The 144,179-nt window shown below is 36.0% G+C and overlaps 3 protein-coding genes, 2 long non-coding RNA genes and 1 pseudogene across 10 annotated transcripts in view; 3 read left to right on the top strand and 3 right to left on the bottom strand.

Annotated features, from left to right (window-relative positions):
* Window positions 1-159: 159 nt before the first annotated feature.
* Window positions 160-20,697, bottom strand: LOC141513392 (Fc receptor-like protein 4). 2 transcript variants are annotated; one of them, XM_074223147.1, is made up of 13 exons: window positions 20,567-20,697; window positions 19,956-19,976; window positions 18,444-18,689; window positions 17,687-17,959; window positions 17,160-17,441; window positions 14,656-14,943; window positions 11,157-11,291; window positions 5,865-5,892; window positions 4,485-4,567; window positions 3,753-3,821; window positions 3,399-3,461; window positions 1,420-1,451; window positions 160-1,340 (listed from the first exon to the last, which is right to left on the bottom strand). In XM_074223147.1, the coding sequence occupies exons 1-13, from the start codon at window positions 20,595-20,597 to the stop codon at window positions 1,236-1,238; spliced, it is 1,656 nt and encodes a 551-aa protein (XP_074079248.1). In that variant the 5' UTR covers window positions 20,598-20,697; the 3' UTR covers window positions 160-1,235. The 2 variants fall into 2 exon arrangements, with proteins under 2 accessions (XP_074079248.1, XP_074079249.1); XM_074223148.1 differs by having other exon boundaries at window positions 164-1,340; window positions 11,157-11,267.
* Window positions 20,698-44,897: 24,200 nt separating this feature from the next.
* On the bottom strand, window positions 44,898-69,998 carry LOC141513398 (uncharacterized). 2 transcript variants are annotated; one of them, XR_012475785.1, is made up of 5 exons: window positions 69,851-69,998; window positions 65,380-65,532; window positions 60,223-60,492; window positions 52,426-54,395; window positions 44,898-47,585 (listed from the first exon to the last, which is right to left on the bottom strand). It is a non-coding gene; the product is annotated as an uncharacterized LOC141513398 (long non-coding RNA). The 2 variants fall into 2 exon arrangements; XR_012475786.1 differs by having other exon boundaries at window positions 52,426-52,550; window positions 69,851-69,984.
* Window positions 69,999-75,703: 5,705 nt separating this feature from the next.
* Window positions 75,704-77,738, top strand: LOC141513395 (vesicle transport through interaction with t-SNAREs homolog 1B pseudogene; annotated as a pseudogene).
* Window positions 77,739-86,852: 9,114 nt separating this feature from the next.
* On the bottom strand, window positions 86,853-127,609 carry LOC141513391 (Fc receptor-like protein 2). 4 transcript variants are annotated; one of them, XM_074223144.1, is made up of 14 exons: window positions 127,459-127,609; window positions 127,121-127,293; window positions 124,618-124,638; window positions 115,505-115,741; window positions 114,344-114,598; window positions 113,868-114,152; window positions 112,024-112,311; window positions 110,023-110,301; window positions 109,203-109,304; window positions 104,831-104,858; window positions 104,008-104,090; window positions 103,044-103,112; window positions 91,923-91,954; window positions 86,853-88,088 (listed from the first exon to the last, which is right to left on the bottom strand). In XM_074223144.1, the coding sequence occupies exons 2-14, from the start codon at window positions 127,149-127,151 to the stop codon at window positions 88,074-88,076; spliced, it is 1,725 nt and encodes a 574-aa protein (XP_074079245.1). In that variant the 5' UTR covers window positions 127,152-127,293; window positions 127,459-127,609; the 3' UTR covers window positions 86,853-88,073. The 4 variants fall into 4 exon arrangements, with proteins under 4 accessions (XP_074079245.1, XP_074079247.1, XP_074079243.1 ...); XM_074223143.1 differs by lacking the exon at window positions 86,853-88,088 and adding an exon at window positions 91,411-91,838; XM_074223146.1 differs by lacking the exon at window positions 91,923-91,954.
* On the top strand, window positions 102,479-114,613 carry LOC141513399 (uncharacterized). The gene is made up of 3 exons (XR_012475787.1): window positions 102,479-102,668; window positions 110,085-110,276; window positions 113,914-114,613. It is a non-coding gene; the product is annotated as an uncharacterized LOC141513399 (long non-coding RNA).
* Window positions 127,610-138,836: 11,227 nt separating the features above from the next.
* CD5L (CD5 molecule like) overlaps window positions 138,837-144,179 on the top strand; it is a 12,242-nt gene continuing 6,899 nt past the window's right edge. Inside the window, exons 1-3 of the mRNA XM_074223150.1 lie at window positions 138,837-138,976; window positions 139,806-139,832; window positions 140,971-141,285. Coding sequence (XP_074079251.1) covers window positions 138,949-138,976; window positions 139,806-139,832; window positions 140,971-141,285 — 370 coding nt within the window. The 5' untranslated portion in view covers window positions 138,837-138,948. The remainder of the gene's footprint in view (window positions 138,977-139,805; window positions 139,833-140,970; window positions 141,286-144,179) is intronic.

Raw genomic sequence — 144,179 nt, 5'->3', positions numbered from 1 at the left:
CAACTCCCTCCCCCAGTTCTTCCTGTCTACCTTATTTCTATTCTTTGTACACCACCTCTTTCATGGGTGATGCTTGAAACCATGGGTATCATCACTGACTTCTTTCTTTTCTATTCTCATTTTGAGCAATGGTCAAGAAAAGAATGGTCCCGGTGAGTTGAACATTTCCCAAAGTGAGTGATCTTGAAGGGTAATTGTCAGATATGTTACCAGAAGTGTGTTAGGTATCATCAGAATGAACTCACTCTAAGAAGTAATTGCTATAAGCATCAAAGACAATCATTTTTGCCTGTTGTGCAAATTTATTGAAGAAGGGAAATATTAAAATAAGAATAGACAAAAATTTCCAATAGGATCATTGGACTTTAGAGGGTTCAGATCTTTCTTATTTATAGATGGAGAAATGGAGAGTAAGAGATGTGATATGACTTTTTTACAGGTGCTTGAACCAGCTTGAACTAATTCTAGAAATCTGATTGTTAAATTTTCAGCATGATCATTATTTATACATGGAAAATTGGGAAAAGGCTTGATTTATTATTTAGTTGATTATCTGGACCTAAGAATCTTAAATGTATAACATATGCACATTTTTCCACCCTAGAAAGCCAGTTTCTACAAAAGGATTAGGTAGAAATTCAAAAGTTTGTACCTGAGACTTCTTGAAGGAAAAAAATAATCTAGTGCTCTCTTCCTTGCACTAAGATATCTTTCAGTATAGGAATACTGTCAATAGTTCGACATAATATTTAGATCTAGAATGATTTTAATGAACATTTGGTCCATCTAATTCACTTTAGAGATAAGGAAACTGAGATGTAGCCTGTAAAGATTATTGAAAAAAGTAGAAAGGGATAATCAGAATTTTCTAGGCACTCTGAGACCAGGTGAGGATCCTGGGGGTTTTGTTGTTGCTGTTGTTTTTTAAACAGCAATATTCCTTGACTGGAGAAAAGTTTCACCAAATTATCAAATCTTGATAAATATAGTTTTAAACATATTCAAATTCTAAACTAAACAACCTTTTGTTTTTTTTTTTTAATTTGGTTTCTTGGGTTGCTGTGTTAGGTCAGAAAGGAAATGCTCAGTATAGGGGATACAACTTCCTTTCAAAATGAAAACCCAAATGATTCAATTAAATGGTTTCAAATTTGGTTATGCTCAAGTTGCAGTTTTGAACTTAGGGAAAGAACTGCCTTATGGACCCATCTGAAAGAAAAAGTTGGGTGTAGGGGTCAGAAGAATTTCACATTTTCATAATTTTCAGCAGCATCTTGGCTTCTCTCTGCCGCCTTGGCTTTCTCCTCAATCCTTATCTCAGTATAGATAACTGAGGGGTCCTGGAATGGAAAATATTGCATGAGAATGTGTGGGAAGGACAGAAGGGGAAAGAGAGAATAACCTGAGAGTTCAACTCACCTTGTTCTCTGAAGGGTTCTTTGTGTTGTTTGCTGTGAAAGGAAGGAAAGTTTGAGTTGTGTGTAATGACCTTTCCACTTATAGCCAAGGGTTTGCTCTTGGACTGTACTCTTCCCTTTAGTCACTCTTGTCTCTTTCTCTATATAGCTCTATTCCTTTCTACCATGCTGGTCCTTTTTCCATTGAACTCACCTTTCTGCTTTGTCCATTCATTACCTCTGCCTTTTGAAATATTCTCAAGAGTCCCATTGATCCCTAGTCTTCCCCAATTTCAGATTGACAAAGATGCTTAGAGGCTGCAAGTTCTAGGCTCTATAATCTTAGTCATTTCCTGACAAAGGCCACTTCCAACTGGTCCTTAAAAGCAAGGACTGTCTTTGCTTTTGGAAATGAACACTGAATACTTAGCATAGTGCTTGGCAAATAGTAAATGTTTAATAAATGCTCATTCGTTAGTTTTTATTCTTCCATTCATTTCTCTGAGCCAATTCTCAGTCTTCTGATCCCTATTCTTCCCTTTCCAGTGTCCTTCCTAGAGGGAGATCTGCAATAAGTGAGGGGCCACAAGTAATTCCTTTCACTAAGTACATGAAAATTTGGATTACCAGAAGAGAGAAACAGTCCCCAGTCACATCACAACTTCCCACAGAGACAGAAAAGAAAACGGAATCACTCAGAGATGTTTTCCTATTCTTTTCCCAGGGGGATCTGGGGTGGTTAAAATCTCCTTTCCAACCCTACTCCAGTACTCCAGGTCTCTAGCAATTAGGACCTAGAAATGTTGCCATTTACCCAGAATAAAGTAATAATTAACTCCTAGGCCAAGTGTGGCAAAAACAGGGGAATAAAATACAAAAAACAACAACATGCAAATGTCATACAGAATGCTACCTCTCATAGAGTGGGCAGAGAAAAAGTCTGTAGGGGTTTCCCTGAAAGCCTGTGAATGTCTAGGAAAGACTCCCCAGAAGGAGGATCAGAGAAGCCTGAACCACTCAAAGAAACAGGGACCTCACTCACTCCTTGATTCTTAACCCCATGGGGAAATTTTGGAGCAACTTTGACCTGATGCCCTCTCTCCTAATGGATGAATCCTTCCCTAGGACCACCATTTTGTATAAGGGACCCATGTCTTCCTCTTCTTCTTCTTCTTCTTCTTCTTCTTCTTCTTCTTCTCCTCCTCCTCCTCCTCCTCCTCCTCCTCCTCCTCTTCCTCCTTCTCCTCCTCTTCCTCCTCCTCCTCCTCCTCCTCCTTTTCCTCCTTCTCCTCCTCTTCCTCCTCCTCCTCCTCCTCCTCCTCTTCCTCTCTCTCCCAATCCTTTCTTTTTTTGTCCTAAACCTTTTCCCTTGCTAATCTCATCATTGCTATTACTTTATCATCGTTCAGATTCTTTCTGGTACTATTTGGAATTTTCTTAACAAAGATATTGGAATGATTTGTTATTTCCTTCTCCAACTCATTTTACAAATGAAAAATTAAGACAAGCAGGGTAAGTGTTTCACTCAGTCACTAGTAAGTGTCAAAGGTTAGAATGGAACTCAAGAAGATGGCTTTTCTTGACTGCAGGTCTGGAACTCTATCCACTGTCCCAACTAATTTTTATTAGTTATTATTACACCGAACATTATCTATTTTCTATTGTACATGAAATTAATTTTCCTATATCTCTATTTCCACTTCCCATTGCAAACCCTACATCATGAAGCCTTTCATAGTTTCTCCCTGTCTGTAATCATTATCGTCTCTAAAAAATTTTACTCTTTTATAACACTTCTCCTAGTTTGGCTTGTATTAAAGTTAGTGGTATTCTTGCCTGGTCTCTTTAATTCATTGGAAAATTGGGGTATGTGGGGGGGAGGGGGAAGGGATGGAATCTATAATGAATTCTTTTTTGCATCCTTCCACATTACCAAGCACAGAGTTTAGAAACAGGAGTCATTTGATAAAAGTGTTGAGTCAAACCACTGATTGAGCTTACCTTCTTTGCCTTGTTCATTTAAAAAGACCTCAGCATATACTACATCTCCAACTACAGGAGTTACTGAAAGAGAAAACAAAATTTTCCTAAACATACTAGCCAAGGGCTAAAACCATAGACTCCTAAGAGACTTCAGAGATCATCTTATCCAAAGCATGAATTCTTTATACAAGATGACCATCATTCTACAAGGTGACCATCAAGGTTTTGCTGGAACACTTCTAGATCTGGGAGAATTACTATTTATAATGAAACATATTCCACTTTCAAACATTAATATTTAGTGTTATAAAACAATATTCTAAGATCCAGTGAAACAGAATTTAGAAAGACAATCACTTTCTAATGACTCACCATTAATAACTTTTCCCTCCTGGGTACTCTGTAACTCAGAATAGACTATGTGTTTAATTATAGAATTCCCTGCAAAAAAGAAAAAGAAAAAATTAATCAAAATATCCTGGCTTTAAGTTTGAATCACCAGTTCTTCCTAACCATGTCCTTCATAATGCTCCTTACTTGATGATGTGACAGACAAACCACCCAAACTAAAGCAGTAAAGCATCCTGAGGGAGAGATAGGAGATAACATATACCAAGCAAGTCAGACCACCAACCCTGTCAAAATCATTACCACCCTTCAGATTCAGAGAGATACAAGCTAGGATGCTGAATCCAAGTGCCTTGGGAAAAGCCCTATCCTACAGACCTCTGGCACTTGCTTTGCCAGCGGTGCCATCAGATTTTTTTTTCGTAACTTGCAGCTAATATCATTATATGTCGTCTATCCCCTTTAGAATGTGAGATTTTTGAGAGCAGGGACTACCTTTCTCTTTGATTTGCATCTCTAGACTTAGTTTATATTAAATTTTCTTTGTTAATATTAAATGTTTAATAAATGATATTTCATTCTTTCATTAATTAGTGATCCAAGGTACACCTTTTATTTATTTTGGGTGAGCAGGTTGAACAAAGCCTTGATTATCTTCAAGGATATAGCCCTGCTTACCTCATGTTCCCTTTCCTCTGCTTTACACTACTCACAAGGCCCAGTTTTTCAACCCTTGCCCAAAGATGGGGTTCTTACCATTATCATATATTGGCACCAGTTCTTTTTGGGTAGATGAATTTGAATAGACAAGTTCTTGAACATTTGAAATGGGAGAGGCCCTATGGAAAACAGAGACACAAGCTATGCCTTGGAACTGAAATACAAGTGAATGTAAGTAAATCATTGGCAGATCCCTGGAAGCAAAAATAATGGAGATGATACTGAATTTTAGGGAAGTCAGAAGCCAAAAGAATTCTGGATATTCTATGAGGTGATATTTATTCTTTTTTCTTTTTTTTTATTAATATTTGTTATTTGTTTTCCAATTATATAGTAGTTTCTACCTATCATTTTCTATAAGGTTTTGAATTTTACAATTTTTCCTCTACCCTCCCCCATCCCCAATAGAAGGCAGTCTGATAGTCCTTATATTGTTTTCATGCTATACATTGATCAAAATTGAATGTGTTGGGAGATAAATCAGTGATATTTATTCTTTAGGAGCTTAGGCATCAATTCACAAGCAATATGGGTTATTTTGATGCTGAAACAAAGTGATAAAATTAACTAAGAGAGACTAGTCTAAGTTGAGATGACTTAAGAACAGGGCCAGTCCATGGATATGAATGCCTCACCATTGGAGTGGATACTCTGAATGGCTAAAATATGTCATAATTATGATGTGTGTCCTTTGATCTCAAAGAAGTCTATGACATCAGGGAGGTGATACCATGACAAAAACATGGATTGGATTTGAGTGGGGAATGCTGTGTTAAGTTACCAGTATCATTTTCTCTATCAGAAGCATCTAAGTCCAGTGGCCAAATATGGATCAGCATGACCGGAGATGGCCCTTGATGCAAGGAAATCTGGATAAATGACTTGTCCATAGTCACACAACTAGTAATCATCAAATGTATGAGGCTGTATTTGAACTCCTGTCCTCCTGATTCCAAGGCCAGTGTTTAATCCACTGTGTCAACTAGCTGCCCTTGAAAATGTCTATCCTTTGCATTACCATAATAATTCTCAAAAGAAATATAGAATATAGAATCAGTATATAGTATCAGTAAGAAAAATACAACCCATGCCACTTGTAATCTCATAACCTAAGACTGAAACCTTGACAAAGAAATGGAATATAGGGAAATGAAAAACACTGGCCAAGACTCTGAGTTAAATGACTATATTGATATTAGGCATCAGTGACTGGATAGTAAGGGGATACTTTGGAGATAGTAATGAGGGACACTGTTCTATGAAATCCTCTGCATTTTTCCAAGAAGAGTGACAACAGGTTAATCCCCAAGGACAAAAAGAACTAAAGTTTGAGTATCTTTAGGGATGGATGAAACAGTATGATGGGGGAGGGGAGAGGAGAAAACATAAAGAGTATAGAAAAAACAGAGGTCTCACCTGTAGAGACTGAGGAAAGATCTTCTTTCTAAAAATCACAAGAACAAGGTATCAGAAGAGCAGTGGATTTTCCATTCTCTCCTTCCCTAAGTCCATTCCTCCCTCTTTTTATTCTTCCTTCAATTTTCTTTTTTCCTTCTTTTTTTTCCTTTCTATTCTCCTTCCTTCTTCCATGGCTTCCTTCTTTCCTACTTATCTTCCTTCCTTCCTTCCTTCCTTCCTTCCTTCCTTCCTTCCTTCCTTCCTTCCTTCCTTCCTTCCTTCCTTCCTTCCTCCTTCCTTCCTTCCTTCCTTCCTTCCTTCCTTCCTTCCTTCCTTCCTTCCTTCCTTCCTTCCTTCCTTCCTTCCTTCCTTCTTCACTCCCTCTCTCCCTCCATCCCTTCCTTCCTTTAATGCCTTCCTTTATACCCCTTCCCTTTTTTGACTCCTTTTCTCCCTTATGTCCTTTTCCCTCAGTTTCTCTCAGTCCCTACCTGCCTTCCTCTCTTTCTGGCTCTGTCTTTCTCAGTCTCTCTTTCTTATAAATACCCACAGAACTCCCACTTTTTAGCTATTTTTAATATATTTTGTCTTTCTCCATATATTATGAACTCCTTTTGGGCAAAGATTTTCTTTTGCTTCTCTATGCAACCTTAGCACTGGGTGGTCCTGGGAAGGTTACTTAATTCTCTTTGCCTCAGTTTTTTCATGGGTAAAATGGGGGAATAATAATAATAATGAATGAGATAATGTTTGTAAAGGACTTTGCCAACCTTAAAATTGTATGAAGAATACTATAATTTGGAATCTAACTCACCAGAATTGAATTAAGAAGTTGATGGTTGGAAATTTGAAAAAGGGGGAGCAAAAAATTATGATTCTGGAACAGGTTTGTTCTCCCCTATCAAGAAGTATTGAAAGATAGGATTCTAAAGAATTCTATTTTTCTAAAATCAATGAATTTTAGACTTACCAAAATTCATACCCCATATCAAATTGCCTACCATTTTATGAAGAGAGGAGGGAAGAGAGGGAGAGAGAAAAAATACAACTCAAAATCATATGAAAATGAATGCTAAGGATCTTCTTGACATATAATTGAGAAAAATAAAATATTATTTTAAGCAATCCATATCCCCACTTGTATTTACCCTCTGTCTATTCATGAATCCCTGAACTGAGAACACTAGTACAAGAAGCAAACAACCAAAAATGTCTCCATTGCATAGATCCTAAAACAAAGTAGATTTAGAAAATGAATTCAAAGTTAGTTCTCTTACCACCACAGCCAAATCCCTGTCAGGAAAGTTCTTTGAAAGACAAGAGTCCAGTAGAATGATCATTGGATTTAGAGAAACTCTGTTCAAATCCTTTTCCCCTTATTTGCCACCTATGTTACCACAGGCAAGTTAGTTACTTAACTTTTCTAGATAAGTTTTCCCATCTGTAAAATGGGTGAGTTGGCCTAGATAGTTTCAAATGCCTCTTTGATGAAAATGTTGAAGACAAGGAAGGATGTCAGGGTTTCAGTGAATGTGAATATATTCACTCAGACTCTTGACTCAAAGTAGTAGGTATTAAAGTTTGTTTATGTATTACTGCAGTTGATTAAAATAATAATAAAGTAAGAAGATTAAGCAGGAATATGGAATGCATTTTTTAAGGAAAATTGCTAGAGTTCCTTCAGAAAACCAACAAGGCTAAAAGGAAAACCTTTTTAAAAATGTGGTCTGGTGTCTGATCTGGGAAAGTGGGATAGAGTTAGTGTATTGTGAGGGAGGGATTATGGATTTGGTAACACAGAGGCTGAGGGGTAAACCTAGTGCCCTTAAGTGGTCTCAGTATTAAGTGGTCTCAGTAAAATGGACTATGGGATGGGAGCATGAGTGGACCCCAAATAGTTTAATTACAAGTCATTTCCTTAATTTTGAAAATGGAATTGAGATCACTGTTAATGTAGGGCCATCACAGGGGGGAAAGTTCAACTATTTGATATTTTTTCTCTGCCTATTATTTCCCTAATACATAACTATGCTTCAGAAGTCTCCATCCTGGGTATTAAAATGTAATATAGAGGGTACAGAAAAGAAAAAAAAGTTTAGATCCTTATAAAACAAACTGTGTTAAAAAAAAACAGGTTAGAAAAGAGCAAAGCCTAAAGTCCATTTAATTATAATTTAGTCACTGAACTTGGCCCTGAATAAAAAATAAAGTGTCATTCCCTCATTCCCTCAATTTGATATGAGAAGTAGGAGACAAGGGGAGTGGAATGCCATATATAATATCAGTTTCTGTTAATAGATTGGATAGTTTTGCTGAAAGACTTTCTCTTAATCTTCCTTCTTTCCTCCTCCTTTTTGTTAAGGGGGATCTCACTAATAAAAAATTATCAATAAAAAATTTAAAAACCAATATAAAGAATTGACTCACTCAGCAAAATCAAGTTATAAAACTGAAATTATAACTGGGTAAAACCTGCCTGCAAAGGCATAAAATGTAAATCCTCCAGGCCTGGAATCAGGAAGTCCTAAGTTCGAATTCAGTATCAGATACTTTCTAACAACGTTACACTTGGTAAGCCACTTATCTCTATTTGCCTCAGTTTCCTCATCTGTAAAATGGAGTTAATAACAGCACCTATTTCTAAAGATTATTGTGAGGATCAAATGACATATGAATGGTGAAGTGCTTAGCACATTGTCAGAGCCTTAGACATGTGAACTATCATCTTCCTTTCCCTTCCTCATATTTTACATGCATTTATAAATGGTTTGTATTGATTTATACACATTTTTTTCTTTTATAGGCACATTGAGGGAAAGGGTCTTTCATTTTTGGTTTTGTATTCTCATATCCTGAACAGTGCCTGTGCCGTTCTTAGTAGGTGATCAATAAATGCTTGATTGAGCCTCAGTGTAACTTCAGAGGTGGAGGTCTTTCTTCTCATTGGTGCAAAACTTCCTGGGTAAAATGCCAGGTTAGGAAGCAAAATAAGTGAAATGAATATGTCAAGATATTGTAGTTTTTTGTTACACCATCAATAGTTTCTTTAAGGAGCCATGAACCTTCTCTATAGAGTAAATAGTCTTCCTTGCTAAGCTAAGGAGGACACACCCATGGTTGGATGAATGGACTTACTGGTTGTATCCCCACCCAATACATAAGATCCTGTGTGTGTCTATTAACTTTTTTTCTCTCCCTGGGAATCTCCAGATTTCCTTTTCTTCTCTCTATAGATCTTTAAGTCCAGACAAGGTAGGTGTGGTTTCTGAACTGGTTATGAGTCCCTTAGAGCAATTATAAGATCAGTGGGGACAATAAAACAAGGAATTCACATCTTCTCAAGAAGTTACCTGTTCTAGGGAATTTTTGCACAAACTAGAACTTTTCTTCGTCTGGTGAAGACAATGAGGACTTTATCAGTGACAGTCAATTAGTCAATCAACAAGCAATTCTTTAACACTTACTTTGAACCAGGCACTGTCAAATACTGAGGATCCAACCAAAGGTTTAAAAATTATCTGTGCTCCCCCCAAGGCATTCCCCTGCTAAAGGCAGAGATCTATGCAAAGAACCAGGTCCATTTACAATCTACATAGAGCAAATGGAAGGAGATCTCAGAGGGGAAATAGCTAAGAGCAGTTGGTCATACTTCCTTCAGAAAAGAGAATTTGAATGGAGACTTGAAGGAAGCCAGGGAAAGAAACAGGTAGAATTACAGAGGGAAAACCTTCCAAGCATGGGTAGGACAACCAGGACAAATGCACAGAGATGACAGATGAAATGTGTAGTGCAAGGAAAAAAAGATTTTTGCACATGATGTAATGTTTAACTAAAACAAATACCAGGAAAAACTCACATCGTAGCTTGGTGTAAAAAGCACAGGATTATAAATCAAGAGATTGGGGTTATAGACTTAATTCTACCATTGATAAGCATTATAATCAGGGTTGCTTCAATATTTGGGAGTCTCCCTTTCCTCTTCTGTTAAATGAGGCTCTGGATAAGATAAAGTCTAAGGTCTTTGCTAGCTGAGACATTCTATGATTATTGAGGAATAAGTAGGCATTTGGGTTTCATTGGATTTCATCCTGGACGTAATAGGGAACCACTAATGTTTATTGAATAAAGGTGCAACTTGGGCAAACCTGTGCTTTTAAAACCATCCCATTGGCAGCTGAATGGAGAGAGACTTGAAGCTGAAAGATCAATCAGAAGGCCCCAGCAGTAATACAGCTAGAGTTGATGAGAGCCTGAATTGAGTGGTGATTTAGTGAATGAGAAGAAAGGGTCATATATGAGAGATATTGGGATAGATTACTATGCTTGAGTCTCAGATGTTTCCTAGCTGATTGACCATGGACAGGTCTACTTGGACATATTTTATTTGAAATAGGTATGGAATATTTAGTTCTAAATGTCTAATAGACAATTGAAGATGGAGTTCAGAAGAGAGATTGAGGGCTGGATACATAGGGGCTCTCCCAAGTTTTAGTGGCTATTAGTAGGATATTCTGTATGGTTCTGGGAATCATTGGTATAAAATGATAATTGAACCTTTTATACCTTATATAAGAAAATTTGAATCAGAACAACAGCACCCCCATTGGAATAATTTTGTTTCTATGGATTTTATTCCTTAATTCTGAAAGATATCTAAGTTCCTTTCTGAATGTCCAAGAAAGTAAATGCTAAATTCTGAATGAATTGGAAGAGACTCCACAACATGGTTCCAATTTAGATTTCCAACCTTTTCCTTTTTGTATGCATCATCTGCCAGACAAATTGGATTACTAAACATTTCTAACTCTGATTTTGATCCTTTCATGCCATCCTCTTTATGTGAACCTCCTTATGTGGGGCCTACAACCTCACACTGTCTCTTCAATGTCTAATGCCAATATCACTTGTTCCATGAATTGTTCCCAAAATTGTTCCCAAAATTAAAAGAAAAAAATCATATTTCTTTCCTCAAACTTATACTAAATTTGTGTGGATCACTCTTTTGCCCTTGTTTCACTCTTCCTTCTTTAATAATTGTATGCAAGACTGTCCTTCTGTGATTACAAAAAGATCATATATTGCTTTGGTTTTTGTCTTTTGTATCTCCCTCTCTGCCCCAGTATGGCATATTGTTAGTGTTTAATTTATCTTGATTGAATGGGGTTCAGTTAAACTCTCAATCTGGTATCTCTGATTGCCAACCAAATTGTAATAGAGTCTAAATGGTAATAGTCTAAAAACAAGTAGTATACCTAACCGATTTCATGATTAAATAGGATTAAAAGAGAGTAACCAAGGCAAGCTACAAACCTGACTTTCTCAGAAACTTGAAGTAGACCACAAGACTGACAATAGTGAGGATAAAGATGCTGATCAGGGCAATGGTGATTCCCGTAATGGCCATGTTCTTCGGACTTCTTACTGGAATTGTGGGGGAAAAAAAACCTATGGATGAGACCTGGAAGAGTTATATCTGGTACCCAAAGAATTTCCAGAAAATGCAAAATTAATTGAAAATAGAAATCTGGGGGTTCTTAGGAACAGATGTTGGGTAGGGTTTGATGATATCAACTGCAGTAACCTGAATTAAAGTTTATTAATTACAGACCATTATGGAGTGAAGGGAGAAAAGCAGTTATTGAGCTCTGACTTTACCACTTCCCATGCCTTCATGAATTAAGACACAGTTAGAATCTTGGATGAAGCAGTTTCATAAAGCATTATCCTATAATCCACTATCATTGAAGTTTCTCCATCATTTTGGGAGGTCAGCAGCAATCTCAAAGCATCTTACCTACCTGATGGAATTTTGACTAAATTCATAACCAAAGCGTTGTTGGCCTTACAGAAAAACCTCCCAGAATGCCCAGATGTCATGGGGGAGGTTGAAGGAAGCTGCACCTATAGAAAAGACTATCTTATTCTCAAAGATTACCTTCTAGTGATAAAATTGATACTCCCCTGTCTCTTCTTATACCATTAACATTCTGATATAAGCTTTATCACTTCATTACCAGAAGAGCCTACTAGTTAATCTCTCTGCCACAAGTTTTTCTCGATTCTTGGTCATCCCTCAATCAGCTGACAAAGTGATCCTCCTAAATCTTAGGTATTACTATGTCAATACTCCTGTCCCTCATTAATTTACCTTTTCCAATCCCCATTCAATAACTCCATTACTTCCTTATCACATATAGGATCACATATAAAATCATCTGGCACTCAAAGAATTTAATCACCTTTATCTCCCTGTACTCCTCTCCCCACCTTTTCAATCTTCTTATGACTTAGGTCCCAATATGTATTCTATGGTTCAATCTTGTGTTTTTCTCAAATAAGACTCTCTATATCCTGATTCCAGGAATTTTCAATGGTCATCCCCCATAACTGAAGTTCTCTCCTTTCTCATTTCTACCCCTAGCTTCCTTGACTTCTTCCAAGTCCAATCTCAAATCTCAAAGAATCTTCTTTGACTTACAACCCCTTAATCCTGGTGCTTTTCTTCTGTTAACTACTTTTAAATTTATCTTATAAAGAGTTTATTTGTACATAAATGTTTCCTTATTTTCTTCTCTATTATATTATGAGATCCTTCAGAGCATAGACTGTCTTTTCCCTTTAATAAATACTGTCTGGTACACAGTAGACCCTTAATATTTATTGATTGCTTGACTACATTCACATGCTATAATTTTATTCAAGCAGTGCTCAATAGATAAGAAACTACTATGTTGAGGACTGAGTTTAAAAAAATGTAAACAAAAAGAATATGAAAAAATGCTCAACATTTTTATATTGAAATTAAGGGGAAAAGGAATCCATCAAGGGAAGGCCTAAATAAATTATGGTATAAGGTATAATGAAATAATATTGCATCTTAAAAACAACAACAGAAATGTTATTAGAGAAAATTTGGAAGATTTGCATGAACTGATACAAAGTAAGTAAAATCAGTAGATCAATGCATAAGATATCACTATAAAGAAAAAAATTGAAAAACTTAAGAACTCTTATCAATGCAATAATGAACCATGATTCTATGGGATCAGTGACCCCCTCTGATAGAGAGGGGGTTGATTCAAGAGAAAAAATAAAATAACATTTTCAGGCATCACCAATGTCATTTCTTTTGTTTGAGTAAGCATATTAGTTAACAGAATTTTTTCTTCTTTTCAGTGGGCTCAGGATATATGAAATGAGACTAGACTAGGGTCACCACCAACAACAAAAACATAAAGAAAAAGAAAAGAAATAAAAGACAATCATTGAAACATTTTTTTAGGTTTTTGCAAGGCAAATGGGGTTAAGTGGCTTGCCCAAGGTCACACAACTAGGTAATTATTAAATATCTGAGGTCAAACTTGAACTCAAGTTTTCCTGACTCCTGGAACCTCCCAGAATGCCCAGATGTCATGGGGGAGGTTGAAGGAAGCTGCACCTATAGAAAAGACTATCTTATTCTCAAAGATTACCTTCTAGTGATAAAATTGATACTCCCCTGTCTCTTCTTATACCATTAACATTCTGATATAAGCTTTATCACTTCATTACCAGAAGAGCCTACTAGTTAATCTCTCTGCCACAAGTTTTTCTCGATTCTTAGGTTCACCTAAATGTCCCATTGAAACATTTTTAGTAAGCATACAGAAGAGGAGGACCAGAAAGAATCATAGAAAAGCAGAAAATCTTTCAAAGCTCTATGATGATTTCTTTACTTCAAGAGAAAAGCAATGAGCAGCTAGGTGCTGCAGTGGATAGAGCACTGGTCCTGGAGTCAGGAGGACCTAAGTTCAAATCCAGCCTCAGATACTTAATAATTACTTAGCTGTGTGACCTTGGACAGACCACTTAACCCTATTGCCTTGAGAAAAGAAATAGAAAGGTAAACTGATATAAGAGATATGTTTTTATGGACAATATTCTTTTTCTGTTCTGCTACACATATAGAAATACCACAAATAAAAGGCAAAAAGATAAATGCTTAAGAGGTAATGGTAAGACAAATCCACTAATACTATGCTGTTAGAGCTATGTATTTGTCTATTTTGGAAAACAATCTGGAATCATGTCAAAAAAAAGTCACCAAAATGTTTGTGCTCCTTGACCCCATCCTAAGTACATGCTTTAAGAAAGTCCAAGGTCTCATTTGTACATTAATTATTATAGTAGCAGTTCTTTTTTTTCTTGTAAAGTGGATGCCCCTCAATTAAGGAAATAGTTAAACAAGCATTCCATCCATCAGCAAGCACATATTAAATATCTACTTTGTGCCCAGCACTGATAATCCAAGCAATTATACAGCCATTAGTCACACAGAAATATATATATATATATATATATATATGGAATATGAATAAAATGGAACATTACTGTGTTATAAGATATCACAAAGATGAAGAATTCAGAGAAACTTTGAAAGAAATAAATTATGGAGAGCAAAGGATAGCAAAGAGAAAAATGTACATTATGCTCTCAACTGTAGAAAATGACTTCGGACAATGATCAATTATGACCTCTAAAGAGTCCTGGTTAGACTAGCAGAGAGCTGGTAGACTAGAATTATAGAATCAGACATCTATTTTCAGAGATAGTTGGATTGATCTGTCTTACTTGACCATAAGTTTTTGGTATTAGGCAGGGTTCCATGGATAGGAGCAGTGGTTGTGATGAGAATCAGAGAGAATTGACAGATGCATAAAAACAACAATAAGTACCAATAAAATACTACAGAAAAATCTCTTCTTGACTCTTTGGGGGGCCCCTCTCAGGTAAACCAAGGATAACTGAGATGAATAAGAATAGGACTCACTTTTCACGGTGACATTCACTCTCAGGCTGCTGATTTTGTCGATGCCATTGCTAGCAGTACAATAATACTTCCCTGTATCACTTTCATTCAGAGAAGAGAGGACAAACTTTGCCTGCAGAGAATGTTGAGTTTTCTCTCCCAGAATTGCATCAATACCCTCTTTGTGCCAGGAGAATGTGATGTTCCCTATGCCTTGAGCTATTGAGCAGTTGAGGACCAGTTTCTTTCCTTTAGGTACCTGCCCCCCAGAGGGCTGGATATCCAGGAGGATGCCAGAGATGGGAATTTCTGAGTGAAAACAAGATAAGAAAAGAGGATCCTCCTTGACTTTGGGGGATCTCAAATTTGACATATCTGAACATTGGAAACATAGGGAAACATATTATAGTTAAAAGGAGGAAATGGATTATAGGCATATTATCCTGTAATATCCTGAATAAGCTAGTCATAAGAGGGTAATCATCTTTTTCCAGTTGAAGACAATATTGGTTCTCTACCCATAGGCTTTTGAATCACAATATTGATTATGGGCTATTCCAAGGTCATAAATTCTTTTGATGCTTTACTGGATAGACATTTTTGTCAGATAAGATAAAGAGGCTATAGAGAAGTGATAGCTCTACTCTGAAGTGGTGTCATTCTAGTTATCCCAAACACATTTGCCTTCAAAACCCAGATGAAAATTTCGTTTTATTCCTTTATCAGATAATTGTCTCTCTTCCATCATGTCTTCTAGAGTAAGTTGATAAACACAGTTCATTACTAATCTGTTTTGTTTCCTGAGAATATCTTGGATCTCCTAATGCTATTGTCACTGCAACCAGAAGTCATGCCTAAAGCTTCTTTGTAGTTTATTTTTCTGCCACATTCCTAAGCACTGAGAGTGCTGTTGGGAATAAGGTAAATAATAAATACTTTTGATGGAGGTAGCTGGGTTGGCATGAAGAAAAATGGTAAGATGTTCTAAAAATGTTGTTGACTAATCTTGCAATTCTGGAACACCTTTGTGCATTTTATTCTTGATGATCATAGCTATAACTTGGTTGGTATAATTGGGGGTTTGCTTCAGGTCACAAAAATTTAGATAGCTCTGAGCATAGCAATGTATTTCTTAAGCAACATAGAAGAGACTGTATTAATGAATTCTCTTTCACCCCCATGCTCTAATAAATTTCTCATTTATTTTTGTATTATTGTGGCATTGTAAATTTCAAAAAATATTTTGAGAGGGGTTGAGTCAAATTTATACAAATACAAAGGAAATTCCTTAATTGATAAATGGTCAAAGGATATTGAATAGGTAGTTTTCAGAAGAAATTTTTTTTTTAGGTTTTTGCAAGGCAATGGGGTTAAGTGGCTTGCCCAAGGCCACACAGCTAGGTAATTATTAAGTGTCTGAGACCAGATTTGAACTCAGGTACTCCTGACTGGGCCAGTGCTCCACCTAGCTGCCCCAGAAATAATATTTTTAAAAAACTATCAATATTCACATTAAAATGCTCTAAATCACTAAGAAATAGGGGAATACAAATTAAAACAATTCAAAGGTTACTGCCTAACACCTATCAGATTGGATAAAATGACAGAAAAATAAAATGTCATGCTAGATGTAATATGGAAAAATAGACATTAAAGTGATGTTGCTAGAATTATAAAATGGTCTAACCATTCTAGAGAAGAATTTGAATATATGCCTAAAGGGCTATACAAACTATACCCTTTCATCCCTCAATACAACTATTAGGAGTGCATCAAAAAGATATAAAAGAATATGGGAAAGGATTTATATATACAAAAATGTTATAGAAGCTCTTTTTATGGAGACAAATAATAGGAAATCCAGGGGACTCCTGCCACTTGGTGAATGGGTAGATAAGTCATAGTATAAGGTTATGATAAAATACTATTGTGCTATAAGATTTGACAAGAGTGACAGGTTGAGAAAAACTTGGAAAGATTTATGTGAATTGATATAAATGGCAAAGAACTTACGATGCAAATTGATTGGTTATTCAGAGAGAGAACATATTAACTCTGAGTACAAATTGAAGCATATTTTGCCCACTCTTATTTTTATTGATTTGTTTTCCTGCAACAAGTCTCATGGAATTATGTGTTACATGATTTTAAATTTATGAAAAATCATATTATTTGCCTTCTCAAAAGAGTGATGAGGGGCCTGGAAGGAAGGAGAAAATTTGGAATTCAAATTTAAAAAAAAAGTAATGCTAAAATTAATTTGAGGCTACTTGCTCTGGATGGGATTCCCACTGCTAGCTTAGAACACATTTCTGTTGCTTGCCACCAACAATTTATTTACTTATAACTCTATTGATGTCCTAATTTCAGAAAAGAATAACAGAAAAACTAGGTGGCTGTCTCCAGCACTACTTCTATTCCCAAAGGAAGAAGAAAAGCACATCAGAAAGTACCCCAAGGTCCAAATTGCTGTCAAGGCCCTTCCCACCACCCCTTAATCCCCACTCTGCATCACTGACACTTACTTTTTACGCTTATCATCACTTGGTTGCTCTGTTTCTGAATATTCTTTGTCACTGCTTTTGCCTTGCAGTAGTATGACCCTGAGTCTTTACTCCAGACTGCTGGGATCTGGAGCTGCTGGAACTTCCTGTCTGACAGGATGATCCTGCCATCTCTGAAGAAGGAGAAGTGCAGCTCTGTGTCTGACCTCTGTGGAGGGATCTGGGTCTCACAGCTCAAAGTCATTGGGGACCCCTCAGTGGGCTCAGAGGTTGTAACTTTCAGCTCAGGGGGTGCAAACAATTCTAGAAAGAGGAGGCAGACACAATGCCCAGGACAAAGAGCATCAGAGCCTCTGGGGGGGACACGTCTTGTGTTCTCAGCTGAACAGATATAGAAATACAAAGATGACCCCACTCATTTCCCTTCTATGTTCCAGCCATAGATTCTACCTCCTGTTCTGTGCCTACCCAGTCCTCCTCCTCTGGGACTGGCCCTGTCCAGCCCTCTGCTTCTTTCTTCTCCCCCACCTCAAAAGTGAAGTTCTTACCTTGGATTTGAAGCTCGACTTTTTCTGACTTTTCTCTCCAAAAACTTTCTATATATTTAATGCTTCTTTTACAGTGATATTTTCCACTGTCATTTAAATGAATTTGTGGGATGGAGATGGAAAGATCAGAGTTTTTACTGAAATCAGACAATTCACTTTCATCTTTATAATATGTCATGTACTTAATTATTATCCCCTCATGCTTTCCTCGGCATTTCAGGACCAATGTGTCTCCTTCAAACACAGAATATGGGGTCTGTAGGATCAGGGAATCTGTAAGAGAACCCAGGAGATATTGGAGACTCAGTTCTCATCTTTCTGCTTCATCCTTCTTCCTATCATCTCGAAAGAGACATGGATTAACCTGGAGATTAGCTGGTGTATGATGGCAGATCCAGATCCCCCGCTTTGCTTCTCACCTGACCCACATGTCTCACCAGCTTCTCCCTGGAACAAAGAACTTTCCTAGGTGATATTCTCTTAGATAAATTTCAACAAATCTCCTTTGGGAAGGGAGTGTCATTCTTTATTGCACTACTCTCAGTGATCAGGGTTAGCCTCTAGCTGCCAGGAGTTATCAAAGTATCCAAGTGCTTTCTGAACAATTGAAGGGGACTAGGGGAGGTGGCACCCAAGTTCTGCTTCTGCCCCAGTAAAATCACATGACATTCGAGAGCCCTTAGTGCCTTCCTCTCTCCTTCCCTCCCTCTGGGAGATTACACTTAGAAACCATGTCCTGTCCTTTCTCTTCTCTCACCAGAAGAAACTACCAGGTTCACAGGGTCACTGAGGTCTGAGTTCTGGGTCTGGCATCTGTACCCTCCAGCATGATTAATCTCAATGCTGTCTGTAGACCAATTTGTATGTACTTGTTGGTTGTTATACCACCATATTTTCCCTGGTTTGGAGGAGCTGAATCCTTGGCAAGTCAGAGTCACTTTTTCCCCACTGAAGATAGTGGTCCATGGCGGGTTAAGGTGCACCACAGCTTTCTTTGCAATAGCTGAGTGGGAGAAAAAGAACAGCACAAGATGAATGTACTCGTATGGCATATTCCTGAAATATAAAAGGATCAGGAAAATCCTGGGCCCATACACCCTGGCAGGAACCCTGGAGCTTTAGAGATCCAAGTTTGGGTCAATCTCTTTACCAACTAGAAATTTAATAACAATAAATTTAATAAAACCAAGAGAGTAGAACTTTCACCTCCTAAATGCTGAAACTTCATCTGATTCCATTCCAAACTGATATGACAGTTTGAATAAAGATTGTTTAAGGGAGAGCAAATGAAAAGTGGCAAAATAAATCCAAAGTATTATTTTAATGACAGATCAGACCCAATCAACATGGTTGGTTCTAAAGCCTCCTTGGAAACCGACCTTCTATCCAATTAGACCCTGAAGATGTTGCTGGATGCTCATTTGTGTATTTCCAATGCTATTTTGTGTATTTCTAATGCTATTTTTCATATTATCATCTCATACATATGAGAGAATTAATGTGGTTCTTTATTGTCACCATTTTACAGATAAGACAACTTGACTAGGAGGTGAAATGACTTGTCTAATATCACACTGGTAGGGAATTTCAGAACCTAGACAAACCCAAGTCTCTTGACTACAAGTCTAATACTCTATACTGCACCATTCTTGAAGGACCTATTTGAATCGTAGTTGGAAGTTGTGGGATTCTGGAGACATTATTTCACTTAATTGGGCCTCAGTTCCCTTTTCTGTAAAAGTAGCACAAATTAGATGATCTGTAAGGTCTTTTCCTGATCTAAAAGTAAGAGCATTGGAATGGCCCATGGTCTGCCCCAAGTCCTCAAAATAAAAGATAACCATATCAGTGTTCTTGTCTAATGAACAGAAGAATCTTAAACAAAAACTTTTAGAGGGGCAGCTAGATGGGGCAGTGGATAGAGCACCAGCCCTGGTGTCAGGAGGACCTGAATTCAAAACCAGCCTCAGACAGTTAATAATTACCTAGCTGTGTGACCTTTGGGCAAGTCACTTAACCCCATTACCTTGCAACCCCCCCAAAAACAAAACAAAACAAAAAACAAGCTATCTAGGAACTCAGAGTAGCCTCAACCTGAGCCTTGGGATCATTTAGGGAAGAGAGCTGTAGTACTACAGATTTCAGCCAAGAGGTGCAGAGCAGTCAAGGCCAACTTGGACAGGCCTCTGTGGGCATCCTAGTATCCTGAAGGAGACCACATTACCCAGAGAATTCCAAAGAGCAAAAAAAAAAGGGGGGGGGAACTCACATGTTTGTCTGCTGACCAAACCTGTGGGAGAGAGCAGAGTTGGAGGTTACTTTTCAACTATTCTAATTTCTCAGAAATTCTTTAGATCTCTCTGTGATATTTAAAAAAAAATTCTCTAGAAATATTTGGTCTAAAAGAAAACTCCTAAATCATGAGTTTTTAAAAATTGTACTTTATATTTCCCAATTATATTAAAGACTTTTTAACATTCATGTTTTGATTGAGATTTTATTTTATTTTTCCAATTACACACTCAGATCAATCCACAAAAAGTTCTGATTAAGTCAACTTTCTGGGACTAGTGAAATTAAAAACAGATATATTGGAGACCTATAATTTAATGTCATTAATTTTACTACATTATTGAAGCTGTTCATTTTCCTATTGTTTTTCTAGTTTCTCAGATATGCTTTGTCCTCTCTCTCTCTCTCTCTCCAGTTTTACTCTAGTCCTGCAGCCCTGACCTTAAGGAAGAAATTGAGTTTTTATCTCCTTAAAGAATTAGATTATCTGCCTGTTCTATCTTCCCCAGGACATAGGTTTTTATTTTAGGGAAAATACACTCTCAGAAAACCAGGATTCTATCTGGTCTTTTGAGTCTCTGTACTCACCAAGAACCAACAGCAATTCCCATATCGGCATGAGGGGTAGATCCAGAGATACTGGGACAGGGTATTCTCTAAACTGTTGAAAATGGCAACTCAGAGATCAGAATCAGAGAACTTCCAAGCTGTCCTTCAAAACAGAACTGATCAAATTAGAAAACCAGAAGTCAAAACCACCTCCCTCAACTCTTACCCCATACTTCCTCCCCTTAGTCACAAGAAATAATTCAACATTCACTTTGGTACAAGAACTCAAATACACATTTTATCTTTCCCCAGCCTTAGCCTGTGATGATCTTTATTTTCTTCATCTGCTATACCCCAGCAAGGAAAGGTTTCTTCAGGTTCAATTTCCCAGGAGAAAATATTTCAACTTATTCTCTCTGATTTCAGACAAAATGTCAGACTGTAGTCCTGCTCGATTACCAACTTTCTCTGTTTTGCAGCTTTCAAGGGGCATTTCCATTCATTACATTGAGAATTGGAATTGTCTCATCATTTATATTTATATTTACCCTATTTATATTTATATTTACCCCATGACAAACTGATCACTCAGTTGAGAGCCACAATCTATCGGTTCTTTATTCTGATGTTAAACTAATAGTTTTCATTTTTATCCCTCTCTTCTTTCTTCTCCTCCTGCTCTATAACACCTCAATAAGTCACCAAATTCTGCAGGCTGTTGTGTCTCTGTTGTAAAAAATAATTTAACCATATACTGTTCCTGTCTAAGGGAATCTTATAGCCTAAGACAGACACATTATTAAGTACCACAACCAAGGCTAAAGGAAAAGAAAAGTTAGCTGGCATATAAACAAGAAAAATAAAATTGTTTCAGTGGCATACTTCCAAGTTAGATGTATGTTGGGGTGATGATGTTTGTCCTTCATTCTCAAAAAAGACCACGACATCAAAGAGGTGTTGCCATGACAAGCATATGAATTGAATTTGAGTGTGGGGTGCCGTGCTAAGGTCGCCAGTTTCACTTTCTCTTCCGGAGTCATCTGGGTCAAGTGGTCAGATGTAAATCAAGATGACTTGAGAAGACATGAATGCAAGGCAATTAAGGTTAAGTAACTTGCCCAAGGTCACACAAGTATTATGTATCTGAGACTGAATTTGAACTCCTATCCTCCTGACTCCAAGGCCAGTGTTCTCTCCATTTCACCTTTTAGATGCCCCATTTGGGGTGAGAAGATAGGAAAAAGAAAATAGAACTTTATGACCAGACAAATCAGAAGAATCTATGAGTTTTTTTCTGAACAATTCATGAAGGCTTTTTGAAAGATGTAAGATTTCAGGAGTTCTGAAAGATAGCGGATAAATGGTTTACCAGGCTAAGCAATGTTTTTTTAAGTATATAGTATAGATAGTAAGAATGTTTAGGATAGTAAGGAAAACAAGATTTGAACAGGGAACCATATTTGGTCCTTCTATATGTCTGCAATGGTAAGCCTATGGTGAGATGTGACCCTTAAGGTGGGCTTCTACAAAATTATGCTTCTCGTAAGGAATGTGGATACCTATTTTTTTTCTAGGTTGGCTCATATAGTCTAATTTTCTCTCACCTTGTCCATCATGGATTCCTAGATATAAATTATTGTTGTTGAGTTGGTTTCAACTGTATTTGATTATTAACGATCCCATTTGGGGTTCTCTTGGAAAAGATACAAGAGTGGTTTGCCATTTCCTTCTCCAGTGAATTAACAGATGAAAAATCTGAAGCAAACAGAATTAATTGACTAAAGCTGAATTTGATCTCAAGTCTTCCACACTCCAAGCCCAGGATTCTTTCTATTACCCTGGAGTACCAATCAAAGAATACCATAATAGATTTACCCCAAAATTTTCTCTGTCTTAGTGATGATCCTGATAGATTTCATCTATTCACCATCCTAGTTTTTATGTTCTTGTCAATGCATGTCTATTTTACATATTTGTAATGAGTACATGTAAATGAATAATATTTATACAAGTGGTCACTTAAAACATTGATTGTTTAATAATCAGTTCTCAAGATTTAACTTTTAGTTCCAATTCATTAATATTTAGCGTTTTTTAGAGTTGTTATTATTCACATGACTGTGGTCATTTTGAATACCTTGGTTTTGTTTACTTCAATCCACATTACTTCATTCAGATCTTTCCATATTTCTCTGGATTCTTTACAATGAATATTTACTATGGCACAGCAATATTACATTGCATTCATATTCCAAAATTTGTATAACAATACTGTGTTGAAGGCATGTAATAGGCAACTGCTGTCCATATTATCCACCTATAAGCTAAGCCAGCACCAAATCCAGTGATTATTATTTTTTATGCATTTAAAGTTTCTGGTTGTGTTAGCACCTTAAATCTTGGGCTTCCCTGGTTCATTCATGCAAAAACTGGTAAGTTTGAATGCACTTAAATTCTTTAGGTATGTAAAAGTAAGACCATTTTATCAATATCATTAGATGCCCCAACATTGTAGTTTAAAGAACATTTGACTTTAGAATCAAATTTCTCCTGGAATGACACTGAGAAAGAGACTAGCCTAACTACAAAGCTGCAAAATGAGGTATTTGAGTATATCAAAGATTCAGAACAGATTCAAAATATGTTCACTTGTTCACTGCTGCCCAAAGTCAGACTACATTATGAACTCCTGTCAATTTCAATTTCATAAACCAATTGAGATAAATGCAAATGCAGGTGCCCTTTCTGAATCTCCTCTACCACATGTACCACCACTAGAAGCTCAAGCCAGATTTTCTGATCTTCAGAATTAATGTAATGTACTTTCATTATCAAATTAAAATATAGCTCTAAAACATTTCAAAAATCTTCAATCACTCTCAAAAAGTAACAATTATTGTTAGCTGATGACAATTAAAATAAATAAATATGCATATGTGAATATATGCAAATACACAATATACATCTACATATACATATATATACAAATAAATACAGATAGGCATAAGTGGAGAGAGTGTCAAGTTAGAAATTTATTTGTAGCCACAAAGAGCATCTCAAAGGAGTTGCTTTTGAGTAAGTTTCTGGGAAGCACAAATGAGGAAGTGTAAGAGAAAACATTAATATTATCTCTTGTATCTCACTCACTTGGTTGTTTTGAGGTTCACATAATATGATAGATGGGAAAATATTTTGAAAAAATAAATTTGTGATTAGGCACCTAGGGGGTGCAATAGATAGAGCACTAGCCCTGGATTCAGGAAGAACCCAGTTCAAATATGACCTCAGACACTTAATTACCTAGCTGTGTGACCTTTGGCAAGTCACTTAACCCCATTGCTTTGCAAAAAATTGTGATTGTAGTCAATGTTAATATCTTCATTTCGTTTTCTTCAATTTCTATCATTTCATTCAGATCTTTTCACATTTCTCTAGAATCTTTACATATAATGTTGAATATGGTATAGTTAGTATCTAAGGCCAGATTCAAACTCAGAAAAATGAACCTTCCTGACTCTAGACCCAATACTCTATTCACTGCTTCATCTAGTTGCCTACATAGCAAATGTAAGATATTTAAGAATTGCGCAGTTAAAATGTTAATCACAAACCAGGATTATAGTAAAAAAAATTAAAACATATATTGGTTAATGTAGCATTTTAAAAGTTTGAGAGACATAATTTTATAAAAGAAATAAGTAGCTTTCTTAAATATCAAAGACCCCCTCATGATGGTAGGTTTACAGTTTATATGCCTTTGGCAGAGTAGGTTTATTTCTTTTTAGGTTTTTGCAAGGCAATGGGGTTAAGTGGCTTGCCCAAGGCCACACAGCTAGGTAATTATTAAGTGTCTGAGGCTGGATTTGAACTCAGGTACTCCTGACTCCAGGGCCAGTGCTCTATCCACTGCACACTAGCTGCCCCGAGAATGGATTTTCTTGAGGAGGGGAATCAACACTGATTGGTTAACAATCAGTGACAGAATAGGGCAGCAAGATAGTACAAATGGATAGAGCACAATCCATGGAATTAGAAGACCTTGAGTTCAAACCTGGTCTCAGGCACTTAACTACTGGGAGACCTTGAACATGACACTTAACTTCATTCCACAAAAATAAATGATATAATGAATATTACAATTACAACATCTTGAGATACATGACTTGGATCATCCTAGTCTTAATCAGAGAGACTTATCAATTTCCATTTCACTTGTCTGACAAAAGGGAAATTTCATATTTTCCTAGATTTTCTGAGTGAACACAATGAGCAGCAATCTACCCATTTACCTAAACTTAGAATTTCTTTTTGAATAGATCTAATCCTAAATAAACCTTTGAGAGATTTACCACACTGGTTGATTTCTCAGTGAGGAAAAAGAAAAGAGGGAAAACCTTGGTCTTAATTGAATAATTAGATATAAATATGAGAGAAAAAAATTCTTTATCTCAGTTAAAGTCATCTGTGAGGTGTCAAGTATAGTACAATTCAACATAAGGTCTTACTTATATAAGACCCAATTGATGGTACTTGAATGTACTTACCTCTAATAACGTATTATAGCTTCCTGTCCTAGTGTTTTGTCTCCCTATTTTGTCATTTGGGGAATCTACCCTAACTAAAATAATTTTTTCTTCTAGCAGAAGTGTGAGCTTTAAAATGTTTATTTTTAATGACTTACTGAAATAACCAATAATTAAAGTTCACTATGGGGAAATAATAATAATCATAATGATGATGATGATGATGATAATGTTTTTCATTCTTCTTGAAGAAGACCATGACATTAGAGAGGTGATACCATGACAAACATATGGATTGAATTTGAGTGAGGAGGTGGTGTGCTAAATCACCGACCTCACTTTCTCCTCCAGAGTCATTTGGGACAGTGGTCAGATACAGATCAGGTCGACTGGAGATGATCCTGGATTCAGGACAATCAGGGTTAAGTGACTTGCTGCCCAAAGTCACATAGCTAGGAAAAGTCAAGTATCTGAGACCAGATTGGAAATTCCGTCCTCCTGACTCCAAAACCAGTGTTCTATCCACTGCACCACCTAGCTGCCCCATAAGGAAAGAAATCTTGAGCTTGATGTCTAAGATAAGGCTGGGGGAGTCATTTCTCTTCTAATGAATCTGGGAAGTTTTCTGGGGGAGGTAGAATAGTAAAGACATAAAGTTTCATAGGTCCAAGTGTAGGTTAATTTGGGAGGAATATTTAAAAATATTTATATAAATATATAAATAAATATATAAAAATATTTATACAAATAAATATATAAAAATATTTTTAAAAGAACAGGGAACAAATATGTGAGCCAAGTGAATAAATGAATGGATTAGGAAGACCTCTAATATATTTATACATTGAAAGCACATGAAACCAGGCAGAGATTTTAAGAATTTTGATTGAATAATCATTGACAATAGAATTTCTTATCATAAGAGTATAATTTGGATCCAATATTGAGATGATTGTTTTGATGATGTGGTAGCCTTTTGAAAACTCCCCAGTAGTTACATGGTTTATACAAATCATAGAACTAAAGCACTCAAATAGATCAAATTCTGACCAAAATGCACTGAATATTAACTTTCAGTCCCAGTGTCCCCTTCCAAACTGCTCACTGATTCCCTGGAACTCCAGTGCTTTATTGACAAATTGAAGCAGAACACAGGGAGATGTGACCTTGGACTTGAAGGTCACACACTTTGGGACAGAAAGGTGGTTTGAGGGAGAACTCTGAGCAAGTCCTGCCTCCACTCAAACTTTTTTTCTTTACAACTCCTTTATTATAGCCTCCCACTTTTTCAAACTCAATCTCTGTATCATTTTTAAATCAATCTTCGCTTGTAGTCATATTAGACATACACCACATCACCAAATCTTGTCATTTCTACCTTCACAACATTTCTCATAGGCAGTTCCTTCTCTCTTCTGACACAGCTGCTACATTTATGTAGACCTGCACCACTATCATACCTTTGTGGTTCTTTGTGACTCTTTGTGATCACATTTGAGATTTTCTTAGCAGAGATACTGAAGTAGTTTACCATTTCTTTCTGCAGCTCATTTTACTAAGGAAACCAAGGCAACAGGGGAAGTGATTTGTCCAAGACTGTACTTTAACATCTTTGCCAGGAAAACCTCAAATAGGGTCCTGAAGAATCAGACATTGAAACAGCAACAGCAACAAAATTCCTACCACATCAAGGTGCTTCACTTGGCAACTATTTACTTTGGAGAAGGGAGAGAGAATCTGCCACAATAAAGTCTGAAGTCTGAACCTAGATAACTCAAGAGATAGTATTATTTTGATAAGTCAATGAATGGCATTGGTGTGATAGAAGAATTTGTGCATGAAACTCAAGGAGTAAACACATTCAAAAGAAATGAAATTGAAGCAAATTGAGCTATAATAGCAGATATTGAAGGCTCCCCATGAGGAAGTGTTGTAATGAAAAAATTTTATAAAGAAAAAGAACTAAAGATAAAGAGTTTGTCTGGTTTTAATCACAGGACCATAGATTAGATCTGGAAGGGATCTGGAAGGTTTTTGATGCCAACCCCTTCTTTTTACAAATGAGAGCACTGAGGCCCAAAGAGATTAAATTACTGAGTAGAGGTGTGAAGGCAGTATTTCTGATTCCAAGTACAGTGTTCTGTCCACTAAATTATGAAGTCTCCCTAGACAAAGAGAGGCTTCTCTGATCTGAAATGAGAAAGCAATCTGATATAGGCTCTATATTTATACTTATGCTGAACATATCAACATTTATTTTGTTGTAAGAGAAGAATCAGATCCAAACAGAAGAAAGAAAACATTACAGAGAAAAAAAAATGTCGATATATAAGACAACTTATAAAAATTGAATATGATAAACTTTGGTCTTCATTTAAACTCTACATTTCCTTCTCTAGATATGGATGGTATTTTCCATCACAAGTCTGTTAAAATTATCTTTGATTGTTGCATTGCTGAAATGAACAAGTTTATCATGATTGATTGTCACCCCATGTTGTTCATGTGTATAATATTCTTTTGGTTCTACTTATTTCACTCACCATCAATTCATCTAAGACTTTCCAGGTTTTTTTATGAAATCTTGTCCTTCATGATTTCTTATAAAACAATAGGGTTCCATGATGTGCATATACCACAATTTTTTCAGCTGTTTCCCAATTGATTTGTATTCCCTCAATTTCCAATTTCCAAAAAGAGCTTTTATGAATATTTTTGTAGTATTTTTTTTCTTCTTCATGAGTTATTTAAGATACAGACCCAGTAGTGCTATTACTGGATCAAATGGTATGCATATTTTTATTGCAATTTCCAAATTGGGTAATTTCCAAATTGCTCACCAGAACGATTAGATCAGTTCACAACTCCACCAACAAAGCATTAGTGTCCCAGTTTTCCCACATCTCCTCAACATTAATAATTTTCCTTTCTAATCATATTGGTCAATCTCAGAGGTGTGAGATAGCAGTTCAAAGATGTTTTAATTTTCATTTCTCTAATCAATAGTGATTTAGAACAATTTTTCATATGACTCTAGATAGCTTTGATTTCATCATTTGAAAATTGCCTTTCCATATTCTTTGGTCATTTTTTCATTTGGGGAATAACCTGGTTTTTTATATTTGACTCAGTTCTCTATACATTTAAGAAATGAATCCTTTGACAGAAACACTAATTGTAAAAATTGTTTCCTAACTTCATTTCTTTTTTGTTTGTGCAAAAACTTTTAAATTTAATGTAATCAAAATTATTCAGTTTGCTTCTTATAATGTTCCCTATCTTTTCTTTGGTTATAATCTGTTCCCCTTCCCACAAATCTGACTGGTAGCATATTCCTTGTTCTCCTATTTGGCTTATAATATTCCTTTTTATGTCTAAATCCTACAACCTTTTCAAACTTGTTTTGGTAAACAGTGTGAGATGTTAGTCTATGTCTAGATTCTGCCATCTTATCATTCAGTTTTCTCAGTAGTTTTTATCAAAGGATGAATTTTTATCCCATAATCTGGAATCTTTGGGTTTATCAAATAGTAGATTACCATAGTCATTTACTGCTTTCTCTTTTGAACCTAATCTATTCCACTGATCCACCACTCTATTTCTTGGCCAGTACCAAATTGTTTTGATGACTGATGCTTTTTTAATATAATTTTAGATCTGGTATAACTAGACTTCCTTTGTTTGCATTTTTTCCATTGGTTCCCTTGATATCCTTGAGCTTTCGTTCCTCCATATGCATTTAGTAACTATTTTTTTCTAGCTCAAGCAATTTTTGGAAGTTTGATTGGTGCAGCATGAAATAAATAATTTAATTTAGGTAGAATTATCATTTTTATTACATTAGCTCAACCTGTCCACAAACAATGAACATTTCCTCAGTTATTTTGATCTGATTTCATTTGTGTGAAGAGTATTTTATAGCTATTTTCATAAAGTTTCTGAGTCTGCCTTGGCAGTAAACTCCCAAGTTTTTTATGTTGTTTGAAGTTATTCTAAATGGAATTTCTCCTTTTATTTCTTGCTGCTGTATCTTTTTAGTTATATATTGAAAAGGTGAGGATTTATGAGGATTTATTTTATACCTTGCAACTTTGTAAAAGTTGCTAATTGTTTCTAGTAGTGTTTTAGTTGATTTTCTAAGGTTCTCTAGATATTCCATCATATCATCTGCAAAGAGAGAGAGTTTTGTTTTGTTACCAATTCTGATTCCTTCAACTTCTTTTTCTTCTTCTACTGCTAAAGCTAATATTTCTAAATCAATATTGAATGAGTGATGATAACAGACATCCTTGCTTCACTCCTGATCTTATTGGGAATGCTTCTAGTTTATCCCCATTACATATAATGCTTTTTGATGGTTTTAGATAGATACTGCTTATCATTTTAGGGAACATTTCATTCATTCCCATGCTCTCTGGTGCTTTTAGTAGGAATGGGTGGTATATTGTCAAAAGATTTTCTGGGAGAGGCTAGGTGGTGCAGTGGATAGAGCACCAGCCCTGGAGTCAGGAGTACCTGAGTTCAAATCCTGCCTCAGACACTTAATAATTACCTAGCTGTGTGGCCTTGGGAAAGCCACTTAACCCCATTTGCCTTGCAAAAACCTAAAAAAAATTGGACCTAATTGTTCCTTGAATGTTTGGCAGAAATAACTTGTGAATCCATCTGTCCTTGGCGATCTTTTATCAGGGAATTCAATGATTTTTTTTTCAATTTCTTTTACTGAGATAGGGTAATTTAAGTATGCAATTTCCTCTTCTTTTAACCTAGGAAATTTATATTTTTTTACAAATATTCATATATTTCCCTTAGATTATCAAATTTATTGGCATACAGATTGGCAAGATAGTTCCAAATTATTATTCTAATTTCTTTCTTTTTCATTTTTGATACTAGTAATTTCATTGTCGAGTCCGGAGGAGGGAACCCAGGCCGACATCAATATGATGCATAAGCTGGTTCATTTATTGATCACAGGATACATACTTTTATACTCTACATTTACGTAACCAATTACATAAGCGTTTTAGCAAGCATTTTTTTCACATGCATACCTTGTGTATGTCTTAGGTGATTGTTTTGAGAACCAAACAGTGTTCTGCTAAACAGAGAGAAGACTGTTTTGAGAACCAAACAGTGATTTGATAAACAAAGTGAAGAAGGTAATTATCTCAGAATGCGCTATCTATCTGAGCCTGGGAATATACCTCCTTAGCTCAGACATGCAGCTACTCCCTTATCTAAGCTCTGAAGTACATCTTGCTGGTTAAAGCACATAACTATTTCTGTGTTAACCCTTCATAGCTCTTAGCCTGGAATACATATGACACAACATCTCCCCCTTTTCGTTTAAAGGCCTGGGAGAGCATGTTTGCTAGAGATCTCTGACAACACAAAAGGATGCATGGTCCAAACAACAAGAATATAACAAGTATAAAGCAAATTACAATTATAGGTTTTACAATTGCCAAAAGCCAAGCAGGTAATCCTAAAGATTTTAACCAATCCTTAAAGAAATCTTCATGTACAGTTATTTTATCAAGATTTTCTTGTAACTTTTTGATTTTAGCATAGACTGAAGCACTATTATCTGAAATATTAAAGCAACACATGCCTTCAAATTCCTCACAACCATGATTATGTAATAAAAGCAAGAAATCTATTGCAGCTCTATTTTGTAGTGTAGCCTAGCGAATGCTCTGTACATCCGTAATTATATCCATTAAAGCCATGGACGTAATGTCAGCCTGAGCTTTTGCCCAACATGCAAGTTTTTTCATGGTATTATAATTAATAGATGCCATTACCCCTGGTGTGAAAAAGGATGTGGCTACTGTTTCTGATACTGATAGAAATTTAACATTTTTATTACAGTTGGAAGCCAGGGGAATGCTCCTTGTTTTCCTAGGGCTTCTGGAGAAATTAAGGTATGGTGTGGACACTAGTGCTAATTGGCCTAGGTGACAAGGTCCTCCTATAGGACGCCATGGGATAGAACTGTATGCCTTGTCTTCACATATCAAGAATACTCCAAGGGGTAATGACTTCGCTACCTCAATTTGTACTTCAAGGGGCCCCCGTTCTGTTTTTGATAAATTCCAATAATGAGAATGCCCTGATACATTAGTGAATCGTTCCCACTTAGGGGAATCCCAAGGCATTTTTTTCTTTAAAATATTCTAAACCTCCAAATATAAAAACTCCTGTAGCATTATAAAGTTGTGGGGAGTTCACAAGACTACAATGTGGGAGATGAGTGATATTCTTTTATTCCAGGGGAAACACTCCACAAGAGATTTATTTCCTGTGGTTCCTGTGTAGTTGGTTTATTTAAAGCCTTCAATATAGCTCTTAATCTACAACTATTTTTCAGGGATGGCCAGGTATAATTTAGCTGCTTATCACACATACATGCACAAGAACTATACTGCTGAAAACTCTTACATGTTTCATTTAACTGTCCATAGTACTCTTTCAGTCTTTGTTTAATGTTCTCTGGGTCCAGGGGAATCCCTATGAAACATGTTTTGAAGGGATCACCAACTGACTTCAGGGAGATACACATTTGATGCTGTAGATACTTAAGAATCAGATGAGTCACAAGAGCCATGGTGGGGCAGGATGCAAGCGCCAGCAGAAGAAGTATCATTTTTCAGGTGAGGTTTTACCCACTTTGCCGTAACCTGCTGTGGTTTCGATGAACCTGAAACAACACAAGCATACCCTCGTCCCCAGGTTAGTAACCAATAGGAATTGTCCCATTGGGCAGTCTTAGGATCAAAAACAGAGACAGAAATATCAACACCGGCAAAGTGTGCCACGTTCTTTGAAAAGTGAAAGTAAAGAGGCTTGTTATCTGAAATGGAGTGCTTAGGGTTAAGCCAGTTCAAAACATAAATCACTTTGCTCACTATGTTATGCGGTGATCCCCCAACCTCCCCCTTTTCTTTTAAAAACAAGGCTAAGTAGTTCTTAACATCCTGATGAGCCCTGTCAGTGGCGGTCCTGCCAGGCAGACTGAGGTGAATGAGATGCGGACATGAAGCGGGGTGGGAGGGGGTTAAATCCTCCTCCCTCCTCTGCCAGCCCAGGGATGATTCACAGCGGCTGCCGAGTCAAGTCCTCATTAAGCAGGAGAGTCGTACTGTAGTCAAGGCAGGAGGCAACAATCATTCTAGTCTGTGTCAGGGGCAGGTTGAAGGTTTTCGCCAAAGCTTTGGCTGAGTTGAGCAGGATGCAGCAGGGGGAGAGAGCTGAAGCGCGACAGTGGCCGGACTAAGGGAGCGGAGGGGGGAACAGGATCGGCTTTCCTCCCCTCAGTCAGCCCCCACCCAGGCCACAGAGTGCAGGCAGAGTGCTGGCGGCCTGGGGCCCCTGATCTGAAAAGCCTGGGAGAGACAAAGGCAGCAGCAGGAAGGCTCTGGGGCAGCCCACCCGCCTGCCCTCTTCCTGGCCAGGTGGTGGTGGGGATTAATTACCCCTTTTTCTGCTAGAGGAGGCACATCCGAACTTCCTCCAATAGCGGTTCTTTCAGCATCAGTCACAGCGGGGCAAGCCCACAAACTTTCAAAATCATCATAGACAATTTTGCACAGTGTGCCATACGGTTCTGCCAGTCTCTGGGCTTCCTTGTTCTTAGTTTGGACTGCTTCCCATAAGCTTTTCCCCAGCTTATCCCATTTTTCCAAGGAGAAGAGTTCTTCAGTCTTAGTAATTATGCCCTTATCTCTTCCCCAGTGTAGCACCCAGGAAATTTCTGATCTCTTAACAGGCAGGTCATATTTTTTCCATAAGTCCTCTAAGGTATTGAGCACAGTGAGTTCCGTGGCTGATACAGCCATTCCCATCCCAAATTCCCTGACTCACAGGTCAGCCGTGGCCACGTCCGCTTTTCTTCTAGTGCTGAGTGAGGGGGTGTCAAGCACTTCCCTACCAACTCAAACTGGGATGTCTTCTCCCCATTCGACTCACTTTCCTCACATTGGGGTCACCATATGTCGAGTCCGGAGGAGAGAACCCAGGCCGACATCAATATGATGCATAAGCTGGTTCATTTATTGATCACAGGATACATACTTTTATACTCTACATTTATGTAACCAATTACATAAGCATTTTAGCAAGCATTTTTTTCACATGCATACCTTGTTTATGTCTTAGGTGATTGTTTTGAGAACCAAACAGTGTTCTGCTAAACAGAGAGAAGACTGTTTTGAGAACCAAACAGTGATTTGATAAACAAAGTGAAGAAGGTAATTATCTCAGAATGTGCTATCTATCTGAGCCTGGGAATATACCTCCTTAGCTCAGACATGCAGCTACTCCCTTATCTAAGCTCTGAAGTACATCTTGCTGGTTAAAGCACATAACTATTTCTGTGTTAACCCTTCATAGCTCTTAGCCTGGAATACATATGACACAACATTTCATTTTCTTTTTTTTAATAAAATTAACCAAAGATTTATCTATTTTATTGCTTTTTCATAAAACCAATTCTTGGCTTTATTTATTAGTTCTATAGATTTCTTGCTTTCAATTTTATTAATTTCACCTTTAAATTTCAGAATTTCTAATTTGGTATTTAATTGGGAATTTTTAATTTGTTCTTTCTCTAACTTTTTAGTTGCATGTTCAACTCATTGATCTCCTTTTTTCTCTATTTTATTCATGCAAGCATTTAGAGATGTAATATTTCCTCAAATAATTGGTTTGGCCGCATCTCATTAGTATTGATATGTTGTCCCATTATTGTCATGGTCTTCAATGAAATCATTAATTCTTTCTATGATTTGTTGTTTGATCTACTAATTCTTTTTTTTAAGGTTTTTGCAAGGCAAATGGGGTTAAGTGGCTTGCCCAAGGCCACACAGCTAGGTAATTATTAAGTGTCTGAGACCAGATTTGAACCCAGGTACTCCTGACTCCAGGGCCGGTGCTTTATCCACTGTGCCACCTAGCTGTCCCTGATCTACTCATTCTTTAAAATGAGGTTATTTAGTTTCCAATCAGTTTTAGTTCTATCTCTTCATGACTCTTTATTGCAAATGATTTTTCAGTTTTAAAGGAAGAGTTCATCACATTCACATTCACATTTATGATAACTAACCCTTTATTGCTTTCCATGCTATCTCCCCTCCATTTGTATTTTCCCCTTCGTTCCCCTTATCCCTCCTCCCCAGTGTTTGCTTCTGAATACCAATATCCCTCAATGTGTTACCCTACTTCTATCCACCACTCTCCCTTTTCTTTCCCCTTTCTCTTTTCTCCTTCTTCCTTCCCTCCCTTCTATCAGTCCCTTCTTCCCTCCCCCAACCCTTTCTCCTCAATACTTGAAAGGTTAGATAAATTTCTAAACTCAACTGAGTGTGTGGTGTGTTAATCCCTCTTTGAGCCAAACCTGAAGAGACTAAGATTCAGGGGGATTTTACCTCCTCCCTTCTTTCCCTCTTTTGCAATAGGTGCTCTGCAACACCCCCCCCCATTTTTAATTAAATAATTCTCTTAAAATCATTCTGTCAAAGTCGTGTACTTACCATGAAAGTCCATACCTTCGGTTCTGTTTTTTTCCCCCTGTTTACTTTTTCATATATCTCTTGAGTCTCCTGTTTGAAGATCAGATTTTCTGTTTAGCTCTGGTCTTTTCATCAGGAAAGTTTGAAAGTCATCCATTTTGTTAAATGAAAGAGAAGCTTCAGTTTATCTGAATAGCTGATTCTTCCCTTGCTCTCTGAAACATCAGATTTCAGACCCTTCCATCCCATAATATTTATGTGTAATCCTTAGTTTTAAATTGCTTCTTTCTGTCCATTTGAAGGATTTTCTCCTTGATCTGATAATTCTGGAGTTTGGTCACAATATTCTTTGGTATTTTCTTTTTGGATCCCTTTTGGAGGGGAAAGATGAATTCTTTCAATTCTGATTGCAGGATATCAGAGCAGTTCTCCTTCACTATATCCTAAAGAATGAAGTACAGGTTGATTTTTTTTAATCAAGGTTTTCAAATAGTGCTCTGATTTTTAAATAGTCTCTCCTGAATCTATTTTCTAGGTCAGTTGTTTTACCAATGAAGCATTTTACATTTTCTTCTATTTTTTTTCATTTTTTAAAATTTTGTTTGATAGATTCTTGGTCTCTCATGAAGACAATAGCTTACGTGGATCATAATCTATTTTGCAGAGAGGAATTCTTTCCATTTAGTTTGCATCTCCTTTTTCCATTTGGTCAATTCTATTTTTAAAGAAGTTGTTATCTTTTTTTCCATTTGCCCTATTGTGTTTTTGAGGGAATTGTTTTCTTTTTGCTTTTATCAAATTGTACTGTTAAAGGATTTGCTTTTTCTGTCTTTTTTTTTTTGCTGTAAGATGTTAATATTCTTTTGCATGGTCTAAATTTTCTCTTGCATTTTTTTCCCAGTTGCTCCATTTGATTTTTAAGCTCCTTTTGATCTCTTCTAACAAGTTTCTCTGTCCTGGAGAACAATTCATGTTCCCCTCTGAAGCTTCACATACAGCATTCCTTCTGACTTCCTTTTCTGAGCCAATATCCTTTTCTTCAAGGTAACATTCCATAGACTCTGCTCAGCACTGGCCTTTTTCCATTTGGGTATGTTAGCTTTCCCTAGGGTCTTATGTTATGGGAGGGGCTGGTTCACATACCTTCAGAGCTGAGAACACTAGAGGCCTAGTTCACTGGGATTAGGAGCTCCAGGAGTTACTCAGTGGACCAAACAATAAGGGAATGCCAGAAACTTTCTCTGGATTGTCTTTGTTGGAAGTGTCAGTGACCCACTCCCTAAACCAGGGTTTAGAGCTGAACTATCCTCACACAACCCAGTCACTGGACTAGGCCATCAGGACTGGAAATGCCAGAAGCTCCCTCTGCATCATCAGTGCTGGGGAAGTCCTACTATCCACATCAAGGCCTTGGAGAATGGTGGGAACATGGGGCTGTTTCTGTGTTTGTATTGGGAAAACAAGCCCTTTCACAGAAAAGCTGGGGGCTCCTCTGGGAACACCTGGAACTGATTTGGGATGTGCAGAATGGGTGTCTGGGCAACAGCATTTGAGCTCTCCCTGTCCACCCACCATGCACACCCATGGTACTATAGTCATTTACTACTGTTTCTTTCATATATGATCTATTCCACTGATCAACTTCACTACTTCTTAGCCAGTACCAGACAGTTTTGATAACTACATTTTTAATTGATATTTTACTATTCCAGTTATAGGTTATGAAAGTTTTTCTTTTTTTAAAGTTAAATTTATTTTTATTCTCATTTTGTACAAATTTTTTTACATTAATAAAATATTCTTGTTTACAAGTAAACAAAATACCCCTCACCCCATGAATATAGATAGACTTGCTTGGGCAAAAAAAGTAAAGAGGAGAGAAAAAAATTAAAATTAAAAAAAATAATAGTAATAATTGTAGGTATGCCCAGGTTGCACAATGGGCGAAACACCAGCCCTGGAGCCACAAGCACCAGAGTCCATATCCAGCCTCATAAACCCAATAATCACCCAGCCATGTGACATGCAAGCCACCCGATCCCCACGGCCCTGCAAAAACCAAAAAGAAGGGAAAAAAAGACCCAAAATAAAATAAAATGGTAATAATAGTAGAGGTGGCTGGGTGGCAGACAAAGCATTGGTCCTTGAGCCAGGAGCACCTGGATCCAAATCCAGCCCCAGACACCCAAAGATCACCCTGCTATGTGGCCCCAGGCAGGCCATCCAGCCCCACTTGCCCTGCACCCTCCCCCCAAATAATAATAGCAAAAAATGTGCTTCAGTCTTTGTTCCAACACCAACAACTCTGTCATGGGTGGATCACATTCTTTATGATAAGTCCATCACAAAAGTTACTTCCATATTTTTCCAACGTTGCCATTGCTGATCGCAACTCCCTCCTTTCTTATTTCTCCACTACCATGTACTATATTTTCTCTCTCCTTTCACTCTGACTCAGCTGTAGGGTAGCTGAGTGGTGCAGCAGACAGATCCCTGGTCCTGGGGCCAAGAAGCCCTGAGCCCCTATACTACCCCTTAGGCCGAGAATTCACCTGGCCCTATGGCCCTGGGCAGGCCATCCAATCTCAGCCCCTTGCAAGAAGTAAAAAAGAAAATGTGTTATATCTGACCACTCTCCCCCCCTGGTCCATCCTCTCCTCCTTTATTTACATCCCCACCCCTTCCGCCTGCTCCCCCCTCCTTCTTACTCCAGATGTCTATACCCTATTGAGTATATTTGCTGTTTCCTCTCCTAGCCATCTCTGATGAGAGCAAAGGTTCCCTCATCCCCCCTTGCCTCCCCCCTTCCATATCATTGCAATAACTCATTGTAATAAAAAAAATCTTATTATGTGAAATATCTTGGACTATTCCCCCTCTCCTTTTTCTTTCTCCCATTCCATTTCCCTTTTTTTCTATTGACTCCATTTTTACACTATATTTTATCTTCGAATTCAGCTTTCTCCTGTGCTTCAACTATAAAAGCTCCCTCTACCTGCTCTATTAACTGAGATGCTTCATATGAATATTATCAGTATCATTTTTCTATACATGCAGTTCATCCTCATTAAGTCCCTCATATTTCCACCCTCTCCTCCAATCTCCATGCTTCACCTGAGTCCTGTATCTGAAGATCAAACCTTCTGTTCAGCTCTGGCCATTCCAAAAGGAACCTTTGAAATTCCCCTGGTTCATTGAAAGTCCATCTTTTTCCCTGGAAGAGGACATTCAGCCTTGCTGGGTAGTTCATTCTTGGCTGCATTCTAAGCTCTTTTGCCTTCCGTCCGATATATTGTATTCCAAGCCCTACGAACTTCCAGTGTAGTTGCTGCTAAGTCCTGTGTGATCCTGACTCCAGCTCCACAAAATTTGAACTGTGTCCTTCTGGCTGCTTGTAATATTTTCTCTTTGACTTGGGAGTTCTGGAACTTGGCTATAATATTCCTGGGGATTGGTTTTTTTGGGATCTCTTTCTCTGGGGGATCGGTGGATTCTCTCCATTTCTATTTTCCCCTCTGCTTCTAGAATATCAGGGCAATTTTCCTGTAGTAATTCTTTGAAAATGATGTCAAGGTTCTTTTCCTGATCATGACTTTCAGGTATTCCAATAATTTTTAAATTATCTTTCCTTAGTCTCTTTTCCATATCAATTGTTTTTTCAATGAAATATTTCACATTTTCTTCTATTTTTCTTTTTTTTTTGCTTTTGAAGTATTGATTCCTGATTTCTGTTAAATTCATCAATCTCCCTGAATTCTATTCTTTGTCTGAAGGATTTGTTCTCCTCAGAGTTTTCTTATCTCTTTTTCCATCTGGCCAATTTTGCTTTTTAAAGCATTCTTCTCCTCAATAACTTTTTGAACTGTTTTATCCATTTGACCTAAGGTGTTTTTTAGCATGCTATTTTCTTCAGCATTTTTTTGGATTTCCTTGACTAAACTTCTGACTTCATTTTCATGTTTTTCCTGCATCTCTCTCCTTTCTTTTCCCAGTTTTTCTTCCAACTCCCTCATTTGATTTTCAAAGTCTTTTTTGAGCTCTGTCATAGCCTGAGCCCAATTTCTGTTTTTCTTGGAGTCTTTAGATGCAGGAGCTTGTGTTTCCTCATCTTCAGACTGAGTATTTTGATCCTTCTTGGGCTCATTTGCAAAATATTTTTCAATGGTCTTCCTCTTGTTTCTTTGCTTGCTCATTTTCCCAGCCTAAGCCTGTTTTTGGGGCTGCTTCCTGAGCTTTTGGGACACTCCCACAAGGGTCTCAGTGTGTGAGGCTCTGTCCTCCCTCCTGGTCTGTGAATGACCATAAGTGCCCCCCCTCTGCCACGGGGCAAGGTGGGGGGCCCTGTTGTTCTATTTTGGGGGGGCCTAGACTGGCATCAGGATCTGAATGTGGTCAGAGCCCCAGAGTCCTGTTCCAAAGGCAGAAGACTGAGCTGGGCAGTCTCTCTCTCTTCACTCCCCTCCCTCAGCTCAATGGGCTCATGCCCTGGGGGCTCCTGCTTACAAGTGCCGCCTGCTTCTACTTCTGGGTCTGGACTGCAGAAAGACCAAACTGCTCTCTGTGTGCCCTGAGGGCTGGGCTCCAAGTGCTTGCTCTGGCAGAGGTCCCCCGCTGTTCCCCCACTTTGTGCCTGGTGCTCCCCAGGGTGCAGCTCAGGAGACTCCCCCGCTGCTGTGAGCCTCGGCTCCCAGCACCCTGGGGCTGCCTCTGGGAGGCTGAAGTTCTTTCACTCTGGTGGGCCACCCCTCTGGCGGGCCGCCCCTCCGACCCCGGGGAGCAGAGCCTTTCTGCTTTTTTCCAGGTTACCCTGAGTAGGAGAACTGCCTCACTGGGTCCCTTTGTGGGTTCTGTCTCTCAAAAGTTTAGTTAGAGTCCTTAGTTATGAGTTTTTTATCAGAGAGCTCCTAAGACTCGATCCCTTCATGTCACCATCTTTCTTGCTTCTTTCTATGAAAGTTTTTCAATATTCATTCACATTTTTAGATAACAATAGAATTATATAACATATATACCATATATGTCATATACCCCAGCTTGTTCAGTCAGTTTCCAAATGATTCTCTTCCCCTCAGCAGTGAGCAGTCAGGTAAATGTTGGACTTACAAATTTGTGCCTAACATGCTTACAGATTAATCATTTTCAGTATGAGGAATTAGGATTAAAGGAAAAGAAAGAAAACCATGAGATATGAAAGAAATACATAAGAGAATTTTTAAAAAAGTGAATGCAGTGTTCATTCAGAATCTGTAGGGCTTTTGGTTTTGTTTTACTTTGTTTTTCTGGATGGGGATAGCATTGTCCATATCTCATCCCCTAGGGTTATCCTACTTCTCAGAAATGCTGAGAAGAGTTGCATCCATTAAGGCCAATCAATTTACAATGTTGTTGTTAAGATATACTATATTCTCTTGGTTCTGTTCTCTTCACTCAGCATTAGTTCTTGTAATGCATTCCATGCTTCTCTAGAGTTTGACAATTCATGGTTTCTTATGGAACAATAGGATTCTATAACATATATACTATATATGTCATATACCCCAGCTTGTTCAGTCAATCCCCAAATGATTCCCCTCAATTTCCAGTTCTTTGCCAAAAAAAGAGCTACTATGAATGTTTTGAAACATGTGGGACTTTTCCCATTTTTAATGATTTCTTTAGGACATATATTTTATATTATATTATATTATATTACATTACATTATATATTATATTATAGTATAGTATAGTATATTATAGTATATTACATTACATTATAGTATATTACATTATAGTATAGTAAATTCTATTCTAGTCTATTCTATTAATTCTATTAATCACATCATACTATACAATATCATTTTATTTTATAACATTATATATTATATTCTTTAGGAATTGCTGAGTCAAAGGGTATGATGTTTTATTGCTCTTTGGTCATAGTTCCTTATTTCTCTTCAGAATCATTGATCAATTTACAACTCGACCAAATACATATGTCTTTATCCTCCCACAACATCTCCAACATGGATCATTTTCCTTTTTTGTCATCCTAATCAGTCTGATAGGTGTGAGTTGATACCTAATACTTATTTTAGTTTGCATTTCTCTTTTCAATGATGACTTGGAGAATTTTTTCATATGATTCTATATAGCTTTAATTTCTTCATTTGAAGATTGCCTTTCATATCCTTTGATTATTTATCAATTGAGGAATGACTTGTAATCTTATAAATTTGATGCAATTTTCTATATATTTTAGAAATGAGACCTTTATCAGAAACCCTAACTGCGAAAACTATTTTCCAGCTTTCTCTTTTCCTTCAAATTTTGGCAGCAGGTTTTATTAATGCAAAAACTTAATTTAATATAGCCAAAATCATCCACTTTGCAATTTATAATGTACTCTATGTTTTGCTTGGTCATAAATTTCTCCCCTTTCCATAGATCAGAAAGACAAAGTATTTCTTGGTCTGTTGTTTAATCTATGGTGTTGTACTTCATGTCTCAATCCTGTATCCATTTTGACCTCATTTTGGTATAGAGTATGAGACATGGATCTATGCCTAGTTTTTGTCATACTATTTTCCAGGTTTCCCAACAATTTTTGTCAAATAGTGAGTTCTTATCCTAGAAGCTAATGTCTTTGGGTTTGTCAAACAGTGGAATACTGTTTGCTCTGTTTCTCTTGAACCTTTCCTAATCCACTGATCCATTACTCTATTTCATAACCCGTACCAGACTTTAGTATAGTTTTAGATCCAGTAGAATTAAGCAAACTTCCTGTACATTTTTTTCATCAGTTCCCTTGATATTCTTTGGGGTTTTTTTTTTTTTTAGGTTTTTGCAAGGCAAATGGGGTTAAGTGGCTTGCCCAAGGCCACACATCTAAGTAATTATTAAGTGTCTGAGGCCACATTTGAACTCAGGTACTCCTGACTCCAGGCCCAGTGCTCTATCCACTGCGCCACCTAGCCACCCCTCCCTTTATATTCTTGACCTTTTATTGCTCCAGATGTATTTTGTAGTTCAGTAACATAGTGATTTGGTAGTTTGATTGGTATGGCACTGAATAAGTAATTTAATTTGCGTAGAATTGTCACTTTTATTATATTTGCTCAACCTAACCATGAGTAATTGATAATTTTTCCAAATTTTTAGATCTGATTTTATTTGTGTAAGAAGTGCTTTGTAACTGTGTTCATTCAGTTTCTGAGTTTGCCTTGGGAGGCAGATTCTGAAGTATTTAAAGTTGTCTGCAGTTACTTTAAATGGAATTTCTCTTTCTTGCTCTTGGCCTTTGTTGTTAATATATAGAAAAACTGATTGTTTAGATGGGTTTATTTCATTTCCTGCTACTTGATTGAATTTGATAATTGTTTCAAGTAGGTTTTTAAGATGTTTTCTCTCTAAGTACACCCTTATATCATTTGCAAAGAATGAAAGCTTTGCTTTCTCATTGTCAATTCTGATTCCTTGAACTTATTTTTATTCTCTCATTGATAAAGCCAATATTTTTAATACTATATTGAATGTTAATAATGATAATGGATATCCTTGTTTAACCCCCTGATCTTATACTGCTTATTATTTTAAGGAACTATTTATTCCTATACTTTCAAGCAGCTGTATTTTATCAAAGGTTTTTCAGCATCTATTGAGATAATTATATGATTTCTGATGGTTTTGTTATTGATATGTTCAATTATGTTGTGTCTCCCTAATATTGAACCATCTCTGTATACCTGGTATAAATTCTACCTGATCATGTTGTATTGTCCTAGTAATTACATACTATCATCTCTTTGCTAAAATTTTATTTAAGGGTTTTGCATCAATATTCTTTGGGGATATTGGTCTATAATTGTCTTTGTCTATTTTGGTTCTTTTTGGCTTAGGTATTAGCACCATATTGGTGTCATAAAATGTTCGTCCTGGTTTAAGTATCAACACCATATTGGTGTTATAAAGTGAATTCATCTTCTATTTTTAAAATAAGTAGTTTATGTAGAATAAGAATTAATTATTCCTAAAATGTTTGGTAAAATTCATTTTTTAAATCCATCTGGACCAGTAGATTTTTTTCTTAGGGAGTTTATTGATATTTTCTTTGATTTCTTTTTTAAAATAGGATTATTTAAGTATTCCATTTCATCTTCTGTATATCTGAGCAGTTTGTACTTTTGTAAATATTCATCCATTTCACTCAGCTTAGCAAATTTATTGGCATAAAATATGGCAAAATAGCTCTGAATTATCTTTTTAATTTCCTCCTCATTGGTTGTTAGTTAACACTTTTCATTTTTGCTATTGGTAATTTGATTATCCTCTTATTTTTTTAATCAGATTGATCAAAGGTTTATCTATTTTATTGTTTTTTCATAAAACCAACAGATTTATTTATTAAGTCAATATTTTTTCCTTTTAATTTTATTAATCTCTCCCTTAAATTTTCAGAATTTCTTATTTGGAATTTAATTAGAGAATCTTTAATTTGTTCTTTTTTCCTAGCTTTTTTTTACTGTATATCCAATTCATTGATTCCTCTTTTTCTATTTTATTCATAAGAGCATTTAGAGATTTAAAATTTCCCTTAAAATATCTTGCCTGCATCCCATAAATTTTGGTATGATTTCTCATTGTTTTCATTTTCTTGGATGTAATTGATGATTATTTCTCTGATTGTTGCTTGATTCACTTGTTATTTAAAATTGTTAGCTTCTAATTCCTTTTTGGTTTATCTTTCCATGACCCTTTAGTACATATAATTTTTTAATTCTATCAAGATCTGAAAAGTATGTATTTATCATTTCTTCCTTTCTGCATTTGATGATAAGTTTTTTAATGCCCTAGTACATCGTCAATTTTTGTATTGGTGCCATGTACTGCAGAGAAAAATGTATATTCTTTTTTATCCTCGTTAAGTTTTCTCCAGAGGTCTATCATATCTAAGTATTCTAAGATTTTATTCACTTTCTTAACTTCCTTCTTGTTTGTTTTGTGGGTAAATTTATCTGGTTCTAAGAGAAGGAGGTTGAGGTCCCCCATTATTAAAGTTTTGCTATGTCTCCTTGTAATTCACTCAACTTTTCCTCTAAGAATTTGGATTCTATACCACTAAATGCATATGTGTTTAATAATGATATGCTATTTCCTATGGTACCTTTTAAGATGTAGTTTCCTTCCTTATCTCTTTTAATGAGATCAACTTTTTCTTTTGCTTAATCTGAAATCAGGATCACTACCCCTGATATTTTTTTGTCAGCTGAAGTATAGTACATTTTGCTCTAGTCTTTTACCTTTAACCTGTGTAAATCTCTATGCTTCAGATGTGTTTCTTATAAACAACATAGTGTAGGATTCTGGTTTTTAATCCATTCTGTTATCTACTTCTGTTTTATGGGATGGTTCATCTCATCCCATTCACATTTACAGTTAAGATTACTAATTCTATATTTCTGTCCATGCTATCTTTTCCCAATTATAATTTTCTCTTTCCTTTCCTCTTGTTTCTTCTCACCAAAGTTTTGCTCCCTTTCCACTTCAACTTTTCTTTTAAATTTTAACTTTCATTTTATTTTCCTTATACTTTCATCTTCCCTTTTATCAGTTCTTTCTTCCCTTTTCTTTCCCTTCCCCTCCTCCCACTACCCCACAGTAAGATATGTATGTGTGTGTGTATATATATATATATATATATATATATATATATATATATATATATATATTTAAGGCAATGGGGTTAAGTCACACACAGCTAGGCAATTATTAAGTGTCTGAGGCTGAATTTGAACTCAGGTCCTTCTGACTCCAGGCTCTATCCACTGTACCAGCTAGCTGCCCTTATGATAGATTTTTAAACCAGAGTGGGAATGTATCTTATTCTCTGGATCAACTCTATGGAATAGAATTTACTCCATGTACACATCCACCCTTCTTTCCCTCTACTATAATAGATTTTTGTTGCTCTTTATTGGTGTTATTGATCATAGAAGAACTATCAATCAAGTACCATCAACCAAAATCAAAGGTTGATTAATTGATTGCTTGATTAGCTCAAAGTGCTATCAATCAAAGTGCAATAATAGGTTGATTGATTGACTGATAAGCTGCACTGCCTCATGGCCACTAAGTACCCTTCTCTCTTCTGTTTCATTAGAAATATACTTCTCAGGAGTGGCTAGGTGGCATAGTGGATAAAGCACTGGCCCTGGAGTCAGGAGAACCTGGGTTCAAACCTGGTCTCAGACACTTAACAATTACCTAGCTGTGTGGCCTTGGGCAAACCACTTAACCCTGTTTGCCTTGCAAAAACATTAAAAAAAAAGAAATACACTTCTCAAGAGTCATGAATCACATCAAATTTTAATCATTTTATTCATTATCCCCTTTTCAAATACCCTCCAAGGACACAGAATCCTCATGAGCCAAAGTATCATGTAAATCAAAATCACTCCATGAATCATTTGTATTCCCCACCCCAAGCTTACTCTCATCAAAAATCACCCTCCCCCTTTAGCTCCCCAACCATGGTACTTAAACCCCTGTTAACTGAAGTATGGATGAAGTTCAACCCTTCTAAAGGATGAAGTTCAACCCTTCTAAATAGATTCCCACCCTCTGCTCCTACAGTCACTTCTGATTTAATTAATTATAGTCTCTAAGTGCTCTATGTAGTGGGACATACTGAAGGTCTCTCTTAAGAACTTTACAATTGATGGTAAAGTATGGAAACCACTGACTGCAGACCAGATTGAATTTTCTGTTCAGTTCTGTTTTTTTATCAGGAAATTTTGGAAATCCTCTATTTCATTGAACATCCATCTTTTCCCCGACAAAATATGATGAATTTTAGAGGGTAGTAAATCTTGATTGTAATTCAAGGTCCTTCGCCATCTTACATATAGTATTCGTGGTTCTCCAATCTTTCAGTGTTAAGCTGCTAAGTCTTATATAAGTCTCAATGTGTTTCCCAAAGGTTTGTTCCTTTAAATTACTTCTGTTTTCTATTTGTCATATTTTCTCTTTTATTTGAGAATTCTAGAATTTGGCTATAATAGTCCTTGGAGTTTTTATCCTGGGGTCTCTTTCTGGAGGAGTTCTATGTATTCGTTCAATGGCTATTTTGACATCTTGCTCTAGAAGATTTGGACAGTTTTCCCTGATAATTTTCTGTAAGATGTTTTCCAGGTTCTTTTTTGAGTGAAGATTTCTAGTAGTTCAATAATTCATAAATTATCTCTCTTGCATCTATTTTCCAGGTCATTTGTTTTTCCTAAAAGATACTTTACATTTTCTTCAATTTTTTTCAGTCTTTTTACTTTGTTTGAAAGAAGCTTGTAGTCTAAGATTTGTTGATTTCTATTTCTCCAATTCTAATTTTTAAGGTTTTATTTTCTTTGGTTAGCTTTTGTGTTTCCTTTTCCATTTGGTTAATTTTACTCTTTATTGAGTTGCAATGCTTTTCCAGTTTTATTTCATTTTTTGAAGAGTTGCATTCTTTCTCCATTTGGTTATTTTTACTTTTATAGGAGTTGATTTCTTTGGTCAAGTTTTCATAATTTTCCTGCATGACTCTCAATTCTTTTTTTTCCATTTTTCTTCTTCTTCTCTTCTTTGGTTTTTGATTTGAGTCCAATTTATAGACTTTTTTGAGACTTCCCTTGTAGATAATTTTTCACTGCTTTCTTCTTCTGAAGTGGCATTGTTGTCATCTTTATTTGCATGGTAGCTTTCTATATTGAGTGTTCTTTGAACTTCTTTGCTTATATTGATTGTTTGAGTTCTAATCCTGGAGTATAGGGAGTATAGATCCAAACATTTTATGCTGGGGCTGGGGTCTGAGCCTTTGTTTGTCATTGGCCAAGATGTAGTTTATGCAGTCCAGCCATTGCCTTTGCAGAGGTTTATTTCCTCCTTTGTGTTCAGGTTCTGCCTATGCAGTGGTTTGTTCCCAACCTGTTGAGTCCCTTTCCAGACTCCCTTAACCTTCTCCAGGCAAGCATTGTGGGAGACAAGAGAGACAAGTTCTCCCTTTCTACATCAAGGTCCCTGTTTATTCACCAGAAAAACAAGTGCTTAAATATCCTTCCACTCCTGTGGCACTTACTAAAACAAATCTCTGGGGCTCAAGGACACCAAGTGATGGAAGTTCACAGCACTCCCACCACACACAACAGTCCCTAACACCAACCCAGTCCTGTCTTTTGCTCCAGTGTTCCCAACATTCAGACTGTTTGGAGTTATGACCCTCCCTGCTGGCTCACTATATAGTTGCCAGGACCTCTGTTGTTGTCAGGCTGCTAGGACTTGTGCTGCACCAAAGCTAAAAGCTTCCTGGTGAATTTTCTGATCTTCTACCTACCTGGGCTTTACTTTCACTACAAAAGAAAACATTGATCAAAAGATCCTGGCTGAGAGTTTCTACTAGCTCTTCCTAATTATGTCCTTCATAATTCTCCATACTTGATGATGAGACAGGCAAGCCAGCCAGACTTGAGGCAGTAAAGCATCCTGAGGGACAGATGGCAGATAGTATTTGCCAAGCAAGTACCCCCACTGTCTCAATCATCACCTAGCTTCAGAGAGATTCAAGCTAGGACCCCAAATTCAAGAGCATTTGTAAAAGCCCTATCCCAAAGATCACTGGCACCTGCTTTGCCAACTGTGCTATAAGACCTTTCCATCTGATTTGCAGCTAAAACTGTTATGTATTATATTTGCCCATTAGAATGTGAGGTCCTTCAGAGCAGGGACTGTCTTACTTTTTTGTTTGTATCTCCAGCACTTAGTGCTGTGCTTTGTTTATATTAAATGTTTAATAACTGAATCTGGCTGACTAGGCTTAAACAAAGTTTTGAGAATCTTCAAGCATTTTCCTGTTTGCCTCATGTTTCCTTTCCTCTGCTTCACTCTACTCACAGAACCCAGTTCTTCAACCCTTCTTCAAAGGTGAGGTTCTTAGCATTACCATTTATTGTTACCAATTCCATTTAGGAAAATGAATTTGAGTAGACAGGTTCTTGAAGGTTCAAAATGGGAGAGACCCTATGGGAAACAGAAACACAAGTTATGCCTTGGAATAGAAACAAATGAATGTATGTAAACCATGGGCAGAGTCCTGGAAACTAAATGAATGGAGATGGTATTGAATTTTAGGGAAATCAGAAGCCAAAAGGTCACCGAGAGTTCTAGGTATTCTATGAAGTGACATTTATTCCTGGAGCATAGACTTCAACTATGAAGGTAATTTATGTGGATTCTTTTAAGAGATTATCAATGTGATGGGACAGTCTAAGATGGGATGATTTAGGAACAAGGTTAGTCCATGAATAAGAATGTCTCACTGATGGAGTGTTCACTTTGAATGGTTATAATATCTTTTTCATTATCATAAAAATTCACAAAAGAAATTAATTTGACATCTTTATCTTTATATGGATTAGAATATCTATCCATATCTATGTATAAAATCAGTAAGAAATCACAGCCCATGGGATATCATAATCTCAGAGTGAAGCCTTGACAAAGAAAGGGTTAGCAAAATATTGGGAGAAGAAAAGCAATGGTCAAACCCATGAGTCATGTAAACATATTAATATAAGGTATAAGAAAATCTGCAACTGGATAGTATAGGGGATGCTTTGGGAATATGGATGAAGGACACTGTCCTGTGAAATTTTCTACACATTCCAAAAAATCTGTAACAGATCCATTCCCAAGGACAAAAAGCAGTAACTGGTTCACTTTTGAGTTTCCATATGGGTGGTATTGGGAGGAGAGGGCAGAAAACATGAAGAGAGTAGAAGAAGCAGGGGCCTCACCCATGTGGGCTGGGGTCCAAGCTTCTGTCTACAAAACACAAGAACAATGGATCAGCAGTAGTCCTTCTCTTCCCTCCTGCCCTCCATTTTTTTTCCTCTCTCCCTCTCTGTGTTCCTTCCACCCTCCTTCTTACCCTCCTTCCCTCTATATTTCCCTACCTCCTTTCTTCCATACTCCCTCCCTCCCTCCCTCCCTCTGTTCCTTCCTTCTTTCCACTTTCCAATTTCTTTTTATGTATTGTCTTTCCCCATAACACCATGAATTTCCTTTGGGGAAAGACTGTCTTTTGTCTCTCTTTGGGTCCATAGCAATCAGCACAGGGCTAGGCCCAGAGTGATACTTAACCAAACTTAATGGCAATGATTTCTCAAGGGCAGAAATCACTTGTCATATAGGATAAAATCTGACATTTATGTTTTACTTCAAAGTTTACAAATTTGTTTACATCTGATTTCTACTTCCCAACAGTACTAAGACTTATTGGAATATAGGTTGGACTATATGGTATCTAAAATCTCTCCCAACTTCTCTGCATTTCTGTGATTCTATGTTATTAGCTATCTGTCACCTTACCTAGAACACTGTTTAGAGATAAGAAAAGAACATATTTCCTGGAGAATAGATTCTTTGGGGGCAGAGATAGCTAGAAGGGACCTTGGAGAGATTGTTGGACTTGGAGTCTAAAGAACCAGAGAAACATTCACTAGCTGTATGGCTCTGGACAAATGACTTAACTACTCTCTTCATCATCATCAACAGTTTATTTATCTGCAAATGGGACTGATGTTGATGGATAATAATAGCAATTACTTCGTAAGACTAATGTGAAGACTAAATAAGATAATATTTGTAAAGGATTTTGCAGACATTAAAGCTATCAGGGGAACTGCATAGCTAGTAATCTAATTCAACTGAATTAAATTAAGAAAGTGACAAGTGGAAATTTTAAATAAGAGACCTGGAATAGGTTTTGTTTTTCCTCATCAAAAAGCAATTGAAGATAAAGTTTTAAAAAGTAGTTATCTAACATGAATGAATTATGGAATTATTTGTGAATACACTAATTTCACATAGATTTATCAAAATCTACTCAAACCCTCCATATCAAATTGACACCCATTTTAGGAAGTGAATAGGGAAGGAAGGGAAAGAGGGAAAAATATCTGCAAGTCAAAAACTGGCAAAAATGAATGGTAAGGGGTGGGGCGGAGCCAAGATGGTGGCATGAAGCCAGCTTTTCCTGGGAACTCCTTCCCAAAAAAATTCCAAAAGCCATCAAATTATGACTCTAGCCAAAATTTAGAGGGGTGGAACCCACAGAAAGACTGAGTGATACATTTTCCCAGTCCAAGATACCTTGGAAATTCCACAGGAAAGGTATGTTTCACTAGAACCCAGAGTTGGAAAAAACCCTGGTCACAGGGCAGCCTGGGAACATTTTGAAGGGGCAGTGAGAGAACTCTGCTACACCAGAATGGGTGTGGAGTGAGGAGCACCGGCCACAGAATCTGCAGCGAGAATTGGGAGAAAGCCTGCAAATCCAGAGCACAGCCCACAGATGGTAAGGGGGTCAGGGGAGACTGCAGAAATCTCTCTGCTCTCCCTGGGAGCAGGACTCTGCTGTTTGCCCACACTCAGATCAGGTTGCAGTTTGGGCTTCCATACTAAGGTAGCCATGCTATTTTACAACTCCAGGGCAGAGGAAAGTACTGGAAGGAAGGAAAAGGAGATGAAGAAGCTAAGAAATTTCACATAAGAGTCAAGAAAAAAGCTTTTTCAATGGAGTGGAACAGGGGAAGACAAGGAGGAATGAATGAGCCTTCATTCTCAGCAGAAATGGCTCAAAGAGGAAATAATATACACACTTAAGAGGGTATAGAAATCTATCTGCCCCTAGAGAAAAATGAGAAGAAAGGGATGGGATAAGGGGGAATGGGCAGAGGGAAGATCAAGGGAGAGGGTACTCAGATACAACACGCTTTTGTACAGGGACAGGATGAAAGGAGAGAGAGAATAGAATAAATGAGAGTGGGGAGGAATAGAGTGGAGGGAAATATAGCTAGTAATAGCACTGTGGGAAAATATTGGAGCAATTTCTCTGGTGAACTTATGATAAAGAAAGCAACTCACCCCAGAGACAGAGCCATTGGAATCTGAACAAAGACTGAAGTACATTTTTTTCTCTCATTATTCTTATGGTTTCTCATTTTCTTGGTGGGGGGGGGGATTTATGTTTACTCTTATAAAAAATTATTTTAATAATATAAAATAAGTCTAGATCCTTCAAAAGATGAATAATAAAAATTGTATTGATCTATAATTGGGAAAAATACTATTTAACAAAATTCATACCCCCACCTCCATTTGGCCTCCACTTATCCATGTTTCACTGAACTGAGAACACCAACACAAGGCATAGACCACCAAATATGCCTTCCTTGCATAGATCAAAGGCAAATTTATTTAGAATTCAAATTTGAATTCAGCCCTTTTACCACCACAGTCATGCTTTAATCCTCAGTCAGGAATGGTCTTTGAAAGGCAACACAGTACAGTGGAAGAATCACAGGATATAATAAACTTCTGTTCAAGTCCTTCCTCTCTGGGTAAAATGCTGAGTTAGGAGGCAAAGCAAGTGAAGTGGGTTTGCCAAGCAATTGTCCTAAATATAATCTTGTTTTAGAAATGAAGATTTTTGTTCTGCCATTGCTGCAGTTTCTTTAAGGAAGCATGAGTCTTTCTTGCCAAGTTGAAGAGGACAGTATCTAGGGTTCCTTGAATGAGCTGACTAGTTATACATGATGCAGAGAACCATGGGCAAGGGAAATTTTGAAACCAATTGGAAACAAATATTGTAACTCTTTTGTTTTCATTGTAAAAAAAGTTTTCTTTCTTCCTTTATCCCTCTGTTAAAATACTCCATCTTGACTTTCAGTCTAACTTTGGCCATGTTCTCTTTTGGTAAGGGGCAGCTAGGTTGTTCAGGCACTGAAAACATCATCTGAGACCACCCATACTGGAACCCAAGACCTTTCAGCCCCTCCCCAAAAAGACAAATTCTCCAATGAGGGACTTGGGCAACTCCCAAGTCATCACCTCCTCCCATGGAACCTGAGGGGGAAATTTAAAGAGATTTTGGGAGGGGCTCAGTCTCTCTTTATTTCCAGAATTCTGCTGAGTCTGGCAGTTGGCCTGCCAAGATTAATTAGCAATCTACATGTCTTTTTCTTTAATCTCTTAACTTTTCTATTACTTTCTTTTAATAAGTATTTTCTTTTATACCTGCATTCCTGGTCAAAGAGCAATTCATTATAGGTGGATAATTGAGCTTTTGGCAACATACAGGTTCTCACTTCCACCCAATAAATGAGACATTGTGCATGCCTACTGAGTTTTTCTATCTATTGGAAACCCCAAATTTCCTTTCCTTCTTTCTTCAGATTTCTAGTCCAGGTAGGGACTAGATGAGGTTTCTGAACTGGTTGTGAGTCCCTTGGATCAATTATAAGGTGATTGGGGACACTAAGGCAAGGAATTCACATCTTATCAAGGAGTTGCCTGTTTTAGGGATTTTATGCGCATTGTGAAGGAGACATTGTCAAGCCAGAACTTGTATTCATCTGTTGAAGACAATGAGGACTTGATCAGTGTCAGTCAATTAGTCAATCAACAAGCAATTCTTTAACACTTACTATGAGCCAGGCACCATCCTAAGTACTGAAGATTCAGGCAAAGATTTGAAAACCATCCTTGTTCCCAAGAAGTTCCCATTCTAATTAGGGAGATCCCAGGCAAATAATTAGGCCTGTTTAAAATCTACACAGACCAAATGGAAGGAGATCTCGAGGGAAAGTAACTCAAGGCACTTGGCAAGGTTTCTTACACAAGAGAGCATTGGAGTGGAGATTTGAAAGGAAGCCAGGGAAACTACTAAGTACAGAGCTCTGATTAGGACAGCCAGCACTAATGTATAGAGATGGCAGATGGAAAGTTTGTGCAAGTAAAAGGATTTTTATGTATGATACAGTATTCAATTAGAACATAAATACCATATAGAACTCACGTGATGGCTTGGTGTGAAAAGCACAGGATTGAAAGTCAAGAGGTTGGGACTGTAGTCTTGATTTTACCAGTGACAAGCATTATAATCAGGGTTGCTTCAATATTTGGGAGTCTCTCTTTCCTCTTCTGTAAAATGAGGAACTGTATCAGATAAGGTCTCTGACAAGTGAAATATTTTATGACTACTGAGGTCTAAACAGGCATTTAAGACTCAATTTATATGAGTTTAAATTTTGTCAAGTTATACAAATTTTGTAAATATTAAAAAAAGGAAATTAATCTAATATAGTAAATCAAAGAATGTTTAGAAGGCAGAAAGGTATTATAAAATTGAGAAGGTAATGATAGGTCCAATTTGCAAAGAACTCTAAATGCCAAATCTAGGATTTGCATTTCATTATGGAAGTAATAGAGAGCCACTAGTGTTTGTTGAATAAAGATGTAACTTGTGTAAATTCATGCTTTTACGAAGATCCTGTTGGCATCTGGGTGAAGAGAGACTTTAAGCAAAAAAATCAATGAGAAGACTGCAGCAGTAATCCAGCTAGAGATGATGATGTTGATAATAGCTTTAATTGAGTAGTGAGTTTATGAATGAGAAGAAAGAGGTATATATGGGGGATGCTGGAACAGATTGTTGTATTAGGGTCATGAATAGGTTGAATTTGATATGAGCCTTAGATGTTTACTAGTTATTGGATACTGGGCATGTCTCTTTTGTCATATTTAATTTAAAATAGCTATGGGGCATTCAGTTCTAAATGCCTAATAAGCAGTTGAAGATGTGAGATTGGAGCTCTGAAAAGAGATCAAGAGCTGTATACACAGGGGACCTCACAAATTTTAGGTCACACCATCTCCAATAGTTCTACTAAAAATCAGGCCATGGGATGAAATGATTCTGGTCAGGACAGGTGATAAGGATGCCTTACACAGCAAACCCTGCACTATAATATACACAATTGTGCAATTCACTCCTCTAATCATCTGGTTGGTCATCTTTGAATGAAGGACTAGTAGTAGTATAGTAAAGCTTAAAATTACAACAAATGGGATATTTTAAATGATTCTGGGAATCATTGGCATGAAATGATAATTGAACCTTTTATAACTTAAGATCTTAAGATGTGAATCCAGAACAACAGCCTCCCCAGTGAAATCATTTCTACCTCTATGGATTTTAATTCTTCAATTCTGAAATGATCTCTAAGTTCCCTTCTGACTGTAAAAAATAAATACTAAATTCTGAGTACCTGTTGAATACATTAAGAAGGGACTCCACTTCTTGGCTCCAATTTAGCTTTCCCAATTTACTCCTTTTGCATACAGCATCTGGCAGTCAAAATGATCTAATCTCCATACCCAGATCTGATTTTGTCCCTTTTCGTGTCATCCTCCATATATGCAGCCCAATTACGACTTCATGCTGTCGGTCTTTCTTTGATGTCTAATGGCAATATCACTTGTTCCACAAAGTCAATCTCTGCACTTTTATAAGAAAAAATCATATATCTTTCCTCAATCTTATAATACTTGTGTGGATCACTCATTTGCACTTGTTTCACTCTTCCTTATATGATACTTGTGTGCATGGCTTTCCCATTTTTATTACAAGCTCCTTGCAGTCATGGGTTACTTTGGCTTTGTTCTTGTGTACCTCCCTACAAGTCTGGCATATAATAAGTGCTTAATGGATGTTTGTTGAATTGAGTTCAGTCAAACTTTCTGCCTGGCATCTCTTATCACAAACTATTAGAATTGTAATAGAGCCTATGTGAAAAAAATTTAAAAACAAGTCTAGTATATCAAACTGATTTCATGACTGTATCAACTTAACTGAGGCAAACTACAAACCTGACTTCCTCAGGAGTTTGAAGTAGACCACAAGAGAGACAATGGTGAGGTTTAAGATGTTGAACAGGGAAATAATATTTTCAACGATAGGCATGTTCTTCTGATTTCTTATAGGAGCTAGGAGAAACAACTATGGATTAGACCTGAAGAAGATATAACTAGGCCCCAAAGCATCTCCACATATTGGAACATGGGGAGAAAACGGAGATCTGTAGGTCTCTCTCAGGAACAGATTGTAGGGAGGGTTGGATTATCTCAGCTGTTTTTATTTGCCTAGTAACATGAATTATAGTTTACCAATTACAAATCTGTATGGATTAGAATAGAATAGAAGCATAATGAGCAGGTGTTCATCTCTGACTTTACCTTATTCCTCTCCTTCATGACTCAGGACACAGTTGGAATCTTAGGTGAACCTTTTTCAGAAAGTATTACCCTATAATCCACCATCGAAGTTTCTCTACCATTTTGGGGAAGCATAAACAATCTCAGAATACCTTACCTACCTGAGATGGAAAGAATCAGATTTTCACTGAACTAGTAAATGAAACTGTTGTTGATCTTACAGAAGTACCTCCCAGAATGCCTAGTAGTCAAAAAGAGGTTTAAGAAAGCTGCACCTCAAAGAAGTGATAATCTAGTTTTCAAGGATTACCTTCTCATGATAATGATACTCCCTTGTTATTTCTGAAACTTCCACTACTCCGTTGCAAGTTCTATTACTTCACACCTAGATTATTTCAAGTGCCTATTGGTTAGTCTCCCTGTCACATATGTCCACTCTAGGCCATCCTACAATCAGCTGTCAAAGTGATTTTCCTAAAGCTGGAGTCTAACCATGTCACCACTCCTTTCTGTCATTTATTTATCCTCTTGACTCCCATTCAACAACTATATGTATATATATACATATATATATATACATATATATATGATCACATTTAAAATCCTTTTTTTTTGCCATTCTAAACCTTTCATAGCCTAAATCTCACTGCTCCCCCCTTCCTAGTTTCCTGACTACTTTTGAATATCTTTTCTATGATTCAGTCCCCTTGTTCTTTCTCAAACAAGACACTCCATCTCCTGACTCCAGAAATTTTCACTGGCTGCCCCCACAATTAGAGTTCTATCCTTCCTCATTTGTGCCTCCTGGCTTGCCTGGTTTCTACAAAACCCTAGCTCAAATTTGATCATCTACAGAGAGTCTTCCCTGATTCCCTCCCTTATTTCTAGTTCCTTTCCTTTATCAATCATTTCCAATTTAACTTATAGATAACTTGTTTTCACATAATTGCTTACTTATTTTCTTTCCTATTAGACTGAGATCCTTGAGAACAAGAATAATCCTTTACCTTTAGCACTTAGTTCTTCCTAGCATGCAGTAGGCCCATAATAAATGTTTATTGTTTGCTTGATAAGATTCACATACTATAATTTTTTCAGCCAGTCTTCAGTAGAAAAGAAACTACTTTGTTGAAAGAAGAATTTTAAAAAAGAGAGAAGCAAGCAAACAATAAGAACATGAAAAAATGTTCACCATTTTTATATAGAAATTAAGGGGAAAAGGTATCCATCAAGGGGAATTCTAAACAAATTTTTGTATGTGAAAATAATGGCATACTATTGTTCCATAAAAGTGACAAAAGAAATGTTCTCAAAGAAATCTTGGAAGATTTGCATTAAATGATGCAAAGTGAAATGAGCAGAATCAGTAGAACAATGTATAATAATACTATAAAGAAAACAAATTTAAAAGACTTAAGATCTCTGATCAATGCAATACTCAACCTTGATTCCAGAAGAACAAGATGAAGCATGCTACCCACCTGCACTGTCAGAGCAAGGATGGATTCAAGACAAAGAATAAAACATACATTTTCAGACATCCCCAGTGGGAGAATTTCTTTTACTTGATTAAACACATTAGTTAAGAGAATTTTTATTTTTTTCTTCTCAGAGGATTAAATGCGGATGAGAAATGCCACAAACAATAAAAAGAGAAAAAAAAATAAAAGGAAAAAAGAAGGTCATTGAAGCATTTTTAATAAACATAGAAAAAAGGAGGACCAAAAAGAATCAAAGAAAATCATAACATCTTTCAAAACTCTGCTGGATTTATGTTTTTGTGTACAATACTCTTTTTTCTGTCCTGTCTCACATATAGAAATGCTCCTAAAGACAAAAAAATGGTCAATGCTTAAGAAGTGATGGTAAGACAAGTTCACTAATGCTATGTTACTGCAACTATGAATTTGTCTAACTCTTTCAAAAATAATCTGGTTATGTCAAAAAAGATCACTAAACTATTCATGCTTCTTGACTCATTACTAGATCCATACTCTAAGAAGGTCCAACATCTCACTTGTACATTAAAAATTATAGTAGCAATTCTTTTTATTTCTCCTTTATACAAAGTGGCTGTTGAATATACAATTGAATATTCAAAGGGAATTGTTGAATAACCATTCAATCCCTAAACACATATTAAATACCTATTATGTACCAGATAGCACAAACAATTAAACAGTCACTATTCACACACACACACACACACACACACACACACACACACACATACATATATGCAGAATAAATATAGAAAGACATATGAATAGAACAGAATATTTTTGGATTATAAGAAATTATAAAGATGAGAATTCAGAGAAATTTAGGAAGAAATGAGTTGATGGAGAGCAAAGCAGAGTGAAAATATACAGAATTATCACAATTGTAAAGGAGAACAATAATGAAGGATTTCAAAGCTATGATTAATGCCGTGATGAATTATGACCTCAAAGACTGATGATTATGCAAGAAGAAAGGTCAGAAACAACTGGTGTATTATTTTGCTATACTATAAGTTTTTGATATAAGGCAGAGTTCCATGATTAGGGTGTGGAGGGAATCAATGGGAAATGACAGGCATAAAAATAGCAAGAGTATCACTAAAATACTAAGAAAAAAATATCTTCTTGACTTTGGGGGCCACTCTTAGATGAACTATGGTTGATTGAGCTGAATGAGATTAGGACTCAATTTTTATGATGATATTCACTCTCAGGCTGCTGTTGGTGTTGATGCCATTTCTAGCTGTACAGTAATACTTCCCTATATAATTTTCATTTACAGATGAGAGAATGAACTTCACAACCAGGGAATGTCAAGTCTTCTCTCCTAGACTTGTAGTAATCTCCTCTCTGTGCCAAGAGAATGTTATGTTCCTTCTACCCTGAGCTACTTCTTTCCTTCTCTCTCCTCTCCCCTGGAGGGCTGGGTCTCCATGAGGATTCCAGAGATGAGAATTCCTGGGTGAAAACAAGGTGACATATGATGAGTCTCTCTGCCTTTGGAGGATATAAAAGGTGGCAGGGGTAGCTACATTCAACTTGTTCATGTCTGTTCACTGGTAACAAAGGTAAACATATAATAAAAAAGAAGATATTTGGTAACTGGCATACTAAGACCAGACAAGAGGAATAATCCTGAATGGTAGGGAAGTACGAGTCATCTTTTCCTAGTTTAATACAATGTTGATTTTTTTACTCATAAACCTCTAAACCACAACTTTGACTGTGAGTCATTCCAAGGTCATAGGACTGTTTGATGCCTCACTGGGTAGACACCTTTATCAGATTGGATAGAAAGGTTATTGAGAAGTGGTACCTCTACCCTAAAGTGGCATCATTCTAACCATTTTTGATTTCAAAGTCCAAATGAAAAGCTTCTTTTATTCCTCCAGCCCACAATTATCTCTCTTCTATCATCTCTTCTTCTAAAGTCAGTTGAGGAACACAGTTCATCATTAATCTGATCTCTGCTTTCTAGAAATGTCTTTAATCTGCTAATGCCATTGTTGCATTCAGAAGTCATGTCTGTAATTTCTTTGTAACTTATTATGCTGTCCCACTCACAAGTACTGTGAATGGTATTAGTCATGAAGCAAATAATGAAACCTTTTTGGAGGTAGTTGGATTGATATGAAAACAATGGCATAGGATTTCAAAAATATTATTAACTAATTCTGCAATTCTGGGATCCTTTGTTCATTTTAGTCTTAAAGGCCACAGCTATAATTTGCCTTGTGCCACTGAGGTTTTACTTCAGGTCACCAAAATTTAGACAGCTCAGAACAAAACAATGTTTTTCTTCAGCAGCACAGAAGTCACTGTATCAATGAATCACCTTCTCCCTCATGCTGTAATGAGTTTATATAATTTACTTTTTGCAATATTGTTGCTTTATAAATTTTAAAAATGAATTTTAGGGCAATCATGTTAAATTTATAAAAATATGAGATATTACTTAATATATAAATGATCAAAGAATTTGCATAGGCAGTTTTCAGAGGAAATAATATTTGAAAAGACTTTCAATAGTCATATAAAAATATTCTAAATCCCTAAGAATTAGAGAAATGAAAATTGAAACATTTCAGAGGTATTGCCTAACACCTATCAGATTGACCAACATGATATAAAAGAAAACAATTAAGCTAGACAGAATGTGAAAAAATAGGACCCCGAATGTATTGTTGGTGGAGTTGTCAACTGGTCTGGAGAACAATTTGGACTTCTATCTGAAAGTTACCCAACAATATGAATGCTAGGTCTGTAATTCAAAGATAAAAAAGAAAAGCGGACAGGAATATATACAAAAATACCATAACAGCTCCTTTTGTGGTAACAAATAATTGGAAATTCAGGGGATACCTGTCACTTGGGGAATGGTAAAAAAGTCATGGCTTTGATAGAATACCAAGAAGGATGAGTTCAGAAAATATGGAAAGGCATATGAATGATACAAATGGCAGCCAGCACAAAACAAAACAAAACAGGAAAACAATGTATAAAGTACAGGAATAGTGTGAAAATGGTTACTTGTGAAAGACAATGATGAATAGATCCTCCCAGTTGCAAAGAACATATGATTAAAAAAGCTATTCACCTCCAAAGAGAGAACTGATGAACTCTGAGTGAAGATTGAAGGATATTTTTTTCCACTCTTAATTTTCTTTCTAGTAATTTTCTGGAAGCATGGCCCATATGGAAATATGTGTTTCATAGTTTCAATTTATAAATAATATAATATTTTCTGACATTTTAATGGGTGGGAAAGGGACTGGAAGGAGGGAAAGAATTTATAACTCAAAATTTTAAGATTGATTTGAGGGTGCTTGCTCAGAATGGAATTCACCCCACATGCTTAGAGCAAATTTCTATTGCTTGCCCCAACAAGTTGTTTAACTTATAACTCTATTGATGTCCAAATGAAAGAGAAGATGCAGAAGAAAGTTAGTTGACTTTTTCCAGAAGAACAGGGAAAAGCACATTAGAAAGTATTCCAAGGTCTAAACTGCTGCAAGGGTCCTTTCCTTTTACCCCTCAATCCCAGTCTGTCACAGACCTTACTTTTCATAATGATCTTCATGTGGTTGCTCTCTCTGAATATTCTGAATCACTACTTTTGTCTCACACCAGCATACCCCTGAGTCTTCTCTACAGAAGACTGGGGTCTTGGGGGGCAGCTAGGTGACTCAGTGGATAGAATACTGGCCCTGGAGTCAAGAGGACCTGGATTCAAATCCAGATTCAGACACTTAATAATGACCTCTGTGGAGAGAGCTGGGTCACATATCTCAGGGTCACTGGGGTCCCTCCATGGGTTCTGAGATTGTGGTTTTTCAACTCATGGGATGAAAACAGTCCTAGAGAGAGAAGGCAAACACAGTACCAAGGACAGTGAGAGCTCCAGTTTGGAATTATCTCATGTTCTCAGCTAAGCAGATGCAGGGACACACAATTGATTCCAGATCATTCCCCTTCTATCTCAAGTAATAACCTATTCCTATAGTTATATCCTTACCCAGTCCTCCACCATCAACCTAGCCCTGACCAACCTTTCCCCTTCCTCCCTCTCTACCTCCCGACAAGACTGAAGTTCTTACCTTGGATTTGGAGTCCTACTTTTTTTGAAATTTCTCCCTCAAATGATATTTTATATTTAATGTTTCCTATGCAATGATATTTGCCACTGTAGACAGAGTCAACTGGTGGGATGGAGATGGAAAGATCATTTTCTAAGGAAAATTGGCAATTTACTTTCATCTTTATAATATGTCAAATTTTTGATTATCCCATTTTCATCATATCCTCAGCATTTCAGGACCAATGTGTCTCCCTCAAACACAGAATGGGGAGCTGCAGGATCAGTGGATCTGTAAAAGAGGTCAGGAAACATTGGAGACTTAAATCCTGTCTTTCTACCCCATCATCCTTCCAATTGACTCTAAAGGAACATATATTAACTTGAAGATTAGTTACTGTATGGTGAGGTATCTAGGTTCCCCTTATACTTCCCACTGGACCCAGATGTCTCACCTGCTTCCTCTCCCTGAAATAAGAATCTTTCCTAGATGATGTCCTTGCAAGCAAAACCCAGCAAATCTATTTTTGGGAAGGGAGTTTCATCCTTTACTTCACTATTCTCAGTGGTCAGGATTAGGCCCTAGCTGCCCATGGATCTCAGGGCATTCAAGAGATTTCTGAATGACTAAAGGAGATTAGTGAAAGGTGGCACCCCAAGTTCTGTTGCTGCCTTAGTGATATCATGTAGCATTCCAGAGCCACAATGTCTCTCCTCTTGTCTCTCCCTCAGAGGCATAGCTATTCAGGGCTAGATCTATGTGGAAGACTACTAGAAACTATGTCTTGAGGCTTGGTGAGACTCTTTGTCCTCACAACAAAACCCCATCAGCTTCACAGGATCACTGAGGTCTGAGTCCTTAGGCTGGCATCTAAACTCTCAAGTCTGATTAGTCTCAATGCTTTTTATAAACCAAATTTCTTGGAATTGTTTACATTCAAACAACCATAGTATCCATGGATTAGAGGAGTTGAACCCATGGCAAGTAGGAATCACATTCTCCCCATTGAAGATAGTGTTCCATGGAGGGCTGAGGTGCACCATGGCTTTCTTTGTAATAGCTGGGTGTGAGAAAGAAAAATAACATAAGACAAAGTTGCTTATATACAATTCATGGAGTTTAAGAGAGGTAGGAGAAGAAGGAAGTGCTGGTTCCATAGTACCCTGGGATGGAACACTGGACCTTGGAATTCTAGGTTAAGGTTCCCTATCCTGGTCTCCTAAATGGACATATACAGTTCACTTACCAACTAGAAATTTGATAAAAACCAGAGAGTAGCAACCTTGGGTCTCCTAAAATGCTGAGCTTCCATCTGATTCCAGTCCAAAGTGACAGGAGAAGTTAGATACTGACCGCAGACTGATTGGGGAGAGGGTTATCAAAAGTGTGAAAATGAATCCAAGAGATTAGGACTTATATTTTTTTAATGACAGGTCAGGTTCCCCAGCTAACTGGACTGGTTCTGAAGACTTCTCTGAAACTGACATCCAATCCAATTAGTGATTTAAGAAACTGTATGTTTCCCACTTGAGTGATGTATTTGTTGCTATTTGTATGTGCTATCACATTTCATCCTCACACATGTATCATTGCTATTATCATCATTTTACAAATGAGATAATTTGACTTGGTGACTTGTCAATGGTAACACTGGTAGGTAGTTTCAGGGGCTAGATATTAAGCCAAGTCTTGATTTCCAGTCTAATACTTATTCCAATATACCATTCTCAGAGAACCTAGCTCGAATTCTAGTTGGAAGCTCTGAGACCCTGGAAACATTATTTCACCTAATTGGGGGCTCAGTTCCCTTTTCTGTAAAAGGAAGACATTAAATTAGATCATCTAGATCATTTCCAGATCTAAACTATAAGAACATTGGAATGCCCTAGGGTCAGCCCCCAATCCTTAACATAAATAGATAATTATATCAGTGTTCACATCTGGTGGGCAAAAGAATCCTGAGCAAAAGCCACCAAGGGGCTCAGAGTAGCTTGACCCATGGGATGAGTCAGAGAAAAGGCTCTGCAGAACTCAGCCAAAAGGAGCAGGGAAGACAAGGCCACTTCATAGGCCTCTATGAGCATTCTATGATCTTGAAGGAGACCACATTATCCAGAGACCCCAAATAACAAAGAAAAGGGGAACTCACAAGTTTATCTGCTGATCAACCCTGAGGAAGAGATATGGAATCAAATGGCACAGAGTCATAGAAGGGCTGAGATTAAATATTTTTTCCTATATACAAGGTATAGCTGACTTAAAAGAAATGGAGTAGAGCAGAAGAAATTGTATTCTGAGAGTCAAAAGAACTGTGTTCTAGTCCTGACTTTTGCCAGTAGAGGTGACTTAGTTAAGTGACAACTTCTGTAGTCCTCAGTTTTCTTCTCTTTAAAATGTAAGATTATGTATAAGGCTTCTTATAATTTTTTCTCTCAAGAGATACTTTGTAATTCTTGTCTTGAAAGAAATCATAGAATCACAGATCATAAAATCACAATTTTGAGTTGAAAGAAAATTTGGTGACCGTCTCTAGGTAACTGCAAACTATGTGGTTCAAAGTGAAATAATTAAATTCACTGAGTTATGCAATAACCTTGATGGTATGCTAACATGTTTTTAAATTTTAGAGTGTAATGTGTTCTCTTTTTGCTAGTCGCTTGTTTTATATGATTTAGTACTGAGAAATATATATATATATATATACTTTAGTTCTTCATCATGACACTAGACTACTTTGAATTAAACAATCCTCTGATGAATAGCCCATTTCTATAAGTCTGGATTTTTAATGGGATTTAAATTGGTGAGTTCTTAGGTCTTTGGGGCATTTTGATTTCTCTTTTTTTCAGAAAAATTTCTTAATGGATATGAAGCACATTGAAGTATTACATTTCCAAGAAAAAATAGTAAATAACTATTAAAAACAGAAATATGAAATATTGCTTTTGTATATCATAATGTGATAAAATATCAATCAATACAGAAAACATAAGCAAAAGATCAGGACCTAAATGGAGACTTTTAAATAGCATTCTAAAGGTGAATCAATTAAAAGTGATTAAAGCAATAGTTCTGTAAAAGACAATAAGAATGAGGATATATATTTATACATATATATAATATTTTATACATATACATATTTATGTATAGAAAATATAAATCTTCAGAGGAAAAATTAAAATTCAAAGGATAAATATTTTATAAAAAACAGGAAAAAAGCATTAATGAATTGACTATGTAGGTCAAAAGTTAAAAATCAGCATATCAACAATCCTAAAAAAAGTTTTTACACAACTGCATCCACATAGAAATGCTTCAGTCTACATTATGAATTCATCATCTTTCTATCAATAAGTAATTATCAGAGGCAGTTAGGTGGCACAGTGGATAAAGCTTCCACCCTGGAGTCAGGAGGACCTGAGTTCAAATTGGAACTCAGACATTTCATAATTGCCTAGCTGTGTGACCTTGGGCAAGTCACCTAACCCCATTGCCTTAAATAATTTTTTTTGAAAGAAGTAATCATTATACTTTATTGTATGTTATTTGGAATTGTGGTTGGTCATTGTATTGATTAGAGTCCCTACATCTTTTGAAATTGATTACCTTTACAATGTATTTATTATATAAATTGTTCTCATGGGCCCTGCTCACTTAGCTTCACATGAGTTTGGATAAGATTCCCCCAGAAACTTCGAAACCATCTCTTCAATCAATTCTTAGTAGTATTCCTTCACATTCACATGTTATAACTTATCCTGCCATTCTCCAATTCATGGATAATTCCTTAATTTCTCTTTTTTTTACTACTACAAAAAAGGGCTCTTATAAATAATTTTGTTGATAGAATTCCTTTTTCTCTTTCTTTGATCTTTTTGGTGCATGGAGTTAGTGACAGTATTGTTGAGTCCAAAAATATGTACATTTAAAGACTTGTTAACCAGTTCACAATTCTAACTACTGTGCATTAATGCATCTATTTTTCCACAGTCCCTCCAACATTTGTAATTTCCTTTTTGGGAGGCAAACATTTCCAATCTAACAGGTGTGAGATGGTCCACATTTTTATTTTAATTTCCCTTTGTCATTTAGAGTAATTTTTCATATTTTAATAGCTTTGATTCCTTCCTCTGAAAATTGTCTATTTGTATTCTTTAACAAATTATTAACTGTAAAACAACCTTTTTAAAATAAATTTGAAGTAGTTCCCTAAATATCTTAAAAATGAGATCTTTATCAGAGACATCTGCTGCAAAGATTTTCTTCAATTTTCTTCTCTTCCAATTTTGGCAACATTATTTTACTTGTGCACTAACTTAAAAATTTATGTATTGTTTTGGCTTAGATTTACCTAGGTCTCTATTTTTTGCTTTTGTCCACTTTCCCCTGTAATTTATTTAACTTTTTCCTTAAGAACTTAGATACTATGCTATTTGATGTATGTATTGATTTTGGTATTAATACATTGTTTATGATAGTTTTTAGTAAAATTTTTGTCTCGTTTGAATTAATTCTATACTTACTGTTGTTACCTGGGATCATGTTTGCTACCCTTGTCCTTTTTACATCAGATGAAGTATAATACAATCTAGTATAATGTTTTCTTTTGACTGTACTGTGTATCTTTCTGGTTTTGTAAGGTAATGGAGTTAAGTGACTTACCCAAGATCACACAGCTGGGTAATTATTAAGTGCCTGAGATCATATTTGAACTCAGGATTTCCTGACTCCAGGGCTATTGCTCTATCTACTGCTCCACCTAGCTGCCCCATGTCTTTCTGTTTCAAGTGTATTTCTTATAAATATCATATTGTTCGATTTTTGGCTTCCAATCCATTCTACTATTCTCTTCTGCTTTATTCATTATTTCATACAATTTATATTCACAACTATGAATGTCAAAATTGTAGATTTCCCTCCATCCTATTTTCTTATACTTTTCTTTAACTTTATTTTCCCTCCATTTTTAATAGTTTGTTTTGCTTCTAATTCCTTCCTTAATTTACCCTGCCTCTTGCCTTTCCTATAACCCCTTTCCCTTCTGTTTCCCTATTGGATAAAATGTATTTCTGCATCCAACTATGCATATAGGGAAATTCTTATCTCCCTTGTCCAGAATAGATGACAGTGAAGTACAAATGTTGCCTCCCCCATCCTCCTTGTTGAATAGACTTTTACCTTCAAATTATAGTTAGTGAGATAATTTCAGCTACTTTCCTCTCCAAGGGTATTCTTTCTTCTTTTCCTTATTCTTTTGAGATCTCAAAACACAACAATATCACTTTCAGGTCCATTATCTCATTAAAAGTCTTCTGTGATTATAAGAGGATCCTAAAGGAATATATAAATCATCTTTACATATTTTACATGTAATTAGTTTATGCCTAATTCAGTCAGTCAATTAAAAAAAGGAAAAGAGTTCACAGTCTAATGGAGAAGACAACAAGCAAATAATTGCATACTGACAAGGTACAGATAAGATCTATTAGGAAACAATCATCAGAAGGAAGACATTGGAAGTAAAAAGAAATTAGGATAGGCTTCCTGTAGAAGATAGGATTTTTGGTAGCCAAATCTCCTATATCCACAAGGAAAGAAGCACAAGAGGTGAGGAGGAAGAAAATACCACACGTGGGTGGGGAGGAATACCTAGAGATGGGAAATAGAACATCTTGTCTGAGGACAAACAAGAAAGCCAAAATCACTAGAATGAAGAGCAAATGGGTTAAGGCTTGAGGTGGGAATGACACATTAAAAACTAAGAAGTCTGAATGAGTGTGTGTATGGTGTAACTTTTTTTCTGTAAAGTGTTTTCATTAACATGAATGAAAACAAATTGGAATCAGTCAAAGCATGGCACAATTTTTGCTAGTACAGAAACATTGTGAAGAAAAAACTTTGACAGACATAAGCATTCTGTTCATTGCAATGATCAACTATACCTCCAAAGAAAAAGATAATATTTGCTGCCCATCTCTTTATAGAAAGGACAGACAAAAGGTGCAGAGAGAGGAATATATTTTTGGACTTGCCCATTGTGTGAATTCATTTTGCTTGATTATAGTCATTTCTTATAGGGTTTTTCCTTTATTTATTTCATGTTTTAATTGGGGATTGATTCAGGTAGATAGGATTAAAAATAATGATGACACAAAAAAGGTCTGAAACTTTTTTAAATGCTAAAAAGAGAAAAGGAAATTCTGAAGAAAGTATAGATAAGCAAGACAGTTTTTAAAAGTAATTTATAAAATTTATTATGTGATTTTTTTAAAAAAAGGCAATCAATATTAAAAGGAGATTCATTGGCAAATATAGAATTTTTTTGTCTACTATGTGTATGGAAATGTTCTTTTTTGATGTTTTAGTTTAGAATTTTAATTTTCAAAAAATTAAGTATCTAGCAGTTGATCTGCCAATGCATACTCCAGATCTGTATTTTTATAATAACAAAATATTCTTTAAAGAAATTAGAAATAATTTGAGTTAACTGGAGGCATATTTAGTTCTCCTGGATGGGCAATGTCAATATCATAAAAATTATGATATTATCTAAATGAATATTCAAATTGATTGCTATACCTGTTAAACTACCAAGGGAATACCCAGTACACAAAATGGTAACACAGTTCGATGAACAAAGATCTACTCTATCAAGTATTATCTATTAAGTAAGCATGATTGGGGAATACTGCTACCAAAACTCAAATTATACTATAAAGGAGTAATAATCAGAACTATTTGGTAATAGTCATCTCCATAATTTACCCACTATCCCATTCACCCTGACAATTTTTGTAAACATTTTCATCTTTCCTTAAACCTCTCATAGTTACCCCTCCTCCTTCCCTCTCATATTTAAAAGTTGATCTAATTCACTGAGAATTCCCTCTTCTCTCCTGCTCATGTCAAATCACTCAGATGCCTCTGTCACATCATCATCATCATTCATCCTATCTGACATAAAGAAATGACCCTGTAGAGGCAAACCTCCTATACTCACAAGTGATTTCATTCCTTTTCACCTTCTCTAGCATATTGTCTCCTCTGTTATTCCCACTCTTACAAATCGTTGACCTCTTCCTCCCTCTTGACTGCTTCCCTACTGCTAACATACATACCCATCACTTCCCCCCAAAAAAACATCCCTTCCAACTAGATCTCCTCATATAGCTTTCCTCTTTTTCATGGCTAAACTCTTTGAGAAGGCTCTCTTCAATTGGTTCCTCCATTTCCTTTCCTCTCACTTCCTTCTCAGCTCTTTATAGGGTGACTTCAGATCTTATCTTTCAATGAAACTGCTCTCTCCAAAGTTAGTAATGATCTCTTAATTTACAAATTCTTAGTCTTCATCCTTTGTGACCTCTCTGTAGTCTTTACATTTATCCTCTTTCACTCTAATACTCTCTGCTTTCTAGGTTTTTGTGACACCACTCTCTCCTAGTTATCCATCTACTATCTATCTGATCACTTCATCTACCTATTTGACTACTCCTCAGTCTCCTTTGTTGACTCTTCATCAAGATTGTACCTTCTAAACATGGATGTACCACAGAGCTCTTTTATTGTCCTTCTCCTCTCCCTCTATATTCTTTTGCTTACTGATTTCATCACTTCATCAATTTTCATGTATTCAATTGTCTTATTTTTACAGGTGACTTTAAAATCTCATTGTCCAGCCATAAGCTCTCTCCTGACCATCCTGCTTTCATCTCCAACTGCCTATTATATATCTCCCAACTGTCCCCCAAAATTTATCAAACTCAATATGTCCAAAACAGTACTTACTATCTTTTCACCCAATCTCTTCTCTCTTCCTACCTTCATTGTAGAGGATTCCCTCTACAATTACTATTGAGGATTCCCTCCCAGTCACCTAGGGTTATAACCCAGGTGTCTTAATCAACTCCTCATTCTCTCTTTCACTGCTCATATCTAATCTGTTGCCAAAGCTAATTGGTTCTATCTTCTTAACTTCTCCCATGTGCATCCCTTTCTCTCTCCTGACATGGTCATCACCATGGTGGCACATCCTCATCACCTCATATCTGGACTATTGCAATAATCTTCTGATTGACTTCCCTGTCACAAATTTGTCACCATTCCAATCCATACTTCAACTAATTGCCAAAATGATCTTTCTAAAAATACAGATCTGTCCCTATTTGATAAACTCCTGTATCTCCCTATCACCTCCAGGATTAAAATATGAATTTTTATTCATTCAAAATCCTTCATAAATTGACCCTTAAGATTTTCATACTCCCTATCCATTACATTCTCCTCCTCCCAAACACAATCTGGGATTTTGTGTCACTGACCTTCTTACTGTGCCTTATACAAGAGCCTGCATCTTCCAACTCTGGACACTTCTACTCACTATTCTCTATGTCTTTATACCATCTCCTGGTTTTTCTCAAGTACCAACTATAATCCTTCCTTCAACAGGAAACTTGCTTTGATCCCCTTTAAAGCTAGCACTTTGCCTACCTTGCTTGTACATAGTTGTTTGCATCTTGTCTCATCTATAAGAATGTGAGTTTCTTGAAAGGAAGGCACGACCTTTGTTTCAGCTGTGCTTAACACAGTATCTAGCACATAGTAGACATTACCTGTTTATTGATTGACTGACCACCCTACTTCAGGTCCTAATTATCTCTTGCAATCATTTCCTAACTGGTTTCTCTTATTCCAATCTCTCTAACTTCCAATCCATATCTTCCATAGCACTAGGTTATTTTTCCTCAACTCAAATGAGACATCATCCTCTAAACAAAAAATTCCTATTTTCTTATTCTCTCTAGTATAAATTTTTTAAAATATATTTCTTTTGACATTTAGGTCCCTCACAAATTGACCTCCCACTTACTATTCCTGATTTTATTTCCATTTCAATCAAACTGATGTGGCAGTTTTTACCCCAGGACAGAAATGCAGATTAAAAATACACACTATTTGTTGAAAATATAAACCATTTCTATGTCTCCTGCCTCAATGCCTTGGCACAAATGGCCCTCTCCATTTATAGTAGGTCATCTCTCCTCTTGGATTCTCCAAATTCCTTTAATACAATGCAAGTGTTGTCTCCCATTTCAGGTCTTTCCTTAGTCTAGCTATCAACAGACACATCCTCCTGAAAATTCACTCTATTATGCTGAATATATTTTTAATTTAGTATACTGAGACTTGAAGATAGCCCCCACTTCATTTTTGCTTTTGCATCCCCAGCACCCTCATTCTGTCCCTTACTTTAGGAAAAAGGGGGTTTTATTTTTAATTGAATTGGTTCCTTTGCAAAGAAACTCAGATCAATCTATGAAAAAAATCTGTCTTGTCAGTTTTTTGGAGCTTGGGAAAAATTGGAAAAAATTTAATGCAATCAATTTTCTGCAATATTGAGGTTGCTCAGTTTCCTATTATTTTTCCTAGTATCCCAAATTTGCCTTCTCCTCCCTCTCTCCAGATTTAGTCTGGTCCTTTGGTCTTGACCTTAAGGAAGAAGCTGAGTTTCCCATCTCCTTGATGAGATAGTCTCTCTGTCTATTCCAGCTTCCCCAAGGCAGGGTCTTTTATTTAAGGGAAAATATGCTTTCAAAAAAACAGGATTCTATGCAGTCCCACTACAAGTGCCTATCTGAGTTGATGTACTCACCAAGGATCAACAGAAATACCCATAGCAGCATGAGGGGTTGAATCAAGATACTGGACTGGGAAATTTTCTCAAACATAAAAATCAGAGAGCTTCCAAACAGCCCGTCAAAACATCTGATCAAATAAGAAAAACAGAAGTTAAAGGAACCTCCCTCGACTGTTAACTCACATTTCCTCTCTTGTAGATACCAAGAAATCACATATTCACTTAGGCAAAATGACTCAGGCATAACTTCTTTCCTCCCCCACCCTCACTTGACCTTTGATGATTTTTCATTTCTCCATCTACTATACCCCAACAGACCAGGTTACTTTAGGTCAAACTTCTCAAGAGAAACTGCTTTAACTTCCCCTCTCTAATTTCAGAGAAAACATGAGACCTGGTCAAATCTGAAATATATTTCCCTCTACTACTTTGAGACACAGGTTTCTTTGCCTCATTTATAGCTAACCCTATGAAAATATGATCACTCAATTGAGAGTCTCATGACTTTTCTTTTTCTGATGTTTTCATTTTCACTGTTCTCTTCTTCTCCTCTTCCTCTAATAGCTCAGTTAGTCATTCTGCTTGGTGTTACCCCAGTGTGGTAGAGAATAATTTAATCAGATATAATCCATGTCCATGAGAATCTTACAGCCTAAGAAAGACACGCTAAATAAGTCCATATGTCTAAGATTAAAGGCAAAGAAAACATTGGACTAGAATATAAATAAGCAAGACAAAATATTCAAGTGACATACTTCCAAGGTAGATGTATATTAGAGGTGAGGAGAGAGCAAAAAAGACAATGGAGCTCCATGACTAGTTAAGTCAGGAGAATCTATCATGTTCTTTATAAACATTACAAAAAGATTTCTTGAAGTAATTGGAATTTCAGGAACTTTGAAAGTTAAAGAATAAATAATTTACCAAGTTAAGGAATATGCTTTTTAATGTATATAGTATAGATAGTAAGGATGTTTAGGATAGGAAAGAAAACAAGATATGAACAGGGAACCATTTTTGTCTTTCTGCATATCCCCTCAAAGGTAATAGCATGCCTATGTTGAGTTGTAATTCTTCAGATGGACTATACAATTTTACTCTTCTCTTAGGGTGTGGGACACCTATTCTTTTTCTAGACTGGCTCACTTTTTAAATTTTCCCTCACTTTTCCCGGTCTTATTTCTAGTCTTAGCAGGTATTTAATAAATGTTTACTCTCTTCCAAAGTTGACCAAAGACATTTTGAGTACTTTGTGTCAATCTTGATCTTCCTTGTCTCTTTTGATTATGATACTAGGACTACTCTCAACTTCTGGCTACGAGTGTGTTCTCCATTAAGTTGTTTGGTTTTTTTTGCATCTATCCTTTCACACCCTTCTTCCCAACTTCCTTTTATAAAGAAAAATAGACAGTCACAAAATATGCCATCTAGAAGGATTTTGAAAATGTTAGGGCCATAAGATAGTAGATTTAGATTTATATGGGAAGAACCTTAATATTTCTTGAGTCCCACATTCTCATTTTTAACAAATGAGGAAAATGAATCACAGAAGGATTAAGTATATTGTTTAAGGTCTGACAGCTAGTGTTTAAAGTGGGATTGGAACCCAAATCTTCCTGCCTCCAAGGCTAGCACTCTATTAGAAAGTAACTTACAATTAGCATGGTGTCAAAGCAAAACAAAATACCTCCCAAAAACAAAGCAAAAGGCTCCCGTGATTAAAGAAGAGTTAAATATAATGAAAAACACCATAAATATCAAAGTAAACCAAAAAGGAAATTGGAAAGAATGAGTAAATCCTTACAAGAAATCTTGAAGCAGAGATTGAATAACTACTTGTTGGAGATGTTACAGGGAATTCTCAATTACTTATGCATCAAACAAGATAATCATTGGACTCATGTGATTGTATTAGGAGAGCTGTCAATAAAATCATTGTGCTATCTGGATGCCAATGACTTTCAGTTCTCTTTGTCATACTCTAAACTATCTGTTGACTTCTATTTCTCTGACTGCCTGTTAGACACAATTGGATTTCCCATGGATCTTTCCAAAATCAAACTCATTCTTTTTCTGCCCCTGCCTCTCCTCATCCTAACTTTCTTATTAATATCAAAGACAATACCATTTTCCCAGACTTTCAAGTAACTTAGATGTCAATCTGGTCTCCAGATTTCCTCTTATTTCTCTCCTATCCCCTAGTGTATAATCTGTTACAAAAGCCTGTTGATTCTATATTTGAAACATCACAAGCACATGCCTCATTTTCTTTTATGATAATGTCACCATCAAGAAATAGGCATTCATCTTCTCACATCTAAACTATTGCAATAGCCTCCTGTATGGTTTCCCTGACTCATCTTTCCACACTTCAGTTCAGCTCTGCTAATTACTGGATCAAAGTAATCACTCTAAAGCATATGTCTAATCATGTCACTCCTATTATGTAGACTCCAATATTTTCCTATTACCTTAAAATGAAGTATAAATTTCACTTTTTGACAGTTGAGGGAGGTGCCTTTAACTTCTGTTTTTCTAATGACATGTCCTCATTGCCTTTTCAGGCTTCTTACACTTTCGCCTCTACCCCAAATCTTTCCATATATTCTATGATTCATTGATACTTGCTTTCTTTTCATTATATTTACCTCTTATTTAATCATGGGAATCTTTTTTGCTTTGTTTTTGTTCTGGAGTGTTTTGTCTTGCTTAGGTACCATTGACCCCATGCAAACTGTAAAGACATTTCTAATTATCAGAGTGCTAATCTTGGAGACAGATTTGGTTTATTTTCACTGACTATTCCCTCCCTGTATCTTGAATTTCTCTTCTTAATTATATCTCTTGATTTTCTGACTTCCTTCAAGTCTCAGTTAAGATCCTACCTACTAGAAAAAGTCTTCATCACCTATTTAATGTTAATAAAGTTAATGACCATGTATATTCATTCATACATATACCCCCCATACACATATATACATATATAGTGTTTTAAGGTTTGTAAAGAACATAACCAATATTTCATTTTATCATATAATACTGAAAGTGAAGTGCTATTTTTAACCCAGTTTTGTAGATAAAGATTATTATTGATGATGAGTTGGGGTTTTTTGGCTATTGCTGACTCTTTGACCCCATTTGGGATTTTCTTGGCAAAGATACTGGAGTGGTTTGCCATTTTCTTTCTCCAATTCATTTTACAGATGAGGAAACTGAGGCAAACCTGGATTAAATGACTGAGACTAGATTATTGCTTAGGTTTTCCTGAGTCCAGGCTCAGCAGTTCTACCCATGGTGCCATCCAGTTGCCCAAGAATCCAACTAACAGAATGCCACTAAGAGATTACACTCAAATTCTCTTAGAATCTTGGTTGGTAATTCTGTTACATTCTATCTATTCAGCATTCTAACTGCATGTCTTTTTACACATTTGTCATGCATCCATGTAAATTCATGATATTTACACAAGAAGTCACTCACAAAAATGATACTTTCAGATCTTAAAAATAACAATTTACTTAATATTAAAGCAAGAAATTAAATGTATAAAGGCAGCAGGTGACTCAATGGATAGAACAAAAGGTCTTTTGTCAGGAAGACCTGAATTTAAATGTGATCTCAGACACTAATTGGCTGTGAGACTTTGGGACAATCACTTAACACCTGTTTCCTTAATCCATTAAAGAAGGAAATGGCAAACCACTCCAGTATCTTTCCCAAAAAAAATCCATGGACAGTAGAGGACAGTAGGTCAGGAAGAGTCAGATATGAGTAAATAACTCAACAACAATAACAAAGGTAAGAAAAATAATATCAAAAATGTACTACTAAATAAAATAAAAAAGTCATAAATATATCACATTCACTCAAAAACTTGTAATATATTTTCTCACCAAAGCACTCAATTTCCTTGTGGCCGAGTGAGTAAACATAACAATATGATAGGAAACCAAGTGATGGAGGAAAATCCATGTTCTGCGGCTGTTCACAATTCTGACTGGCGAACCGGTGGAATTTGTGGAACATCTGCATCCAGGGAATTTCTTCTTTGCTTATTGATGACCAATTGGTCCTTGGCATTCTTAAGATGGGAAATTATTTTTTCCTCTGTATTTGTGTATTTATAAACTCTATTTATAATTATCCTTCAAAGAGTCTTTAGAAAATATTACTTTTTATTTTAAATATCAGTTCCCTTTTAACCATAATACCATTAGCTGCCTTTGCACTGTAAAGCACAGTCCAGCTTCCCCAGATACTGTATTATCCATTCAGAGGACAACTCACATCAGATAAACTCAGGTTAATTTTTTATTTTTTTGAGGCAGTTGAATCTGTGACCTGCTGGAAATGTGCGGTACTCACATAGCTAGTAAAAGTCTGGGACTAGATGTGAAGTCACATCTTTCTGACTCCAGGACCAGGACTCTATCCATTGTGCGCCCTAGTTGCACCAGGTTAATCTTTAAGCAAAGCTAATTTTTGCCAGTTCATAAAGTTACAAAATATTTCCAATGTCTATCTTCCCCTTCATTTTTCTTTTGCAATTCAGAAAGGACAGCATAAAGTAGTAGACACTATGAGTAATTTCATCTTTGTCCAACTCTATGTGATACTCAAAGACAGATCCTTTTACTAAAAGTTTTGGGGAATGAAACCAATTTCCCTTCCCACAAAACAGGAATCACTTAACAGAAATCTAACTTCTTCAACTAACTTCTAACTACTATCAATTAACTACTTCTAGCTACCCCAAATTCCAAGTTTTCTACCTACCTCCAATTGTAGCTTCTTCAGACTTCACTAGAGAGTCTTATCATCAACTGCCAATGTCATGTTCCTATTCCAGGAATTCCTGTCATTTAAGTTGCTTAAATGAAAATCTCAGTTTTTAATTGCTTAACTTTCATTTAAAATTCATCAAATTTCCACCATGAAATCAGAGTTCCTTTCAAAAATCATGCCTCAATCTTCAAATAGTGAAAAAATATATTTGTGAGTTTTAGTCATAGGTTCAATCATGCCAAATCCATGGTGACACCATTTGGAATTTTCTTTGAAAAGCTATTGGAAGCTTGCCGCAGTGATTGAGAAGTCAGAAGGTATTGTTTTGCAGTGACTTTGTAGAACTTTGCATGGAATGAAAACACTTTTGAACAATATTGGAGAAAATCATGGAACTATGCTGACTGTATCCACTATGAGTTTAAGCTACATCATGTAATGCACTGTCACTGAGAGGAGGAAACTGAGGCAAGAACTTCCAGTATAGAGACCAGTTAACATGCTCCCAACTTCCCTACACAACTTCATTTTGTTTTTGTTTTTTGGGTTGTTTTAGGTTTTTTTTTCCAAGGCAATGGGGTTAAGTGGCTTGCCCAAGGCCACACAGCTAGGTAATTATTAAGTGCCTGAGGTCACTGGTGCTCTATCCACTGCGCCACCTAGCTGCCCCCCTACACAACTTTAAAAGAAACCTCTATACAGACATAAAAACTACAGATTCCACCAAAAAAAGAGCAAAACAGTTGTCAATTCATGATTCCATGGAGGATTTTCCTTAAAGTTCCATTTAGATGCCATGTGGGTGATTTTTCTTGAGAAGATTCTGGGAATATGTTGAAATAGGTCAGAAAATTCAAGGCTCTCCAAATTTTCCTCAACAAACAAGAAAGAACAATTATCTCAAAGGCAACAAAACTCAGAGTAAAGTAGCGTCTTCCTAATATAACTTGAGAAGCTTTGGGGAAAAACTCATCCTCCAAGAGCAGAAGTTCTGCTCCAGTGAAATGCAAATATTCTAGGCAGATTCTACTGTATCAAGAAGCAATAAGCCCTGGGACCAGCTAGATCTGCTAGCAACCTCAGCCTTAAGAACTTCCACCTTTCAACACTGTGGGGTTTGACTGCTGAGCAGAAGTTTGAAGAACTCTCCACTTTTGTGTGAGGTTAGATGTAGTTGTGATGACCAGATATGGTCCCAGACTCTGGTTTCAGGTGAGAAATGAAAGAGCACACACCTGGATGAATGTAGAAGTAGAGCAACAGGAGTCCTTGCTGGTTGTGGCACTCACAGGAGACCAGGATGTCTGGTTTTGATTCAGGAGAGAATGGAAAGTTGAAGTTTGAATGCTTAGGAGAGATGACAGAGAACAAGAACATTTGCAGAACAGCATAGCTGGGGACCCTAGTTATGACTTGGAGGTAGAGAGGAGGGTGTATGTTTTGACCCTGGATCCATGTCAGAAAATAAGAGTAAGGGGGGCAATGGAGTCGATATACGCGGGTTGATCCTGACACTGGGCTAGAAGCGGGCCCTTGGGCCTGGGACCTTGGCTCTGCCGGTGTGGGGAAAGGCCTCCCTACGCTATGGCAGCCACCATGTCCTTGAAGCCTTTCGAGAAGTTGCATGACATCTTCTGTGGGCTCCAGGATGACCGGCGAGAGGTTCCCGACAGGCTCCTGGGAACCGGGGACACCGAAGAGAAAAAGAAGTTAATCAGAGATTTTGATGAGAGGCAACAGGAAGCAAATGAAACGTTGGCAGAAATGGAAGAGGAACTGCGCTATGCCCCACCGTCTTTACACAACCCCATGATGGCCAAGCTTAGAAGCTACCGCAGAGACCTGGCCAAGTTCCAACAGGAGGTGAGGAGCACTCCACTGACATTACCACCTGGGGGAGGTGGAGACAGCAGATAGGGGTATGTACCATAGAAAATGAACACATGAATCGACTGCAGTCTCAAAGGGTCTTATGCAAGGTACTGATAGCCTGAACCAAATCACTGAGAGCTCGCACTGGATTGCCACGGAGATAGATCACATTGGTTCTGAGATTACTGAAGGGCTGGGGGGATCAAAGAGACCAGCTGAAGCATACTAAGAGCTGACTGGTGAATACAAATGAAAAATTGAGCAGAAGTCTAGAAAAGTGGCAAGCAATAAGCTGCTGTTTCCCTCCTTATCCTTCTGGAGCAGGCCATCTTGGGAGGCCTAGTCTGTTACAAATTCTTTTGAAAAAAATGAAAATCCCTGCCTCCTCCTTACCCTCCTTGTGAATCTCTAAGCTGAAGGACCAATTTTAATGTTATGGGCTAGCAGTTACTCAGACTGTGTAAGAGAGAAGGTAGACATGGGGAGGAGCCAAAATGGTGACAAGAGAGGAAAGTCTCTTAGGTGCTCTCTCATAAAACTTGGAAACTAAGGACTAACTAAATTTTCAAGAGACAGAACCCACAGAGGGTCCCAGGGAGGCAGCTCTCCTACTCAAGAAAAAGAGCAAAAAGGCTCTGCTCCCCAGGTTGGAGGGGCGGCCTGCCAGAGGAGTGGCCCACCAGAGCGAAAGAACTTCAGCCTCCTGGAGGCAGCCCCAGGGTGCTGGGAGCCGTGGCTCACAGCAGCAGGGGAGTTTCCTGAGCTATGCCTTGGGGAGCACTGGGCACAAATTGGGGGAACAGCAGGGGGACCTCGGCCAGAGCAAGCACATGAAGCCTAGCCCTCAGGGCACACAGTGAGCAGCAGCAGCATGGCCAAGGCAGACCAGGAAACAGAAGCAGGCAGAGCTAGTAAGCAGGAACCCCCAGGGCATGAGCCCATTGAAATCAGGGAGGGGAGTGAAGAGAGAATGCAGAGCTCTGCCCCCAGAACAAGAATCTGGGGCTCTGACCACATTTAGATCCTGATTGCAGTCTAGGCACCCCCATACAACAACAGGGCCCCCCCACCTCAGCCCGATGGCAGAGGGGGGCTCATATGGTCATTCACAGACCAGGAGGGAGGACATAGCCTCACACACTGAGACCCTTGTGGGAGTGCCCCAAAAACTCAGGAAGCACCCCCAAAACAGGCTTAGGCTGGGAAAATGAGCAAGCAGAGAAAAAAGAGAAACACCATTGAGAAATACTTTGCCTGTGATCCCAAGAAGGATCAAAACACTCAATCTGAAGATGAGGAAGTCCAAGCTCCTACATCTAAAGACTCCAAGACATTCTAAAATGGCAGAACCCATAAAAATAGGGGATGAAATATTTTCCAAAGATATCTTGAAAGGTTGGCAGGAAAGATCTATTGCACTGGGTTTAGAGAGGAACACAGTGTAGTGTGAGCCATGCAAGTGAGGGCCTACCCCAGAAATCCTGGACCAGGCAGGGGGCAACTGCATCAGTGGCAATGGTGGTACTTTTAAGATCTCTCATCCAGAATCTGACAAGAACAACTTAAAAGATCAGCAAGAAAAGTCTGTCACAACAGTGTGAGAGGGGAACATAGTCCAGCACAGACCTGGCCCCAGAAGAGCAGGAGCAGAGGCAGGCACAGAATCAGCAGCAGCTGCTTCCAGAGGTCTCAGACCACAGACCATAAAGAGGTCAGAAGGAAATGACAGGGATCTCTTTGCTATCACTGAGGCAGGATTCTGTTGCTTTGTTGATATTCAGATATGGGTCAGAGTCCTAGATCACAATCCCAGGAAGAGGAGGAACAGTAGCACAACAAAACTTGTTCTATAAGGGATTGAGAACCCTCCTCACAGTTCCAGGGCAGAAAGGAATGCTTGTGTTCACCTACAGACCAGACCACAGGCCAAAAATGTCTCTTTAGATCACACCACTTTGAAAGAACTGAAAACTTTCAAATCCCTAGGAGTATCTCTGAAAACAGGAACCAAAAAATAAAACCCCCAAAACTTGGGACAGTGTACTCCCCCACTCTGGAAGCAGAATCCTACTTTAACAAAGAGTTAAAATCAAGTCACAGGCTGGGGAAATGAGCAAACAACAGAAAAAAGAGATCTTACCATAGAAAGTTATTATGGTGATAAGATCAAAGCACACACTCAGAAAAAGAATACAAAGACAGAGGTGCTATATCCAAAGCTTCCCTCCCCCACAAAACATAACAAAACTGAATTGGTCTCAGTTCATTCAAGAGCTCAAAAATAAGGAGGATTTTGAAAATCAAATAAGAAAGGTAGATGACAAATTGGGAAAAGAAATATGAGATGGAGGTAAAATCATGAAAAACTAATCAGCAGATTGGTAAAGGTGACCTAAAAATTAGTGAAAACAATAATATCTTCAAAAATAGACTGGGTGAAATGAAAAAAAGAGATACAAAAACCAATACTTTAAAAAAGCAGAATTTGTCAAATAGAAAAGGAGTACAAAAGTTCAATGAAGAAAATAATCCCTTAATATTTAGAATGGAACAATGGGAAGCTCATTTCTTTGTGAGTAGTCAAAAAACAATAAATTAAAACCAAAAGAATGAAAAACTAGAAGAAAATGTGAAATACTTAATTGGAAAGACAACTGACCTGGAAAATAGATCCAGGAGAGATAATTTAAAAATTAATAGACTGGGGTGGCTAGGTGGCACAGTGGATAGAGCACCAGCCTTGGAGTCAGGCATACCTGAGTTCAAATCCAGCCTCAGACACTTAATAATTGCCTAGCTGTGTGGCCTTGGGCAAGCCATTTAACCCCATTGCCTTACAAAAAACGAATTAGTAGACTACCTGAAAGCCATGATTAGAAAAAGAAATTGTTCAAGAAATTATCCAGGAAGCATTAATGACTGCTAGTTGTGTGACCTTGGGCAAGTCACTTAACCCCATTGCCTTAAATGAATAAATTTTTTTTTAAACTGTTAAACTGAAGCATACATTATTTTTTCTAAAGAACAGACAAACAACAGCAACAATAATAACAAAAAAACCCAGTAACATTATGTGATGATCAACCATGTTGAACTGAACTCCTCTCAGCATTTTAGTGATCAAGGACAATTCTAAAAGACTTGAGATGGAAAATGCCATCCACAAAGAGAAAAAAAATATGAAGTCTGAATGCAGACTCCTTTTTTTTTAACTGTTTTATGTTTTTTTCTTTTCCTCATTTTTCTCCCTTTAATTATGATTGTTCTTTCACAGCATGACTAATATGTTAAACATGATTGTACATGATAACCTATATCAGATCACTCACTTTCATGAGGAAGGAGGAGGGAAAAGAGGGAATCAGAAAAATGTGGAACTCAAAAGTTTATATAAAGAAGATTGTTGATATATGTCTTTGTATGTAATAGAAAAATAAAACAAAATAATATATAACTGAAAAATGATTGATATTTAAAACTTTATATACATGTAATTTAAAAAATAAAATAACATTCAAAAGAAATTTTACATTACATATTTATCTTGTCTAAACATTTCTCCCATAACAGGAGATCCATCCTACATTATAATTTGATCACAAATATAGGTTAAATTGTAAGAGGTTCATACTTGCATTCTATTATAGTAATTCAGAGATGTTCTAGTATCAATCCATTATTTAATAGATTTTGTATTGTACTTGTAAAACTTCTGAATTATAGAAATTTGTTTTAAAAGGTATTAACCTAAAGTTGAGAACCTTAAAACAAAGTTAAAATAACATAACAACAATAAAGAAAAATAGATTAGACATGAAGTTTTATTTTTTGGGGAATTACAAACTACCATTAAGCAATGGAGACTTTCTCAGAATGATCTCCTGGAGTTGAACAAGATCAGAAAATTTATATAATAACAAGGGTAGGGGAATACCTTAAACTTTCCTGGAGATCTCAGAGAAACATCCTTTCACATAACTATTTTCCTTGAGAGGTAACTTTTTTTTTTTTTTGAGTTTAAGTGCTGGGAGAGCAGGATGAGTACTTGTTTTGGAAACCTGAAGGTGGACCCAATTCTTTTTTGATGTAAGAAGGGACAAATAGCAGTTTTGTTTTCAAATTATAATGGAATTAAAGAAGGCAGAACAAGTCTTCCTTTCAAAATCTAAAAAGGGCATATTCTATTCCTCACAAAAACTAAGAAAAACATCAACCTTTGGCCAAGAAAATAGTTTATAATATCTTGGTTATAACAATGTCATATATCATAACAAGGAAAAATTCCCTTAGCTCTGTTTGATTTCAGGCATGAGTCATGTCTGATAGCCAGTCATGTAGTTCCAGTGTATCAAAAAGCATGGCTCAGGTGAGAATGTTCCTTTTCAGAAAGGAAATAGCACAATGGGAGAAGAGAATCAGGAGGATCCTAGCCTGTATCCTAGGTCATCCCCAAAATTTTTCCCAGGCACAGACATCCACCTTTAGCAGATCCCAGACTGCAACATGTGCCATTTTTTCAATTGGCTTAATGACAATTCAGTAACTATCCCTACAATTATGACTTAAAATAATAATAAATTATAGTCTGAAAATATTTGACTAAAATAAAAAATTCACTAACCACAACTTACAATCTGAATATGTTTCCTGATGTTTCCCTAAAACTTAACATTTCATTTACCTTTACTTATAAATTTAAACTGCCCATATTCTGGGACTTCAGACATACTGCAAATACCTAATAGTTGACTACTCATTAATATGTTGAAGCCACATCTTTAAATCACCCTATACATTTTCATAATAGGCAAGAATTTTCAAATGAAAATTCACTTTTATTGTAAGCTCATTATTATATATTTTCATAGCAAACTAAACTTATTAGTTAAGTTTTCAAGTATTATCACATCCTTTTAAAAGTCCAATTCATTATCTAGTTGCATCCAGATTAAAAATTTCTTTTGGCTAACATTTCTGTAGCAATTGTTTTTCACAATATAAGAGAACTTAGAAATAAAATAATAACACAAACAATAAACTTCAGATGACATTAATTGCATTTCCAAATTATCACATATAAAAATCATTGATCTTATTACCTTTGACATTTTAATCTACTTTATGGTTATCAGGTATGAAACAATTATATTCAATTAAAGGAATAACTAAAATGTAATGCTTAGTGTATGCCACTTACTGTCTTAACGTGAAGAATATGTGGGTGTGTTTGGATTCCACAAAAATTTGAAGGGAGATTTTTAGTTTACATTACAAAGGTTTGTCTGTATTGTTGCCGATGGACAAGTATCTGAACATTAAGACAAAAGTTAGCCTCAACCTGATCAAAACCTGAGATTAGATCAGGTCTGCTTCACCACTTTCTGAGTTAGCCTAGGATATGTCCATCTCCCTTGTACACACTCAAGGAAATTACTGTTCCCTACCCCATGGGCAGGAAAATGTATGGGGAGGCCAATGTATCAATTAGATTGTGACCCTAACCAATGACTGGTAAAAGGGGGAAGAACAAGTTTTTCAAAGTGCATATAAGACCTAGCATTTCTGGGATTCAGTACCCCTCACCCCTTGAAAGAAATGTTCCTTTTGTTAAGATATCTTAATAAAAGCCATTTTATTCACTCTGGACTAAGGATTTATGATCGATTTATAAAAGTTAAGTACTTCACAATCATTATATTACTTTGGTCTCACAACAACCCTGGAAGGTAGATACCATTATTATTTTTCTCTTTACAGATCAGGAAACCAGGGCAGAAATAAGATAACTTACCTAAAATTACACAACAACAGTTTCTGCAATTGGAACAGAGAGAGATGAGCTCACCAAGGTCAGAGGTTGGCTGCCCCCACCACCACATACTATATGTTAAAGACACTGGGACGTTCCCTGGCAGCAGTGAGACAAGGTCTTCCAGAGAGTGAGCTTGCATTGGAGTAGAGGATACTTAGTGAAGAATTTCCAAGGACTAGGTGACAATGTTAGGATCTTTCTATTGGTGGTAGTTCCTAGTGGCAAGGGAAAGAGGATGCAGGCTGTAGGGTCTGACCCACCCCTGCAGCTGCAGTTTTTTGGAGTATGGGTCCACCTTAGCTGCTGGGGCAGGGTGAACATGATGTACTGCATTTAGGTAATGCCCCCAGGCTTGCCTAGAGAGGTGAGTTGCAGAATTCCTTGGGACACAGGGATTTGGGGACCACTGTCAATGGAAGAGAGAAGGCCACTGCAGCTTCTACTCCACTCTCCACTAGGCAAGAAAGAACATAATTCCAGTTTCTCTATACTTTTCTAACATTTTTCAACACCTTTATTTGAACTATAACACAATTGTTCTCAGGTGTTGAGCAAATAGATTCCATGGTTAGCATTTCTTGGAGAATATAGGTACTATTGGGTCTAGTGGGAATAGTCCCTAGATTATTAGCATCATTGAGACTTGTAATTGTTTCAAGTTCTTAGGGTCATTGAGCCTTATGATCATTCAGGGGTACAGAACTACAGTTCATGTGGCAGGAACAGAAATGAAATCCTGTTTAAATTCACTTAGCAATAATGAGCATGAGATTTCATGAATTGTTAGCAAGTGAGAAGATTTTGATTTATCACTTTCTGCTGTAAAACATCAGTTGCTTCTGGTTTTCAGGTCCCAGGAAAACTATTAATCAATATGAAAATCATAAATCCCTTCTATCTTGTGCTGATCAAAACAATGTATTTTGTCAGAGGATGAGATCTTCCAGAGTGTAAGTACAAAAGATTGTACTAAGGGCATAGTCTTCTTCCTGGGTCTTAGCTCTGGAAAACAGGGAATCTCCAAGAATCTTGTCAGTACTCTATATTGAACCTGAATGCAACTGATAAAAAACTTTGATCTACTCTATTTTTAACCTGGGATAATTCACCTCTCCTTAGCCAACCTGGTGGCTTTCTAATTCTGGAGGCTTCCTCAATTAAAGCCAAACATAATATAGGCACTCAACCATAATGACTCACTATAGCCCAGAATCCCAAATTCATGAAAACTACCAAATCTAACCTAAGTAGCAAGAATAACAGGAATTCATCACCACTGATTCAGTCTATTTTCAAAAACCTCAGGTTTGAATTCTCATCAAGGGTTATGCCTCTTTGTCTAAAATCTATCTAACTTAGATTAGAAAATACTAGATTAAAATTTAATTGACCAATTTTACCCAGTCTTTGTCTTGTTAGAGGTTGCCTTTTTTATTTTTTTATTTTTAAAGATTTTATTTATTTTGAGTTTTACAATTTTACAATTTTCCCCCTAATCTTACTTCCCTCCCCCCACCCCCACACCACAATTGGCAATTTGCCAGTCTTTACATTGTTTCCATGCTATACACTGATTGAATGTGATGAGAGAGAAATCATATCCTTAAGGAAGAAAAATAAAGTATAAGTGATAGCAAGATTATATAATAAAATATCAGGCTTTTTTTTCTAAATTAAAGATAATAGCCCTTGGTCTTTGTTCAAACTTCACAATTCTTTCTCTGGAGATAGATGATACTCTCCATCGCAGATAGCCCCAAATTGTCCCTGATTGTTGTACTGATGGAATGAGCAAGTCCATCAAGGTTGACCATCACCCCCATGTTGCTGTTAGGGTGTACAACATTTTTCTGGTTCTGCTTATCTCCCTCAGCATCAGTTCATGCAAATCCTTCCCTGAATTCCCATCCCTCCTGGTTTCTAATAGAACAATAGTGTTCCATGACATACATATACCACAGTTTGCTAAGTCATTCCCTAACTGAAGGACATTTACTTAATTTCCAATTCTTTGCCACCATAAACAGGGCTGCTATGAATATTTTTGTACAAGTGATGTTTTTACCCTTTTTTATCATCTCTTAAGGGTATAGACTACTGGTAGTGGTATTGCTGGATCAAAGTGTATGCACATTTTTTTTGCCCTTTGGGGATAGTTCCAAACTGCTCTCCAGAAAGGCTGGCTAAGTTCACAGCTGCACAAACAATGTATTAGTTTCCCAGATTTCCCACATCACTTCCAGTATTGATCATTGTCCTTTCTGGTCATATTGGCCAATCTGAGAGGTGTGAGGTTATATCTCAGAGATGCTTTAATTTGCATTTCTCTAATAAGTAATGATTTAGAGCAATTTTTATATGACTATGGATCGCTTTGATTTCCTCATCTGTAAATTGCCTTTGCATATCCTTTGAGCATTTGTCAATTGAGGAGAGGTTGCCCTTCTAACAAACTACCAAAGACTGCCCAGGTCTGAATCCCCTAAAATGGATATTTTAGTCTATCCATGTAAATGAATAGGAAATACAAAAGAAGAAAAATAAAAATATTTGAGTGGAAACACTGCAAGTATTACATTCTATCTTAATTGCCTTTTGTTCCAAATTTCCATAGGGAAAGAAAAGACACAAGTATACCCAGGAAGAAACCAGAGTACTTACAAAATAATTGTATTCATAGAGACAAAAGAATGCAATACACATTACTTTTATATGTTAAGAGGTTGTAGAAGGGCTTTCCTCTACCCCCCATGTATGCTTTTTCTTTAAAAATAGATAATTAGCTGAAAGGGGATAAAAACTGTTTCACAATTTCCTACATGTGACCTCTCCATTTGCATACATATATACACATAGTATGCAGCAGATACTAGACACTCAATAAATTTATGTTGGATGATATGTTCATTTTGAGAAGCAGTAGGTATTTTAATCAGGAAATACTTCCTAAAGGAAGTAGACCTTAAGGAGATAAGAAAGAAATAAGGAAACATCATCTAACTGATATTAGTGGGGAGGGCATTCCATAAGAGGCAAGTAGACTGGGTGACATGGACATGGAAGACAAGTAGCCATATCACGGGATCATAGGACTTATAGTTCAAAGGGACCTTAAGATCATATGGTGCCAAGCACAATCTACTGCTACCTCTCATTATGTAGAAAAGGAAACTGAAAAAAAAAGAAAAGGAAACTGAGATTAAGAGAGATTTGTCAAAACTCATAAATATATTAAATATGAAGTAGAACTTGAATTCTGTTACATTGATGTCAAATCCAGTTGGCTTTCTAATACTCTGTATTGACCATCATTCCACTTTTGCCAATTTAAGCAGAACATTCCTATGACTGGAAGGGGGAAGGCAAAGGAATAAACATTTATATAGTGCCTACCATTTGCCACACAATTTGCTATGTGCTTTACAAAAATCATTTTATTTGATCTTCACAATAACTCTTTAAGATAATATGGGGTGGCTAGGTGGTGCAGTGGATAGAGCACCAGCCCTGGAGTCAGGAGTACCTGACTTCAAATCCAGACTCAGATACTTAATAATTACCTAGCTGTGTGGCCTTGGGCAATCCACTTAACCCCATTTGCCTTGCAAAAAAAAAAACCTAAGATAAATACTAATAATAATATTATCACTTTACAATTGAAGAAACTGAGGCAAACAGAGAAGAAATTACTTGCCTGGGTCACACAACTAGTAAGTGCCTGATGCTTCATTTGAACTCAAGGCTTCATAACTTCAGGCCTAATTCTCTATTCACTACACCACCCATTTGCCTAGATGAAAGGAGTCGTTTAGAATATCAGATTTTTCAGAAACTTCAAATCCAAATCTTAGTCAAACAAGAATCCTATCTATAATATAGTCAATAAATAATAATTCAGGCTTTTGCTTAAAGATCTCTTATAAGGAGAGACTCTTACCTCCCAAGAGAGCTCATTATGATTTGGTATAGCTCTATTTCTTAGGAAATGTTCCTTGTTATTTTCTCTGGATATTTCTTCTTGTAACTTGCATTAGAGACAGGATATAGTACAGTAAAATGAGTGCTGTCTCTGTACTCACAGGCTCAAATTCTACTTTGATACTTAATACCTGTGACTCCAGAGAAAATACTTACAAAGAAATTTGGGTAATACAAGCATTAAATAATTTATTAGTGTTTAAAAACCCCAAAATATTGGTATTACCCTTGATGGACCTGTCAATTGACCCAGACCAATCCAGAAAGCAATATGGAACTATGCCCCATAAGACAAATTGTTAATATCCCTTGATCTACTCATGTTAAGTCTGTACCAAAGAGATCAAAGAAAGAAGAAAATCAAACATATATACAAAAATATTTATAGCAGCTCTTTATTTTAGGGTTAAGGAACTGAAAACCATGGGGCAGCTAGGTGGTGCAGTGGATAAAACACTGGCCCTGGAGTCAGGAGTACCTGGGTTCGAATCCAGTCTCATACACTTAATAATTACCTAGCTGTGTGGCCTTGGACAAGCCACTTTACCCCATCTGCCTTACAAAAAAAAAACCCCTGAAAACTAAAGGACTGACCATCAGTTGGGAAATGACTGAACAAATAACAGTGTCTGAATGTAATGGAGAATTATTGTTCTATAAGACATAACAAAATGAACAATTTCAGAAGCAACTGGAAAAACTTCTATGAACTGAAGCAATGATATAAGCAGAACAAATTTTATAATAGCAACATTGTGAGGAGGAATAACTTTGCAATATTTAAGACCTCTGAACAACAAATTGACCAACCACAATTCCAATGGACCAATGACAAAGAATGTTAACTACTACTTGGCAGAAACATGTTGAACTCAATGTGTAGGATGAGATATACTTTGGAGTGGCTAGGTGGTACAGTGGATAGAGCACTGGCCCTGGAGTCAGGAGTACCTGAGTTCAAATTTGGCCTCAGACACTTAATAATTACTTAGCTGTGTGGCCTTGGGCAAGGCACTTAACCTCATTTGCCTTGCAAAAACCTAAAAAAAAAAGAATGAGATATACTCTGTTGGACTTGACCAATGAGATAATTGGTTATACTTGACAGCATATTTGTCATGAAGGTTTTCTTTTTTCCACAGTTGGGGAGGCAAGGGATAAAGGAGAAGAGAAGAAAAAGAGAAAATTAATTCTAATTAATTTTAATTGAAATTTTATTTTATTTTTTTCAATTACATGTAATAGTAGTTATTCAACATTCATTCATTTGCAAATTTATGAGCTCCACAATTTTCTACCACACTCCCTTCATTCCCCCCTCCCTGTGGTAGCAAACAGGCTGGTAAAAGTTGCACGTGTATATTCCTGTTTAACTTATTTACATATTAGTCACTTTGTGAAAGAGGAATTAAAACTAAAGAGAAAGGGAAAGACCATGAGAAAGAAAAAATGAGAGAGGTTTTTAAATCGTAAACATAGTATACTTTCAGATTCCATGGGGCTTTGTTTCCTCTGAATGTGGATAGCAGTATCCATAACAGGCTTCTCAGGGTTGTCCTTGTTCTCTGAGCTATTGAAGGCAGCTGTATCCATCATAGTTACTCATCTCGCAATGTTCTCTTGATTCTGTTCCCTTCATTTAACAGCAGTTCATGTAATTCTTTCCATACTTCTTTAAATTTGATCATTCATGATTTCTTGTAGGATAATAGTACTCCATAACATTCATATATCATAACTTGTTCAATCAGTCACCATTTGATGGGTATTCCCTCAATTTCTAAATTTTTGCTACTTCAAAAAGAACTGCAATAAAATTTTTAGACATGTGAGACTTTTTCTGATTTTTGTGGCTTCTTTTGGATATAGACCTAGTACCATTATTGCTGAATCAAAGGGTTTGATTAGTTTTATTGCTCTTTGGATATAGTTCCAGATTGCTTTCCAGAGTGACTGGATCACTTTGCAACTCCATCAACAATGTATTAATATCCCAATTTTCCCACATTGATTATTTTCCTTTTTTGTCATCTTAGCCAATCTAATAGGTATAAAGTGGAACCTCATAGTTGTTTTAATTTGCAATTTCTGAAATCAGTTATGATTTGGAGCATTTTATATGTCTATATTTAACTTTAATTTCTTCATCTGAAAATTGCCTTTTTATCCATTGTTCATTTATCAATTGCGGATTGACTTGTAATCTTATAAATTTGATTCAGTTCTCTCTATATTTTAGTAATGAGTCCTTAGGGCAGCTAGGTGGTACAGTGGATAGAGCACTGGCCCTGGAGTCAGGAGGACCTGAGTTCAAATCCAACATGATAAGTACGTAGCTGTGTGACCTTGGGCAAATCACTTAAATCCCCTGCCTTGTAAAAAACAAAAAAAAGGTGTGAAAATTGTTTTACAGCTTTGTTTTTCTTCTAATCTTTGTTGCATTAGTTTTATTAGTGCAAATTTCTTTAATATAGTCAAAATCATCCATAGATCTGACAGATAGAGCATTATTGTTCTCTTAATTGTTCTGTTATCACCTTTTATATCTAAATCCTTTATATCTAAATTTTACCTTATTTTGGTATAGAATGTAAGATGTGGGTCTATGCCTAGCTTTTGCCATACTATTTTACAGTTTTCTCAGCAGTTGTTCTTGAATAGTGAGTTTTTAATCCCAGAAGCTAATGTCTTTCAGTTGTCAAACATTAGATATCAATTGTCACTTATTGCTCTTTCTTTTGGATCTACTCTATTCCACTGGCCCATTGCTCTATTTCTTAACCAGTACTAGGCAGTTTTGATGACTGCTGCTTTATAATATAGTTTTAGATATGGTACAACTAGGTTACCTTTCTTTGCATTTTTTTTTCAACAATTCCCTAGCTATTAAGATTTTGTTACTCCAGTTGGATTTTGTTGCTATTTTTTCTAGCTCTGTAAAATAGGTTTTTGGTAACTCACTTGGTTTGTCACTGAATAATTTATTTAGTTTGTGTAGAGTTGTCATTTTTATTATACTAGCTTAGCCTATCCATGCTCAATTGTCATTTTTCCAAATGTTTAGATCTGACTTTATTTGTGTAAAAAAATATTTTTTATAATTGTACTTATATCATTTCTTATCTTGTCTTGGGAGGTAGATTCCCAAGTATTTTATGTTGCCTACAATTAACTTTCAGTGGAATTTCTTTTTCTATCTCTTGTTTTGGGGAATTTTTGGTCATATATAGGAAAACTTATTAATTAGAAAATATTTTAGTAAAGAAAATAGCTATCATTTCCCCATAGTGCTTCTCATTCATACCTCACAGTGAAGGCTACCTTATAATAAGAAAGTATACTTAAGGAAAAGGCCAGCACATTGGCTACATCTGACAACTTAATAAACCTATGGTTTATTGAGAAGTATGAGTGCATTGATCAGTGATGATAAAGCCCCTTCCAGCTGTTCTTGAAAACTAATGAAATTAATTTAGGGAGATTAATTGTTCTTCAAATATTTGATAGAATTTATATATATTGGAATCCAGATTATTTTTTATTGAAAGTGTATGGATTATTCAATCTCTATTAATGAGATGAGCTTATTTTAATCCTCTATATACTCTTAGTCTATACTTTTGCATTTTATATTCCCCTTAATAGAATGTAAGTTTCCTGAATTCAGGGAATACTTCTAGTATGTGTGTGTATGTCTGTGTCTGTGTGATGGTATGTCTGTGTATTTGTGTCTATGTGTACTCTCATATAGCAGTTGCTCAACAAATGTTTATTGAATTGAATTTTTAGGATATCCATATATTTCAACTAAGCTTTTAGTTTTGTTGGTTTATAATTGGATATGAGTTTTCTTAACAATATCCTTTATTTTATTTTCTTTTTGATTTGAATTTATTTTCATTTTCATATTGGAAACTTGGTTTTTCTCCCCCTTATTGTTTTTGGATAGTTAATGCTTTGCCTATTTTGTTCCTCTTTTTTTTCAAATTCTATAATTATCTCAGTAGGATTTTTATTTTTTGTTTATTTTCCATTTGTTTTTCTTTCATTTTTAATAATTAAAATTTTTGTACTTATTTTAGATAATTTCTTTGTTTATTTTTACCTATTTATTCCATTTGTCACTTAATTCTCCCTTTTATTCTCTTTTAAGTATTTAGAGACAACAAAAATTTCCCTTAAGAATTGCTTTGGTTACATATAAATCAGTATCAATATATTCTCTATTATCATTTAGTTAGATATGAAAATTCATTATTTCTATAATTTGTTTTTTTATCCACTCAGTAACTAGGATTACATTATTTTTATCTTCTTTTAAGTTTGAATTTTTTTCCTCCAATATTCCTCATTAATTATTTCTTTTATTAGGTTATGAATGTGTCTAGTATTTCTATCATTTAAATTTTGCTTGAATCCTCTATGTATGAAAATATAGCTAGTCATTTTAAAAAGATAAAATTATATATGTTCCCCACAGTTTTCCTTTAGTAACACCCAATATCTATCACATCTAATTTTTTAAATCATCTGTTCATATATCAAATATTATTGTTATTTTTGCTTTTGTTGTATTTACCTACATTGGTGATGATCCCATTAATATTACTGGCACTTACTGTTTTTCTTCTTGTCTTCCCTAAAACTCAGTTAATTTTTCCTTTAAATGCTTTCAGGTTTTTTTGGTGCATTTATATTTATCACTAATAAAGTTTTGTTATCTATGGTGTCTTAGAGCATAATGTGGTTTTCCTGTTTATCTCTTCTAACCATGCTATTTTTGCTGCTGCATTGTTGAAGATCATGATTACTATACATTTTTGTGTTCAGCTGAAGTATAATAGATTCTACATCAACCTCTCAACTCCATATAAATTTTATATTTTTAACAGAGGAAATATGTTTCTATGGTGTTTTGTTTTGTTATTTCACTTCATTTTTTTTAACGTTTGCATTATCTTCAGGGCAATGAAGTCGGGAGGGTCTGAGTTAAAAATCTTGCCTTAGACACTTGTTAGTTGTGTGACCCTGAGCAAGTCATTTATCCCTGTTTACCTCCACCCTGAGCTGCAAAATATATTAGTATAATATATATATATATATATATACATATATATATATATATATATATATATTAATATTTTTGCCAAGAAGGCCCCAAATAAGGTCACAAAGAATCTGGTATGATTAATTGACATATGTTAACATAGATTATTTTTGGTGATAATTTAGTTTGATTTGGCATAATTATATCTTATCCAATGCCCTGGTCCCTCTTATCCACTCCATTCACTAAATACAGAATGTGCTAGCTTCACCTCAGAGTAATTGAAGAAAAGCTATCAAAGGAGAAAGCAAATAGGTTGTGTAAACTGAAGGTCCATGATGAATGTGATGAGTCTAGAATCTGGGATCATAAGGTTATCCAAGCAGGACATTTCCACAATTTTCTGAAACATTTTCATTGTTCCTATGGTTCCTATCCACTGCCCTATCTTTTCCTGTTGAGTCACTAGGGTTTTATATCTTCACTTCAGAATATACCACTGAGGAGGCCTAGAAGGGGAAAAAAATAGGTAAGGACATGGAGAAGAAAGAGAAAAGGAGCAGAGAAGAGGAAAAGCAGGGAACTTGACTCACCTTGTCCTCTGAAGGAGTTTTTGAGGTGTTTGCTGAGGAGGGAAAGGGAGAATTGAGAGGTATGTAGTGACCTTCCCACATAGATCCCATACCTCATATTCTAAGTCCTAGTACTAATACACTCATTGCTTTTCATTTTCATCCTATTTTTCTAAGTTCCAAAAGAGGACAGTTTTCTATTTCATTTATCATCTAACTCTTGCCTTCAGCTAAATCTCTGTAAAATTTCATGGATTCATGAAGTCTTCCCCTAAAATTCCATACAGTAGATTTTTCAATTCTTCTAACCCTTCACCAAGGAATGTTTAAAGAATCACTGCTTTAAGCATTTGTTTCTTGTTTCTATCATCATGAGAACCTGACAGAGACCCCTCTAGTTCTTAAGAATGTCTATCACTGTTCTCTTAATATAATCATCTCTAAAAATAATCAACTTTCTTAATGACCAAAGGACAGACTTCTCAGGAATTGTCAGCATTCTAGTGATTGTTTAAAAAGGAGCATTATATCCCCAAAATAGTATCTACTTTTGGAGATCTGTTCAACAGTCATCATTCATAAGGATATTAGGGCAAAAAAAACAACTTTAGAGACAGTCTAGTATAATCTTGTTATTTTATAGATCAAGGAACTGAGACCTTGAGGGTAAAAATTTTATCCAAACTCATAGGTAATATGCAAAAACTTAATTCAAATTCAGTTAGGCTGACTTTCCAGTCCTCTTTCTCCTACACCATGATGTCTCTCCTAAACTTCAGCAATGTCCTCCTCTCTTTGGTATACTCACTACAGAATGTCCTGGATTATAATTATTTGTGTTTGTTTCTCTTCCTTTTTCCTTCTATCTTTCCCATCATAGTAATCTCTATGTGAGCAAGGATTTTGTTTTATCTAAACTTTTTTTTCTCCCAACATATAGTGCATCTTTACATGCTTAATATTTATTGAGATGAATTAATCCAGAATCAGAATCTTGACTCTCTTTCCTTTTTCCCTTGGCAGTTCCATTACTCCTATACCTTTGTCTATCAGCTTTATTCCTCTAGCTCCCAAAGCCCAAATCCACATTTCCAACAATTTGGTTAGATATCTCCACCTGGACGTGCCACCTATACTTTAAAATCAATGTATCTCAAAGTGTCTCTTTCCCACTCCTTTTCACCCCAACCTCCCTCTCCTCCAATTCTATTATATCTATTTATCAAAACAATATTGTCATTGCTTCTGGAAAGTATGTGTCAATTGTAGTAGCCTTGTGACTTCCCAGACTAAAACTCCCTTCTCTAGATCCCATTTCCCTAATGTGCACTGTCTATTCCTATGAGAATTCCTATGGGGCTCTTTGATAGTAAGAATTGCCTCACGTTTTTATTAATATCCCCAATGAGTTACATGGTGCCTAGAACATAGCAAACATTTGATAAATGCTTTTCATTCATTCATTCATTTATTCATTCTACAACAGCTTTCTTATTGGTCTGTACTTGAATCCTCGAACTATTCTTTGACCCTCCTGTCATGTTCATTGCTTTCCCTTCTCTCCTCCCAACTGAGTCAGTCACCTGACAAGTTTTATTCATTTCTACCCCTCAACCACCATTTGTACCTCTTGAATCTTTGTTCCTTTTCTATTCTTGTTCTCTGAGCCACTACACTACTTTAGAACATCATATCACTTCATCTATTCTGTTTCGGTAGCCTCATCACTGGTCTCCTTGACTTGTTTTTTCCATCTCCCTGATTTTTATAGAATTTTTCATGACCCCATACTGTCTATATAGTCCAATACAAACTATTCTGTCTGACATTCAAGACTTTCCAAATTATAATCCCACCTTCTGTTCTCAGACATACCCCCTATTATTCCCCAGTGTAGCCATCAAGCAAGACATTTATTTATACCCATAATGAGCTCAGTAAATTCCTGGTCTTGCAACTTTTTTCAGATTGTGCACTTTTTTCAAAAATTCCCTCCCTCCTCTTCCCTTCATTTTATTCTTGCCTTTGATAGCTGGTGAAATATGAGAGAAATAATTCATTTAGACTACCACTCAATTCCAATCAGCATCAATCAATTTGATATGATTCTATAGGGTACTGATTATAAACTAATTATAAACTGATTATAAACCCTATATATTATTTCCCAGAACCATGATCTATAGATATTTAGATCACTTGTGCAATCATAGGAAGCTAGCTAGAGACCCTCCACATTTGTTTTTCCTTGTCTTGATGACAAAGCCCAGTGTGGCAGAGGTGATTCAAACACATGTAAAGTTCTCCAATTTGTTTTTACACTTCCAGACAATTCTCTTTCATCCAACACAAGCAAGTGACCATCTTATAACCACCTAATTATTACATACCATCTCCTCTTGTCTAACATAAGGAGTTTATCTATCCTATTACCACCAAGTTAGCAAAGATTTTTTTTTTTTGCCTTGCTCAAATTGTGATCCTGGCATGTTGTTTTGTTTATTCTAGCTTATTCTAACCTATGAATCATATGTCAATCAATGAAATTATTCTGTCTTTGAGATAAAAAATGGCTATAAAAGTAGAGCCCTTGAAGGAGAGAATATCTTAGATCATGAGGAAATCTGAGGTTCACTTCATTAGAGGATCTAATGACGAAGGGACCATGGTTTCTTTAATAAAGTGACATTGGTTCAGAGTTCTGCTCCAGTCTCTTTTATTGTAGACAGAAAAATGTTATTTTCCACATTATTTATCACCCTACATGAAACAACTATGCATAGACTTCAACTTCTTTAGCCCAGCCAAGAAACAAGTGCACACCAGGTTGAATTTTCACTGCTCCCCCCACCACCACCATGGACACTGGCCTTGGAAGATTGGACTTCCAAATTCTCTGAACCTAAGGTACAACTCTTAATGATAGATGAATCTGCCTTGATTTACTCAATTTATTTTAAGAAAGGTTGCTATTTGGGTTAAGAAGGGATGGGTAAAATTTGTGGTTAATTTTTCTTAATTTATATACTCCAGAGCACTCAAATCTAATTATTATTAAAAAATTAATATGACCATAAATTTTAACTTTTTAAACATAGGCTATTTTTTTCCTCAAGTTTTTCTAACAAGACCAGAGAGATTCAACAGTGAAAGTGATATTTCCTCATTTTTAGCTAATTTTAAAACTTCCTGTTGGCAGGGTTGAAATTGATTTTTTTTTATATTCTTTTGACAAGGAGAAATTAAGGGGGCAGCCAGGTGGCGTAGTGGATAAAGCACCAGCCTTGGAATCAGGAGTACCTGGGTTCAAATCCGATCTCAGACATTTAATAATTACCTAGCTGTATGGCCTTGGGCAAGCCACTTTAACCCCCTTTGCCTTGCAAAAACCTAAAAAACCCCAAGAAAAACAAAAAAAAAACAGACAAGGAGAAATTAAATCATTTGTGTCATCTGTAAAGAAATCTTTTAAATTGGTTGAGAGGAAAAATCTTTTAACCAGTCCCTGGAAAGGTAGAGTCAGAGAATTCAAGTGCTCTGACACCAACTTGAGAGGGCAATATTTCAAGTTATAACTAACAGTCTTAAGGGTGAGATTCCTTGACTCAATAATAAGTTGTCATGACTGTGACTATTCTGGGGATAATTCCACACTCTCCTGACCTGAGAAGAAGGCTTGTTTTGGTGTACAGTGATGAGGAAAGGAAAAAAGCTATTTTCACTTATATTTGATTAGGAATAAGTCAGTCACTAGCAGAGGTAAATGTTCAGGAAGTTTTTAAGAAAAGAAAAAAATGAATTTTGTTGAATATTCATTTAGGTCCTGGTTGACTATTCTTAGGACCCTAGAGGTTAAACCCAAAACTGGAAGAATGGAAGCATTGAAGAATTTGCCAAAACAGATTCCTGAATATTAGTTTAGCTGAAGGAAAGATACTATAAAGGTGGATTCTCAGGTAGGTAGGAGATTACTCCCCCCCAACCTTGGTTTATAGTCAAAGGAGTTAATTTCCAGTGCTTTTAGTTGAATTTCTTGGAAGAATTAGCCACTAAAGTGGGTTCTTGGGAATCTTGCCCAATTCTCTTAGGGGAAGTTCCTATGAAAGAGTGTCACTTCTGGTTAGGGATATCCACAGGAGATTTTGGGGTCAGGTATAAGAAGAGAAATATATCCTCTAGGATTTCCATTGGTGGCTTGCAAAAGGGTGCATCCCTTATCTAGGGGTAGGGATGACTAGAGATAGAACCATTAGATTGTATAGTTTGATTTGAAAATATAAAGGGTTTAGGGAACTGTTTTGGTCAAGGCATGGAACTTTTGATTACTTAGAAAGTTGTGGAAATTTATTGAATATCCCCAAATCAGTTTAGAACAAAAGAAGCATTGATAGCACTAAATTCTTCATCATTCTTAGTTTTTCTTCCAGTTATTTTACACTGGCCAAAAAAAGTCCAGAAAGATGGAACTTTAACCAGCTCTTCCATCTATTAGGGACTTGTTCTAATACAAAGTGCACTTTCAATGGGTAAGTCAACTGGCAAATTAGACTAAAGCAATTTGCATTTTTACTAAATTACATATCATCTTTATTCAATTCTAAAAGTATTAACATAATTGGGAAACAGAAGGATTATCTTAGGCTGGCAGCATAACCCAGCTACAAGATGGTCATAAATTCTTAATAAATTCTTAATAGTGGAGACAGTTAAGATCTTAACTTCAAACTCTAGAGAAAAACTTAGAAATTCAGGTCTGATTTAATGTTGTGTATTGTTATATTCTCTCTGTGTATGTCAATTTTGTAAATGATGAAACTAAGTTTAGGAATAATGGATTCTTTGGAAAGGTGAGTTCTTTATTGCAGATAGGAAGTGACCTTATACAATTAGGAAAATCTTTCAGAGAATGGGAAATATGTCTGCTGTCTGTGCTATGATATTTGTGTTTTGTGCTACCCAATAACTAACAGGTGTTTTACCTGTACCTTTGCTTTTGTATGACCAACCAAAAGAAACAACTTATTAAAAAATAAATTTTCAAAAAAAGCCTTAAAAGAGGACAAATATCTCTTTTCCCCCCTCTCTTTCCAATACTGAGCATGTTGGAAACTGATGAGATGAAAGACAGAAATAGAAATGAGTTGAAAACTAAGACACAAAAATAAAATACTGAAAACCAAATTTATGAAAAAGGAATCAATATTTCTTTCATTTCCATAGTATAACCAAGATGGTCTTTTTTAAGTATTTTGATGAGTTTTATGGGGTACTAGCAAACTTTTTAGAGTTTAAAGAAAACAACAGCATCAAAATTCACTGATCAGTTATTACTTAAAAGAGATCTTTAAAGTGTCTAGAGATTGATTTAAAACTGAAATTTCCGCTTTAAGAACTGCCTTAATAGTTATTAATATGCTCAGGAGAAATTCAGGGAAATAGGAATTCAATGAAGTAATAAAATAGGAAAAAAGTAAGAAAATAATATAGGTAACTTTAGAGTAAAACTCATGAGCTAAAATAATTTGACAACTCATAATTTTAAAAGTTTGCTAAGCCTGAAAAAGTTGTAGCTAGCCAATATAAATTTGAAGTTGGGGTATCAATCTGTGAAATTGACTTTAATTTCAGTGTAGAATAAAGGCATACTAAAAACTGTATTTAAAATTATGTTAAATTGATTGTAGGAAAGAACTTTTATTATTAAAAAAACAGAAAAAGAAAATCATCATACTATTTTTAGAAAAGAATAGGAAAAAAGATAGAATTGGAGTTCTTCAAATAAATCCTGATTAAGGATCCCAATTTGATGGTGGTCCCCAAAGTGCACCCAGAAAAAGAAAACTTGTTTTGAAATTAGAAAGCAGTCAAAAGTATATGAAGTTTAATCATATGACTTCAGTTAAAACATTTGTGTAAGGAAATTAGAAACACAGTAAAACTTGTGTTGAAATCAATTGATTAGGGAAAATAAATTCAAATTGCAAGTAAGTATTGAAGATAGATTAAAATAAGGATAGGGGTTCAAGCAAAGGACAGACATAGGAATAAATTAAGTGTATGTACACCTGATAGAGGATGTGATTAGATAGACCTCCTTTGAGATCTAGTCTATGACTAGATCTCCAGAAACCTGTCATAAAGGCTGAAGGTCATTAAACCAAATGCCTCTTCAGGACAGGAACCCCTATTTCCCACACTCTAAAAATATTGGAAAGGCATAAGAAGGGAAAAGGAAAAAAGACAATGTTGCTGGAAACTGTGCCTATGACTGGAAGATCAGGACACTGTGTTTCTAGTTGCAGAGAGTGGTAGCTACTGGTGGAGTTCTGTAACATTTAATCATAGGGAAAGGTCTTTAGAATCTTTCCTGTTACTAGGATTAATTATAGCAACAAGATGGTAATTTTGAGCACTTCACAATGACAGTGGCTTTGAAAGTAAGGTTGGTCAATCTGAAAGCCATGAAAAGACATAAATGATCTTAATCATAAATAATCAAGAGTGATCAGATTAGAAAATATCAAATTAAATTTTGTAAATTTGAGACAAAAGCAGAACTTGTGAGGTAGTTAGGTGGTGCAGTGGATAGAACACTGGTTCTAGAGTTCAAATCCCATCTCAAACACAGTAATTACCTAGCTGTATGACCTTGGGCAAGTCACTTAACACCACTGCCTTGTAAAATCTTAAAAAAAAAGAGGCAGAACTTGCAAATTAAAACAAAATATACTTAATTTTAGTGATTTGAAAGAAAATAAGCCATGAGCCCATCAAAAAATACAATCTCTATCATAGTTTTCCAGTAGTCCAATTCCTGTGTCCTTCCTGGACCTTGGTTGAACCCTAGGTCATTTTCAAGTGAATTCCTTCATAAAATAGCTGGATAAATGCTTTTCCAGTATTAAAAATGTTAACTTTGATGAAAGAGATGATTTCTTCTCCAGAACCATCCTGCTTTCTGAAATCTATGGCATCCTAAAATGCCATAGTTTTGGGGTTTATTTGTTTATCACTTACCAAAATCTCTGTGATTGTAATATGAAATTAATATGAAATGTGAAATTGTAACCACTAAAGAATGAAAAAGTGACTTGCTGGAGGAATTAAGAAAGTAAAGGATAAAAAGAGCAGCATTGCATAAGGAAAATTAGAAAGGTTAAGAAGGAGCAGTATTGTTTCAAGGAGAAATTAGAGAAATTGAGAATGAATGGAAAAGTGGTGAAAGTTAAAAATTGTACGTACAGACAGCATAAATTCAAATTCTATGTAAAGGGTTTTGGAGTTTTGAAAAGGCAATTTCAGAAAGAATCTTAGTCCCACTTAAACAGAAATGATTTAGAAATAATTTTTAATCAATGCTCCTTTCATAGTTGTTATATATCTTCCTCCCCAAAAATAATTTAAGTATACAAAATAAGCCTCAAAAAATGCATGTAAATTAATTGAGAGAGAAAGGATTATCTCTGCTTAGGTTTAAAATAATCGTGCTAAAGTACTAGTAATTTAGAGAATTTAAAGAAATTGGTTTGATTCTATGAGTAACAAAGAAAAAAAGCAGCAACAGGATGTTGAGAGTATTAACAGAAATATTTTTTAACATAAATCAACTAAATATAATGGAACTTTGTGCAAAATGAAGTTTAATTATTGCCACTAGTCATAAATGAAAATTGAGTTGAGAATATTATAATGGTAGTAAATCAAAGAATTTAATTAGATCTTGTATGTACAAATCAAATAATAAATATTTACACCTATGTGTAATAAGAGGGTTATTAATAATAATAATTGTGAAGTACTTAACACAGTTCCTGTGTAAAGGACTAACACTATAACTTTCAAACTTTGTGGGAATGCATCTGAACAAAATGATATCCTATTTACAAATATTTTTTCTAATTGCTATGGAATGTTAACAAATTGAGAAATTACAAACTAAACATTTTAAAATATTACTAAAATTAGGCTTAAGCAACTTTCAAGAAAGAGAAAAAGAGTGGTACGTGATAGGCACCACATAAACTACTATAATTAGCATGAAAATGCCAGGGGTAATAAGATAATTAACTTTCTATGAATTGATAAATTTTAAAGGTATTTAACTAAATTATTATTACCTGATTATGATGTTTTAAATAAAAGAAAACTGAGAAGCTTTTAAAAGCAAGTTTCTTCCGCTTAAAATCTGAAAATTATTACATTTTAAATATATCTGTGATATGAAAATTAAAGTTTATTAAAACAATTAGAAAATAATAATGGTGACTTACTGTTGGGGGTTAAACAGGGTAATGTCCTCTTAGAGATTTTTTTTTATGTGAAGTTTTTTTGGAACAAACCCTGTGGACAGGCTGCTGTGAAACTTTGCAGCTTTAGTATTTGAGGAAGTATGACCTATCCCACCCAAAATGGAGAAATGAAACTTTTGAATAGTAGTTGTCATTTTGAATCATTTGGAAACTCATGTAATTGTATCTTTTAACATCAACATTTGAACCAACTATTCACTGTATATGAGTGTGGTGAAGAAATAAAAGCAGTAACACAAGAATAACACAATAACACAAGAATGTCTTGGGACTCATCTCCAGGTATTCTTTTTAATAGTTTTAGGTTCAGTGTGGCACACAAGGGATAAGAGATTTAAGCAAGAGTGGATTACTCCAAACACTACACCACTGACAACTTACATGACAGTTACTTGTGCAATTTCTGTAATTTTTAATCATCTTGTCTTCCAAGTCGTATCTACTGGTGACCAATCAGCTAACTGGCACCCCTCTTTGAATACTTATCCCCAAAAAGATTATTATTGTGTATAAATTATCCTTAAGGAATATATTGCTCCCTATTCCTAAAGCCATAGCTCCCTCTGATAACCAGAGTTTTCACAGGAAATTGTGCCAGGTATGACCCATTTGCTTAGATGGTCTCTGTTGGGGGAACCTCATCTCATCTTATCCCATTGTTTTCTAGAAATGGTCTGATGCTCTCCCTTTGTCTTTATCTTCAGATCAAGGTGGGGATGATAGTTATGAATAGATCAAATTTATTTAAAAAATTCTAGATGCGAGTTTGAGGCTAATCCATGAGGAAAATAAAAATTATCAAGTCCTAAGCTGCAATTAGTGAAATTTTTCTGTTTGAGGAAGAATCTTCTGGGATTTAAATTTGCTACTACACTAAATCTTATATCCAGGTATAAATATCTGCTCTTATTTAAGGCTGCTGGCTCATTACTGAAAGAAAATTCCAGGTGCCCTTGTAATCTGAGGACTGCCATTGGTAAAATGTCTGTCCTTGGGAAAGTCTAGAAAATGATCTTGTGAAGGTGTAAGTAGGATTTTCTTGACCTATTCCCAATTTGGTAATTAGGAAATTTTCCCACCTGGCTAATTCTCAGCTTGGTTATGGCATTATATCATACAATTGATTACCTATGATATATCTAAAATCAAACTAATAATATATTCCCGCCTTTCTCCTCAAATAGCAAATCTCACTGATAAGGGCAAGTATTAAAGAAGGAGGGAAAAAGGTATGCCTCAGTCATTTATTGTAGGTGTGACAGTTTAATATTGGTAACATTGGATAAAAATATAAAAGTTATTATATAGAGAGATCATTTTGAATTGCCATTTGAATCAAAAATAATAGAGACCATGAAGCCTTACAATTGGTGGGCTATTTAGTTTATAAGAGCTCTCCCTATAAAATTCTTTTGTCATGGTAATATAATTAGCAGAGGATGTGACACAGCTTTCAAAACTGGATTAAGAATTTTAAGCCTAAAATAGAAGTATCTCCAGTTTTAGTTTACAAAGAAAAAAGAAAAGAAATGAAGAATGATAGAATGTGTAGTGTAGTGTTACCAAAATGATAAAATTTTATTTTGGTTTATTATTGCTACCTGAATCAAAGTCAAACATTTTTATTATAAGTAATTTATTTAATCTTCTTTGCCTTAAAATTTACTACTCAATGTATCTATGCATCCCATTCAAGAACTATTAAGATTTGAGCTGACTCTCACTTCCTGATCTAGTTATTGTAATAGCAAACTAGAATTGTATTAAGATCAATTTTGTCAGAGATATTTAGCAGTGAAGTCCATCTCTACATGTGACCTGAAATGGAGAAGCAAATCCACTAGAAGCTTTTCTGAATCCTCATGTATCAGTACTCCTAAGAGGGTAAATCTACAGAGGAGGACAAGACTGTACCAGAGGATTTTTAATAGATTGGACATCTATATGAGATACATTGAGTAAGCAAGACATCTTCATCATCAGCATCCCCTCCACAAATGGCTCCTAACCCACCTGTTTCTGAACCTGCAGTGAATAAAATCTTGAATTTTCCTTTTTTTTCAGTCTCATCTGTCCTTTGCTCCACCACAGACAGCAGTGATTGATAATTCCTTTATTAATTTTTCCTTATTCCTTATTTTTTTCTCATTGTGTCTTACTACGCCACAAAGAACAAAGTTTACAGACATTTTTGTTGAGTCATTTCAGTTATGTCTGACTCTTTGTGACTACATTTGGGATTTTCTTGGCAGAGACAGTGGAGTGGTTTGTAATTTCCTTTCCAAATCATTCTACAGATGAGGAAACAGAGGCAAACCAGATGAAGTGATTTGCCCAGAATCCCACATCTAGAAACCGTCTGACACTAGATTTGAACTTAGAAAGAGGAATCTTCTTTGTTTCAAGTCCAGTACTCCCTCTACTGTGCCACCTAGCTGCCCAAGTCGGAACTCAATAAGTAAGTGTTGAATAGAACTTTTCTCTGCATTGTGGACCACACTATGGAATTATCTTCTTCTAATAATAGGTTACACCAGAGAATATAAACTTTCACCAAGAGGTCTTGATCAATGATTCACACCATAGGCTCTTATAATCACGAAAAAGAGCTAAGAGGTCATTTCATCCAACCCCCCTTTTTTATGTATGAATTCCTTCAGCCACCAAAACCCATAAATAGATAACTGATCTCTGCTGAAATATCTCTAGTAATGGGAATTTATTTCCTTACAAAGGAAATCAGTTCATTTTGAGATAGTGTAATCTGATTATACATGCCATAAACCCTAGCAAAGATATGATTCTGAATTGTAACAACTGACCAGTGTCTTACCTGTGCTTATATTTTCTTGCTTTGCATTCCATACTTCAGAATAGACCACATCTTCACTGAATGTAGTCACTGGAAGAGAAGAGGTTTCATAAGGAATTCTGGCCATGGTTTCAAATCACTGAATCTTCTTCCCATCCTTCTCCCAAACAATATTCCCCTTCATAATTCTAGAAGTGGCATAAAATCATAGATCAAAAACGGAAGCAACTCAGAAGCTAGTTTAACAACTTTCTCATCTTACATTTTAGTAAATCCAATTTCAAGGAGATTATGACCTTGGAATGAATAAAAAAATAATAGGGCCAATATTTGAATCTAGATCCCAAACTCCAGATCCTAATATTCTTTCCACTATTAATTTATCATGAATGACTGGACCTAAGCAGAAACTCTCTGTCTGTCTCTCTCTCTTCCCCCCTCCTCCCCTCCCTCCCTCCCCCTCATCTCTCTCTGTCTTTGTCTCTTTGTCTCTTTGTCTCTCTGTCTCTCTCTGTCTCTCTCTCGCGCTCGCTCTCGCTCTTGCTCTTGCTCTCGCTCTTGTTCTCTCTCTCCCCTTCTTTCTGTTTATTTCTATTTCTGTCTCTCTTTCTCCTTCCCTCTCTCCTTAAGTGATAGCTAAATGACTCAGAGCATATGAGACTGGACCTAAAGTTAGAAAGACTCAATTTCAAACCTGGACTTAGACACTTACTTGCTATGTGACCCTAGCCAATTCACTTAACCTCTGCTTTTTTCAATTTCCTCGACTATAAGATGGATATAAAAACCCCCTACCTTACATGCTTGTTGTGAGAATCAAAATTGATAATATTTATAACTTAGAATAGTACTTGTATATAGTTAGTGAGATATATATATGTATATATATACATATATATATATATATGTATATATATGTTTTCTTCCCTCCCCCCAACCTCATATGCCTCCCCTAGAATCCTATTCCAATGGGAAAAGATTTTACCATTGACATATATTGGTTGCAGCTCCACTGGGGTGATTGACTTTGAATGTCCAGATTTTTGGGGATTTGTGATAGATAGGTTCCTGTGAGGCATGGAAATATATTATAACTTGGGATAATAACAACACAGAATGTGAGTGTCTGTCCAAGAGAGAGAAGCCTGAGAATGGGGTGGGAGGAGAGAGTTAAAGGGAAACCAGAATCCAAGAGCTCTGGACAACTTATAAGGTGGTTTACATCGACATGACAGGGGAAACACCAGTCATGAAATAGACCAAAAGGGAATCTAAACTAAAAGATGAACTTTGGAAGCCTGGTGACAGGCCCCAGAAAATGTGTTTCTCTGACCCACTGATATGTTATCAGCTATCCTCATCCTTATAAGTATCATGTGGGATAAGCAGTAATTGAACTCTTTTTATTTTACGTTCTTGTTCTTGGACTGGAATATATGTTGAATGAGATGGGCAAATCCAGTGCAAATTACTTAAGGACTTCTAAATAATCTTAGCACAAGATTCTGATATGAATGGAATTAGATAACAAATAGACAAATGTACATCATCTAATAAGTCTGTAAGTTATATATTTAAATTAGCATGATATTTAATGGTAGATCTAAGTAGAATAGTAATTGTATAACCAAGGTAACAAATTTGGGCTATGGGCAGTGATTGCATACTGTGAATTGTTTTTACCTTTACCAATTTTTCATGTAAAAAAGAACCTGGACACAATCAGCCTAAGACAAATGACTAGACCCAGTTCCATGTTTGTAGTTTGGTGCCAGAAAAGAGAAAAACAGAAGAGACAGAAACATCACCTGAAAGGCTCAGGGACAGGACTTCCTCCTGAAAAACAAAGTAGAGGAACAGCATAATAGCAGAGAAATGGAACAGTAACTTCCTTGATTCCTCCTTCCCTCCTTTCCTCCCTTCCTCACTTCCTCCCTCCCTTCCTTACATCCTTCCTTCCTTCTTCCATCCCTTCTTCCCTCCCTCCCTTCGTCATTCCCTCCCTTCCTTTCCCTTCCACTCCCCTCCCCTTTCCTCCCCTTCCCTTCCCTCTAGTCTTTCTGTCCTATTCACTGCCAAATTGAGATTCTTATAGCTCAAGACTAACCAAATCATATTTCCAGCCATTAGTACCATTGGTTAAGAGACTTTAATACAATTGTTCTTAGATAATCATAAAATGCATGACCTCAAGTCATTCAGTACTATAATACAACTGATCCTAGAGAAATCAAGGGGACTCCCAAGGAGTATTTTTTTTGCTTCTTGAAGGGCAGAGCTTCCCTGGAATGGGTTCACCCTGAGAGAGAGGCCTGAAGCTTGGAAAGCTTTGTGGTTCCAGAAGCATCTAATGAGATTGAGCTCTAAGGAGTGCACTTACAGCAGAACAGTATAGTCCTATGAAAGCCAAGCTGACATTGTCTTAATGTTAAAGCTACAAGTCAAAAGTTGAAGGATTGAGTGGAAAGGTCATCCTGAGAATAGATTCAATAAATGGCTGGTTAAGATTTATTGAATTGTTGCATTCTGTCACCAGATGTCATGCTTGTCTGGCTTTGGTAGTACACTATGGTTCCTCACTGATGGAGAAAGAGAAACCAAGGAAGGTCTGTGAGGAAAGACCAAACTGACAATCAGTCCATCAAAAGACAAGTTAAGATGTATCAGGTTTGTTACATTCTGTTGCCAGATATCACACTCCAGTGTGAGGATGTGCTGTGATGCCTTGGTGACATGGGAGGAAGCAAAACCAATTTAAGACCAAGAGATTCCCATGGCAGTTAGACCAATTCCAATAGTCCTCAGGCCATGAAATGGAACCATTGTAGTGAATATGCTTATACAGCATACCCCTCACTATAATAGGCATAATTGTTCAACTCATGCCATCAATCACTTGGTTGGTCATTGTGGTCCTATTTGATATGAAAGGACTAGTAGTAGCAGTCATAGTAACAAAATATGTATAGTTGAAGAAAAAAGGAGTTAGAATAGATAGAATAATTTTTGATTCTGCATATGTTTCAACATTGGCTGCTGTGTCATGTGTCTTACTCCATAAGGATATAGTTTGCTTACTGTGAATAATGTAACATAATTTAGTTTTTTGTACCTATATTATTCTTATTTGAGCATTAAATGCATGAAATATTAAACTACCTTTTGGTACATCTTTTTGCATACTAAAAACAGTCCTTGGGGCTTCTTATTGTCTCTTGGATCAAATATAGCTTGCTTTTTGTATTTTGTTGTTTTTTTTTTGCTCATTAGAATGTTTGTCAATAGTTGTCATATATAAAAAAATTCACAAAAGCAAGCTATATTGGGTATTTATCTGAGAAAAGTTTGGGGAGTCAGTGGACTTTAAGTTCATTCTGAGGCAACAGTGTTAAAGGGCAGTTAAAACTGAATGTGATCTTGAGGTAAATTAGAGAGGTGCATAATTTTTAGGAAAAGGGAGATGACACTTCCTCTGTCCTCTGCCCTGGATAAGCCATAGCCCATTTTAGGATACCACAGTTTAGGAAAAGCATCAATAATCTAGTGATAGTCTAAAGAAGAGCATCCAAAATGGTGAAGCAACTGAAGCCCAAACCAAAGAAAGATCAATTGATAGGACGAGAGATGTTTATCTTAAGAAGGATATTACAGAATCCTTCAAATACTTAACAGCTGTTACCTAGAAGCAAGATTAACTTTATTTTGTTGGACTCTACAGGGAAGAATCAGTAGCAGAGCATAGGCTCAAGTCATAAAAATCTTCCTCAGAAATTGAATTATTTAAATATATATTATTTAAATATATTTAAATATTTATTTCAAATATTTATTTATAATATATATTATATTATATATTAAATACATATTATATTATATATTATATAAATATATATTATATTAAATATATATTAAATAAATATATTGAATTATTTAAATATACTTTGAATTATTTAAATATACTTTGGGCTGCTTAAGAATGTAGCTGGTTTCCCAGACAAAGACTGGATGTTCATTTGTTGAGTATGCTGTGATAGATTTTTCCCCTTCAAGTATGAGTTGAAGCAGATGGATGCTAAATTCTCTTCAAACTCTTATTTGTGATTTTTTAGTATTAGTGCTACACCTGCAAGCCTTCTGTGATAACCAGAGGACTTCCCTATTGACTAATACTGAGACTGGGATTACTGGCCAAGCTAATGAGTTTGGTCCATTAACTTTCCCCACTATGTCTTTGGTGTCAGAGTAGACCAGAAAATATTTTAGGGGAATGTTTCTAGATTTAATCATTCTGCTGGTAGAGTAAGTTAAGAAATAAATTTTAATTTTAGATTTAGTGTGGCAGACTTTTAAAATGCTTTTATATCCATTATCTCTTTTATTGCTCCCCTCAAAAAGCTATGAGGCAGGAAGAAAGTAGATATTACTTTCTTTTTTTAACAAAAGAAGAAAGAAATCAAGAAATTGAGGCTCAAAGAGATTAAGTAAATTGTTCAATATCATACAAATTATTGACATATTAACTAATTAATAATACATTAAAGTAGCAGCTCAAGTCCTAGGACAATAACCCAGTTCTCTTGATTGTTTAGTTCTCTTTACAACATTACCCTATGGTTCTAAAGGATTTTATTTTTTAAAATATTAATTATTTATTTGGCAAGTACTAATTACTTAATATTATATTTTTAATCACAAAATATCTGATGCTTACAAAGAGACTTAAGATTTGCAAGGTACTTTGCACCATACATTATATTTTGTTCCTTATGCATATTCTTTGAAGTTAAAAATACAGATATTATTATGCTCATTTTACAGGTTTTAGTAAACTGAATCTGTGATTGTGTTTTGCCTACAGTCTCACAAGTAGTGTCTAAGATGGTACTGAAACACCATGAGGAAGCATGGTACAGTGAATAATGAATTTGGACTCAGAAGGACTGAATTTGAATTTTAGTTCTGCTACTTAGTATCTATGGGAATTTGGGCAAGTCACTTAAGTGATCTAGGTGTCCTCATCCTGGGCAATATACTCATTCTTGATCAAACTGAAAAAGAGGGGAAGATATGTCTCTTAATGACAAATTATTGCCTTATATTGGAGAGCCTTATTTCCCACGTGCACCTATTATTCTATAAAATGATCTGGGAGGAAAGTGTAGATATACAGGGGAGGGGAAATCAAAGTTTATCAATGACTGTCAAGATACTGTTTTGGGTACTCAGGTAATGTTTGGAGTTCAACTACCCAGTTCTACTCCTCACTCTGAAGACTTAACATTTTCTCAATAGCAGGTTTTTCATCCAGGAGATGCCTCTGTCTTGCATCCCTCTCTTCTTATTGGTGAGTTTCTCGATCCAATCATCATACTTAAGGTACACCTCATCCTCAGCTTCACTCTTCACTTTCCAGACTTTTCTACCTTCTCACCAGCTGCCTTGTTCCCCACCCCACCCCCGGCCCAGGTACAATTTTTCTCCTTTTTCCAGATGCCTTTAATGTGTTACTTTCTCTCCTTCGAATGTAGGATAGGAATTATTCTCCCTCCCCCCACCTTTTTTTGCTTGCATTTGTTATAAATATTAATAAATGTTCTATCATCTATTCTTTTAATAAAAGAATAAATGATATTCTAATCACAACTGCAGGGGACTAAAAAGCTAGGAGAGATAGCTAATCTGAATGAAAGTGTCAGGATCCAAAAATCATCTATCTATCTGTCTATCTATCCATCCCTCTATCTATCTATCTATCTATCTATCTATCTATCTATCTATCCATCTATCTAACTAACTAACTTACTTACTAGCTAAATATTTTGTCTGTCTTTATACTTTTCTATTCATGGAGAACACACTTGATTCATGAAAAGGAGTCAGGTAATTTATACAGAGAAAGATGGAGCAGAGTGGAAAAAAGATGGAGCAGAGTGGAAAAAATCTTGGAGAGTTAGGATACAAGAGGTAATATTGGACATATATATGTGTGTGTGTGTGTGTGTGTGTGTGTAACAAAGAAGATTGGATTCAACTCATCTATCCACCCTCTAATTAGTAGAGCACATAACTCTTGGGGTTCCCTTTGGATCAAAACTCAGTCTTCCACTGTTCTAGTGGATAGGCCTTGAAATCAACCTATTTTCATGGTCTTAATAGAGAGTAATCATAGGGTCTACAAACCTGAATTCTTCTTGAGCTTGAAGAAAATCAGAAGGGCAACAGCTGTAAAACCCAGGATGCCCAGCAAAGACACAGTGACTATCAAGATGGGTAGGTACCTTTCTGCAGGATTTAGGGAAGAGAGAGAAATCTGAATGTGAGCTCTAGAGTAGGGATGTCCAACTCTAGGTTATCTTGGGGTCTCAATAAAATAATAATAATAATTTGAAGGCCTCATCCACAATAAAAAATATAGTTCACAGTCATCAGACACAGAGCTTCATGAGGTCTCTGGGGCCAAGGTTCTTAGATATAAAAAGTTGCCTCATAACTTCTTAGAAAGTAGGGGAATGTGTGTCATCAATGCAACAGGCAAAGGTACAAAATAAGAAAGCAAACACAAAACAACAAAGCAACAACACAATAGTATAAAGGTAGGTATATATTGTCTAGTATGCTTTGTACAGATGGAACACATCCCACAGATCAATTGAAAATTCTGTATAATATGTTCCATCTATATTACTGCTTAAAAACACCAAAGAAAATTAACATCAACAAGATTATTTATTAGTGATGGAATTAAAAACATATAATATTCATTCTATGCAAATTATCATTTTATTATTTTGTGGGCCAATAAAATAGCACTGCAGGCCCACCAGATTTTGGACAGCCCTGGCCCAGAATAAACTTCTTCCAGATATGATTAAATATCCCAGGTAGCCCTTTTTTCAGAAAGCACTGGTTTGTGGATCAACATAACAGGAAGTATTTTTTCCAGCTTTGTTTTTTATACCCTTTTGGGATTCTGGAATGGATCTCGGGACTTCTAACTTACCTTGGATGGAAAGTTCCAACATCTCACTGAGTTGACTACTGAAACTGTTGTTGGCCTTACAGGAGTAATTCCCAGAATGTTCAATAGTCACAGAGAGGTTAAAGGATACTGCACCTCCAAATGGGGCCAAGATGGTCTCCAAGATTAAACCTTTATGATAAAACTGATAGAAGATTGGAGCAGAACCTCTGAGGACTTCACATCGAAACTCCACCACATCCCCCACAATAGCTTCCATCTCAACTGCACTGAAGGTGAGAAGGGGACGAGACACTGGAACTGACAGAAATAATGAAACATATCAGAGGGTGGTTCTAGTCTTGAAATATGCTTATGAACCCCAAATGCAAAAAATGTCAATCACAAACATTTCTACATAGAAATTTCTGGCTCCTATAATATCTAAATTTCAGATCTTATGCTGGGATTTCAACTAGAGTATTATACTGACGTTTTCAATAATTCCATGCTTTTAATAAAAGAATAAATGATATGCTAATCACAATTGCAGGGGACTAAAAGCTAGGCAAGCTAGCTAATCCAAATGAAAGTGTCAGAATCCAAAAGATTGCACTAACTTTGAATGTTGGGTTGAATGAGTAGAAATTTAATAGGAATGAATTTAAATTTTACACTTGGGTCAAAAAAAGTCAACTTCAAAAATACAGAAGAAGCATGGTGAGGTAATATTTAATTTGAAAAGAATCCAGGGATTTTGGTGGACCATAGTCTCAGTATGAATCAATAGCTCGATGTAACCTGTAAAAGAAATCATTTGATATTAGACTGCAATAAGAAAAGTATAGTGTATCAAGATTAGAGAAATACTGGTCCTACTGTTCTCTACCAAAATGAATGCACATCTGGAGTAATGTGTTCATTTCTGGCCATAACATATAGAACATTCTTTTTTTTTCTTTTTTAGGTTTTTGCAAGGCAAATGGGGTTAAGTGGCTTGCCCAAGGCCACACAACTAGGTAATGATTAAGTGTCTGAGACCGGATTTGAACCCAGGTACTCCTGACTCCAAGGCCGGTGCTTTATCCACTACACCACCTAGCCACCCCTGGCCATAACATATAATATAGGACATGGATAATCTGGAAAGAGTCTAGAAGAAGAATTGTGAAGGGCCTCAAGATAATCTTATCTGAGGAAAATTGAAAGAACTCAAGATCATTAACCTGTAGAAGACAAAGTTTAGTTTGACTTGATAACAGTTCAAGTATTTAAAGGTCTGCAAGAGATAATAGTTGCATTCATTTTGCTTTCTTGCCTCTAAAAGGTAGTCCTTAGAACCATTGGTTCAGGGAAGGGGAAATTGCAACATGGCAAATGTAGGTTTGATATAAAGAAAATTATTCCAATGAGACTCATCCAAAAGGGGAATGGGCAACCTTAAGAGGCACTATGTTCTTCATTGAAGACCTCCAAGCACAGTCTGAATGAATATTTATCAAATAATGTTGCAACCTGTTCTTGTTCAGATGAGTATCCAACATTCTTTCCAACTCTTAGATTCTGTGATTTTGTGATTCTTTAATTTCTAACTATTTTTTCCTCAGATGTCTACACAGACACTAGGGGTAACTAGGTGCCATAGTGGATAGAACACTGGGCTTGTAATGAAGATTCATCTTCATGATTTCAAATCTAGCCTCAGATACTTACTAGTTATGTGATTCTGAGCAATTCAATACCACTATACCTCAGTTTCTTATCTGCAAAATGAACTGGAGAAGGAAATGATAAATCACTCTGGTATCTTTGCCAAGAAACCACCAAATGGGATCATAAAGAACCATACATAACTAAAAGGATTAAACAACAACAACAACAGTAAAACAATATCACCCATGCACTAGTTCTTAAACTTTTTCTCTTTAAAACCTCTCCTTTCCCCTCCAGAGATCTGGTCTTTGTGAGCTCCTTGGAACTTCTTTAAGACCCATGAGGACTCTCCCTCAGAGACAAGTTGAGATGTAGGAGAACAAAACTCACCTGTCACAGTGACAGTCACCACTCTGCTGACAATGGTTTCGTTATTATTGTCAGCTACACAATGATATCTTCCTTCATCACTCTTCTTTATAATAGAAAACACAAACTCTTCCTTCAATGAGTATTGTGTCTTTTTTCTTAGACAATCTTTGGAGTCATCTTTGTACCAGCTAAAGGTAATATTTCCTGTTCCCTCAGCTACTGAGCAGATGAGGACCAGCTTTTCTCCTTCAATCACCTCTGTCCTTGAGGACTGGATCTCCAGGAATATGCCTGAGACAGGGATTCCTGGGTGAACAGAAAGTGATACATAAAGATCCTGGCTGTAGGATCTTTTTTCTATCTATCTATGTATCTATGTATCTATTATTCACTTATTATCTATTCATTTATCATTTTATTTTTTTCCAATTCCATGAAAAGGTAGCTTTCAACATTCATCCCTTTATAAGCTTTTGAGTTTCACATTTTTCCACCACCCTCCCTTCCCACTCCCTCCCCACGATAAAGGTTGTATGTATAAAATCATGTTTAACATATTTCTAGGAGGCAGCTAGGTGGTGCAGTGGATAGAGCACCAGCCCTGGAGTCAGGAGTACTTGAGTTCATATCTGGCCTCAGACACTTAATAAGAACCTAGTTATGTGACCTTGGGCAAGCCACTTAACCCCATTTGCCTTGTAAAACCCTAAAAAATGCCCCATATTTCTGATCAAACTGTAAAAAATGAACTAGAACTAAGGGATAAAAAAACATAAGAAAGAAAAATATAAAAACTTTTTTTTAAAAAAAATGAACATAGGGGCGGCTAGGTGGTGTAGTGGATAAAGCACTGGCCTTGGAGTCAGGAGTACCTGGGTTCAAATCCTGTCTCAGACACTTAATAATTACCTAGCTGTGTGGCCTTGGGCAAGTCACTTAACCCCATTGGCCTTGCAAAAACCTAAAAAAAATGAACATAGTATGTTTTGTTTTACATTCAGAAACCATTGTTTGTTTCTTTTGATGTAGGAGAATTTAGAGAGAAATCTATTTCCTTATTCAAACTCCAACCACTTCACAAAGATTTTAATTACTGCTCCATATTGAATTCTCTCAGTCTCTGCCTCTGCTCCCTCTCCCCCTCTCCCCTACCCCACCTCCAATCCTTTCTTCATCAGAGTCAGGATCATACATTTCAGGATTAAATTGTGAGAGTGTTGTCTGAGTGTGGCTTGTATCTCAGATAATTTTAAGTAGGGGATTGGTCTCAAACTTTTGTATACCTCCTGAACAGAACATACAGCCAGGCCCTTGGTAAACCTTTAACAAATATTCTCTGCTAGAAGCAGCTAGGTGGAACAGTGGATAGAGAGTTGGAATTCAAATCAGGAAGACCTAAGGTCAAATCTGGACTCATATATGTTCTCTAGGAGTCTGGGTAAGCTGCTTAACTCCTGTCTGTTTCAGTTTTCTCAGCTGTAAAATATGGATCATAATTAGCACCTATGAAACAGGATTGTTGTGAGTTTCAGATAAGAGAATACTTATAAAGTGCTTAGCACAGCAGTAGAGACTTAGTAAATGTTTACCTCCTTTCTGTAGGATTGTTGATTTGATGGTTTGAAAAGAAAAATCAGTTTCATAGAAGTAGAAATATTGTCAACACTGAAATTCAATTTGTCCCTTGCTGATGTCCATTAAAGAAAGAGTGGAACCCTAAACATTCTGGTTAACTCTCCCTAACACAACTCCCATTTTCAGAGACAGGGAAAAGTCCTTAGCAAAGGCCCCCAAACCCAAAATAATGACATTGCCCTGCTCGCCACTTCTTGAACCCAGTCCCACCTGGTGGTGACACTCACTCTTCACATTGATCTTCATGTGTTTGCTCTGTTTCTTGATATCCAGAGTAACAGTTTCTGCCTCACACCAGTATGATCCTGAGTCTTCCCTCCAGATGGCTGGGATCTGGAGCTTCTGGGATTTCTTCCAGTCTGAGGTGATGACCCTGCCATCTCTGAAGAAGGAGAAGTTCAACTCGATGTCTGACCTCTGTGGAGGGAGCTGGGTCTCACAGCTCAGGGTCACTGTGGTCCCCTCTGTGGGCTCAGAGGTTGTGGTTTTCAGTTCAGGGGGTGCAAACAATTCTAGACGAAGAAGGCAAACACGGTAACTCAGACAGTAAGTGTTAGAGCTCCTTGAAGACATGTTTTGTGTTCTCAGTTGAATAGATGAAAGAACATACAGATGACTTTATATTATTTCCCTTCTATGCTCCAACTATGAGCTCTTCTAATCTTTTCCCTATCCCTCCCTCCTTCACAACTGAAACTCTTACCTTGGATTTGGAGCTTTACCTCTTTTGAAGTGTTTTGATTAAACTTCCTCCCCTTAGCCTTACAATAATACTGACCACTGTGATCTGAATTTGCTTTAGGGATTGATATCATAGAATTTTCACTGACATCAGAAAATGGCTTTTTATCTTTATAGAATGAAATATCTTTGAGTTTCACATCATGCCTCCCTCGGCATCTCAGGAGCAATATGTCTCCTTCAAATACAATGTATGGCATTTGAAGAATCAGCACATCTGTAAGAAAGAATAGAGGACTCAGTTTAACTTTTATTGACCCTTCTTCTGACTATCCCTAAAATGAAGAAACTCATAGATTACTTGTCATATATTGAGGGGTTCTAGTTTCACCCTCTTTGTTTCCTCACATGTGCATCAATATAACCAGTTTCTCTCACTCTAGGTTTGGGTAAGGAGTTTTATTTCTAGATGACATCCTATTGGATAAAATTTCCTTACTCATTTTGCTTCTAGAAAGAAAATTTCATTGACCTAAGTTCAAATCCATCCTTCACCACTTATTACCTGTGTGATGCTAGGCAAATCTTTTATCTTTGCCTACCTCAGCTTCCTTATCTACAACATAGGGAACTAATAATAACTATCTCTCAAAGTTGTGAAGATCAAATGATTTAATACATTTTTAATTTATTCATTTATTTTTTCAACTACATGTTAAGATAGTTTCCAACAATCTTTTTTAGAATGGTTTTGATTTCCATCTTTTTTTCTCCACCCTCCCTTCCCTCCCCCTCCCTTAGACAGAAAGTAATCTAAGTTATGTAAAACTATACTAAATATATTTTCATATTAATTATTTAATATTTATAAAGCACTTTGTGAATCCTATAAATGCTAGCTATAATTATCATTACTATACTTCTATTTATGGTCAAGCCTAGCCTTTATAAGACTAACTCTGAGAATATTATCTATATAGTCTGAGGAGAGCAGCATAGAATGGCTCCCCATTCTGATGCTTTGCTGACTCTTGATTCCTCTCTCAGTGTCTTGGTGTGTACAATGTTAAAATCCTCAGGGTCCTCTCCAACTTTTTCATTTCTCCTTTCCTGAAGGAAGTTGCAAACCAAGGATCTTTCCCAAGGAAGTAGTTTCTAAGGTTGGACTTCACTGTTTACTCACCAGTAGAAAGTACCAAGTACAAAGGATCACTAAGGGTTAAACCCTCCATATGGCATCTGTACTCTCCAGTCTTTTCAACCACAAGAGTGTTTGATTTTTTCCTCCATTCCTTCTCATAAAACCACCATGCTTTCTCTGAATCTAGCAAATGGAATCCACTGCAGGTCAGAGTTACCTTCTCCCCTTTGAAAACAGGATTCCATGGAGGATTTGGTATCACCACATTCTTTGCAGGAACTGTACATAAAAGATAAAGAAAGACAGTCAAAGAATTTAGTGTCTGAATCCCCCATTCTTGAAATGTGTGTGATAGAGAAGAAATAGAAAACTGTTGGCCCCATCCCATTTTGAGCTGGAGCTCAATAGCTCATGGTTTAATTATGGTCATAAATGCCCTTCTCTCCCTTTGGATGGTTGACTGGTTCTTGTTCTTCATTATTGAAGTGGCATCACTATGTTAGAGATAAATTATGTGTCCAATGGTGATTGATCAAACTAATATGAACTCAGTATATACCACAGGTCAAGCACAAATAGTCCATGTAACCTATGGAGTGGTTATTCTAAACTTACATATCTCTCACATTTTCTCTGAGCTACTTCCATTTTGCCTGGCTCATGGAGTGAAGCACCCTCTCTAATGAGGAGATACCATGCTGGGCATTTCCATGTCAGTATCTCCCATGCAATACAATCAATTCTAAAATTCTTAAGAGAACCCTTCAGAGTCTTGCAGCATCCCTTCTTCTGACCCCCTCATGGGCATTTACCCAAATAGTCTTTTTGGCAAGAGTAAGTTTGGCATTCTAACAATGTGGCCAGCTATGCTCTCTATATAAATGTTTAAATGCTTTGCAGGTTAGCTGGAGAAAAACCTCAGTATCTGGTATCTTCTCCTATTGGTGGTATTCAGAATATTCCTAAGACAATTTAAATGGAAGTGATTCAGTTTCCTAGAGTGGCCTTGGTGGACTATTCATATTCCATAAGCATACAAAAATAAGGTCAGCACAACAGCTCTGTAGATCTTCAGTTTAGAATTCTGTCAAATATGTCTTTTCTCCCACACTCTCTTTCAGAACCTCCCAAATATTGAACTAGCTTTGATAATGCATGTGTCAACCTTAAAGGACACTGCCAAGGTAAGTGAACTTCTCCAAAATATTCAAATCCATTTGCTATAATCAATAGTTCCACATATGGATGGTGTAGACTGATGGAGCATCTGTGTTTTCTTGGCATTGTTAGACCAAAGTTAGCATAAGCAGGAGAAAACTGATCTATATTTTGTTGCATCTCAACTTCAGAGGCTTCAGTGAGTGCACAATCATCTTCAGAAAGAAAATTGTGCACCAACACTCCCTACATTTTAGACTTGGATTTTAGCTTTTTCAATTTGAAGAATTTATCATTAATGCAAGAGCTAACTTTGATGCCATGTTCATCTTCAGTAAAGGTATTTGATAATATGAATGAAAATATTGTGATAAAAAGCATGGAATCAAGGGTACAGCCTTATTTCATTCTATTGGTGACTGGGAAATCACAAGAGCATCGTCAACAATCCATTGTCAATAATTTGTACTGACAAAATTTTCCACAATCCCTCATGACTATTGGTATCAAAGACCATGGTGAGATTTACAAATGTTGTATACAGACCTCTGTTTTGCACCTGACATTTTCCTGGAATTAGGCAGTAAACACTGTATCTATTGCCTTGTCCCCTTGTGAAGCCACACTGGCTCTCAGGGAGATAATCATCTTCCAGATGAAGGATCAGTCCATTGAGAAGAACTCTGGCAAAAATTTTACCAAGAATGACTAAACGAGAAACATTCCAAATAATTACAATAGGGCAATCTATTCCTTTACCTTTATAGAGATGGACAATGGTGGCAACCTCAGCAGGAATAGAATTAACACCAGGTACTTTCCCATATGTAAGGAGCCTGAACATTCAAAACTTCTTCAGTTGAAACTTCAGCTATGAACAAATTGATTTGAACTTGAGGTAAATGATCAATGGCCTCTGCATTGATTGATGATGGTCTGTTAAGCAAACTATGGTATTGTTCAATCCATCTTTCTAGGATCATGTTCTTATCACTAATCAATGTGATTCAATGAGCACTGAGTAGCTGAGATGCATCTTGTCTTTGACCCATAAGTAGCCTTCAATGTATCATTAAAACACTTTGGATTATTAGTGTCCCCATAAAACTGAAATTCATCTGCCTTCTTTGTGAACCAAGAGACCTGAATCTCTCTAAACTTCACTTGTATTTTCCTTTTGCTGGAATTAAATGCTGCCTTTTTAGAAAAAGGTTGAACTATTCTTTTCACAAACCCTGTGGAGTTCTCATTTTTCATTTAGCAGCTTCTGTATTTCCCCATCATTTTCATCAATCCAGTTTTGCTATTTGTGAGTGTTCTCACCCAGAAGAGCAAATGCAGTGCTATATACCAAATCTCTGAAAGCTGCCCCCTTTTTTTTCTGCTCCACTGTTGTCAACTGTCTTAGCTCAACTTTTCTTCCAAGTTAGCAACAAAGTGCTCCTGTTCAGAGAGGCCTCTAATCTCTTCACATTAATTCCTCTGGAAGTTATTTTGCCTTGGGGGACATCACTTTGGTTGAATGTTTGTCTGTGATCAATCCAGAATGCTGAACCACACATTGCCTTCATCATTCTCATATCTTGTCTGTCTCTTCTCTTTAAAACACATAGTCTGTTTAATGCCAATGTTTGCTGTGGATCCATTCAGGAAGTTTTGTTTCATTTAGGTAAACTAAAGGTAGTATTTGTGATGAGATGGTAGTAAGATATACAAGTTTTCAATAATAGGTGACCTTTGTTACTGTTTCCAACTCCATTCCTCCCAAGGACGTTCCTGCCATGTCTGATAATCTGAGCCTAGAATTATAAATTTCTTCTCTTTTTGGTACACTAACTTCAGGATTTCATAAATTTTTTTCTTGACTTTATTAGGGTTCATAATGATGGAAACATAGACACTGATAAAAGTGGCATGGTGTTTTCCTGAAAATTTCAATCTCATTTTCAAGAACCTGTCATTCATTCATTCATTTTGATAGGCTTATAGATGACTTTAGTTTTGATTGCAAAGTTTACACCAGCTTCATGGTATTACCCTTCACTGTGGCCACTTCAGAAAAATGTGTATGCAGCTCTGACTTCATTTGGGCTTCCCTTGCCTGCCTTGCTTCACTTAGTGTAGCTATTTTGATATGATATCTGTTGAGTTCTCTTGCAAAAAGCTGTTTGTCTTTCAGGTCTATTGGAGCTTGTATTGTCTAAGAGTGTGTGCACATTGCATGTACTGCTGGTGAGTGAAATCTTCTTTGAAGAAATTGGAGTCACATGTGAGAATGAGGTGGCTCCAGAGGACATCAAAGGTGGAAGACAGCCCTAAACAGGGCTCAGCAACCCTCATATCAGAGGCACTGGTCTTCCTTGAATACCCCTCCAGTCCTCTCTCTCTTTATTCCCCCTTTCCCCCCTTCCTCTCCCAAACTTGTGTGATTACAGAAGTTAGGCATCATCAAATGCCAGATCAATTAATCAGCAAGCTTTCTCAGGGGGTTATTAGGGGCATCAAATAAGATAATGTATGTACAACATTTTTTTTACAAATTATTAAACACTATATAAACATTATTATTGGTGATGATGATGGCAAAAACACTGACTATATGTCAAGATCCTAGTCCTGACTTGTCAAAACAGAAGTATGGGAAAGAATCAGTTCATGTAAGTCATTGTATAGGAAGAGGGGGTTCAAATTTGTACTACTTGAAGCACTGGAAGTAACAGCAGAATAGAGGAACAGCTCTATGTCTAGGTGTCAGGGACCAGGATAGAAGAACTTAATCTTTTCTAATATCCTACATCTCAGTTGGGCCTGTGTGGGACATTGAAGGGGATGAAATCAATTCCAGATTGAGGACTAATAAAAGAAAAGGAGAAGAACTGGCTGAAACCAGTGCCCTCAGTTGTCCATAATGAAATTGAGAAAAAACAAAGATTGAGCTAAAGGGTAGAACTTAGTGCCACTGGCTTCATGAAGAACAGCAATGACAGTGGCATTCAGGGACAGAACTAAATCAAAGTCTATCCAACCAAATCAAAAGTAAACAGACACACAATCCCAAACCAAAAATTATACTGATAATATGAATAAACAGATGAAAATACTGAAAATGATGATGAAATATAACAGTTAAGAAAAAGTTTGAAAGGTAAACTGGAAGAAAAGAGCTGAGTCCCAAAAGGGGAAGGAAGGGGAAATTACTTATCCAGGACTATAAGAATACCTGGGAGAGACAGCTAAGTGGCAAAGTGAATAGAACACAGGCCTTGGTGTCAGGAGGACCCGAGTTCAGATCTGGTCTCAAACACTTGACATTTAGTAGCTGTGAGACCATGGAAAAGTCATTTAATCTGAATTGTCTCACAAAAAAAAACAAACAAGCAAATAAAAGATTAAATATGAAACAATAAATTAAAGGACTAGAGGAGAAAGACAAAAGGACAATACAGAGCTTAGAAGAAAAGGCAGAATCCTTCAAGTAGCATATTTCCTAAAAGAAAAAACAATGGGAATAAATCAAAATCAATTAATTCCATGGGACAGGAAATATTAGACTATTCAAAATATTGGTTGGGGAGATGGGGAAGGTGAAGTGGGGGGGGGAGCAGGGGTGAGAGAGTAAAGCCGAAAAGAAAAAGCAAAGAAACAAAAACCTTGACCACTATATTTCAATAAATCAAAAAAGTAAACTTATAGATTTTTTTAGAATCAGAGAGAAATGTGGAAATAGAATTCATCAAAAAATAGCAAAGAAAGTAAGAGACAAAATTAAGTGCTTCCAAATGAAAAGAAAAGAGAAAAAACATTGTAGAGGATCTAGAAAGTTTGAATATGAAGGAGTCACATTTAGAATTGCACACAACTTTGAGATACCATCTCACATCTATCAAATGAGCTAAAATGATTAAAAGGGAACTGTCAAATGTTGGAGGGAATATGAAAAAATGGGATGCTAATATAATGTTGGTTGAACTCCAGTCATTTTCTAAAGCAATCTGGAAATATATCCAAAGAGTTATAAAACTGAATATATATATATAATATATTTATATATATTACTTTGACCCTGAAAAAACATTGTTAGGTCTGAGTGATCAGAAAAAAAGAGCAAGAGCCTACATGCTCTAAAATATTTATAGCAACTCTCTTTTTGATAGCAAAAAGCTGGCAAATGAGGTGATATTCATGAATTGGGGATTGGTCAAATAATTTGTGGTGGGTGTGATGGATTACTACTAGGCTATAAGAAATAATGAGTAAGTTGATTTTAGGGGGAAAATGTCATGGAAAGATGAAAAAAAATAATGAGTAAAATGAACAGAATTATTGTATACAATAATAGCAATATTGTATGAAGAATAACTGTTAAAGTTAAGTATTATAAATATTTAAAATAACAAAAGCTCAAAATAGATGTATGTATAGAATGGTTTTACATATATGCATCTCTATCTATCTTTATTAAATGGTTGTCTTCTCTAGCATGGGGGTGAGGAAGGAGGGAGACAGTTTGGAACTTAAAAGGAACTAAAAGTTAAATTTTAAAAGGGAAGATGAAAAGATTATAAACAAGTTGTATTTTCTCTAAAAGAGAAGAAATTTTTGAATATTGCTATACTGAAAGAGAAAAGCTAAAGATTTTCAATAAAGAAAATCTTAACAACATGGAAAAAATGGGTTTACATTAATCATGAAAATGTACTTTTAAATAAAATAGAAGACTTTCAGACATTCCTTGTGTTAAGGGTGAAAATGAAGGAGGCATAAAATACAACTGGAAAGAAATTGAAATTCAAACAAGAATTGATGAGAATATTTGAAATACAAACACAGAAGTAAAAAGAATCTCAGAAAATTAAGCCCATTAGAGCATGAAGTATTTACTGTCTACAAGGGAGAAAAGAAAGAATTAGAATCCAATTGTTTTCAACAGACATCAAAAGAATGAGAAGAGGAACACAGAATTTAGATGTGGTTTCATTCTATTTGCTTAGATTTTTGACAAGAAAAGGAAGAGGAAAAGGAATATACTAGGATGGGGGATCAACTATGGTCATCAGGCAAAATCTGCTCTGCCACTTGTTTGTATATAGTTAGTGAGCTTGGAATGATTTTTCTATTTTTTAAATGCTTCAAAAATATTAAAGGAAGAATAATCATTCATGAAACTTGAAAAATTATGTGAAAGGCAAGTTTCAGGTTCTATAGTCTGTTCTTCTAATAACAAATATCAATTGTCACCGGCACCAACATCCTGGGGGGGGCGGCGGGGAATTCACATACTTTGTGAAAGTCTAAGCATAAATGATATGGCACAAAGTTCCTGGATTTCAGAGGAGTCATCCCTCCTGGCTTATCCTGTAATATAACTCCTAGGAGGTGTGTCTGAAATCCAACTAACTCACCCTGTATTGAGGGCCACTCCCTTGATGGACAAAGTCAGAAAGTACATTTTTATATCCTACCTTCTGGTTGCAAAATGGTATTAAAATGCCTCTCTAAAACTCCGTTTTGGGGATTCCATTTTCTAGCCCAGTTTAAAGTTTAGAGAACTATTAATAAATGTGTATGTTGATCTAATTCTTGTTTAGTCTTTCTTGAGATATTTGTCTCTTTTAGGAAAGGTATGGAGATTAACATATGTTTAATAATTTTTTAGCAATAAAGTTTTATTGAAAAATAGGCATACACATTCATCTAAATGTTGGTTATGACTGGCTACATTGGCAGCTGAGTAGGTACAACTAAGATTGTATCTGAAATTCTTTTTGCTTTCCATTGCTAGTCAGCAGACTAAAGTGGATGAATAATAAAGTCATTATTGTGAGTACCACATGTTTCACAATTACCATAATATTTATTAATTTTTATTACTAAGACATACCATTCATGTCAAAGCAATGAAAATAGAGATTGAAGTTGAAATTTTTCTGGATGAGAAGACCTGGCCACCACCACTAACTATGAAATACTGAATAAATAAGTAGATTTGAATGAGCTTTTGTTGGTGCATCTTGGTGGTACAGTGGACAGAACAGTGACCCTGGAGTCAGGGAGGACCTAAGTTCAAAGATGGCTTCAGACATTTCAGAATTACTTAGCTGTGTGACCTTGGGCAAGTTACTTGACCCCATTGCCTTGCAAAGATAAATTAAATAAATAAATCCCTTTTAAAGACTCAGCTTTTGTTGAATAATGATATTTATTAATGAATTCTACCTAAAATTACAAAGCAAACAATACTCATTTATGAAATTGATACAGCAGCAAAATCAATTCAAGGACAGCTAACTTTGTTTGAATCACAAGTAATGACAAATAGCATTATAAACTTCCTGTATTGTCAAAAGTTGGAAATAAAGAATGAGATCTCTGTTCCCACACAAGTTTGCAATAGGTATATCTTCCAAGCTCAAATTATAATTCCAGCAGTACTTTTTGGATCTTAACAATAATATGAAAGAAATTTCTACTTTTCACAATCCATTTATCTAGCCAATTGAAGAATTTTCACATAACCTTCAATTGGAAGTGCTTAATCTGTAATGGTTAAAGGTAAATATCAAGAAAAAAAGCTAATAGAATTCTGTAAATGTCTTGAAGTGATAAATGTCTCCAATTAAATACATATACTCATGGACTAAAATATATGTCTGGAAATACTTATATTTTTGAAAAGACATTTTCAAAGATGAAATATATAAAATCTCATAATATATTGTCATTATCAGATGAAAATTTACAACTGATTTTGATGAGATCAAATAGTTTTCAAAACAAGGATCACAATCAAGTGTAAAAAAGTTCCAAATCACTAATAATGAGATGAATACAAATCAAAATGACTCAGATTTTACCTCACACCCTGCAAATTGATACAAAAAAAGACTCCCCCCACAAAATGACAACAGTCAGTGTTGGAGGGGTTGTGGGAAGATTAATATTTTGTTAGTGTAACTGGGACAAATGTGGGCATTTTGGAAAGTAATTTAGTATTATGCAAAATGACTAAACTCCCATTGAAACTGAAACTTTATTATACCCTAAAGAAGCTAAAATAAAAAAGTTCCCATGTACTACAAATTATTTATAGCAGCTCTTTTTTGTGATAAAGGAGAATTGGAAGCAAAGTAGATACCCATCAACTGGAGAATGACTAAAAAGATTGTGGAACATGAATGTGATGGAATATTATTTAGCTGTAAGAAATAATGTATGTGATGAATATTAAGAAGTATGGAAATAACCTTAGGAAATTCTGGACAGTGAAGTAAGTAGAGTCAAGAAAACAGCATACACAGTAACTACAGCAGTGTAAATATAAAAAACAATGACATCAAAAAATCAGAAATAAATGTAGCAAAATTATAAAGAACAAGTGAATCTTGAATAAAGAGATATGAGAAGACACCCCCAATTTATTCCTTTGTAGAGATGGGAGGTCCATAGGTGTTATGCATCACACATATTTTCAGACTTTCTAAATTTATCAGTCAGGTGTATTGATGATTTTTCCCCTCTCTAAAAGAAATATTAATTGCCATATAGAAAGGAAGCAGAATATATGGAATACTCTGGTGATGTAAGAAATAGAAAAAAATTAATTATTTTTAAATATAGCAACAACAACTAGCATTTATATGACATTTGAAGTTTGCAAAATAAATTATACCAGTTAAAATTATGTCTTTCCTAGCCATAATACTTCTCCTTAAGGGACCAATACACAAAGATTTTGAAAAGCTCAGGATGGGCCTGTTCAGTTATCATAACATGAACACAGAATAGGTGCTTGTGAGCACATAGTAACCCCAACCTTGGTCCTGGAAATTGATGAAAAATCTGATACACTATCATATTCCTACAATTCTCAACCAGTAAGAACTGGGAGAAACAAGACCAACCCCCCCCCCCAAAAAAAGTCTTAATGAGGATCTTGTAAGGGTCAGAATGTCCATGTTGTCCAGAGACCCAGAAAAACAAAGAAAAGGGAAACTCACATGCTTGTCCATGGGAAAATACTGCAAAAAGGAGAAAAACAAGAAGTCATACAAAGAAAAGATTCTCAATTTTTTTAATGTTTAGCTTTCTAAGAATAACTTTCATCTCACCAAGCTACTTCCTACCCACCCTTCTGATTTAGACAAAATAAAAGCTCATGATATCTAGCAAATGCCAAACCAATGCTTAAACATTACCAACTAAGTCAAAAACATTTCCCTTAAAGATTATGGATATCAAATCACCCCAGCACTGAGTAGTGCAAATTTAGCAAAATACAGTGAAGGAAGCGTTGGTTCCAAGCCCACATTCATTTTCCTCCTGGCCTCAGTTTGGCGAAGGGAATAGCTTCTCTTAGTAGATATCCTGTCCTAAGGACAGTGTTTTGTGGTGGATGGAGATGTGCATTAATTGATTCTTGGATATGTCACTAACTAGCTAAGTGACAAGGAGCAAATCATTTCAATTCAAAGGGTTTCAGTTATCTGCTATTGAAAAAGGAAATCATCAAATTAGAAGATGTCTAAACTCCCTTTTAGGCACCTAAGTGGTATGGTGGATAGAGTTCTGTACTTGGAGACAGGAAGACTCCTAGTTTTGAATTCAAATCTGTCCTCAGACACGTATAAGCTGTGTGACCCTGGGCAAGTCACTTAATCCAATTTGCCTCAGTTTCCTTATTGTAAAATGAGTTGAAGAAGGATATGACAAATTACTCCATTATTTTTGCCAAGAAAGTTATAAATGAGATGATGAAGAGTCGAGCATGATTGGAAAATGACTAACCAACAATAAAATTCCATCTGGAATCTACATCCATGATGTATTTCCCAGCACACGTCTAGGACATGGTCTTATAAAGAATTCAATTTACCGTATCTTCAAGATTTTTATCTAGGGAGATTATTTTCTCCAAATGATTTTTTCTTTTCTAAACTAAACATTATGCCTCCTCATTTTCACTCTTTCTATCATTTCCCTACAGTCAAAGTGAAATAGTGGTGATTGAGGCTGGGGGTGCTGATAGGAAGTGAAGAGTGGGAAATGTCAGACATATTCAGACAGGGACATGAAGCCAACTGGGTTGATGATTTTTTCTTTATGTTGGCTATCAACTCCATTGGTTGTTTGAAGTAGCCAGATAAGGTCAAGGGTTTTGTCCAACAACCAAAATGTCAAACTTCTTGACTTCTAGTTCATACCAGGTCCCTGATCAGGTCCTCATAATGATCCTGATTGGAGTATGATTCATGGGTATCTAGGTCTGCACCTGCTGACTAGTCATAGAGGAAGTAAGAATCTTGTGACTGGAAACTACATTCTTTTGCCTACTCAAGGGAGAATTTAGACTGTGTATAATACTAGAACTCCCAAGGAAGGGTTGGAGGCAGAGAAGGAATTTCCTAGGTCTAGAAAAAGGAAGTTAAGTTACTTGATAATGTCTATGTACTTTATTATGATTTGTGTTTCTTATTTTTTTAAGTTCTATTTCTCATTGATTGTAGATTGAGTAAAAACACTACAGGATATATTTCCATATGTGTCTTCTCTTCCTAGGATAAACATCTCCATTATATTAGGGTCACAGATGTAGCACTACCTGACTTAGAATATAGTCGAAGAAAGGTCAGTAAGTCATTGAGTGGGGACTCAAAGATAGTTTTTGATTGGTTAAAATCTTTGATGGTACTGTACCCCCAGTCTGAGACAGTTGGTTTTACAGAGAATGGAGTTCTAGGCCCAGAATCAGAGAAACCTGATTTCCAATTTGGTCTCAGACCCAGTAGCTTTGTGACACTGAACAAAGTTCCTAATCTATGCCTCCTCCATTGTAAAATGAGGGTAATTATAGCCCCTATCTCTCAGAGTTGTTGTGCAAATCAAATGACATAATATTTGTAAAAAATAAAAAATTTTAGCACAATACCCTGGTCCATAATATGTAAATAAATGTTTATTCCTATCATTTAGAAAAAGAATGGTATCAATCTTTATAGAAAAGTAGAGCTTAGGGTTAAAATGTCAATGACTTTCAGAAATTAACAATAACTAACTCAGCTCTGATTCAGAATTTCTGCCCAAGCAGGATATGTTCATATCCTGTTCAATATGTTCATATTGAAAAATTAAAGAAGATAGGGAAATTCTCAGTAAGTAGCTGTCAGTGCTATTTGATGGTTAAATAAGAAAAGCCCATTTAAATGGGTTTATAAAGTTTGCTATTAAGTTCAAAAAGAGATACACATACCAAATAAAAGTATTGACTCAAGTTTCTTCTGAACCACTAAAGTTGCTCCTTTTCCTATTATTTTTCTGGTGCCCTAAATCTGCCTAGTCTCTCCCCTGCTTTCAATCTTGCCAAGTCAATGCAGACCTGATTCATATAGAAAAGTGAAACATCTAACCTCCCTGAGGAAAATCTCAGTTTGTCTTCTATTCTCCAAATCTGTCAAATGATGCTCAATCAGACAATATCTGGGCTACTCCATCCATGATACTCACCAAGAATCAATAGTGCTGTCCAAAGAAACATGAGGATCGGGCAGCTAGGTGGTGCAGTGGATAAAGCACTGGCCCTGGAGTAAGGAGTACCTGGGTTCAAATCCAGTCTCAGACACTTAATAATTACCTAGCTGTGTGGCCTTGGGCATTAACCCCATTTGCCTTGCAAAAACCTAAAAACAAAAACAAAAACATGAGGATCAGATTCAGGGTAGATGGGAAGGAACTTTTTCTCAGCAATTGAACAGCCAAGATCTCAGAAGCAGAATACATTGGTCTCAAGTGATTTTCCAAAATAAAATTGGTAAAATGAGCCAAATGAAAGTGTGAAATATCACCTTTTAATTGAAAACCAGCATTACTTCTTCTCTAAAAACTGAGAAATCAAAAACCAGTTCCTTATAGAGTTGCTTAGCACATCTCCTAATTTTCACCTCTGAGGAGTCTGAATTACCAGCTTCCACACTCCAATAGAACAGTTTTCTCTAGTGCCTGAATCTCAGAGGAAGCTTCTCTTACTTCAAGAGAATGCTCATGTTCCATCATCTGCTTTGCATTTTTCAAGTGTCATCCCCTTTAGTACTTCAAAGCTCATTTTCAATTAACTATGTATAACTATGTACATGTATAAATAAGCCATGCAGTTGCTGTCATTCATTTCTAGTAAATGGCAGTCTAGTAAAGACCTAAATCTTTATGCAGTTTCAATGACTGCTCTGTCATCCTTATCATCACCATTATGATTCTTTTCACCCAAAAACTTAAGGACTAATCATTTGTGCTAAACAACTGTTGCATTAGAAGATTAAGGCAAATTTAGTCCTTCTCCACTAGAAATATTGTCTATCATTGACAATGGTAATGTAATCTCAAGGAAAGGAGATATGGTGCGGGAACCCTAGGAAGATTTAAATATAAACAAATAGATAATAAATAACATGTATGTTACAAGTGAGGATATATTTGCACTAGGGGAAAAAAAGAGCCACATAAAAGGAATTCTATGGTCAGACAAGTCAGAATAATCAGGGAAGTTTTCTCTGATCTATCCAAGAGTACTTTCTAGAGGACCAGGATTTCAGGAGCTGTTTGAATGACCAGAGAGCAATGGCTCAAAAAAGTTTAAAAAATTCCCCATACATGTATATTTAAAATTAGAAGAACAAACTATGAAACCAAGAACTATTTACTTTTGCATTTTATGCACAGTGCTTTCCATCCACCATAACTGTCAATTGTTGATAAGTGAATGAGAACTCTGAATCATTTTGAAGCATGGGTTCTTTTTTGTGCTTTCATATTGATGTTGTGTGAAAACTTAAGTGTACTGTTTGAACCTAGCCCTACATGGCTGAGAGTCTAGACTTATTGCTTAGGGACAAGATTTGTCTAGTGTTTAGGATGTCCTTCCCAAAATATCCTTCCAGGGGCGGCTAGGTGGCACAGTAGATACAGCACAGGCCCTGGAGTCAGGAGTACCTGGGTTCAAATTTGGCCTCAGACACTTAATAATTACCTAACTGTGTGGCCTTGGGCAAGCCACTTAACCTTTTTTGCCTTGCAAAAAAACCCAAAACCTGAAAAAAAAATCATCCAAAATATACTTACAGGGAACCTGAAGACTGATGCAAGGAATGTAGGGTAGAAACTGGAGGAACTGACTACTTATTTTGGCTCTTCCCACTGCTGAATGATTTAAAATTCTTTCAAAATTTTTCAGTTCTGGATTTTGTTCTTGATCAGCTCACAATGACTTATCCAGGTATGATAGTGGGAAAAATACTATATTATCAATCAGGAGAAATCAGTTCTAATCCTGAATCTGTCAAGAGAAAGCTATGTGAACCTGGGTCACTTAAAAAAATGTCAAGTATATGATAAATTTAACCTATTGTTATCAGATCTCTTCTGCTTGTCTTTCTGGCTTTCTTCTTGATATTCTTGTATTTTGCTCTAAAACCCTCTCCTCTTCCAAAATTTCCACTTTATTTTTTGAAGACACCACCATTTTTCCAATCTCTTAGAATAATACATTTGCCAGTTTCCTGCTCTCCTCACTTTCTCTCACCCCTTACACTTACTTAGTTGCCAAATCTTGTTATTTATACTTTCATAACATCTCTCATATCTGATCTCCTCTTTCCACTCACACAGCTATCATCTCAGTTTTAGGCGTTTACCACCTCTGCTGTTGTTGAATCATTTCATTCATATCTGCCTCTCCATGACCCTAATTGAGATTTTCTTGGAAAAATTACTGGAGAGGTTTGTCATTTTCTTCTCCATTTCACAGATGAGGAAACTGAAGCAAACAGGGTTAAATAATTTTTCCAGGATCACATGACTAATAAGTGTCTGAGTCAAATTTGAAGTCATAAAGATGACAAGTTCAGTATTTTATCGACTGCATCACCTAGCTACCCTTCATCATCTCTAGATTAGATTACAGTAGCCTCATAATTAATTCTTTGTGAATCTAATTCATCCTAAACACTTTAGTAAAAGTAATTTTCCTGAAATAGAGACCTCACTATATAACTTCTTTAGACAATCAACTGCAATGACTTCTATTGCCTTTATGATATTGTTTAGATAATAAAGCCATCAAATTGATTCTAATCTATAGATAGCATTAGATAGCATTCCTACTCTCCTAATGATTCATCAGTTTGCCCCCCACACACAAAAATTTCTTGTTTCATTTATAATACATAGTGTTTTTCTTTCATTTTAATTAATTTCTTGATTTCAGAATCTCAAATTTTATTTTTAATTGGGTTTTTAAATTTTGTAGGGTTTTTAGTTGCTAATTTATTTAACTGTTCTCTCTTTCTCTCTGATGATGATGATGATGATGATGATGATGATGATGGAAGCGATATAACTATCCAAGGATTGCTTTATCTAGTTCTAAAAAACTTTGGTATATTGTTTTACTATTGTCATTTTCTATGATATATTACATTTTATTTCTATAATTTGTCCTTTGACTCACCCATTCATTTTTTTTTAATTTCCATTTAACTATTAAACTTTTCTTCAGTTGTGCATTGTGAATAAAATTTTATTTCATTGTGGTCAGTAAAGAGTGTGTTTTATATTTCTGCTTTCTATATTTGTGTGATTTAGGCCCTAAAATAAGGTCAATATTTGTGAAGGTGACATGTATGTCTGACATTTCCATTTCTAACATTTCTAAAATTCTATTCAGGTCCTTAATTTCTTTCTTCTTTATTTATCTATTCTTTTTAGTTAGTTTGTCTATCTCTGAAAGAAGTTCATTGAAAACCCTTACTATTATAGTTTTAAATATAAATATATATATATATAATTTAATTATTTAGATTCTATGTTATTCAATGTTTATTTGCTACATACACAAATTAATTCATTATCTATTGTAACTTTCAGAAAAAAATGCTTCCCTGTTCATCTCATTAAGTCAATTTTAGGCTATTTTTGTCTGAGATAATGATAGCTATAACTGCTTGTTTTATTTAAATTGAAGCAAAATAAATTTTATTCCTACCTCTTATTTTAATTTTGTGAATCTTTATTTGAATTTTTATTTGAAGATACTCTTATAAAAATAAAGTGTTGGATTCTCCTTTCTATTTCATTTTTCTTTTTTCTTTAATTTTATGGATGAATTTATCCATTAACATTTACAAATATCATCTTTAATTGCAAATTTACCTTTTTCCTATTATCTCAGTCTCTCTCGCTCTCTCTTTGTTCCACACTTATTATGTGTTTCTTAAGGATGAGAACTATTTCATATTTCCTCATTCCATTCCCCACACATATGTTGCCTAGTGAAATAGTGACTACTCTTGCCTTTATAGCAGGCATTCATTAAACTTTAATTGAATAATGCAGTGCTAGAGTGGATGTTTAAATGGAGAAACTATTCCTAAATTGTTGGATAAAGTTTGAAAGAAAGAGGAAGATATGGGGCAGGTAGGTGGATAGAGCAGCCCTGGAGTCAGGAGGACCTGTCACTTAATAATTACCTAGCTGTGTGGCCTTGGGCAAGCCACTTAACCTCATTTGACTTGCAAAAATCGTATAAAAAAAGAAAGAGGAAGATGCACTTTGAATGATAAATGTTAGGAGGGTGCTCCAAATAGAAAAAATGAACTGGGGCACTGCTCAATAGATGATTTTTGCATGAAAGACATAGGAGCCAGTTCAAAGAATTTAAAACAAGAAGTGATCTCAGAAGACTTCTAGTTATATCCTCTTAACTTTTTAGGGAAGGAAATTGAAACACAGAGTGATACATGATTTCCGAGTGGTGCATAGTGACTAGATTAAAAAAAAATACTGTGCAAAACATTGACTAGAATAGTAAAAGACAGAGGAAGTAAAAATGAAAGTGAATATAATAGGTGGAAGCTTAAATGGTACTATAGTTTGCCTGGAATTAGGAGAGTCATTTATATTATTTATCAACTATTGAATCACAGATAAGACAGTTATAATTTCTGAGTCTTTATTTCTTTATCTTTAAAATAAATATATTTTTTGTATGAAACGCATATGATTGCTTCATGGAAATCATTTTCCTTAAATCGCAATTATTGCAAACCTTAAATTGCAATAAAAGTGAGTGATTATTGAAGTATTAATATTGATGATTCCTCAAAATTTAAGTTGACCAAATTGCCAGACAAACCATCACACATAGTCATAACCTGAGCCAATGACTTCTAACAGCGAGTGATCCTCAGGTGATTATCATTTCAATTTCCTACATACCATGGTTGTCTTTTCTAATTCCATGGTCTTCAGATGATTCTTCAGTACTTTCACATCTCTTTTTTGCTGTAGCAGATTTTCCCATCTCATCCACACTACCAGGGAGCTTGGCAAATGACAGAGGCCTTAAGAGAGGAAGAGATATCATTGGGTTATGCGACAAAGGTTGTGAATAGATCCAGGAATCTGTGGATAGTAGTGGGCTGAGATACTCTCTCAGGGCTGTTAGGACTCTAAAAACCTCTCTCAGTCACTATTATGATTTACTTCAACTAAGGCAAGAAAGATGGGAGCATATTCCTAGAAAAGTCAGTGATTTTGATGGGGAAACAGAAAGATGGGCTGATTTTTCCCTGACAATTTCTCTTCTGGTCCTAGGAATTAGTATGCAAGTGGGAGACTATAAAGTAGGAAACGTCTCTGATTTACATATTCTAGGCCTCTGTTCATAAGATAAAAAGAGGTTATTTTTTATCAAGATTAACTTTGTGAACCCCTAAGTATTGGATACCTCTAGCCATATGCATACTTAAATATTAAAGTATTACCTTGAAGTAGTTCATACTTATTACAGTGAGTGGGAGAGAAGTGAAACCACTAAGTTCCATCTCTAATCCATTCCTAATCTTACTATCCAATAAATTCTACACTCACTGTATGTTACCCCCCCACCCTGAGTTCTCCTTGATTTCAGTTGGGAAAATGAGTCTCATTCCAATACAGGATTTGATTTTGATGGACCAAAAAACATGGGATTTCTAGGATGCAAGAAGGGATAGCCAGACCATTCATCCTCAGAGAGATTAATGGAGGACTGTGGGATGCAGAGGGATTTTAAACATTTTTCACTTTGTCTGCATTTGTTGGAATAGAAAATCACTAGGTGAATGAATTGAGGTGAGATTGTCTAGGGTAATATTTTGACAACCTGTTACAAAAGGAGGAATTTAGAATTTGGAGTTAGAAAGCCTAGTTTTATAGCTCAATTACCAATACTTGCTAGCAGAGCACCCATAAATAAATTAATATTTTTTAATCTTTGATGTTCCTCTGTAGATTCATGGTGATAACACAGGTAAAATCTAACTCATTGGATTAGGGGTAGAATGTTCTTTGTAAATTGTAAGTGCTATATAAATTTATCATCCATGATGGTTAAATTTGGGAATTTGCTGGGTATATGAAACACTTGTTTCCTTGATGGGTCAATAATAAAAATCAGCTGATTAAATTTATAAAAAACAATAATAAATTATGAATGTTTGGGTCTTAATATATGTTGGGTCCTTAATATATGTTGCTTTTAAGATAAAATACAGTCTTCAGCTTGACATTTAAAGCTTTTCATAATCTCAATAGCATCTACTTTTCCAACATTATTTTACAATTCTCTTAAACTACCCCATTAGTTATTTCCCATAATGCAACATTCCATTTCTCAGGGTCTTTGTATAAGTAGTCTCCACCTATGGGATTAACACATTCCTCATCTCTGTTTTGCAGTTTCCTTCAAAGCACAGGACAGATGTTAGCTCCTACAAAAAATGTTTATCAATCCCTATAGCAATTAACACACTCTCCCACTGAAAATTATTTAGGGAATGCATGTTACATTTCCTTATTTATTTATGTAGTGTACCTTTCTAGCATAATTTAAACACCTTAGGAGTATAAACTATTTAACTATGGGCCAAATTTGATTTGAATTGTAGTAAGAGCCTAAGAATCTCCAGACTCACTCGTATTTTTAAATTCAAGCAGCCAAGTCATCAAATTCAAGTGAGAAGTTCTGGGAAAAAGTGAAAGGGGAAGAGTTGTATTTTGTGGAAGAAGTATTAGAAGAAATTGCTCTCTTCTTCCTCTTTCTCCTGAGGTGGAAATGGAAAATTATTGGGCAGAGATTCTCCTCTCTGAGGGTTGTTCTTGGGTCCTTGGGTATATCTAATGCTTCTCCAGAATTCAAGATACTTTAAAATCCCTCTTCCATAGGTTTAGTGAGCTCAAATTCTCAGGGACTACAGGGATTGATAAATCTCTTACTTGAGAGGTCAAGTTCAGTGCATATGTCTGGGTAAGGAAAGGATAGAAACAGAAAATCTGTAAATAAATATTAAATGAACCATATAAGGGAGTCCACAGTGTGCTATATACAATGAGGATATCCAAAGAATTTCAGGACATTTACCTCCAGGCAATATAGAGACCAGTTAAAGAGGCTGGGTGTATAGGTAAAAAACACATAATATCTGATATATGCTAAATGAGAGGTACTAGATGGGAAATGCCATTGCATTTCAGAAAAGAGGAAGCCTAGGGATGTGGAATAAATTATATTCCATAATGCTGACCTTAAGTAATTAAAGGTTAAATTGTCATCTGCTAATAGGGAAGTGACCAAAGGATATGAACAAACATTTCTCAAATAATTCTCCAAATCAAGAAGAGAAATACACAACCAAACAGTTGTGAAATTTCACAGCAAATTGACAAAGATGGCAAGAGGAAATTAGCCAGTGTTGTAGGAATTATAGAAAAACAGGCAAAAAAATGTTGTCCATGTACAATCATTCTAAGAAGAACTTTGGTATCACAAAAATAAACTGACTCAGATGTCTATAGTCTTTGAATTGTATATCCCACTGCTAGGCATAGACCCCAAGAAGATCAATAACAGAAGGAAAGGATACATATGCACTAAAATATTTATAGTTGCATTTTGTCTGTCAGCAAAGAAACAAAGTGGATGCCCATCTATTAGGAAATGATAACACATTGGGATATATGAATGTAATGAAATTTACCATGCCTTTAGAAATGATGAGCATGAATAATACAGAGAAGCATGGAAAGACTTACATGAAATGATGTAAAGGAAAGTAAGCAGAGACAGGAAAATAGTATACAATGTCTAGTACAACATAAATGAAAAGAATAGTAACTGCAAAAGAATCAAAACTGATTGTTACAAATTATAAGGAACAAAATATATTGCATACTTCCTGCCTTTGTAAACATTATAGTAAACACAATTTATTTTTCTATTGAAAAATAGATTTTAAGTAAGCTGAGGGGAAATGTATTTTCATATCTCTTCATTGGGGCTAATCTTATTCTCTATATTTTTGCAGCCAGCAGTTTTCTGAATAAATAAGACATAATAAATATTTGTTAAATGAATGTTAAAGAACAAATTCCTGAGGCATTTCAATGGAAATCTCCCTCTAGGATGACATTGGTCTATTAAATACTACACTTTTACTACAATTATATAATCACTTTCAAATGCAAATAGAATTTTGGTAGGAGTCAAAATCAAATTTTCTAGCCTACAGAATACAGTTATCTTCATCCTTTGTCTAAAAATTGCATTTACCTCCCCAAATTTTTGGCACTGAATAATTCAAGTTGGACTATGTTGGTAGTTCTTCAAAATAGGTATGAATGACGTTTTTTAAAGTTTAATCTCTATTATTATAATTTTCTCTATCCTTTTCATAACAAATCAAGACCTGATTTGTAGCATTTGCTAATTTCTGATGTCAATGTTCACACTACAAATTTAATAATTAGCACACTTGAATTCATGCCAGCTCCTTTGCTCCATGAAGTTTAGTATTCCAAGACCTATGGTCCTTTAACACAGTTGTTGCTAGGTTTTGGATAATCCTTATTATAGTTCCACAATATCCAAATAATTTTTTTTCTTCGTGTTGCTTCCAATATTTTTTTCTTAATCTAGGACCTTTGAAACTTGGCTATAAAATTCCTATAAGTTTTCTTCATAGGATTTCTTTCAGGAGGTGATTAGTGGATTTTTTTTTATTTCTTCTTTACTTTTTTTTTGTTCTAGGATATGAGGGCAATTTTCCTAGATAATTTTTTTATAATGTTACATCAAGACTCTTTTTATATCATGCTGTTTTGGTAGTCCAACTATAACTATATTATTTCTCCTTTAACTGGTTTCCAATTGTTTTTCTGATGAAATGTTTTTTTCTATTTTTTATTCATATTATTTTGTGTTATGATTTCTTGATATCTTAGAATGTCATTAGTTTTCCCTGCTCAATTCTAGTTTTCGATGGATTGTTTTTTTCAAGTTTTTGATTCTTTATTTCAAGTTGGCTGATTTTCTTTTCATAATTTTCTTGATTTTCTTAGAGAGTAATTTTTTCTAATTTTCCTCAGGTTCTCTTATTTGTTTTTTAATGTCCTTTTTAAGTTCTTCCAAGAATTCTTTTTGTGCTTGGGACCATTCTTTCTCATGGAAAAAGGAGAGGATTTTTTTAGCTCCATTATCTTCCACTGAATATGAACCAAGATCTTCTCTATCCCATAGTAACTATTTATAATTAGGTTCTTTCTCCTTTGCTTATTCATTTTTATTTATTTTTTTATTTTGGTTTTAGAAGCTATTAATGTCAAGTTATATAGTCCAAACGGAATGGCAATGATTCCTCAAGCTTCAAGTCCTTCTTAGTGTTATTTTCTGAGGTCTGTCTTTGGTTTCAACTTTGGACTTTTCTCTTCACTCCCAAACCATGGCTAGGGCCCCCAGTTACACTGTCTGGCAAATAATCTTGTTCACTGCTGTCCTTCCTCGGTAGATACAAATTACAATTGTCTTCTCTGCCCTGGAATTGAAATCAGGAACTCTACTTTCCTGAAAGTTCCCACATTCAACTTTGCTCCTGCACTCACCAGGTATGTGTTGGCTCCTTCTCCCCTACGGATCTGGTCAGCACAGTTGTGTTAAGCTTTCCTCTACAGTGGAAGATCCTTCACTGCTCTGTCAGGGACTTTAAAGATTCTAAGGTTGAAGTTGTCCCTCAATCCAATTGCCTCCAGGGCTTGTTGAATGCTGATTCTGCAGAGCTGGTTTTAGATATTTGCACTTTCCTCAGGCAAAACCTCTCACTCCAGGAGGTCTGGTCTTTCCTGAAGTCTCCTTAATTTGATTTAGGATGACAACTGCTTTATCCCACATTTACTCCTGAAGCAATGTTCTGTCTTTTTTTTGGTGGGAAAATTTAGAAAGCTGAACGTTTTCTGACCTCTGTTATCTTCCCAGAATCCTTTCTGAAAGTCAAAGGTTTTAAAGGAAATAAAGATGTAATTTCTCTCACTCAGCCCCCATCTAAGTTCCCAGATCCTCTAAAATCTATTTACAGACTTCTTAGTGGACTCTGGGTTGAAAATCTCTATATTAAAGGAAGGGAAAATAGCTAAATAGGAAAATCAACTAGATGAGAAGAAATATTTGCAGAAAAGGTCTTAGTTGGAGATTACATACATTGTAAGGTACTGCGAGATCAATTCTCAAGATATTTGAAAGAGGAAAAGACATAGTATTATGGAAGGAAAAACTTTCAGACTTTATTAATAAAAAAAGGTGTCCAAGTGAACATTAATAGCTACCAATCCATATGCTTTCTTTCCAATCTATATAAGCACTTTATGGGAATAATCAGGACAAGCATTGAGGTCACTCTTAATAGAGACAGGTGATGCAGTGGGTAGAACAATGGGTTTGGAGTCTGGTGGATGTGAATTGTATACACTTGCTATTTGAGTTAAATGATCTGGGCACGTTATTTAACTTCTGCTCAGTTAAATGTTACTTAAAGTTTCCAGTTCTGGGCAGCTAGGTGGTGAAGTAGATAGAGCAGAGGCCCTGGAGTCAGGAGGACATGAGTTCACATTTGACCTCAGACATTTAATAATTGCCTAGCTGTGTGACCTTTGGTAAATCACTTAATCCCATTGCTTTAAACTTAAAAAAAAATAAAAAACAGTTTCCAATCCAACAAAGTGTCTCCATTAATATATTAAAATTCTATAGGCCCTTAAAGGACAAAACAAAATAAATAAACTTGTTCAACAGACCTTTAATTCATTCATAGAAAGTAAGGTATGAAATAGAAATATAAAATTAGACATGAAATAGACTTGCCAAAGATATTTGCCATTTTCATGGAGGCAATCCAGTGAAAAGTCTGTGGTTGAAGCAGGGAAGAAGTGGGGAAACATGTAAATGTTCCTCTTCACAGATGATATTGTGCTGGTTACATCAAAGCCCAGAAACTGACAAATCATCCTAGATGAGATCCATAAACATGGCAAAAAGTTCAACCTAGCTATCCATGCAGGAAAACAAACAAAAAGGGCAAAGGTAACTTTTGACCAAATGATTTTATTTAGTTGTGTGGATAATGCTGAAAGATTATCAATCTGTATTTTTCTCTTGGATGACACTGCCAAGGGACAATGAGTTGAACCTGGAATTTAATAAGAAGAGAACAGGTTGATTGCTCTTAGAAAAATGCAAAAAAGTTTCATTGGTCCTAAATTTCACCTGAAACAAAGCCCCATTTTTTAATATCATTGTGTATAATCTGAAAAATTAAAGTTGAGCTTTATCCAAAAATTATTGGATTGGTGTGATGTGAATAGGTAGTAGGTAACTCATTACAAACAAGGAATTAGGTGGAAGAAATTCTCTAAACAATGTCATTGAAGAGATATCTGAGTGAAAAAGATGGACATATTATATAGTAAGAGGAAGGTAGAGATGATTTAGGGAGAAGCTGTGTTCTCTTATTAGTGTTTTTGATACATCAAAAGCATATTGAGAGATCTTTGTGCTAAATTGATGATTGGGAATGGCTAATGATCATGCATGATACATGAGCATTGATGGACTGGATCTGTATCCTTGATGGGAATAACCTCCTGGGGCAGAGCAGAGATCATGTGAAGTATTGCAATACTGTACTTTTCAGGGGAACCACCTAACTAGGAAAGATTAATGGAAAGAAGTCCAAGTGGCAAACTGTTCTCTTTCATATTCTTTGTACCAAATTCCATCATTTTCCTTCCTCCTGGTATATGCTGGACTCAGCAAACTTCAGGTCTATGCAGCTCCTCCCATTGACCCCTGATCATCTGATATATTTCAGCCCAGGGTGCCAACTCTCAGCCAAAGCTGACCACAAGCTTCTTGCTTCTAGGTCTCCTTCAGCCATTATTGTGACCCTAGGTCATACTCAGCACTCAACACTCAAATCATGGTTCTACTCTTCTTCTTGATATTTGGTAAGTATTCTTAGATTGTTTCTTCCTGCTTTAGGTTACTCAGTTCTCACTACCTGCGAGAGGGTAAAATAGAGTTCGTTCTTGGCTACATTGTACAAAAGGGAGATTGTTCAATTAGAAAGCTCCAAATTTCTCTCCTCTTAGTTCTATGTGCTTGATTTTTTTTCTTTTTTAACTTCCTAACCCAGATTAAAATATAAATATGCAATATGACCACCAGAGAGAGTTTTGGCCAACTTGGGTTTTTGCTATTTTATTTTTTATCCTAAAGGAATTCACCCATGCTATTCTCTATTCATAGTACAAAGATATGGTCTGAAGCAATTATCGCAATTCCTAGCCAGAACAGACCCCTAATAAATATATATTGAGTGACTGACTGAGACACAGGTGGATAAAGTAGAGCAAGGAAATAAAAAAGTGTGCATCTTCTTTATGCCATCTTATCTAATTTCCTTTTTCATCAGTTTGTCCAGGCTGTTTTTGCTTTCTGAAATTCCCTTTCTCACCTCATTTCTCTTGGTCTAACTAAATCCTTCAAGTTATCAAATAGACCCATTTCTTCCATAAAATTTTCCCTAAGCACTGCGGGGACCAAGTATCATCCCCTCCTCTGAAGAGTCATAGAATAACTCATCTAGTATCACTCATTTAAATCAGATATTATGCATTTTTATGTATACACCTTACCTCCCTAAAATGCCTGAAAGGGAGGGCTCCACTCTTGAGATTCTGAATCTCCTCAGTGTACATATATTATTGTGGGTTTATGATAGAGTTTATGAATGCTTCTTGAATGACTAATCATTTTCCCTCCTTTCTTCCCCAGCCATAGGCATTGGATTTGGCTTTTCAGGTAAGAGCTTTTATTTAGCTTTGGATTCCCCATCTAACAGAGAAGAAATTTGAAAGTTTCTTGAGCTCTGGAGAGACACTTAAGGTTTCATAGTCCAAGTACAATTTTCAGTGAGGAGAATCTGCCCAATAACTTTACATTTTCACCCCCAAGAATAGGGGAAGGAGAGAGTTGTTTCTCCTAATTCTCGTTTCACAAAACACAGTTCTTCCCCTTTGCTTGTACCCAGGATTCTTCCACCACAAAATGATGAATAGTCTGCTTGAGTTCAGAATTTTCTAGAGAAATTGTAGATGCAGGTTAGGTTATGAATCCTTAAACATTCATTACTTATTATTGACACATTTTAGCCCTCAAATGATGCTCTTCTACTAGCCTACAAGATAATATTTGTCAAGTTACTTCCTTCTCCCCTCTAAGTATGTTTCCATTTCAGTAAAATAAGAAGATGGAAGTATGTGATTTCTCAATAACTAGGAATTGGGACATCTTGATCTAATGCTAATTCCATTCCTTTGTTCACTCCCCTCTACAATGAAAGTGTTGAACAAGGTGGTTTCCAAAATGTTCCCTAGTTCTAAAAGTTTGTTAATGTATCTGTTTGTTGCTCCATAGACTGCCCAAGATAGATAAGTTGTCCTTTGTGACTGTGACGTTTTGTTTTGAGTTTCAGTTTCTTTCTTTGTTAACTCTGAAACTGTGACTCTAAGTGATCCCTAAAGTCCCTTTTATCACTAATGTAACAATTGTGAAGGAATGGGTTGACATATATCTAATTGCTATGAGGCTTAAAATTCCACTCCAAAAGTAATGAGTTGATTTGGATGCCAATTGTGAAAATATAACTGACCTTAGCACCTAGTTTAAAGAAGAAACTACCCAAAGGTCTGTTTCCTCAGGGATGGAAAGACTCCCAAGCAATGTCTTTGCTGTGTCCTGAGTTTTTTTCCCCTTCCCCATGAAGAATGGTTTTGTATTTCCTCCTCAAATGAAGGGATAATTTGTGCTAATTGCTTGTCCACTTGACACAGATGTAAAAATTCCTAACTATAATTCTGGTTGAGTACCTCCCCAAATTTGCCCTATAGGATCATTTTTGAGATTTCTCATTCCCTTCCACTGATCTGGTCATTTGTAGAACTCCCTCATGGTTTGCGCCTAGTAGGAGGCAACAGCCGTTGTAAAGGCCGGGTGGAATTGTGGAAGAATGAGAAATGGGGCACTGTATGTGATGACCACTGGAAGAGAGAAACAGCAGATATGGTGTGCCAGGAGCTGCAATGTGGACCAGTTATGGAAGTACGGGCTGGCAAACTCTTTTTACCAAAAGCCCAGGAAGCCCAACCCATCTGGAACCTGAAATGTCAAGGGAGAGAAAGGACATTGGCAGAATGTGAAGAAGATACTGTCGATTGTGAAGACCATAATGAAGATGCAGGGGCAATCTGTGAAGGTAAGTTATTAAGGATCAATTGAAGGCTTGAAATGACCTTGGACTTAATAAGTATATAATAATAGTGATAATTTTTAATGTTGCTGCTGCTGTTGTTATAATGATAAGTGTGCTTTTAATGTTTGGAAAGTGTTTTTCTCAGGTCAATTCTATAAGGTTGTACAAGTTATTATTATCTTCAGTATGCAGCTGAGAGTAAGAGTTTACAGAGAGAGTAAGAGACTTCCCCAGGGTACACAACTGATGTGTATCATACATGCAATATGAAAGTAAGTCTCTTAAACTCCAAATCCATTTTTTTTCCAAAACATGTTGTCTGTCCAGGTTTCAGACCTTCAATATATACTTATATTTTTATTATCCATTTTCTATTCTGACCAACATACACATATGACATTGGGCAAAACCTTTAGAGACTTTGGAGACTATTTTTCTTGTTGGAAAAAAAATGATTGGGTTGTGATAATACCTGAGTTGCCTTCCAAATCTCCATCCTAGCATCCAAATACGCCAAGGAAGAATTACCTGCTGAACTTTTTTTTAGGTTTTTGCAAGGCAAATGGGGTTAAGTGGCTTGCCCAAGGCCACACAGCTAGGTAATTATTAAGTGTCTGAGACTGGATTTGAACCCAAGTACTCCTGACTCCAGGGTCAGTGCTTTATCCACTGTGCCACCTAGCCACCCCTCATCTGCTGAACTTTAACTCAATTCATTTTCCCCATACTTCCTAGTCTCATAACCCAACCTATGACTCTCTCAAATCCATTTTTGCTCTTGTGCAAAGATTTCAATCATGTCTCTCTCTTTGTGATCCTATTTTGGGGAGTTTTCTTGTAAAAAAATACTAGAGTACTTTGTCATTTTATTCCCCAGCTAATTTTACAGAGGAAGAAATGGAAGCAAACAGGATTAAGTGACTTGTTCAGGGTCACATAACTGGTAGCTGTTTGAGGTCATATTTGAACACAGGAAGATGAGTCTTCCTGAGTCCAAGCCAGGCACTCTATCCATTGTACTACTTACCTGATCCCTGACTCAAAATAATGCTATTCAATACCCACATCCTAGAGAGAGTTTTCATCAATTAAACCATTTGATGTAATCCATAATTACTCACTATATACACATATTGGGGCAGCTAAATGGTGCAGTGGCTAAAGCACTGGTCTTGGAGTCAGGAGGAGGAGAGTTCAAATCTGACCTCAGACATTTGCTGATTGTGTGAACTTGGGCAAATCATTTAATCCTGATTGCCTCGCATCCAGAGTCATCTCCAGTCATCCTTACCTGGCCACTGAACCCAAATGACTCTGGAGGAGTAAATGAGACTGGTAACTTAGCAAAGCACTCTCCTCACTCAAATACAATTTATATGCTTGTCATGGCATCACCTCCCTGATGTCATGGTCTTCTTCAAGAATGAAGGACAACCATTATATGCATATGTGTGTGTCTATATTTCCTCAAGGAAAATTATTAAATATAAGTTTCATGAATATCAAGACTTTTGTGCTTTGATCTGTTCTTTCTTCTCCAGAACCATATTACATTGCTTTAAACAAATCAAGTATAGAGTCCTACCTGAAAGACCTGTACTCAAGTCCAGCCAGTTCCTTTTTTAAAAAATGTTTTATTTTTTCTCAATTACATGTAAAAACAATTTTATTGTTAGTTTTTTCAATGTTGAATTCCATATTCTCTTCATCCCATTACCTTTCCTGAGATGGTAAGTAATTTGATTGAGCAGCTAGGTGATGGAGTGGATAGAGCACTGGCTTTGGAGTCAAGTAGACAGGAGTTTGAATTCCAACCTCAGACAAGTGCCACTTGCTATCTGTGTGTCCTTAAGCAAGTCACTTAGTCCTGATTGCCTCACATCCAGGGCCATCTTTAGTCATCTTGATTTATATCTGGCTACTGGACCCAGATGCTCTGGAAGAGAAAGAGAGGCTGGTGACTTAGCACAGCACCCATCACTCACAGCCAATTCATGTGCTTGCCATGGCTTCACCTCCCCTGTCTTCTTCAAGAATGAAGGACAAACTTCATCAAGCAATTTTATATAGGCTGTACATGTGCTATCATGTAAAAGAAATTTACATTTTAGGCATTTTTAAGTCCAACCAATTCCAAGGCTTTACTTACTAGCTATGAGATTTTGGACAAATCATTTCTACTCTCTAGGTTTCATTTCTTAAGTGAGAAGAATAGATTAGATTATCTCTGAATTTTAAGGGGTGGCAGAAGATGACTGTGACTTGGCTTGCAGCAGCCCCTGATGCCTCTTTCTCATATAAAGCAGCATCAAGCTAAGGAAATCCATGCAGAATATGAGAATTGCAGACCCTCAAACCCAAGCCATAGGGTAATCGGTTGAAAATGGAGAAAGAAATCAGGAGATAAAAAAATAAGCATGTGTGCTGAATACTAAGTCAACAGAGCGTGAAAATAAGAAGAAAATACAGGTTAGTACTACCTGGTCAGATAGAGGTGAATTTCATACAAATGAGGCCTCTATAAGTGAGTATCTTGTGGAAAATTGAAAGGTAAGTCTAGTAGAGTGGGAAAAAAATACAACCTTTTTACTAAAGTGTAGTGAGAAGAATGTTTTTGGAACTAGAGGTCTTGGGTTTAAATTCTGTGTCCACTATTTGCACTTTATGTGATCTTGGACCAATAACTTAAAAATTCCTAGTTAGGAATCCTCATAAAGTGATGGGATTGAACCAGATCTCCAAGGACCCATTCAGTCTATGATACTATGATCTTTGTGACCATATATCATTCACTTGCAAGTCTCTTGCCCTTAATTATTCCTTTTATAAAGTGAAAGAACTAGACTAAAGGAACACTATAATCACTTCTAGTTCTTCATGCAATGATGTAGGTGGGT

This window comes from Macrotis lagotis, chromosome 2 (genome assembly GCF_037893015.1).
Source record: "Macrotis lagotis isolate mMagLag1 chromosome 2, bilby.v1.9.chrom.fasta, whole genome shotgun sequence".
Taxonomy (NCBI): domain Eukaryota; kingdom Metazoa; phylum Chordata; class Mammalia; order Peramelemorphia; family Peramelidae; genus Macrotis; species Macrotis lagotis.
This window is presented reverse-complemented; position numbering and strand designations above follow the sequence as displayed.

Excerpts from the sequence above, each read along its gene's own strand:
- LOC141513391 (XM_074223142.1), bottom strand. The coding sequence starts at position 127,151 with ATGTTTCTTTGGACAGCACTATTGATTCTTG. Across the intron at positions 104,091-104,830 it reads CCTGTCCCTGAGCCTTTCAG|GAACCTATCTATCACAAATC; the intron begins GTGATGTTTCTG and ends CATGCCTCACAG. Across the intron at positions 103,113-104,007 it reads GCAACCAATATATGTCAATG|TGACTACATTCAGTGAAGAT; the intron begins GTAAAATCTTTT and ends CTTCTCTTCCAG.
- LOC141513392 (XM_074223147.1), bottom strand. The coding sequence starts at position 20,597 with ATGCCGATATGGGAATTGCTGTTGGTTCTTG. Across the intron at positions 18,690-19,955 it reads TTTGGTCAGCAGACAAACAT|CTATTGCAAAGAAAGCTGTG; the intron begins GTGAGTTCCCCC and ends TCTCCCACTCAG. Across the intron at positions 1,341-1,419 it reads AGAACCCTTCAGAGAACAAG|GACCCCTCAGTTATCTATAC; the intron begins GTGAGTTGAACT and ends TTTCCATTCCAG.